Genomic DNA, 133875 nt, shown 5'->3' with positions numbered 1-133875 from the left:
TATTATCACCCAGTCTTTTACAACAAACTTGTAATCTAAAGCGGAACTCTACCTTTCCTCTTCTGCCCCAGGCCGGATTTGATTTATTTATATATTTTAACCATTGATATAATAGAGACTGAATGCTTGCTCAGGGGATAAAATGAATCTCTACTCATCAGGTCAAAATGTGTCAGATACTGTGTCAAGGTGAGGCATGACATTGATAGTCTCTAACCCATTCTGACCGGGCACCCATTTTGGTGTCAGCATCATGTCATGCTTTAGCTATTTAAAAATAGCAGATCTACAAGCTCATATCGCGCCACCGAGTGGCGCGATACGAGCTTGTAGGTCTGCTATTTTTTGAAAAATCGAAGAACGACTGACATTTTTAGAATCTGATCTCAGGTCAGAATGGGTTCATCAGACCAGTGTGTGTCCGGTGGAAACCTCGTGTGAATCTGATCTCAGGTCAGAATGGGCTAATGTCTCAATAGTAGAGCAGGAACACAAAATACAACCACCCCAATTGTATAACGTATATATACACTACCATAGAGACACAATTACAATTATTCATAAGTTAGATGGCGAAGCTTTAACAAAGTTTAACTACATTTACACACCAACAGAAGTGGCAACCATGTAAGGAATGTGAAAGAAAAAAATCAGACCCATCTGAAGTGAGGGATGCTGTACTGTACTGTACTTGTGCTGTACGTACTGTACAAGCCCTCATCCCTGGCCTTTGTGTGTGTTAGGCTGTGCTAAAGTGACACTTGGTGAACAAACGCAAATGCTATTTTCGTGCTCGGACAGACCAAGGGACCCAGCGACACACAGTCTACCACTGTTTCCACATCTATGCGCGAAACGGCCGACAGCCGCGGACAGAAGAAGCTTGCGCAGCTTCTTTTTCCGGGTTTTTAAGACAGCTGGTGGATGGAAAATTAAGCTCCACCTCCGCGGACGACTGACGCGGAGGAGAGCGTTTCCGGGAATCTGGGCGTCGTGCAAGTCGTCCGCGGAAGTGGAGCTTCTTTTCCATCCACCAGCTGTCTAAAAACCCGGAAAAAGAAGCTGCACACAGCCGAGAACGTGCGCGGCTCTTTATTAAGTCTGGCAGCACCTTAAGAGTGGTTGCACCACTCAAAAAAAAAGACAGTAATGGAACCTGATGACTCCCATGTGGCCACTCTACATCCTCCTAATGCCACGCCATACAGCTACAGATGAGGTGGTTTATTCCATGTTGCCTGAAACCAGCCCCTAGGGGGCTTTGTGTTATTCTTTTAACCCATTCTGACCCGAGATCAGATTCATACGAGGTTTCCACTGGACACACACTGGTCTGACTAACCCATTCTGACCTGAGATCAGATTCTAAAAATGTCAGTCGTTCTTCGATTTTTTCAAAAATAGCAGACCTACAAGCTCGTATCGCGCCACTCGGTGGCGCGATATGAGCTTGTAGATCTGCTATTTTTAAATAGCTAAAGCATAACATGATGCTGACACCAAAATGGGTGCCCGGTCAGAATGGGTTAAACAATTATTGTAAAATTGTACCACTTTACCATTTACAAACTGTTACAAGTATTCAGTAAATAAAAAACAGAGCTACATGTAATCAATGTGGACAATCATACATACAGAATGAGAAACACAAGCCATTCCAAGTTTTGGTTTTTATTAAGGTCTGTAGTACATTTCTCATCAATGTACTGTATTACACCTCCCAATCATAACTGAAAGCCATTCAACTTATTTTCTAAGTTTTAGACATCATCGAAGTCTAATCATACATTTAAATAAACTCCTTAAAAAAATGGTTTATAGTACTATTTTGATTCATTCCACTTTTTTTTTTAAACTCTTTTATTCTTTTCATACAAATCTTCACTTCAATAGAAGGTGTTAGCTTGCAGAAATAAATTTGAACACAAAGAAAAATAAAATAAAAAAACAAACAACAGGTAAACTCAAAGGCAAGCTGGGAAGCACCGAGCCAGCCAGCGGGTCTGGGAAGCACCGAGCCAGCCAAACGGGTCTGGGAGGCACAGAGCCAGCCAAACGGGTCTGGGAGGCACAGAGCCAACCAGCGGGTCTGAGGTAAGTGTGTTTCCTCTTCTGGTCGAAGGCCTCCGTTACCTTTTCAGACTCTTCTGGGCTTGCTTCAGTAAAGTGTCAAAGTCTAGTGCATTAAAGTTGGCCTTTGACGGCGATGGGTCGAATTCTCTATTCGAATCTGCAACAAGAGAGGGGGAGACAGACGTCAAGACAATAGAAGACCAGACAACAGGGATGTTCACATGGCATTTTGTCCTTTATCCCGTCACTATTTTGGGCATGTCGGAATTGTTTTTGCAGTAATCATGTTGGGTTTTCTGTCTAAAACTAACTTTTTAAATACATTTACTTTAACTGGGATCCCAAACCCAGTATATAGAGCCCATTAGTATGTCGCTCTATCCAAATTTCGCTAAAACTAACTGATCACAACGTGATGCGTTGGTAGCTTGGAAACCTTTTTGGTAGCTTGCAGATCTTTTTGCCGAATGTTCTCCCCCATTTTAATCATGCTGGGGTTCAAGTGGTTAAATGGTGGATCAAACTCCTCTTGTCGTTCGTTTATTCAGTGCACTTGGTGCGTCGTCGTTCGACAACCTGGTGCGCTGCGCCCTGGGTGCCGAGTGACCGCACTGACCGACCCTACTCAGAGGTTGGGGTTGTCCAGTGTGTGTGCGTCCCGAGCTCTCCCCAGCAGCGAAATTGGTCCTTTGAGCTTTATTATTACACGCGCATCAACATGTAGACCCACAGCAGGTAGGCTAATGTTAAGAATGACCTTTCAATGTTAGAGGAAGGTGTTGTTTTAACTGGTCGTTCGTAAATAAGCCACACTATGATGTCACCACCCAGTGCAAAGGAAAGAAAGGAAAGGTACTATGTTTACCCAGGGTAACTGGACTAAGCTCAAGAACTTGTTTACAGCCAGGCCCTGCTCATAGAACATTTCATGGTAGAGGTTCAATGCCTTGCTCAAGGGCACTTCAGCGGTGGTAATTTTAACGTGCCGGTCCAGGGATACGAACTAGTGACCTTCCGATATCAAGACCGCTCCGCAAACTGTTCAGCCACCGCTGCCTCAAAAACACTGAAAACAACTGAGCACATTCCCGGTGCGCATTTCCGAACGCACCCATAGTCCTCTGTGTACTACTAGGGTTGTGTTGAAGCACCTCTAAAAGTTATTGTACATCTCTGCCCATTATAGGATAGGAGTATAGATTAAACTCAGTGGTAATGGCAGCATACCCAGGTCAGCATAGCTGGTCTGGCAGAACTGTCTCCTTCCACCGAAACAGAGATCAAAGGGCAGCTCATCAGGTCTGCGCAGTTTGCTTCCGTTCTCGATGGCCGTGAAGGCGTCCTTAGTGTCATAGTAGGTCACAAACCCGTAGTTGTCCCTGTCACAGAAGAAAGAAAGAAAAACACACAAAATTAAACACTTTGTCATGACAATAGAAAAGACAGAATACAGTCTTTATAGGCTGTTCTTTTTACAAGTGTGCATTGCTTTTAAAAGAGCAACCTGGGGGTGTTGCCAGGATGCTCCAGTTATGAGCAAGGGTTGTTTTAGCACCGTTGTTGGCCCAGGAAGTCACACGCAGAGCTTCCCAGGTTCAAAGACGGTGCATAAGAACTCAACAATATGGGCTACGACGCTACGACCACAATATAAATGTGTCTCAACGAATGATCCTTTACTTACCCATGATCTCTAAAGTGCAGAGTGCATTCCTCAATCTCGCCATATAAAGAGAAGCGCTCTCTCAGTTCCTTGCGGGTCATCGTGCCCCGAATTCTGCCAACGTAAACAACTCTGCGCTCCTCCTGAGAGAAAAACAGCACTTGGGACATTAAAATATGTTGATGTTGAATATATTGATGTTAAATATGTTGAAGATAAACGGTTGGGAATGTCTATGATTTCATGTTAGCGTGGCTAAAAGGCCAGTCCATACCAATGTAACTCCTTGCAACAAGCAAGCATGGTTTTTGCATTATCCCCAATGGCAGTTGCATTGGTGTTGACTGGCTGTAAAACCGTTTTGCTGAAAGGTCTTTAACGAGGATCACATAGTAAAACCCAACTTACGATGGCTTTCTCCTTGCGTCTCTTCACCTCTTCGGAACTTTCTCTTACAGTGGGCCTATAGCTTGACCTAAAAAGGTGGACCAATAGGACATTTGATATTTCATATTTACAGGACATTAGCATTTCATAGTATTTACTTAGTCTGGCACAGCTTCACACACATTGACACAAATGTTAAGGACACAGCACTACGGTACAGTGTGACGTAATGTTTGCCTTCAACCCCAGATGAACGTCATACCTGCTCATCCTTCTGCCTCTACTCAAATGTTCTCAACCCCAGATGAACGTCATACCTGCTCATCCTTCTGCCTCTACTCAAATGTTGTCAACCCCAGATGAACGTCATACCTGCTCATCCTTCTGCCTCTACTCAAATGTTCTCAATCCCAGATGAACGTCATACCTGCTCATCCTTCTGCCTCTACTCAAATGTTGTCAACCCCAGATGAACGTCATACCTGCTCATCCTTCTGCCTCTACTCAAATGTTCTCAACCCCAGATGAACGTCATACCTGCTCATCCTTCTGCCTCTACTCAAATGTTGTCAACCCCAGATGAACGTCATACCTGCTCATCCTTCTGCCTCTACTCAAATGTTCTCAACCCCAGATGAACGTCATACCTGCTCATCCTTCTGCCTCTACTCAAATGTTCAACCCCAGATGAACGTCATACCTGCTCATCCTTCTGCCTCTACTCAAATGTTCAACCCCAGATGAACGTCATACCTGCTCATCCTTCTGCCTCTACTCAAATGTTCTCGCCGTCTCCAAGGGGAACGAGAGCGCGACCGACTGCGCGAGTGGCTCCATGACCCAGAGCGAGAGGAGGAATACGAGTAGCGTCGTCTCCTGGGAGGGGAGCGGGAGACGGAGCGAGAGGAGGAACAGGAAGAGGAGCTGGATCTACTGGCAGAGCGACGGCGATATCTGCCAGAAAAACAAGATGGGAGTGTTGGTGATCATGTCTGAAAAACACTAGATGTAAAAAGAAAAACATTCAAAAATATGTCTAGAGCCTGACCAATATATCGGCTATTGGCAATTATGCAGCCAAATTGTCCAGATATCTGTAACCTTTTATAAATGTTCAAAAATAGCACATCTTACTCCTAACATGTCATAATTTTTTGAAGCACTTTAGTATAAAATTCATATAAACTGAACATTTATTTTATACCAACACATTAGCTTGAACATTGTATATATAATTCCAATGAAACGTTCTTTTCATATATTGTAATTGTAAGTGTTGTAAATTTTATTTATTTCGATCTTGTGAAGTCATGTTTATTTGCTTGCTTCCAAGTTAATGTTCTTAAATAGTATTAGAAACTGTCACAGAAAACACACAAAATTAATCGCTTTGTCATGACAATAGAAAAGACAGAATACATATGCTGGTTTTTACAAGTGTGCATTGCTTTTAAAAGAGCAACCTGGGGGTGTTGCCAGGATGCTCCAGTTATAAGCAAAGGGTTGTTTTAGCACTGTTGTTGGCCCAGGAACTCACACACAGAGCTTCCCAGGTTCAAAGACGGTGCATAGGAACTCAACAATATGATTACATCCGTAATCAATGTTCTAGGACTCTCCGATATCAGGATCAGACCCAAGGCATCGGGTCGGATTCCCTGATGCGTCGTGACTGTTGAGGGCCTCACCTCTTCCTGGGTGGAGTGCGAGATCTGGACTGAGAGGAGGAGCTGGAGTCTGAATCCGAGCTGCTGGATGTGGGGCTGGGGGAACGATGGGACCCTCCTCTCCTGCTAGGCCGACCCCTCTTCCTGTCTTTAGAGTCGGTCCTCGGGCTGGGGGAGTGAGAGTCGCCGTGTCGGCGGTAGGAGCGCCCGGACCCCCCCTGCTCTGGAGGAGCATCGTCATCGGTCTCCCGCCTAACGGGGGAGGCGTCGGGGGTCTCTAGAACAGAGCTTCCTGTACCGGCGTCAGTCCTGTGATCCAGCGGATCCGTCTGTGACGAATCGGGCATTTTCGTATCCAGAGCAGGTGTGGTTGCCTCGACTCTGCGCTCGACCCTTTGGGAGGGCGGCTGAGTAGTGGTTGTGGTGGTGGGCCGCTTGATGGTTTTGATGGTGATGAAAGGCTGTTGCTTGACGTTCCAGCGCTGGCCCTGGTCCCCAGGGGAAGCCACCTTGTTGGGGAGGCAGTAGTCATGGTCCAGGGATGCCAGTTCGGGCGACACAGCGGGGGCAGGAGCCGTGGGTTTACTGCGGAGCTTGGCTGCGGGCAGCGGCCGGGCGTCTATTTGGATAACCTTGGATGGGGATGGCTTGGGGGCCTCGGTGGCCCTGCTCTTACCCAGGAGGGCCACAGGAGCCAGGGGCTTCCACATCTGGTGAGGAGGAGTGGCTGGGGGAGTCAAAGCTGCAATGGAGAGAGAAAAGGCTTGAGGAATTACAACTATTATGTGGCACTTGAGACAAACTACGATTTGGGATTTATATTCTAACAATACAAGCTCAATGGGTCAAATGATGACTGAGGACTGAGGACATACACAACCAAAGGGTCACCGTCTGAAGCCCTTGCACACCAGGATTGCACCACAGCAAGACTGGCCAGCTTAATAAGCTTTACTTTACCAGTGATGGAAATAGGTTTTCAATGTAATGAGTCCCGGGATGCAGGGATAGTCTTTTAGAAATGAGTCCCAGGGACAATTTTATGAGTCCCACTTCAACGACGTTAGGAGTCATATTTTGCCATTTTTACAAATTGCAGCATTTAACTCCCAATTAATTTTATATGGTTATATTCATGTAGAAAACAGAATCAGAAATGATTATTATAACTAAAGCTAGCAAAATAAACTAGAATAAAAAACAGTACAGTAGTGCATCCCGTGGCCACAGAGGACGTTTGTTTTATTGCTTCCCTTAACTATAATCTGCGTTTTGGGTGTGCAAAATGCACCCCGTTTTAATATCTGCTTTACCATGCAATTTACCAGAAGACAAAAAGGTATTTGGCTCGACTGACTTCGGTTTAATCCTCATGGCTTTAATCAATCAATCAATCATTTTGGCATCGGGCAGCAGTTGGATCAATGTTGTCAAGAATTACCTGCAATACTTGAGAGGTCATTGGCTCTCACACGCTCCACAGCAATTCTCTCTGCAGTAAATGCACCACTGTAAAAAAACAAGTGCAAGGTCTTTGTCAGCAAACATTTATAAGGCCCTCACAGGTGTCTTCATTTATTAGCCCGATTAGACCTCATCTCAGGAATGTCTGGGTGTACACAGAGACTTTACAGTGTAGAAACATATACCTCAGGCTGTCTTACAATGAGAAAATCGGATCAATTTCGGACAGATCCAGAGCACTCAAGACTCAAGGCCATTACCAGGGCCGGTCAAACGGCAGTGCTGTATGATGATCGCGGTAGGTCTTGGCAAAACATGGCTACTGGCCACCTTCAGACACACACACAAACACGCATACACTCCAAGATCTTGCCAGGAGACTTCTCCCAGCACACACGCACACGCACACAGAGCAGCATGGCGGCTGTAGGGTAACTCACCTAGAGTTTCCTACAGCAGCTGCTCTACCAGAGACCTCCGGCACAATCTTCTCCACTTTGGCTGAAGGGAGAAAGAACAGGGGAAGAGAGAGCTGATGAGTACAGGGAACGTCGGTGGACCCGGGTAGGCAACAGGAAGGTACATGAAAAGACAAAAGAAGATTTGTGGTGGAAAAGGATTTTGCGAGATGAGGTGAAAAGAAAACCAGGATGTAGCCAAATAGTACAAACCCAGGGTGGGCGTTTTCGTTTATATACTAGCCATCTCCACGGCATAGTACCAACACAACCTGACCAGCTGGTACCAACAGAACCTGACCTGCTGGTACCAACACAACCTGACCCGCTGGTACCAACACAACCTGACCCGCTGGTACCAACACAACCTGACCCGCTGGTACCAACACAACCTGACCCGCTGCCGTTACTATACTTTGCGCTCCACTTTGCAGATGGTGAGACCCTTCGATGTGTCTGGTGTTCATAATGATATGCAATTGTACATCACTTTTTCAGAAAGAGGGGGTAACAAAAGTAATACTATTAGTTATATTACTACTATATATATATATATAACGAGAAATGTAAGCAATTACATTTGTATTTGTAATATGTAAAGTAATATTACTTAGGAAGTGTAATTAGTTGACCTTTACTTATTGCTACTTTCCTGAGTAACTTGCTCAAAACCGAGTATGACCAGGACAAACGCCATTGAACGAGAACAGAGGTGAGTGTACAACTACAAACTGTCCCCACTTGTCCTGGCTGGGGCCTATACATCGGTCCAGACAAAGACAGCAGGGGGAGAGTTAAATAGATTTGCAGACAGGGCAAAAATCCAACAGCTGAGCAGACAGGAACACAAAGCTGCCAGCAGCTCTGCATCCCCCCCCCACCCACACCCCCACACACACGTCCCGGTCTTAAAGTGGAGAAATCGCACAATACGAACAAATTTATACGATTCATGCAGTATGCGGGAATGGTCGTGACTCGTGATGCAATGAAGATTCTATGACCAATCAGTAGTCTGTAGTGTTTTCACGTCATTTTTTGACATTAGGAGCATAGGGATATTTTTGCGCTAATTTGTCTAAAAGTGGCAAACTTTGTACAAATGTAGCCCAGGGCATGCTCGAATTATTTAGCTAGGGCGCCCGAGCCGGCGACGTTCGGGGTCGCCATCGCCACAGCGGTCAAATCCATATGGCCACCATTAATTATCTATATAAAAAGGCAAAGGTTTCTAAATTTAATTATGCTTTAAGTAGCATGTGACAAGTCAAACTAGGGTGTTTTCATGATGCTGAATCCTTTCCAAGCATTAGATTTGCACAAAAAACACTCGTTGGGCTAAAAAATGGCCATAGCCGTCATCACAAATGTGACGAGTGGCTATGGCCGAATCAAATCAAATCAAATACCATCCACTTGCCATTTTGGCAAATGTTTTGGAGGCGTTACCCACACGTTTAGCTGTGTTGCTCGCCCGATACCTCAATGTAAAGGTGACTAGTCAACGATTAAAATGATATAAAATACAATACTGTTTGGTATTATTGAAGTGGAGAAATAATAGACCAAAGTTAAGTTTCCGAACATTTCTTGACGAGTTTACACCGGCTCAGCTCACTTGCAACATCGACGGAGAGAGGTTAAGGCTGAGCAAAGATATCCATATGTCGATATCATATAACCTCCGTGATAATGGGTCGTCTATGCTGGTCAAAAATAGCAATAGTGATTTCCTAAAAACATAGTACTTTTGTACAACTTTTGTTGAAATGTGTCCTGTATTTCTTTTTGTTAGGGATTCACAGTGTCTTGCTCAGGGACACCTCCGACACATAATATTTCCAGGGGGCGAACCGGGGTAAACTCCTATTTCCCTAGACAGCCGGACACCTGGGTTGGGGACCAGGGGGTTGAACTGGGGACCTCTACCCATTCAGCTGCCCTTGGCTTAAACCTACTAATGACCGGCTCTAACATTCTTCATAACAGACGACTGGAAGCAATAGGGGGACACACAGACAGACTTCAGGTATCCAATGACAGACCGCACAAGCCTCTACCCACGTCCCACCCCCGTCCCCTGTCCCTGTCCCCTGTCCCCGTCCCTGTCCAAAGATAGTGCTGCAACGTTATACAGCCACTTCCATCCATTACAAAAATCAGGAAAGCGATCCTCGGACGCGTGGGAACCTTGTACTCGACTACTGTATGTGACCTACAATTTAAGCTGCTGGCCATGTTTACAACTGGCCAAACAGCATGGGCACAATGTTTGTTTCAGCCAGGGAGGGAAACAACACCTCTATGGCAGAGGCTTTCAAAGTGTGTGTGCCCCCAAATCTCAAGAAACAGCTGTATTCACAGGAAAGATCACCAAGCGCACAACTCAACACGTTTTGAGTTTATAGCCATTTGCTACTTAACACATTGCTACTACAGATACATAATATATACGGTGAAATCAGGTGGCCTTCCTGATATGGCGATGCCTTATACTGTACGTCACTCACCTTGAGTCTCTTCAAACTGTTCCAGCAAGCTGGTCAGGTCTGCAGCTTCAATACCTGAGAGACAATAGTCATGTTTAAAAACCAAATGTGATTGCCTTCACATTAAATCTCTATTTGTATTTATTCAGTAGTAAATGTAAGCATACAAAAAAGAAAAATCACTAAAAAGGTCCTATGACAAGCCCTGAAAATATTATGATACTATACATCACGTGGTCTCAGTGAAAACAGTCTGGAAGAGACCATACTGTATGTGCAGTGGTGGAAAAAGTACTTTTTTTTTAGATTTGCACTCCCAATGAGACATCAAAATATTAGCTAATCAAATTACCCCCTTTTTTGGATTTTGGATGTCACAGGTCTTTAAGACCGATTTTATACAAATTCTGTTTTAGTCTTACGTCTATTTAGTCATCTGAAATTGTTTAGTCTTACTCGACTAAATATCAAAATCTTTTAGTTTACACTAGTGCCAGTGAGAATTGCCTGAAAAGGCGACACCAGGTTCAAAGTTTACAAGATTTACGACAGGCTCCAAGCTCACCTATTTCACTGGTGAAAGCCTCGATCAGCTCCTGTGTGCGACTCTTTGTCCGCAGTGGCCCGGGTTCTGTGGTGGGACGATCTGCATCTCCGACTCCGTGTGCGACAGGGTTGGTTTCTTTCAGGATTTCAGATCGTTTTGCTTGAAACGGGGCGGTCTGGGGCCTAGTGACGGCAAGCCTGGAAGGCCTGCTGGCAGAGTCATTCACTGGGGTAGCAGCAATGGGCAGAGGCACGTTCTGGATCATTAAAGTGGTTCTGGGTTTCTGGGCAGACACAGTAGCCGCGTTTGTTTTTGGGGACTTTGTAGTAGTGTTAGACAAGCCTTCATTGATGGTCACAGGTTTTGCAGAGTTTAGTTGAGATGAGGGTCTTTCCCCAGCTCCGCCCTCAACTTCTGAGAAAGAGCGTTTCTCTGCTGCAGGCGTGAGCTCAGAGACTGACTGCATGACGGGCGGAGACCCAGAGTTGTGAGGCACAAGAGGCTTAGCAGCGGGCAGGGTAGTGTGCAGAGGTGAGGGTAAGGTTGTCGGGGCAGCGCCCGGTGGTTGTTTGGGTTGAGAGGACTGAGGGGTAGGGTCCGGTTGAGGTTTAGGGGCCGAAGCAGCGCTGGCAGCCTTCCTGGAGGCGGCGGCCACCATGTAAGCTGGAGGCACTAGCAGTGCCTCGGGGGTGGGCGGCGCGCCCGGCCCCATGGGGTGCCAGGCAGTTTTCACCTCCTCCACCTCCTTCGACAGTGGTGGGTGGGGGCGACGGGCATCTCGGGGACAGGGGTCGGGCAGACAGGGGATGGGAGTTAGTTCTTTAGGGGGTTCAGGGAGACTGGGCCACTTGGTGCTGTGGTCCTCCACTCTCGCCACCGGAACAAGCTTCTTCTGCAGACGAAGTCGCCGGTACTCCGCCAGACTGAGAGCTTTGGGTTTGGACTCTGGGGCAGGAGGAGGGGCCAGATCGCTTGCCTTTGCGGTCACAGGAGGAGTAGAGGACTCACTTGGGGGCAGCGGGTTTTGGGGTCGAGCGGTGGAATCGTGTGGAAACAGAGGTGTTGCTGACTGGGGGACAATGGGGACTACAGCGCTAACTGCTGATGAGACAGGAAGCGTATCAGCTGCCGGAGCTGACAGTTTGGCCATTTCCTTGGACTGAGAGGAATTTATGCGTGTGGGGGTACCATCGACAGGACTTGTATTTCCTGGAGACTGGTCTGTAGTGGGTGGCAACAGTTCTGCACCGTTCTTGATCGTTTCAGCCGGTAGCGTTAGGGTGGTGACTTTTGATATTTTTTCAGCCGATACTCCTTTACATCCTGTGGGCTTTGGAAGAGAACTAGGAGGACTTGAGGAACATGAGGCCATAGATTCTTTATTTTTCTTCTCTTTTTTGCTAGACTTTTTTACAGTTTTATGGGGCGACACCGTCGGTCTTGACGAGGAGCTCCGAAGGATCCTTCCTTCCACGGGAAGAACGTCGTCCTCCTCCTCCTCCTGTCTGAGTCCTTTTTTACTTTTCTTTTTCTTTCTCCTCCGAGATGGGCTTTTCTCCCGTATCTCTTCTTTGGGTCTTTTTACGACCACTTCGTCCTTCACCACCTCCGAGCTTGCATGTGGGGCCAGATGGCGTGCAAATTCTGCCAGGGCCTCATTGGCCATGGTGTCATCGTAGTCATCGTCGTCGACAATTATGTGTTCGGAAATGTCGGAGGCTGCATCCTCCTCGTCGTCAGGAACCCTCTGCCTCATCTCTGGGGCATTGTGTGGCACCACCGGCCCAGGGAGAGAAAGATCCATGTCTTGGATGGCCAGGATAGGCTCTCCGTGTTCCCCCTGGTCCACCACTTCAAGTAAGATGCCTCCTTCAGGCAACATCTGCTCCTCCAAACCGTCCTCCACACAGATGGTCATACAGTAGGGGTGCATGTGCCTAACCAGGTCCCCCAAGCTAACCGAGAAGCCGTCGTAATCTTCACCCTCCTGCTCAAGAGTTATGGAAGGGAGGGTCCGGTTCCCCCAGTCGGGCAGTTCCTGATCCGGAGACGACGGCTGCCTCGCTGGGCTCGGGGTGAGGGAGCCATAGTCGTCCTCCTCGCCGTCACTCCTCTGGACAGAACCAGAACCCGCCAGTGGCCTCGAGAGGCTCTGCATGCAGAAGGGAAGAAACTAAATCAAAATCACATTTTCTGGACATTCACATCTGTGCCAACATGCATGGTCTATATAGACTGTTAACAGACATCTACCTTTCCAGCTGAGAAAGGTCTCATGTTGCAGAAAGGGTCCTTCTCTGGAGGGGATCGCGACAGACACAGCAACCTCCTCAGCTAAAAGCAGAACATAAGAAAAGAAAAGAAAAGCTTAACAATCACATATACAATTATTTGACTCGTTTAACCCATTTTGACCCGAGATCATATTCTGAAAATGTCTTCTACATCCTGACAGTTTTCTGAAAAAGCTATGTTTCTATGTCAGTAAAAGGGGTTCATGCACATCAAACCAAGGGTACTTTAAATTAACAAAATAAATACATTAAAAAAAAATAGTATAGTGGCTGTTGTACAAGCTCTGAGCCCTGTCGCCATGGCAGTAATGACGACACAGGTCGTTGTACACGCATTATCACTTTATGTATATAGGGCTATGATTACACTGCACTGCTCCGGCAATGGCACTATCACTTACATACTGTATGTGTATGATATCGGCTCTCACTTGCACAAGAGACTGACATTCTATGTCAGCTAAAATGTTGTCCTTACTTGCACAAGAAGCATGTCTGCCTCATTTTATTTCCATTTGGTACCAACACATATATTTGACGTTGTGACTTCTTGTCATGTTACTTTGTCCTCCTAAACTTCAAAAACACACACACTCTACTATACTATACTATATAAATTGTTGCCAGCTGTTGATTTCTCTCTATAGTAATCAGCTAGCCTGGGCACCATTTCATTTAGGGTATAGGTACAGGATCATATGATGATCCTGTCGGGAGCGAATGATAGTCGTCAGGCAGGAACAACGGGCGGCAACTTCCTTTTCTCAATAAAAGCTACAGGCTACGAGAGCTTTTATTGATAAAAATCGGTTTGAGGGAAAAGGAAGTTGCTGCCCCGTCGACTACAAAACAATACTACAACATGACGTAACGATAATACCGAACCGATGACCGCCCCATGCAATAACAAAGATGGCGGCACCCATCAGCGGTGCGTTCGTGCTGCAGAAGCTACTGAGTCTGACTGCTCCTATACGACCACCGGACATGGAGATCAGCTTTCTCCGCTTGTTATCGTTTACGTGGCATGAGTTGTATGGGCAATTTTTGGTGCTTTGTGGCAGCTAGACAGTGACACTTACAGGCCGGGCATATATACTACATGCGTTTTCAGTGATTGTGCGAAGTGTGTATTCATTGATTTCATGGAGGCACATATTTTGAGACGATTCTGGGTGTACGATAAACCTTTTGACGACTCCAACATATTTTTTAAACGTCTGGAGGATGTGGCCTCAAACTGGTGTCCCCGTTGTTGTCATATCATTATAGACAAAAAACATTAAAAATAAATAGGGGATACAAGCTAAAGATGCAACGTGTTAGCTGCTTTTTTCCCAAACAGGGCTTAGGACCTAGCCCAGTGTTATTAGCCACTCAACCCTTAGGTGGTTAATATTAACACTGCGTCGATAGCATTTACACCTTCCAAGTTATACTATTATAACCTAAATGTATCAAAGTCTAAGCTATACATCCTCCCCATGAGGTGTCAAGTGAAGTGTGTGAAAAGCACCATTAGGCATGTTGTGTGAAGCATGGGTTGTGTGTGTGTGTGTGTGTGTGTGAGAGTGAAGAATGTGAGAAAGAGTGTTCCGGAGTGAGTGAGTGAGTGAGTGAGTTTAACAGCTGGGGGAACTAACCGGGGAGTGCTCTCTGGCCTTCTGACCCGACAGCAGGTCCGAGTCAGGCAGCATGTCGAACGGAGACAGGTTCTCGTCATCCACGTTGTCCAGGATCTCCGTTAGGGCTGTCAGCAGCGTCGCCTCGCTCTCCTCGTCTAGGCCTTTAGCCTGAATAAAGATGCAGAATTACATTAACACAGCCAAGGCGGTGGCGTAACCGTCTGGGCACCCGACTGGTAATCCAGTCGCAGTGTGCCACGGGTTCGACTCCCGAGCCCGACACGGCCTTTACTGCATGTCATCCCCCATCTCTCTCCCGTTTCCTGTCAGCCTACTGTCTGTCCCTTCAAAAACCAATAAAAGGCGTAAGCCGCAAAAAAAAAGAATTACATTAACACATTTTAGACCGGAGGGCGATTCTACAAAATGTCTTCTAAATCCTGACAGGGTTTTATGTTTCTATATGTCAGTGGTGCTCAAATTATTTCATGTCAAGGACCCCAAAAATTATATGTAATTGGCCACCGACCACAGTCTGGAAATATGTAGTTCCAGGGACCCCCCCAGAAGCAAAGATTTGAGTTAAAAACGTTTGTTCTGAAAGAATATATATATATATATATATATATATATATATATAATGGGTTAAGTATGCACGCCAAGGGCATGTTGGATCACAGTTCATCACATGAACAGTACTACAGTCAATATGCTGTGGTCAGCAATTTTCTGCAAAGATATTTGGTGGAGAGGGGTTAAAAGGAGGGGGGGGCTTAGGATAGAACATACCGTTGGGGACTAGTCTCCAGTCAACGAATTATGTTAAGTGGTTGACAAAACAATAGATCAATTTAAATGTCTCTGTCACCCCCTTTCCACCGGTTTGGTTCTTAGTCCATGAGCCAGAGCTCCAAAATTGGTGGGAAAAACTAGACCTATATTAAATTGTTTATAGGATACAAATTGTGTACAAATTCATGGTGAAAGGAGTGTTACCTCTCCGGTGTGGGTGTCCTCGAACATGGAGAGGATGGAAGGGTCCAGGGTGCTGTGAAAGACCTCCAGGGTTTCACCAGAGCTCAGCCCATCAGCCTAAGAGGAGAAGAACAAAAATAAAACACCATCTTTTAACAGAGGTTTTAACAGAAATAAACTGCAATGATCACGCAAACAGACAAATTTTGGATTCACACAATTGCTCCAAGTGTATGCAGCGCATGTTCGCCAACCTTAATCTGATCGTTTTCCGCATGTCGGAAAACACACGAATGTGCCAGGATGTGACGTTTTCATTTAATGCTGATTGACAGGCTAGGACTAGGTTACAACCAGCAAGACGCCCTGAGGGCGAGAAGCCGTGCCCGCATCCGCCTGGCAGAAGACAGACTGCTGGGCGAGCCCTGGCTGGCACTATGGCATGTGGGGTCAGATCAACATATGGAATGAATTCTGTACTGGCCATATATGGAGCGGTCTTGAGTGTACAGGGTTTGATGAGGTGACGTCAGATCAACATATGGATTGTCAGAACAGGAAGGACAGGTAGGGAAGGATGAACATATGGAATGTCAGAACAGGTCAGCTCCATATATGGAGATCTAAGGCCGGCTCCGTATATGCAGATCTAGGTGATGTTCCAGTCTTCTCCATGGATATCCAGTAAGACTCAAGGGTTTGATGATGTCAGATTGACATATGGAGCATGTCATGAGGCGTGATGGACTGACAACCATATATGGAGAATAGATCTAAGGGTATCCACGTCACATGATGTCACGACTCGGCGTGACCATATATGGAGGCGTGGGTGACCAACTGAAGGATGGACGGGAGATGCAGGTTTTCATAGTAAATGCTACCTATGGTCGCAATAACAAAAAGAAATGTGTTGCCTCAAAACATCCTTGCGGAATGTTAACCCATTTTGGGCAGGAACCCCTTTTGGTGTTAGCATTATGTTATGCTTTATAGCTATTGAAAAATAGCAGATCTACAAGCTCATAGCGTGCCACGAGCTTGTAGGTCTGCCATGTTTGAAAAATCGAGGAACCACTGACATAGAAACATAGCTTTTTTAGAATCTGATCTCAGGTAAAAATGGGTTTTTTAAGTTGTAAAAAAAAAAAAAGCATTGTTCCCCTAGAAACCCATAAAGTCCTCCTTCCATCCTCGTCCCAATGAAAAAGCAATAATGAGGTCATCCTTTAATCCTCATCCCAATGAATAAACACTAACACAGACATGTGTTTAGAAATTCATTCATATGCAAAACAATCCTAAGGGACGAGTTACAGAGAACCTAATCCTTAAAACTAACTAGGTGAGGAAAGTGATTTAATCACACTGCTATGATGAGTTACTATATGAATGAATGACGCCCTTGTACAAACTTACAAAGCCACATTGACAACACTTTAGAAACAAGTAAATACAATGAAATAACTGTAAAAAGCCACTACAAATTGAGATGGAAATGCAGGAAAAACAACAAGACAGGAGGACTGTCTGGCACACTATGCAGTTAGTATCATTCATGTTTGTTTTATTAACATATCCATGATGTAAAGAAAAACAACATTACTACCTCAGGAACAATACATTAACGAACTCATATTAACTATGCACTCTAATAAACGGGTATAATTTATAGGAGCGCTGGCCTGCTTTCAGACAAATGGTCTGCTGCAACCCACGTGTGTCCAGTATGGAGAGGCACAGAGCGCTGACATGTTGGCTCCCATGGGCTCAAGTCTCGTCTGTCCCATCGCGAGACGTGTCACTTAGGATAGGAGATTTAAAAAAAGAACAGATCTACAAGCTAACAGGCCGTCGCATCGCGACGGCCTGTTAGCTTGTAGATCTGTTCTTTTTTTTGAACGAGGCTTCACCCCTCCTTCCCCCCACCCAACCCACGTGTTGCACTACAACAAACATGCTTCTAAGGCGTGGAACCTCCACCATGTTATTATCAAGGCGAATTTATTTTTAAAAAAAACACGTTTTTTTAAGTTATAACTTTAAGTGCTTAAAAACAGTAGACAAGTCAAATAAAGAATAAAATGCATTAGGTTGACATGTCAAATAAATGAAATGCCGTTTGGTTATTATCTTATCTACCAAGCCACCAACAACATGTGATTCATCACATTCCTGATTGAAATATTTATTAACAGTTTGCAAGTACATTTCAAGCACAAACTCAATACAGAGACTGTTAACTGTGAGTGGACGACCCAAATAAAGCATTACACTTGTTTGTTTCAATTCATCAAAAGCCACCTACTTTTTAGTTATTCGCACGCCACACTTTGTTATTATTCACCACATTCTGAAACGACGCGTGTTTTAGTGTTAATACAAACAGATACACGACGCTCCCAATCGATGTCACTGTAAAGATGCTAAAGCAAACAATCACTGTCCTCTCTGGGTGAGGCTGACATCACTGAACCAGTGCCTCATCATGTGTTGACCACGTTGCTACAACCAGGAGGACTCTAGAGTCTATACGGTGTTCAATGCCTTTTAAATGTCAAGAAACCTTTGACAAAAAGAACGTGGGGCAATATAATAAACAGTGTTCGTAATTAAATGGCAACACTTCCTTTATTACTGGAACGGTCACAAACTGAAGGCTCGCGTTCGCCATGCGTTATTATAACTAGGCTACCACCACGTGTGTGACTGTGAATGAATCCCGTATCACAGCCAGGCAGCAGCTGCACGTTGAACATCTCTGGCGAGGGTTAGAACTCACTCCGAATCCGTTATAATGTGATATACGGCCGTGACAGGTCCATCGCTGAGACAAAACGCCGCTGTCACGTTACCGATCACCGAGAATCAGCCCCCACAAACTAAGTAAGGATAACCAATTGACCCGAGCATCGGGACAGCTAACACTATAGTAGTACTGGTCTGTTATCATCATCACCAACACGAATAACACTTTGTGTTACACTAAACACACAACCGCGTTTGACAAACATGGAAGGTGAGCAGCGGTCTGTCATCGCAGCAAAACAATAAAGTGCTCAATGATCATTTCCAACAGCTTTGCCAAGTTGGACCCCCTGGTCGCATCCACGTGTCACTTTTCTCCCATGCGCAGCAGACAGGCAAAGCAGTGCAGTTTGTGTACACAATATTAAAGGCCCGTGCGGGTTAACAACAAACAAAAAACGCCACACATAATTAACGTCCCGAGCAACGCGTGATATAACCGTGTCCTGGAACAGTCCCCTCTCACCTCGTCTAGTGTGTCCGTGGAGAATAAATCCATAGTGGAGATAGTTAGCGTCTCGTCGCCTCCTGCTCCCCAGCGCGACGCCATCTTCGTTCTGTGTGTGAAAATGCGTGCCGGGCCGGCCTGGTTCATCTATGGAAGTATGACGATCATATGAATCACGCACTCGCTCAACGCGCATTGGTCGAACCGAGCCGGCGAGGAAACCACGTGGTGCCGGCGTTCCCGGCAAAATTACGCAGAATGACGGCGGCGAGTTCGGAGGTCGCGCGCCGGCTCCCGTTGTCCACATCATTTTCTCGCCCCCCCCCCCCCCCTAGTGGCGAAAAATAAAACTTCTGGGAACTCAGATTATCCTCATCCTAGTTTAGACTCAGAGCAATGTGGACTACAGCGAATCTTTGCTGCATTACAACTCTGTCTCTATACTCTCTGACAGTATGCAAATGGCACCAAATGAACCCGTTCTCTGCCAGAGTTAAGGGAACGGGTACTGTACTACTGTCAGACTACAGAGACAGAGTTGTAATGCAAAGAGTCGCTGGAAATTCCACTTTGAGAAACACTGGTTTTAGGTTTATACAGTCTAGATTTATCTCTGACTCAGTGTACGAACCATTTGGTTCCATTATTACCATTCCTTTCCTGTACACTGACACTGTCTCACTCATAAAGGTCCATTTGGTGACATTACAGTTATTGGGGGGGGGGGGGGGCGGGTCTGAGGGTCGGGTGAGAAGGATCCACATAATAAAAAGAATAAGAATACAAATAATTATTTTTTATTATATTCTATGAATAGGCCTATAATAAGAAAATAGTAATATTGGATTGAAGTTTTGTCGTTTTTAAATAGCCTGCTAGAATAGTCAAGATTAGTCCTACAGACTGTTAGATTTGAGTTTTGACAATGCTGTGAAGTCAAACTATGTGTCATATTGCTACACTAAACCCTTTTATTGGGACTGATTGGTGATGACTAAATTGCTTTCTTGTCACTAAAGGTGTAAAGTCTTCCTGACAGGGGCTTCATAAGTACGGAGTCAGGATCCCATGGCTGGAGCTATTAAAGCAGCATAGCATTTTGTGTGAAATGTTTTAAGTTATAATTATAAATTATTGTCCATCAAAGTAGCCTATGCGTGGTTGTGTTTGTGCGTAGTAGTAGTTATTTTTAAGTCTAATATCCTTGATTAATGTCGTAAATGTAAGTTTTAGTAGCCTGGCTTGTTGTTTCCCTGGCTGGTTTTTGATTGATTGATTGGTAAGTGTATTTATTTGTCATCCCCATTAAAAATGAGTATAAGATTGTTCATTTGGTCTTATAACTGCTACTTCTGTCATACATTACAAGCACTTTACAAACCCATGATGTTTTTGCTTTATAAATCCACCATTGTTCGCTTGTTGAGCTACATCCTGAAATCTGAAACTTTCACACGTCCTCCGTTAACACGAAAATAATCTGGCACCCTCTGGTGGTGGCTAGCTGAACTGCAAACTCTGCAGCTCAGTTGCTTGAATAGGAAGTTAAGTGGTTCTTAAAGTAACGTTTTAATTTCAAAGACCCCGCAGTTCGACATTCATTAAACCACAGACTGTACACATGGAGGGTCCATTTGGTTCCATTTGTACACTCAAGAGTTAGACACATAAGGGTACATTTCGTTCCGACCAATCATTTATCTGGGAAGTGGGAATCCCTTGCCTAAGTTGCTGGGAACCTTTCAGAGTTATAAAACACTGTATTTTAAATTGAGAGATTAAAATAAGATCTATAAAATGGAGGTCTGTGGCCGGTATATGTCAAACTGTGGCTCCTTGAAATAAAAAAAAAGGTTGACCATTGTTGTAGTGGGTACTGGTACATAGTTTACGGAGAATAAATAAAACAAACATCCAGTCACTCTTAATGAGGTGACTGGATGGTTGGTGACAGGTCTGCCTGATAAATTGGCCACCAACGCTACTGACAAGTTGCATTTGCCTCTGTAGATCTCTTCCAGTGGTGGAAAAAATACTTTTCTCTGAAGTTAAATTAGCAATGCCACTAACAAGAGTTAGAAGTAAAAGTCCAGCATTCAAAATTTCACTCAAAAGTATTGGCATCGGCCCAGGCCGTGGCGTAACGGTCTGGGCACCTGACTGGTAATCCAGTCGCAGTGTGCCGCGGGTTCGACTCCCGAGCCCGACACGGCCTTTACTGCATGTCTTCCCCCCATCTCTCTCCCGTTTCCTGTCAGCCTACTGTCTGTCCCTTCAAAAAATCTATAAAAGGCGTAAGCCGCAAAGAAATATATAAAAAAAAAAGTATTGGCATCAAAATTCATTTTACAATATTATCCGTCTGAAATAACATGCGACAAGAAATTAATGAAAACAAATTTAACGATTTAAAACCTTTGTAATGTATTCACACATTCTCCAAACATACAAAATATTGTCCACTCCACAAGATCAGCGTCTCAAAAAGCAAGGATATATAAACTTAAATCTGAAAGATGATTGTTAGGGAGAACCATGGATTTGAGAGCAGGGAGATTATATTTCCAAATAGTTGTTCCCCATCCCAAAATTTCCCTCAACATGCAAAGTACACAATTATATTTTTTTTACCGTGACAGACTAATTTCACCCAGCAACTGGGTGATTATGTCACAGTATAAAAGTCTGAATAATGCAATATCAAAATCGTGGTCCAGCTAATCTTGGGACATCTTGTCTGCAGTCAAACATACTGCCAAGGCAAAAAGCCCTCAAACAGAGCAAGTTATACGAAAATGAAAAAGGGAGAACCTGCCTCCAAGATCCCCCCCAAGATTCAATGGTCTTTACACTTTAGTTTACCGAAAATAGCCGATCCACAAACTTCCACAAGATTATTTCCGGCACGCAACCAAGTATGATTTAAGAATGACTCAAAACAGCATGTTATGCTTTCACAGGCATGGTGCATAATTAGTAGATTGTTATTTCTACATAAAACGTGTCCATTGGGTGTCTCTTAAAATCCAACGATGACCTGCTGTGGTCCTGTTGGATCACAGCATTTTTCAGCAGCAGTTCTTGCCGTGCGCGTGGGCGTGCTTCTTGGCGTGTTTGATAGGCGCCATCTCCTCCATTTCCTCATCGTCGTCGTCGTCGTCAGACAGGTCAGAGTCCTGCGTCTCTGAGGCTGTAGGGGAAGACAATGTGGTCATTGTTGGGCCCGGGTGGCTGGGGTAGCCGTCTGGGCACCTAGGCTGGTAATCCAGCCTGACACAGGTTTTACTCCCGATCCCCTTTGCTGTGTCACTCACCCACCCCCTCCTCCCTCCCCCCCCCCCCCCCCCCATCTCTCTCCCCATTTCCCGTCGGCAGCGGTGGCCGAACGGTTTGCGGAGCGGTCTTGATATCGGAAGGTCGCTATAGTTCATATCCCCAGACCGGCACGTTAAAATTACCACCACTGAAGTGCCCTTGGACAAGGCATTGAACCCCTACCATGAAATGTTCTATGACCAGGGCCTGGCTGTAAACAAGTTCTTGAGCTTAGTCCAGTTACCCTAGGTAAACATGGTAACTTTGCTTTCCTTGCCTACTGTAACTATCAATAAAGGAAGTGAGGGGCGCTCTTATCATCATTATACATCATCTCATTCTGGCCAATCACAATTTACGTCCTCACTTTTGTCTTCAATGTTTGTGTTTACACAAACATTCAAAGCTGGACATATAGGAGGGGCTAGTGCCCCTCAAAAAAAAGGTAATTATTTGAAATGACAGGAACATTTCCAGGTCACGCTAAGACACTTTTATAGCAGTGGTTCACAACCTTTTGAATCAGGGTCAACTTGAAAATCTCAAAAGCGTTCACGCACATTTTCGAAGCATGTTATGATCGTTTCTCCGACTTCAATTAATGGAACTAACATGTTAGGTATACAGTATACATATATCCTAATTTGCAGTATCACAATGAAAACTGAGCAATGAAACCTTTCAGGGTTAGAACCATGACCTTTATGTTTTATATTAATGTTGACATTGATATTAATGCTGGCCAGTGTCATTCTTGTGACAATATTTGACGTGTTATTACCAATGAGGTGTAAACCGCTGACAGTGACTGGTCCGGATCCAGACTTCAGCCTGATGGTCACTGGGGCCCTCAGCTCAAACTCCCCCAGACACACCTGATGGAACAAGAACCAACAAGACCAGTTACAGCATACATGGGCAACTGGTGGCCCGGGTGGCACATGCGGCCCCCACCTTCACTTAATGCAGCCCTCAGGTTAATATCAGAATATTTATATAATTTCAGCTGTTACAATTCCAAACATGTAAAACATGACCTGCTACTTAAGTCTAAATTAGTAGTTTAAAGTATAAAAATGTTATTGGTCGAGTTTCCCACAGGAATATGCGTAGCGAGTTGGCGTGCGGTTCCTAGGGGCAGTCTTCCACAACACGTCCCTTTCACTGTGAGCATAGATATTCCGTGCATACATTCCTTATAAGGCGCTGAAATGAAGTGCAGCCATGTAGGCTACCAGGCCGGCCTGAGGCCTACCAGACCAGAATGCCGAATTAACTAGCTTGTATTGGTAACTTTGACTGCACAATAGCCTCCCATTTAACCTCCTTGTATAGGCCTATATGTATTAACCCACAATCGAATATTATTCTATTTAATTTAATTGTCTTTGTTTATGTCCAATGTATTTAGTTGATAAAGTTAATACAACTATAATTAAAAGGCACTTGAAAGTAAATAAAAATGTAAATTTTCAGGATTCCAATTCAAATATAGCAAAAATTGCTGATCTACAAGCTCAAAACGATGCGTTCTGAGCTTGTAGATCAGCTATTTTTGCTACGACAGTAATATGCAATGTGGCCCTCTGGAGTGAGTGTGGAACTATAGTGGCCCTCTGGAGTGAGTGTGGAACTATAGTGGCCCTCTGGAGTGAGTGTGGAACTATAGTGGCCCTCTGGAGTGAGTGTGGAACTATAGTGGCCCTCTGGAGTGAGTGTGGAACTATAGTGGCCCTCTGGAGTGAGTGTGGAAATATAGTGGTCCTCTGGAGTGAGTGTGGAACTATAGTGGCCATCTGGAGTGAGTGTGGAAATAGTGGCCCTCTCCATCGTCAAAGTTGCCCACCCCTGAATTACAGCAACTAGGGACAAGAGTTGAACATTAACAATAGTTATGAACTCTGCAGCACATCAATTTCATTCTCTGTATAATTTCTAACTACTAAATTGCATGGATTGCGCTTCGTCGCCATCACAGGGTTCCCACACATTTTTACCAATGAATTTCTAAAACTTTTCCAGAATATTATTATTTAACCCATTTTCCAGGCCTATAATATAACAATCATTCAACGCAATAATGAGACTCTTACTACCACATGCAATGCCCAAAGAAAGGCAGTGTAGTAGACTGATATTTTTCCAGGGTCCTTGATAAAATCCTAAACTTTTTCAGGGCTGGAAAAATGTCATGACTGTAGGGATCATCCATCGGTTACCTTTTCTGAATTTTGGACGGCGGTACCCCGGCCTAGGGTCCCTTCCTAGTTATTCCACTCTCCATAGGACGTTGATGAGATGTTTCAAAGTTGCAGTAGTAGACAGTGGAAACGTGGAAACGTTTGCGAAGCGGTGTTAATCTGCGTTGTCGTTAATGTTATTATTTTTTTTGGCTTTCGCCTTTATTTATTTCTTTATAGAGGGACACACAGTAGGCTGACCGGAAATGGGGAGAGAGATGGGGGAGTGACATGCAGTAAAGGCCGTCGGGATCGGTTGTCGAACCCGCGGCACACTGCCAGACTTGGACTACCGGCCAAGGTGCCTGGACCGCTGAGCCACGCACGGCCCAGGCTTTGGCTTCTCTGAAATTCTCTCTTTCTCACTTCCCATGTCCCGCCTCCCGCATCGAGACTGGCTAGCTGCACGTCGTACTTACTGCCTCTGATTGGCCAACAGCATACAGTACATGCTGGATGTTATCAATGCTGTTGTGTCGTGGGAGAATTTCACAAAAAAATTAACGGGAACGCCATTTAATGCACACGTTTCCGCTGTCTCCTACTGTCCAAAATTCTGAAAAAAGGTAACCGAGGGTCCCGAAAGGGGCTAGGACCGGACGCTGCCATCACATACAGTTTGACACACGTGGCCGCAGGAAATCAGCTGAGGGAAAAAGAGGAAAATGATCCACATACCATAGGCAGACAGTTGATGTGAAGGTTAGCAATGGGTACGGAGATGGTCTTTCCCTGGTGGTTCATGGCTGTGACCTCCACCATATTGCTCTCCTCCTTAGCGCCCTCTCCAAGACAAACCTAATCCACACAACACAAGGTTTATCTCAGTTCAAAGAGCAATGTTGTGCACATCCAATTGGCGCTGGTGCAGGACAAAATAAGTACCGTAACACAACAAAGAAAACATCTGCACACACACAGCTGGTAGCTCATAAATTAGTTAAAGTGAAAACAAGGCCACAATGTTTAGGCCTTGTTGGATCGATTCTACAAATGCCTTCTAAATCAGTAGTTCTCACTTTCAAGATTTTTCAAAAATAGCAGATACCGGTACAACAAGTGGCACAAATTAATGCACTGTGAGCTTGTAGATTTGCTATTTCTGAACAGCTAATGGAAATGCTTTCCTAGTTTTAATGGCTTCAGTGTTCCAGCCTAGAGTCTAAATGTTTGGGCTAGTTCCAGCCAATATATACTTTTTCCTGCTAATTTCTTTGTCATTATTTTTCTCACCACCAACTGTTTACTGTAGTCTAGTCTACACATAAATGTCTTTATGAATTGAATACACCAGGACCTCAATGGAAACAATTCCTCAGGACTTTTTACGGTAAGAAAAAAATCCGAATCCCCCCCACTTCCAAACTGTTAATAAATACTTCAATCAATCAGACAAAGTGTACTCGTGCTGTTTGCATTATTGTCTAATTAAAAGTAATCAAATAAATGAAAATGTATTTTCGGTTGCTGGAAAGAGACTTCAGTAACAGGCTGCTACTGAAAAGACTATCGAAATATCAGAGCTATGGAACAATAATCTTTAACAAAAGAAAATCACTGACGCAGATGATTTTGTAGCGCTGAGCACCCACCGTTCTTAGTTCAAGAAAATGCTCCAGGTCTTCCTCTTCGTCCCCTTGGAAAGTGTAGAACGGCACTTTGCTCGAAAGTTCACAGCCTGGTGAGATGACAACAGCACCACTGACACGTTAACACTCTACATACTGTTCATAGTGTTACAATAAAAGTATAAAACCATGTTTGAACATAATGTTCATTGTTCACGACATGATGTTGGTTCACTGTGTGAGTGAGACACGACCCCATGGAGGAACCCACGTGTGCGCCGCCGACAACCTGGCAGAGAAACAGGGTCATTATTTTGGTCATTTTGAGGGTCCTTTTGTCTTACTGAAAAGGTAGTTTTCCAGTTTGGATTGTCCTCGACCTCCGCTCATCCCCTCCGACGATTCGTCATCGTTGAAAGACATGTTGTCTAGTAGTTATTGATCAATACAAATGTCGATGGATGATCAGATCTGTGCAATGAAGGGACACAAAATTAGAACGAGCGCGTCGCTGGTGAAAGAGCGTCGAATGTGTCGTCATGATAGTGCGCCCTTAAGCCCCGCCCTCCCCAGCCTTTTTTGATTGATTGAAATATTTATTAACAGTTTGTAGAATTTACAGTACATTTCAAGCACAAACTCAATACAAAGACTGTTAACTGTGAGTGGACGACCCAATTAAGCATTACACTTGTTTACAACAGGGTCCACATTGTTCAATTCATCAAAACATTTAGAGACATACAAATAGACATTTCTATGTAGCTAAAGTAGGCCTACAGAACAGGAATTCATCATAAAAGAAGCCACATATTTCTACACAAACCTTAGAGTATATATACTCTAAGACACAAACTCAAGACATACATACCTAAGCCTAATATTAAACAAATTAAAAATATTGGGGAACGGGGTCAGATGAGCCACTTTTCACTTAAGTTGTCTTGGAAGCAAGGTAAAATAGATAGTCAAATCTAAACACATTTAATAACATACCCTTATTTCAGGATGTCTTAAGCCATACAAATATGACTTCTTAGGTGACTTCTTGGTCCTGTGGCTCAAATTGCCTAAGTTTAGTTGAACCACATGATATTTAACATTTTCAAGTTTAAACTTGAACAAATAATGTATTCACTTTAATCAAAGATAATTGAATAACCCTTTTGGAAACATAGTCTTATGATAGTGACTGTGATACTGACCATGATGATGATACTATAGCCTACTGACCATGATACTGACCATATGCAATATCCTACTTATAATCATAAAAAAGAAAAAAGTGCTAAAAATTACATAATAATCACATATCCTACTAATAGGCCAGAAATATCCGATCTATACATGCTCACAATTAGGGGTGCACGATTATGAAATTATGACCGATATCCAAACTCTCGATTATTTTTCAGGGTCATATCTGCCGATACCGATTCTGACATTATATTCCGATATTATACGGATTATGCTGCCTTCAGACATTAGAAAGACACAAAACAAAAGCGAGCCACGATCACGTTATTATTGCGTCATCAATATCTGTTAATAATCTGGATTATTTTGAGACCGATCCGATACCGAAATGGCATTTTTATGTCCGGTTTCGATACACTATACCGATTATATCATTCATGCACCACTACTCACAATATCAACGCATTGTGAGATTGTAGATCTGCTATTTTACTATTTTAAAACATTTAAAAATAGTTCCACTAGCCAATCTACATTGACACGTTGTTAGCTTGTATAGATCGGCTATTTGTACTATTTTAAAATGTTTTATAATAGTAAAGAATGGGAATAGGGATAAGGGTTAAGGGGTGGCACAAGATATAGGGATAGATGTTTTTATAGCTGACTGTAGTCTTTCACTAAAGAGCATGCAGGACAATGGTCTTATATACAGTAGGCCTACACAAAGCACTTTTATATTAAAATACACACAACAGCGTGCGAGCGCGCGTGTGTGTGTACGTGCATGTGTGTGTGTGTGTGTGTGTGTGTGTGTGTGTGTGTACATGCATGCTTTTGCTTGCATGTTTGCCTTCAGTGTGTGTGTATTTTACCACTCTGGATTCCTTTGGTGTTTTGGCACAGAATTCAAAGGCGTTATCACATCAAAGTACTTTACCAGCAGTCTGTGTGATTGATTGATGATCAGAACCTCTGCCTGTGTCTATACATGCATCTGTGTGTGTGTGTGTGTGTGTGTGTGTGTGTGTGTGTGTGTGTGTGTCTGTGTGTGTGTGTGTGTGTGTGTGTGTGTGTGTGTGTGTGTGTGTGTGTGTGTGTGTGTGTGTGTGTGTGTGTGTGTGTGTGTGTGTGTGTGTGTGTGTAGTGTACAGACTGCAGTGCAAACTACAGAAGCTTATATGAATTCCTATAAACTTCACACAACCATGCATTCCATGTGGTGTTATAGGCCGGCAGGCAGGCAGGCAGGCAGACAGTGGGGTTAGACAAGCTTCCAGCTACTGTATATGGAATAACAGCCTGGAACTAAATGATATGCAGGGGCAGATTGATGCACAGTCAGACACTGCACTGCTATGTTTTGATGAATATGTTATGTTATGATGGATGTTTTGTTAATGTTATGTTTTTGATGAATTGAAAATGGAGGACCCTGATGCGGATGGACTGTCCCCATTCTGCAATCAGTTAATAAACAAGAAATTATATGACATAGTCATATTATCATGCTGCAGCAGTGGCAGAGTTATAGTAGGCTTCTGCTGCTATGTTATCTCAGCATAAAGTCATAATATACGGTATCATGATTTTGATACCGTTTTTTTTGGTTGAGAAATAAAAGTGACGTGTGGTTAATTAATGTCCACATGGCTGTCATTTAATTTCCACATGCCTATTGTTGGAGCGTGTATGTTTGGACTGTTCATCATGGCATGCAGACGGTGGGTTGTTGGCTTGCTGTTGTCAATTTCCACATGCCTAGTGTCTGAGGCTCTGAGCGTTGTGTAGTGTCGTTTTGTGACTGTGGTGTTCATGACTTAAAAAATGTCGTTCTTCGATAAAAAAAAAAATAGCAGACCTACAAGCTCAAGCTTGTAGATCTGCTATTTTTCAATAGCTAAAGTATAACATAATGCTAACACCAAAAGGGGTTCCCGCTCAAAATGGGTTAAGCATGTGTGCAACATGAAAACTGTTTTAAAGTATTGTACAGTAACAACTAAAGTCTCTTTAATGTTTATGTTGTACTATTACTACAAAACAATCTAAAATAAAGGGATTTAAGATCAAGACATTAAAGCTGGGCTGTTGCCTGACTCCAATGCATTTATGCCTATGTTACACGCCCCAGGGGTGTGGCTGAATAAACAGATATATATTTTTGAACTGATCTGCCAAGTTAACCTGGATAAACAGGGAAAAACGGGAGACAGAGTCAGTTTCAGTGTTCGTTCGTTTCTCTCTTCCTTGTCATCTCATTTATTAACAATTATGCAGGTTCAATTACCATTTGCTTTTCTTTCTTTGTTTTAAAGAGTTTCAATTACTGTATGACCATTTCACACAATATCAATAAACCCATATTTTCTTATACATATTCATCAACATCACAATACATATTTTCCATTCATATTCCCATATGTTTACTTTTCTCAGTATCAAAATACTGCAATATACTGTTTGGCTTCTACCAATATGTTGCTTAGAATTAATTATTTTTTAACTGTCATGTCTCCATGCACTTATTTATATAACCATGAATTATCTGTATCATGAAATCACATTCTCATCAAATTAAATTGCTTCTGTTCTTAAAACAGGTTAACAGCACTAGCACTGTACTGTCATGCTACAATGCTACATAATAGGCTACAAGATACTTTTCAAGGCATACTGGAGAGGATTATTAAATATATATAAAACGAAAATAAACATGTCTCAATGTACACAGTAGAAACAAATTTAACATTACAACAGGAGCTTTTACCACCAAGGGAGCAACACAAATACTGTCAGTGAAAACAACCAAAATGCCACGTTTGTGAGCAACAGTAATGGCTGCCATGAATCTGACTGCTTAGGTCTAGATTCAACTACACACATCCAACTACTACAGAATCACGTCATTTCTGGCATAAGACCAAGACAAGCTTTGTTTTAAAGTACAAAGTGCTCATAGTAAACATGTTTTATGTCCTAATACTATATTTACCTGGATAAACAGGGAAAAACGGGAGACAGAGTCAGTTTCAGTGTTCGTTCGTTTCTCTATTCCTTGTCATCTGAAGAAAGACGTCACCTGACCACGTATCTAACCTGTCTCACAAGAATGCCTTTGCCACCTGGTGGCGGAATGTGGAATAGGTCCATTCCTACAACAGACTCCCTGCTCATTCCCAAGGCACAATAAGGCTGTTCAAAAATACAAAAACACATATATAATAAAACAAAAATGTGACTACACATTTGGGTACGTCACACGCTCCCTGACAAAATAAAAGATGGCTCCTGGCATTTCAAACACTTTCTTTTCAAAGAAATCTCAAAACAAAACAAATACTCAATAAAGTGTTGGTGTAGTGCATGCGTAGGGTGTATGGGGGTAAGGGATGTAAGGTGGGAACAGGAAAGGTGGTGGAATATGGTATGGCGTGTATGGTGAAGTGTAAGGCACGGTGTATGTGTGGACTGTGTTGACATTGGGATGTGGTTGTAGTGAAGGTTCACCAAGTGTCTGGTATGTGAACATCTGCCTCGGTCTTCTTTCTCTTGCGGACCGCCTGATCCCGTCTGGTGTGTCAAGTGCAGGGGGAGGTGAGACAATCTCTTCTTCCACAGGGATAGCATTCTCATCGTCTTCACTCTCAGTTTCAGGTAACACCGGACCAGGTAGGTATGATGTGTTTGGTTGTGTTTCCATTTGATTTTGTTCTTCCCTCACAGGTACTGTAACTTGTCTCTTTTCCCTCACTGGTACTCGGTATGGACTGTTGACTTCTTCAGGGACCGGATCCCTCTGGACCAAGATAGGTGTGGTATGGTAAGTATTCTCTCCTGTCTGTTCTCTTTCTCTTCCAGGGAATCTCAACCAGTACCCTCCATAATCGCCTTCAGAATCGGAATCACTAGAGTCACTTTGATGTTCTCTCACACTGACATGACTTGGTTGACAGTGTCTCTGTTTTGTTTGTCTCCTAGGTGTGGGTTCAACTGGATGCGATGGGGCTTCGACAGGTAAGTCATTGACGAGTAACAACAGGTTCCGATGGAGAACTCTGGTTCGCTGTCCATCACCGCCCTCAGGGTGGACTACATACACTGGGTTGTCTGCTACTTGCTCTTTGACTACGTAGATCTTCTTTTCCCAGTATGATCTGAGTTTCCCTGGGCCGCCACGCTCGTTGAGATTCCTTACTAGGACTCTATCTCCAGGACGTAGAACTACACCTCTCAGTTTCTTGTCATAGTAGGACTTGCCTCGGGCACTTGATTGTCTACTGTTCTCGCTGGCGATCTTGTAGGCTTCAGACATCTTTCCTGCCCACTTCTCTGCATAATTCCTGTGTGGCACAGTGTCTTTTTCTTCCATCAGACCAAACAACAAGTCTACAGGGAGACGGGGATGGCGCCCGTACAGGAGAAAATAGGGCGAGTACCCAGTAGACTCGTGGCGTGTGCAGTTGTAAGCATGTACAGTATGTTGGAGGTGATCTTTCCACCGTTCCTTCTCCTTCGCACCGAGTGTCCTCAACATCTGCAAGAGTGTTCTGTTAAACCTCTCGGCCGGGTTGCCTTGAGGGTGGTACGGCGACGTTCTTGAATGTCCAACTCCAGATTTCTGACGGAGAGTCTTAAAGAGCTCGTTTTCAAACTCTCTGCCCTGGTCGTGGTGTAGACGGCCAGGGTATCCGAAACGTTGAATGAAATCATCAAAAATGCGCTCAGCTGCTGTCCGTCCGGACTTGTTCTTTGTTGGGTACGCTTGAGCGAATCTTGTGAAGTGATCCACAACGACCAGGATGTACTCGTACCCGCCTCGGCTGGTCTCCAGGTGCAGATAGTCAATGCATACGAGATCCAACGGTGAGTTTGATGTGATAGACCCCATAGGAGCACGGACATGATTGACTGGCCTTTTCTCTTTTATGCAGGGACATCTCCTCGTGACATACTCGACCACTTCTTTCTTCATAAACGGCCAGTAAAAGCGTTCTCTTGCCAGGGATAGTACTCGTTCCGTTCCCACGTGCCCCATATCGTCATGGAGGTGCGTCAGGACCATAGACTTGTACTTGGCAGGGAGAACCAGCTGTTTCCTTTCACAGGTCCGTCTGAAAAGAAGTCCACTCTCCAGGTGCAGTTTGTTCCATTCACGGAGGAGCTTACTTGCTTCTCTACTCGCAGTGTGTCTTGTGTCATTGTTCAATACTGCATTTGTCTCTTTCAGTTTGATAACCTCTCCTATCACGGTGTCTTCCCTTTGAGCTCGGACCAACTCATCCCGGCTGATAGTTGGGATGACTGAGGGTTCTGGGGTAGTATCTGTGGCGAGTGTGAGGGCTGCGATCCAGGCTACATCTTGCTTCTGCGCTGCCACGTTCCCATCCCAGGTTGCACGCACAACTTCCTGTGATAGCTCCTCACTGCACTCAGCTACATACTTGTCCATGTCGAGGGGTAGACGCGACAGGGTGTCAGCATCTATGTTCACCTTTCCAGGTCTGTACTTGATCTCGAACCGGAAGTCAGACAACTCTCCGACCCAACGGTGTCCAACGGCATTGAGCTTTGCCGTGCTCATAACGTACGTTAGTGGATTGTTATCCGTGTAAATGGTGAAGTGTGGGGCGTAAAATAGATAATCTCTAAATTTTTCGCACACTGCCCATTTTAGTGCCAAGAATTCCAGCTTCCCACTGTGCAGGCGATAGTTCTTCTCTGCCTGGGTCAAAGTTCGGGATCCATAACCCAGTACTCTCAACTTGCCTTCCTGTCGCTGATAGAGTACAGCACCGAGACCCTGCTCTGAGGCATCGGTGTGCAGTGAGAATGGCAGGCTAAAGTCTGGGTAGGCTAGTACTGGTGGGTTGGTAAGTAGGTCAATGATCTGTTCGAGGACTCTTTGGTGTTCACTGGTCCAGTTCACAGGTGTTCTAGAGGCCAACTGAGGACCTTTGCTCTTTCCTCGCTGGGGCTGGACTGATGTGACAGATTTGACTTGGAGGAGCTCATACGCTGGTTTTGCAATGCGGGAGAAGTCCTGGATGTAGCTGCGGTAGTAACTTAGGAATCCTAGGAGTCTTCTTACATCGCCAACCGTCTGCGGGGTCTTACTTTTGAGGGACTGTACAGCCTCCAAGTCTTTTGGATCAATTTGCACACCATCCGCAGATACAAGACGACCCACATACCGGACTTTTCTGCGAAACAGTTCACACTTTTCGGGTCTCAGCTTCACGCCATGCTCTTGGAGTGCTTTAAGGACTTTGCGGACTCCTTCTACATGCTCATCAAACGTTTTAGCGTAGCAAAGAATGTCATCCAAGTAAGGTATGCATGATTCATCTCTGAGTGAGCATAACATCTCTTCCATGCTCCTTTGGAAGGCTGCGGGTGCGTTTGAGAGGCCAAATGGTATTCTCACCCACTCGTGTAACCCCCAGGGCGTTATAAAGGCAGTGAGGTGCCTTGAACCCTCGTCAATGAAACCTTGATGGTAAGCCTTGCCTTGATCAAGGATACTGAACCACGATTGGCCACCCAGAGTGTCGGTCAGATCTTGGATCCGGGGTAACGGGTGTCTGTCAGGAACAGTTTTCTGGTTCAGAAGTCGATAATCGATGCAAAGGCGCAGCGAGCCATCCTTTTTGCGGACACACACGACAGGAGCTGAATACGGGGACTTTGATTTAACGATCCATCCCTTTGCTAGGAGATCTTGAATGTACTCCTTCACTTCGGCAAACAAGGGCTTTGGTATCGAAGAGTATGCTCTCTGCACAGGGATGTTGTCTTTCAGGTTTATCGACATCTGTAGACTTGGGATGCACCCGATATCATTGCCGTCCCTGGCAAATGCTGCTGACTCCTCATACAGCATCTTCTTTGCAATCTTTTGCTGTTCTTCATCGAGGTGACTAATGTCGACTGGAGGTTCCCATTGTGGCAGTGACGCGCTTGCTTCAGCTGGGGGCGTAGTGACACTGTGGACTCTTGTGTCCTTTCCAGGTGAGTCCGTTTCAATTATTTTCTTAATTGGCTGGACACTACCCATGGCTGATTTGCGAGGCAAGGTTATGTCATGTTTCATGTGGTTTCCGACCGGCACAGCTATATATGGGCACTTCTCGTTCTGGATCTCCAGCAAACCCTCGCCGAAATCAAGCTGCTGCAACTGGACATTATTCTCGTCAGGCTCAAATAACACCAGGGCATCAGACGGGTCAAGGTTAAATGGGAGTCTGCACTTTACCCAGATTACACTGCCAGCGGGGATGACCTTGTCCTGTTGACCCGTTCGCAGACGTCCTTGATGTGTATCAGATTTCTTCGCCTGGACAAAGTGTACAATACTCTCAGCTGTGTCATTGGGGATCGACAAGGCTCCCACAAGCAAACGGGTTAATATTGGGAGTAGTCGCTCTGGCTTCCCCTTTATCAATTCTTCCACCACATTGAACCCAATCAGAGGCGTTTCTAAGGGCAAGTGGCCTACAAGGAATGGCACTTTGATTGCCAAGTCAGGATCTTGGTTTTCCGGCAGGTTTACGGTTATACTAACCCAACCATCAAAAGGAATGAGATCTCCGTTCACAGCATATACTTTGAGCTTTTCTTCATCCTCCATCAGCTCAGCCAGTGGCCGGATGTCCAGATCAGGTAAGTATCTCTCTTTCCAGGAATGGTCAATGATGCTCACTTGAGCCCCGGTATCTACTAGGGCACTGACTGCTAAACCGTTAAAGAAACACTTCGTTACGGCTTTCTTGCCTATCAGCTTGGCAATCGGTTCATTAGGGGGTGCGGGGTGTACGGAGGGCAGAGCAGTCGCCTTTCTGTGACGGCGTCCTTTGCTCACAGTAACTGCGTCCGCAGTCGTTCTTTGGGGATTATTTTCACCACAGCCGTGGTTGTTGTGCTGTTGCACTTCCTCAGAATGGGACTTAGAGGGCGCTCCGATCACTGGTTGTCCCCCCTCAGCGATCGGTTCTCGTTTCCCTGGCGCTTTGTTTTCTTTAAGCAGCCTACTGCTCTGTGACCCTCGTCGCCACAATGAAAGCAGTGTTTACAGTCCTGTAAACCCTTCTCGAGACACTTTGGACAGCCAAACGGTCTTTCTTTCCTGGCCATTTGGGGTTTAGGCGTTGAACAGCGGCAAACACGGTCTTTCTGCACTGTCTCTGCCAATGAGCCAACCAACTTAGTCAGCACGTCTATCCTTTCTGTGAGCTGCTGTACAACTACATTGTCTGTCTTGTTCTTGCGATCAGCAGTCTCTTTCTTTGGGTTGGACTCTTTCACAGGTTCTGCATCAACTTGTGCACTGTGTGCAGCTGTGTGTTTCTGACGGGACGTTGAGCCCAATCTGCGTTGTCGCTCACTCTCATCACTTGTTATTTTCATGACATGTTTCAAGATGGTCTCATCCGTAACTGTGCTGTCAGAGAGTAAGGGCTTTAGCTCTCTTCGAATGTCGTTGTGCTTGTTGCCTATTCCTTGGTACACAGTGTGCAGGAAGACACCCTGGACTGTCTCTGGGTTGCACTTGATCTCAGTTTCAGCTTGTCTTGATGTAAACAGGATTCTCTGCTTCAGGCCTATTACCCGATACAGAAACTGTTGAGGGGTCTCTTGCTCACTTTGCTTTGCACACATCAGCTCTTGGAAAAGTTCGGTGCTGCTCTTTTCACCTAAGTGAGACTGAAGGAACCCCTTGAGCTCTGCTACGGCCATATCTTCCTTATTCATGAGCATGTCCTTGAAATCTCCTGGCTTAATGATCCGTAGCACGCCTCTCACTATTTCAAGGTCACTGAAGTTCTCCTTTAATCCTTCCTCCATCTGGCGGCACACGCTGGTGTAGCTGATGTCCGATGAATGATCACCAACTTGACCACCCTGCACTTTAAATTCACGGCGGTGAAGGTAGGACAAGTCTTTCAGGGACACCATCTTCTCATGTGTGTGGGATGAGGCCGGGTTTGACTGGGGTGGTGTGTTATGGTTCTGTGGAGTATGCTGTACAGATGTGGGTTGTGGGGTAGACTGGGGTGTAGGAATGTTCATGAATTGGCGTAGTTTCTTACTCAAATCCTCATAACTTTCAAGCATTTTCAAAACCTCATCTGGTATAACATTCCCTGTGCTAGATGTAGTAGCAATACCTGAGACAGCGATTGGCTGAGATTTTACTAAATTATCAGAGGTCACATTAACTGAACCAGTGGCAGGTACATTAACTGCGGCTGATTGGGCTAACCCACTAGACAGAGATGCTACATCTGCGGGCTGTGTCTCTTCATTTACACTTGAATCATGTTCAGGTAAATTAACATTACTGCGAGATTGTATGGCATTAACAATAGCATCATTCAACACAAGCAATTCAACCATACCCGCATCTTCAGACTCTAGCAAGTGCTTACTGTACATGAACTCGTGGATGTAATTGAAGCATCCCTCTGTGTCTTCAGAGTCGAGCGTTGACGGATCCTTGTCTGGAACTGGGCCGACCTCCTTGGCAATATGAAAAAGTTCATCGGGTGACAACGCAAGCAGGCGTTTCCTGATCTCCCAGACCAGGTCTCTCCTCCCTCTGTCTGCCATGACGAAAGTCCTTTTCTCACCACTTGTCGCTCAGTCCAAGTCTCTCACACAGTCTCCGCTCTTGGTGAATCACAGTTGTCTTGGGCTCTGGATACGACGTATCACATCAGCAGCTCTCTCTCTGGGCCACACGTTCAGTATGTTGCATCACCAGCTCTCTGTGTTGCAGGTTCATCAACACATGGCATCGGCAGGTCTCTGGGTCACCGGTGTAGATTTTTAGGATCAGCTCCAGGTCAGTGGGAGGAGCTAATCCCGGACGAGCCCCCAAGAATCTGTTACACGCCCCAGGGGTGTGGCTGAATAAACAGATATATATTTTTGAACTGATCTGCCAAGTTAACCTGGATAAACAGGGAAAAACGGGAGACAGAGTCAGTTTCAGTGTTCGTTCGTTTCTCTCTTCCTTGTCATCTCATTTATTAACAATTATGCAGGTTCAATTACCATTTGCTTTTCTTTCTTTGTTTTAAAGAGTTTCAATTACTGTATGACCATTCACAATTTCACACAATATCAATAAACCCATATTTTCTTATACATATTCATCAACATCACAATACATATTTTCCATTCATATTCCCATATGTTTACTTTTCTCAGTATCAAAATACTGCAATATACTGTTTGGCTTCTACCAATATGTTGCTTAGAATTAATTATTTTTTAACTGTCATGTCTCCATGCACTTATTTATATAACCATGAATTATCTGTATCATGAAATCACATTCTCATCAAATTAAATTGCTTCTGTTCTTAAAACAGGTTAACAGCACTAGCACTGTACTGTCATGCTACAATGCTACATAATAGGCTACAAGATACTTTTCAAGGCATACTGGAGAGGATTATTAAATATATATAAAACGAAAATAAACATGTCTCAATGTACACAGTAGAAACAAATTTAACATTACAACAGGAGCTTTTACCACCAAGGGAGCAACACAAATACTGTCAGTGAAAACAACCAAAATGCCACGTTTGTGAGCAACAGTAATGGCTGCCATGAATCTGACTGCTTAGGTCTAGATTCAACTACACACATCCAACTACTACAGAATCACGTCATTTCTGGCATAAGACCAAGACAAGCTTTGTTTTAAAGTACAAAGTGCTCATAGTAAACATGTTTTATGTCCTAATACTATATTTACCTGGATAAACAGGGAAAAACGGGAGACAGAGTCAGTTTCAGTGTTCGTTCGTTTCTCTCTTCCTTGTCATCTGAAGAAAGACGTCACCTGACCACGTATCTAACCTGTCTCACAAGAATGCCTTTGCCACCTGGTGGCGGAATGTGGAATAGGTCCATTCCTACAACAGACTCCCTGCTCATTCCCAAGGCACAATAAGGCTGTTCAAAAATACAAAAACACATATATAATAAAACAAAAATGTGACTACACATTTGGGTACGTCACACCTACTTCCGGTCCAGGACTTGTCCCAGTTGGTTGTCCCCATTCTCAATAGAAGTCTATGTAGGAGAGCCGCCATTGATTGGACTGGCCCCATGAAGTGAACGCAGTTTGCGTAACTCTGTCTATATCTAAGGCTCTGGCCATACCGAGAGGATATAGACCAGCTTGCAGCTGGTAATAAAGATTCAATCAATCAATGAAAACTGCACAGGCTTTCCAATGGCAGGTTCCTCACCTCTGCCACTAGGTGGCCCCAGAACGTATCTGGGGAAGATTTATTCATCTCACTTTGATATCATATTGAGAAGAAGGACTTATTGTCTAAAGTGGGTTTTATTGGCCTGTTATGCTGTGTAATTTGATTTTGCTCTATTGCGGTTATATTGTGGCCCAACGGCTGTGTAGCAGTGAATAATGTTCAGTGTTATTGGCTGTGGAATTGAAGGGTGGTGACATTCTTCACAGTCAAATCCAATTTGTAACTGAGAGTGTATGAATGTAACCAAATGGACTGACACAGTGTCCATTGCACACAATGGTGACTCAGTATGTTTCTGTTTTCAGTGGTGGAAAAAGTACTCAATTGTATTACTCAAGTAAAAGTACCAATACTGCAATTTACTGTAGAACTACTTTGTTACAAGTAAAAGTACAGAATTGAAAATGTACTAGAGTAAAAATACAAACGTATCGGCATCAAAATGTACTTAAAGGTATATTCAGTGATTTCACTTAATTCAAATATCACTTATTTTTTTGTTTTGTTGTGATAATCCTCCCTACTATAGAGTGTGCTGACCATATAAGGAGTTCCTCCCTGTCCCCAGTTAACCCCTGGGGGTCAAAAAACCTTAGGTTTCGTTTTTTACTCTCTATCCTGATTGGACGAAAGGCTGGGTCCCACAGCCAAAAACGAAACCTAAGGTTTTTTGAGTGAAATCACTGAATATACCTTTAAAGTACTAAAAGTATATAAGTATTCATATTGCAGAATGTGTTAGGCACATTTTCAGATCAGGCTACGGTAATCAATTGAGTTGAAAACAACTATTATTGATGGTTATCATTGTGCTTAAAAGATGGCTCCCTTTTTGATACTGACCATGATACTGACATGACACTGACCATGGTGGTATTAACACGATACTGACCATGATACTGACCATGATACTGATCATGGTATGGAGAGATTGGAGACACAATGACCAGTACCTTATTGAAACAATGACCAGTAGTACCATGGAGACACAATGACCAATATCGATTATTATAGGTTTGTGTATCATTCGTTCTTTGTTGTCGTTGATAATTCTATGCTTGATTGTATTAATTAGCAATTAGCAACCTATATAATAAAGTAAAAGCAGTGTGTCTTTCTCTGACTGGCACTGGGTGATTATTAAACCTTTCCTTATTGGTCAACGTGGTCCAAATGTTGCCCGAAAATGTTGCCTCTACCCTTTGTTGTAGTAGCTGTAGCACATTGCTGTTTTTAACCCATTCAGACCTGAGAACAGATTCTACAAAATTCTAAATTTAAACAGTTTTCTGAAAGAATGTCAGTTGTTCTCAAACATTTTCATGTCAAGGACCCCCAAAAACTGTCCGCCGACCTCCATCTGAAAATATGTTGTTGTCAGAAGCAATGATTTGAGTTCAAATGTTCGCTCTGAAAGAATATATATTATATATATATTTGCACCACATTATCACGATTTTTCTAAAATATCTGCTATTTTTCAATAGCTACTGTATAAGGTATAACATAATGCCTAATGTATTATGGTTCTAATATATCGTGCTGGTCTAACCTGGATAGAAAGCATGCACCTTTCATTGCTAATATGTTACTGATAATACAACGTACATCACCTGCTTGTGTGTGTGTGTGTGTGTGTGTGTGTGTGTGTGTGTGTGTGTGTGTGTGTGTGTGTGCGCGGTGCCAACTGTAACTGCAACTGCCATCCCTGACCCTTGGGTTAAGCATATAAACAGCAGCTGCACAACAGCTGACAGTTCGCTCTCGCTCTCTCTCTCACACACACACGCACGCACGCACGCACGCACGCACGCACGCACGCACGCACACACACACACACACACACACACACACACACACACACACACACACACACACACACACACACACACAGGTCCTGCATGCTGCAGGCACGGGCGTGTTGTACCCGTACATATGGAGCCAGAGAACACCTGCCACAACACAGTACAGCTGTCAAGTGCATCATCCTTTACCCTACTACGTGTAACCCCCCCCCCACACACACACACACACACACACACACACACACACACACCCTATCAGTCAGTGTGGCACCTGAGCACACACATACTGTAGCAGTCACACAACAGGATGTGACTCGCAGCGCTAAAGCCTTTCCAGCCAGAGCTGCTTAATGCAGCCTACGTACAACAATGAATCACTATGCTGTAAAACATTTGTTACAGTCTCTCAGAATGAATCACTGTGCTGTAAAACACTTCACTGGTGCATTTGTTACAGTCTCTCTACAGAATGGCTATACACAGTAATACTGTTTATGTATAAAAAAGGGGGCCATGACACCGTGGGCGGATTTGGTCGTTTGTGTTCCAGTTCAGGTTAAAAACTATACAGCAGATCGGCCCTGGGCCGTGGCTCAGCGGTCCAGGCACCTTGGCCGGTATAGCCCGAGTCTGGCAGTGTGCCGCGGGTTCGACTCCCGGTCCCGACGGCCTTTACTGCATGTCACTCCCCCCCCCCCCCCATCTCTCTCCCCCATTTCCTGTCAGCCTACTGTCTGTCCCTCTATAAAAAAATTAAAATAAAGGCAAAAGCCGCAAAAAAACATATATATATATAAAAAAAAGACTACAGCAGATCATCAACATGGTAAGCTAGTATAAGACACAGGTTCCCAAAGTGGGGTCCGGGGACCCCTATAGGGGTACTTGAGGGGGTTCCAGGGGGTACCTACTGTAGCCTGGTTAATAAACCAGACTAATATCGCACAGACCGCGGGATATTAGTCTGGGGAGGCTCAGCTTGGATTTCATTTCCAGGGGGGGCGGGTTGAAACATTTTCTCTTAATTGGTCAGAGCTACTGTCAGTCAAAGGTCTCAAGCGTTGAAAGTCACTGTACCAAAGCCCGCCCATATTGCATACCGTGTCCCGATTGGCCGCCCCATTTCTCTGGTGTAGGAAATGGGCATACAATTGAGCCTCTCCAGACCGTAATCCGCCGGCAGGCAATTTATTTTTGCCAACGGCTGATTCGGTCTGGTTTATTAACCAGGCTATACCTACTGTAGCTCAATTAGAGATATAAGGAACCAAATGGACCCTTATGGGTCTGTAACTCAGAGAGTGTACAAATGAATAATTCAAAATAGTGGGTGTTCTTAAGTTCAAAAGTTGTTTGGCATGAGGAGACGCATTTGTGTATCAAAGATTTATTGCTGCTGGTCAAACGGTTCATGACCTATGCCTGTTAAAAGTTTTAATTTTCAATCGAGTGCTATAGCGCCACCCTTTGGCTAATGGTTGTGGGCTTTGCATCCTCGCCGTTTGGCATAGCCCTCTATCATATTGTCAAGTTTCACAAAAAAAAAACGACTGCGCGGTTAAGCCAGAACTGCTATTTTTGGCGTAAGGAGAAGAAGGAGAAGGGGGGAAAAAAACAGACAAATACAATAAGGGACGGGCTTTGTCCCTTAACCCATTCTGACCCGAGATCAGATTCATACGAGGTTTCCCACTGGACACACACTGGTCTGATTAAACCCATTCTGACCCGAGATCAGATTCTAAAAATGTCAGTCGTTCTTCGATTTTTCAAAAATAGCAGACCTACAAGCTCGTATCGCGCCACTCGGTGGCGCGATATAAGCTTGTAGATCTGCTATTTGTAAATAGCTAAAGCACGACATGATGCCAACACCAAAATGGGTTCCCGCCAAGAATGGGTTAAATACATAATGCAGCTTTCCCCTGAAATAGTGGCATAGGTTCAAGACATGGTCGTATCAGAATGCATTTAATGAATGACACAGTTCAAATGAACTGTCTGTGAGTGTGTGTGTGTGTGTGTGTGTGTGGCATCCGTCAGAATATTCCTGGCTATATGTTTTATTAATAACACACAGGCCCACACAGAGGGGGATGGGGGCACAGTAGAAGGGGAATGCTAATAAGCTGGCACATGCATCTCTCTCACACACACACACACACACACACACACACACACACACACACACACACACACACACACACACACACACACACACACACACACAATAAATGTCATAATGCCACACTCCTCGCACTGTATAACTAAACATCAACTCCTCAGTCTTTGGGAGCAAAAGGGAGCAGGAGGAACATGCCAGCCATAGGGTCCATCTGTCCCCGCTACCTTTTAACTGACGTCCTATAGCTTCCGTTATTATTATTATTATTTTTTGCCTATAGCTTATTTAGCAGCATATGACATATGACTGTCCTAGTGCGAGTTGTAAGGAACCGCCTCTGGGTGAAGCACCTGCTTTTTATGGAATCCCGTTGGCTACTGTAAATGTTACCGTGCAATTTTCTTTTACAGGAAACACCTGATATGTAGAATCAAACATAATGATTTCCAGCCTGTCATACATGGGGGCCATCAAAGGAGAATTCCATGCTAGAAGGCTTTCCTACCTTTATTTGTAGTTGTTACGTCACCACCAAAGAGGTCCCGATGTTTTGTTGTGCAAAAGTGCATTATTGGCTATTTCCCCTAATATAAGCCCTCAATGGGTGTTGGGTTTTTGTGCTAATTCGCTTATTTCCATCAAAATAAGTAGTAAAGTGTGCAGCTTAGGATACTATTTACATTACGAAGAGATGATATATACAACATTTGTTTTTTTTGAGCGATGGAAATAAGCGAATTAGCACAACACCCCAATGCCCCATTCAATTCAATTCAATTCATTGAGGGCAATAGGTAGGGGAAATCGCCAATAATGCGTTTTTGCACAAAATAACACCTGGACCTCTTTGGTGGGGACGTCACAACTACAAATAACACCTGGACCTCTTTGGTGGGGACGTAACAACTACAAATAACACCTGGACCTCTTTGGTGGGGACGTAACAACTACAAATAACACCTGGACCTCTTTGGTGGGGACGTCACAACTACAAATAACACCTGGACCTCTTTGGTGGGGACGTCACAACTACAAATAAAGGTAAGAAAGCCTTCTAGTACTGTCGCACACCGAAAATAGCAAATCTACAAGCTCAAACCTCTTAATTTCAAGGACCCTTCATCACTGAACCACATGCTTGTAGATCTGCTATCTTCGGTATGCTGCAACGTGCAATCAAGAACAAATCAGGCATTATAGGTCACAGGCCTATCCACACTTTTCCTGGGCTGTGTGTGCGCTCCAGTTCCTGTTGATTTCATTGGATATCATTGGTCATCTGACCAGTTTCATTAGCTTTCATTGGATCAAATCGACAGGAACTGGAGCACACACAGCCCAGGAAAAGTGTGGATAATGCTTTTCCAATGGGAGTCACATGGTTTGACCAAACATTTTTGTTTGATCGGGGGGAGGGGCAGAACACCACCAGCAATCAGCAATTATTGCCAATCAAACACAAATGTTTGGTCAAACCATGTGCTTCCCATTGGAAACACACACACACACACACACACACACACACACACACACACACTCTCTCCAGGGGTATCATTTGCCGTCTCTCGTCTCTGTCTCAGAACAGGAGGAGGAGAATGGTGCATGATATATACTGTATAAGCAGAGAGTTTTCTAATGAGGCCTGGGAGGAGAGATGGTAGACAGTCATCCACTTATATGTCACTCATCCTCCTTTCATCCTTCTCAATCCCCCCCCCCCCCCCATTTAGAGACAGAGAGATAAGGAAGGAACTGGGGGGGGAAGTGAAGACGAAAGAAAAATGAGCGGTTAAAAACCAACATGTGAACATTTGGCATTATGCAAGATTAGTCATAAAAATATATATTCAAATTACTTTTATTTAATTAATATAGATTATTTGCATTACCTGCCGAAAATAGCCGACCCGCACTGAGCTTGTGTAATGTAGTACGCTCTTGTATGGGTACGGATTTCGGATTATATAAATTAGAGCAGCAATCCGGAACTTATTTTAACAAATGAAACCAGTCTGTATGGTATTATAGAGTATGTTGTTAACACAATATGACTAGTTACATCTGCAGATTCTGCACTGGGTTGGTCGGAGGTGGTCTCCCTATTGAGACGTTTAGATCTTGGTATAGGAGGTGGTCTCCAGTACTGTACTGTACTGTAGCAACACCGGAAGCCCATATTAATTAACAATCCCCCCCCCCATTTAGAGACAGAGAGATAAGGAAGGAACTGGGAGAGAAGTGAAGACGAAAGAAAAATGAGCGGTTAAAAACCACATGTGAACATTTGGCATTATGCAAGATTAGTCATAAAAATATATATTCAAATTACTTTTATTTAATTAATATAGATTATTTGCATTACCTGCCGAAAATAGCCGACCCGCACTGAGCTTGTGTAATGTAGTACGCTCTTGTATGGGTACGGATTTCGGATTATATAAATTAGAGCAGCAATCCGGAACTTATTTTAACAAATGAAACCAGTCTGTATGGTAGTATAGAGTATGTTGTTAACACAATATGACTAGTACATCTGCAGATTCTGCACTGGGTTGGTCGGGGGTGGTCTCCCTAGTGAGACGTTTAGATCTTGGTATAGGAGGTGGTCTCCAGTACTGTACTGTAGCAACACAGGAAGCCCATATTAATTAATTAAGCACAACATCTCCCGTTGGGCGAGCGGGGGATTGCGTCTTGGCAGAGCAGTACCGTAGGAGAGGTCTGACGTCCACACAACGTGGGAGGCAGAGTTTCCAATCCCATAGCCAGGCAGGACAACAACTGGACGAGCCCTGCTGGATATTTACAGCAGTATAGTTCTCCAAACGGGGGTCCAGGGGGGGGGTCCAGGGTTCCAAATTGACCATTTAGGCCTGAAAAAAATGGCTGCTGAATCCTGACAGTTTTCTGAAAAGTCCGTGTCAGTCGTTCTCAAACATTTTTATGTCAAGGACCCCCAAAAATATATGTAATTGCCCGCCGAACCCCATCTGAAAATATGTTGTCGTCGTCGTCCCTCCCCCCCGAAGCAAAGATTTGAGTCTTTAAGAATATACATTCAAAGATTTGTGCCACATTTTCGCGATTTTTCAAAAATAGCAGACCTACAACCTCGTAGCGTGGCACTCGGTGCCGCGCTACGAGCTGCTATGATCCGCTATTCTTCAACAGCTAAAGTACAACATAATTCTTAAAACACCAAAAGGGGTTCCCGACTCCGTCCGTCCCAGAATGGGTTGTTAAAGGCCTGACTGAGTGTGTACAAATGTGTACACAGGCAGAGTTAACGAAGGTATACGTCCTCCTTGACATTAAAAAGCTTTGAGAAACCAGTGATCTATACAGCGAGGAGGAGTCATTGTAGAAACCAGTGATCTATACAGCGAGGAGGAGTCATTGTAGAAACCAGTGATCTATACAGCGAGGAGAGTCATTGTAGAAACCAGTGATCTATACAGCGAGGAGGAGTCATTGTAGAAACCAGTGATCTATACAGCGAGGAGGAGTCATTGTAGAAACCAGTGATCTATATAAGCGAGGAGGAGTCATTGTAGAAACCAGTGATCTATATAAGCGAGGAGGAGTCATTGTAGAAACCAGTGATCTATACAGCGAGGAGTCATTGTAGAAACCAGTGATCTATACAGCGAGGAGAGTCATTGTAGAAACCAGTGATCTATACAGCGAGGAGGAGTCATTGTAGAAACCAGTGATCTATATAAGCGAGGAGAGTCATTGTAGAAACCAGTGATCTATACAGCGAGGAGAGTCATTGTAGAAACCAGTGATCTATACAGCGAGGAGAGTCATTGTAGAAACCAGTGATCTATACAGCGAGGAGGAGTCATTGTAGAAACCAGTGATCTATACAGCGAGGAGGAGTCATTGTAGAAACCAGTGATCTATACAGCGAGGAGGAGTCATTGTAGAAACCAGTGATCTATACAGCGAGGAGAGTCATTGTAGAAACCAGTGATCTATACAGCGAGGAGAGTCATTGTAGAAACCAGTGATCTATACAGCGAGGAGAGTCATTGTAGAAACCAGTGATCTATATAAGCGAGGAGGCGTCATTGTAGAAACCAGTGATCTATACAGCGAGGAGGCGTCATTGTAGAAACCAGTGATCTATACAGCGAGGAGGAATCATTGTAGAAACCAGTGATCTATACAGCGAGGAGAGTCATTGTAGAAACCAGTGATCTATACAGCGAGGAGGAGTCATTGTAGAAACCAGTGATCTATACAGCGAGGAGGAGTCATTGTAGAAACCAGTGATCTATATAAGCGAGGAGTCATTGTAGAAACCAGTGATCTATACAGCGAGGAGAGTCATTGTAGAAACCAGTGATCTATACAGCGAGGAGAGTCATTGTAGAAACCAGTGATCTATACAGCGAGGAGTCATTGTAGAAACCAGTGATCTATATAAGCGAGGAGGAGTCATTGTAGAAACCAGTGATCTATACAGCGAGGAGAGTCATTGTAGAAACCAGTGATCTATATAAGCGAGGAGAGTCATTGTCCTGAAAGCCTTTTTTCCCCCGTCACGTTGCACCAACAGTTCACCTCCTCAGAGCCGTAGTAGGTTTCCAACATCCTGTCTTTTATGAGGCTCGCAGTGCGTATGACACAGCCTATGAATAGATGTTGTGGGCCAGTCAGTCACTGTATGCTGCTGGGTCCTGGGTGTGGTGCATTGCAATATGATGACACTGTTTTTTTTCTCCTTTTCTTCTTGGACAGGAAGCGTTTAGACATTTCAGAGACGTGAGTGACCTCCATGGCCAGACTGTACTGTCCCAAAGTGAGAACTGTGAAAACCAGGGCCGTGCAGAGAGCACTGGGGGGGGGGGCAGGGGCTCAAACTCCAGAAAAGGGCCCCCACACAAGCCCTTATTGGTCCCCCACATAAACCCTTATTGGCCCCCACATAAGCTTGTATTGGCCCCCCACACCGCATGTCCTTATGTGGCAAAAATAAATAAAACCTTTTTTTGCCCTTTCCCTCAAATAAATAATAAAATAATAATAAAAAAATAAAAAATTAGAGAAAGGGCACTTTCTGCGAGGGCAGGTGCTCAAGCCCCCCCTCTGCACGTGCCTGGTGAAAACCGTAAAAGAAAAAAAAGGGAAACTCTGAACTCCTCATGCAGGAAGAAACTACATTTTTCCCCCAAGTGCTTTTTTTTCGTAAATCCCCAAAAATGATAGAATTTAAGGCTGGTTCATTTAATGTGTCAATGTTTTGATTCATCCTGTTACGAAAGAGACTCCCAAGAAGTCTTCAGAGTTTTCAGTGAGAGAATTCAGCATAGTAAGACATTTAAGACCCAAGACTTGAAGTCAGATGGAATGTAATATAATACATTTATTTTTTATTCATTTATTAATTTTCTTCAATGATTTTGGTCTAGTCATAATAATCTTGGATTAAAAAAACAAAATTCATGAAAACCCTGACAAGCATTGGCTGTGCGTGTGTGTTTCTGTGGGTCTATGTGGTGTTCATAGTGGGGGTCCATGGACCTTCAGTGTTCCTTGAGGGAGTATTCAAATGGAACCAAAGGGTCCATTTGGTTCCATTTGAATACTCTCGTTATGGGAGTCTTTGAAAGTCTGAGAAGAAGCACTGTTCTAAGCCACGTGAACTCTGCAGCTCTCTGGAGAGAGAGAGAGAGAGAGAGAGAGAGAGGCTCCCTGCACACTTTCAGCCACAAACAGGAAACCCAGAGCTAAGCTATCTTCCAAGAAGAACAAGAGGAGTAAGTTCATAATCTTTTTTAGGCACTAAAATCCGTTGATGAATCCGTACTGACAGAGAGGCTCTGCGATGAATCCGTACTGACAGAGAGGCTCTGCGATGAATCCGTACCGACCGACGATAATATGGTTTTTGTTTTCCCTTTAAGTTGCATCTGCATGAACAACAATGTTAACACTGCATATTATTCAACATTTCCAGTCAAAATCTAAACAGACGGTAAGAAAAATAAATTCCGATGGATATTAAACGCAGAAAAGAAACACAAATGTTTATTTTTTTTCTTAAATTGTTCTTGTGGAGTCCTGATCTGACCTCCACTAATGGACCACCAGTGTTCTGGTCCACTGGGTCCCCATTAGGCCCACCCAGTGGCCCCATTAAGCCCACCCAGTGGCCCCATTAGGCCCACCCAGTGGCTCCATTAGGCCCACCCAGTGGCTCCATTAAGCCCACCCAGTGGCTCCATTAGGCCCACCCAGTGGCAACAACCTGGTGGAACAATAATAATAGCATTTCATAGTTAGAACAACCACACACTAATTTAACCCTCATTGTCATAACATGGAAATGATGCATGGAACCCAAAGTAAATAGGGTGTGTTTCCCCCCCCCCCAAAATAGGGACATGTAAACGTTAACCCATTCTGACCTGAGATCAGATTCATACGAGGTTTCAGCCGGACACACACTGGTCTGATGAACCCATTCTGACCGGGCACCCATTTTGGTGTCAGCATCATGTTATGCTTTAGCTATTTAAAAATAGCAGACCTACAAGCTCATATCGCGCCACCGAGTGGCGCGATACGAGCTTGTAGGTCTGCTATTTTTGAAAAATCGAAGAGCGACTGACATTTTTAGAATCTGATCTCAGGTCAGAATGGGTTCATCAGACCAGTGTGTGTCCGGCGGAAACCTCGTATGAATCTGATCTCAGGTCAGAATGGGTTCATCAGACCAGTGTGTGTCCGGCGGAAACCTCGTATGAATCTGATCTCAGGTCAGAATGGGTTCATCAGACCAGTGTGTGTCCGGCGGAAACCTCGTATGAATCTGATCTCAGGTCAGAATGGGTTAAAATAATGAAGTCATGTCAGGGGGAGAGTACCAGTAAATGGGAGGCAGTGTTGTTTTTGTCGACTGAAAACTAAGACGAAATATGTCCGTCGACTACCTTTTTTCACTGACGAAAACTAAATGTAAACTAAATGAAAACTAAGCTATGACGACTAAAACTAAGACTAAGTATATCGACAATTTTGTCACGAAATAAAAACGAGACTAAAATGTTAGGAAGGGACTATAGTGGACAAGAGATCCAGTATAAGTCATTTTACACTTGGTTTGCATGCTGAAAATAGCCAATCTACAAGCTCACAACGCGTCGTGCTGCGATGCGTTGTGAGCTTGTAGATCGGCTATTTTCAGACGGCATCAAGGCCCACCGAAACACATGTCAGGCGACTAAATCGACTGTTGATTTAGTCGACTGCAATTTAGTCGACTAAAACTAGACTAACACTGATACATTCCAGGTGACTAAAATGTGACTAAAACTAAGTGAAAACTATTCAAGAGACTATGATGACTAAAACTAAAATAGAAATTTCCTGCCAAAAACAACACTGATGTGGGGGGGGGGGGGGGGGGGGGTGAGAAAAGCATTGAAACTTGAAAGAATCTTTCAGTAGACTGAAAAAGATAAAGAGAACACGAGAGGACTTAACGTGACCCCGTTTGAAGATTGAAGATCGGCAATTTTTTGGCGAAATATGAATCCTTTGATGCTTGTTGTGAACTTGTGACCACTTAAAAGGTATAGCGAAAATAACCGAGCTTTTTGTAGATCAGCATTTCCTTCCCGCTATATTATGAAAAATTTTGTGGTTTAAAAGCGGTTTACAAAATGCTCAGGGGAGACTGCCCGTAGTGTTGTGGTTTAAAAGCGGTTTACAAAATGCTCAGGGGAGACTGCCCGTAGTGTTGTGGTTTAAAAGCGGTTTACAAAATGCTCAGGGGAGACTGCCCGTAGTGTTGTGGTTAGAAGCGGTTTACAAAATGCTCAAGGGAGACTGCTCCTAGTGTTGTGGTTTAAAAGCGGTTTACAAAATGCTCAGGGGAGACTGCCCGTAGTGTTCTGGTTAGAAGCGGTTTACAAAATGCTCAAGGGAGACTGCCCGTAGAGTCGGTAGAAGTCAGGGTGGTGTCTGCGGCTCTGCGACGGCTCCATCCACTCCCTCATGGACAGAGCTGGCTGCCCCGACGACAGCGCCCCCTGGTGAGGGGGAGGGTACTCCTGAGAGCCCACCCAGGGGAAGGACTCCGACAGCGGGTACGGCGCCACGGGGCCGCGGCCGTGCGGAGGAGGAGGAGGAGGGGGCGGGGGGGCCCTGGAGCAGTAGCAGTTATCCAGAGAGCACACCAGGATCTTCCTCCCTCCGTACTGCGGCGGGAGCATGGCCTGCTGCGCGTGGGGGCCTCCGGTGGGCACGGCCGGGTAGTGGGGGCCTCCGGTGGGCACGGCGGGGTAGTGCGGCGCGGGAGGGAACAGGGACCCCGAGTGACGGCTAGAGGCGCCGGCCCCCAGAGCCGCCAAGCGCTGCTGGGCCGAGCTGTCCAAGACGTGGTGGTGGTGGCCGCCAGGGGGGCTGGGGCCCCCGGGGTGAGGAGCGGCCTGGGAGAGGGCCTCGACGGGGGGATACAACAAGGAGGAACCGCCACGCGGGTCTCCTCCTCCTAGGAAGGGCCGTTTGCCAGCGGAGGCGTGGAGGTGGTCCCCCGAGGGTCCAGGGTTACTCTCCTCCCCCGCAAACGCCACGCCGTGTTTTCTCTTCTCGGGTTCCGGAGCGGAGGCGACGCAGCCGCCGCTCTGCGACGACGGCACCACCTGGAGGACCGACGAGTCCCTGAATGGTTCTGATGAGAAAGCAGACGGACATAATGAGATATAGGTTTATTGATTGAACCGACGAGTCCCTGAATGGTTCTGATGAGAAAGCAGACGGACATATAGAGATAGGATCATTGATTGAACCGACGAGTCCCTGAATGGTTCTGATGAGAAAGCAGACGGACATAATGAGATATAGGTTTATTGATTGAACCGACGAGTCCCTGAATGGTTCTGATGAGAAAGCAGACGGACATAGAGAGATAGGATCATTGATTGAAACGATGAATCCCTGAATGGTTCTGATGAGAAAGCAGACGGACATAGAGAGATAGGATCATTGATTGAACCGATGAATCCCTGAATGGTTCTGATGAGAAAGCAGACGGACATAGAGAGATAGGATCATTGATTGAATGATGGTTCCGATTAGGGGTGCGCGATTATGAAATTCTGACCGATATCTGATTATTTGCAGGGTCATATCTGCCGATACCGATTCTGACCGATTCCGATATTATACAGAGGACCACAATGGAAACAAGCTTAGGCCCGGCCTAGGGGCTTATTGGCCCAAAGCCTGTTAATAAAGTATTCAATCAATCAATAAATAGCATATACTCTTTTCCAAGTGTCTGTTTAAAAAAAAGGATTGCTGGTGAAAACCGATTAAATAATCTGTATTATTTTTATTATTTTTTAATGGCCGATTCCGATTATGCTACCGATTAATCGTGCATCCCTAGTTCCGATGAGAAAGCAGACAGACATAGATAGATAGGTTCATTGATTGATTGATTGATTGATTTTATGTCCTCATTTGCTACCTATTGGTCAGTGTTGGGAAGTAACTTCGTACTTAGCATTACTTCCCCCAGTAGAGTAAGGGATTACTGCATAAGTACCCAAACAGTGGAATCGAGGGGTGAGTATGTAACTAACGTAAGGTTTGATCCCAAGCCATAAGTAAAGTAATATTATTACTTTTCAAACGAGTAATAAGTAAAGAGTAAGTAGCTATAGTAGGCCATTATTTCAGTGCATGCTTTTTTTAAACAAACAAACAATTTTGTAACCCATTTTTTCACCTAGTGCCAATTATCTAATGTAATCCTGGGCGCTACACTTCCTTTGCCAACCTGGGGGGGGGGCAGCGGACTGACCTCATGCTTCCTTCCATGCACGAGGAGTCCAAGCTGCTTCTGTTCACCTAACAGGGAAGAGTTTCCCCGGGCCGGACGTAGCGTGTGGAAGGAACACGTTATTCCGACCAGTGCATGATCAGTGCACGGTTTAAATTATCAGAATAGGAGCGAAAGCAGCGCTCAGACATGCAGTTTCCTGGTATCTTTATTTCCTCATTCATCTCGTCTCACCCTCCAGAACTTTACGCAAACTCTGTTCCCTCTTGGTGAGTTCTGACAGCAGGAGATGAGAGTTCAGCTGGCCCACTTTGTGGGGAGGGAGAGAACTGCCCAGGTACGCCTTTGACCTGGGAAAACACACACATGCGCACACACACGCACACGCACACACACACACACACACACACGCACACGCACACACACACACGCACACGCACACGCACACGCACACACACACAGACGATTACAATTTAGGCATTTAGCAGACGCTCTTAATCCAGAGCGATTTACATTAAGCAAGAACAAAAAGCATGGCAATACATCACATACATAAAAGTAGTTATCATGAAACATGCGTAAGCTAAGAACGTAAGAGTGGAATATCTATATAAAGAAACATACATATAAACTACACATACTATACTAGTATATACTATACAGTGCTATGACTACATAAAATGCAATTCTAGTGCTGTCTACAGTAGGTAACATGCTATAAGTCTGTATAAAATGCTATCTGAAGCCCAACACACACCGGGTGCGCAGCGACGCGGCAACGCCTGGAAAATAGAACAGTGGCGTATCGGAGCGTCAGGCGAGGCGTGAACGCCGCCGGTGTGGGATAGGTTCATTGAAGGAGGCGGCTGTTTTGACGTGCGGCGTTCGCAGACGGTGTGTGGGCACCTTAAAGGGACACTTCACCCTTTTTGCAAAAAAATACATGTTAATGACGTTTAGAAGCTTTAGAACACTTTCCTGGGGGTATTTATGTGTGTAATATGTGGTTTTAGATATTTTAGATTGTAGCAGTGAGCCCGTTGTCTCTGATGTCATGGACACTGGGCTCACTTCCTTCCTGGACTACATGTTGTCTCAGTAAGACAGCTCTCCCCCTATCCACAAGGAGGAGCAGTGCACCAAAGAATTATGGGAATTGTAGTCCAGGAAGGTAGTGAGACCAGTGTCCATGACATCAGAGACAACTGGCTCACTGCTACAATCTAAAATATCTAAAACCACATATTACACACATAAATACCCCCAGGAAAGTGTTCTAAAGCTTCTAAACGTCATTAACATATATTTTTTTGCAAAAAGGGTGAAGTGTCCCTTTAAGTCTACATAAGAGTCAATTTCCTACCGTGAGACACAGATTAGACCGACAAAAACATCATCCGGTAGTATCATTGTCAAACTACACAGAGTAATGGATTGCTTACCTGTCCAATAACAGCTGGTAGGGCTTCGTGTTCTGAAAGAGGCAATCACAAATTAGCCAATTAGGACCCGAGGCCGACTCTACAAATGCCTTCTGAAATCAGTAGTTCTCACAAAAAGACAAATGTTTTGAATAGCCAATGCAAAATAAGATCTCAGGTGCTTTCCCAGTTTTAAAGGGTTAGTTAGAAGAGAGATTCTCATGTCTTCTGTCTGAAATGTCTACAGATAAAACGGTGCATTTACAGTACATTAAAAGCACTCACATGGAGTCCCTCGTTTCATGACTGGTTTGTGGAGATATAGGCAAGGTTATGGCATATAGGAGATCTGACAGACTGGATGAATATATCCGGAAATGGGGAGGATACATAATACTGTCAGAGATCCCATTGATGGGGAGGATACATAATGCTGTCAGAGATCCCATTGATGGGGAGGATACATAATGCTGTCAGAGATCCCATTGATGGGGAGGATACATAATGCTGTCAGAGATCCCATTGATGGGGAGGATACATAATGCTGTCAGAGATCCCATTGATGGGGAGGATACATAATGCATATTGCTGTCAGAGATCCCATTGATGGGGAGGATACATAATGCATATTGCTGTCAGAGATCCCATTGATGGGGAGGATACATAATGCATATTGCTGTCAGAGATCCCATTGGTGGGGAGGATACATAATGCATATTGCTGTCAGAGATCCCATTGATGGGGAGGATACATAATGCATATTGCTGTCAGAGATCCCATTGGTGGGGAGGATACATAATGCATATTGCTGTCAGAGATCCCATTGGTGGGGAGGATACATAATGCATATTGCTGTCAGAGATCCCATTGATGGGGAGGATACATAATGCATATTGCTGTCAGAGATCCCATTGGTGGGGAGGACACATAATGCATATTGCTGTCAGAGATCCCATTGATGGGGAGGATACATAATGCATATTGCTGTCAGAGATCCCATTGATGGGGAGGATACATAATGCATATTGCTGTCAGAGATCCCATTGGTGGGGAGGATACATAATGCATATTGATGTCAGAGATCCCATTGGTGGTGTGAGCGCAATTCTTCCTTGAATACAGTGTAAATTAATATTACCCAGGTTCAATGGCATTGACTTAATTTATTTTTTCCCTTTTTATTTGTATTATTATTATATACTTTTTATTGTATGGTATTGTATTGTATTGTCTTGTCTGTATTGCATTATCTTTTCTGTAAAGGTTTCGTAGTGTCATGTATTTATTATTTTCTTGTCTAGTTTTGTTTCCTTTGTTGTCTTAATTGTTTGTAGGATTATTGCGAACGCAATGAGCACTAACTATGAGACCCTGCAGATCATGTCTGTCTGTGTGTGTGTGTGTGTGTCTGTCTGTCTGTCCCGCTGTGACACCACCCGCCCGCCACCAGAGGACGCAGCTGTAGCACACACACACACACACACACACACACACACACACACACACACACACACACACACACAAACAACCACACACACACACACACGAGCTGCGTTCGCTTCCCGCGTTTGCGCGTCTTACTTGTTCTATGTACATTCTCAGTTACTCCCTGTGACTGAACTGAAAAAGCAATAAAAATGTATTTGAATCCTAAAAAGAAAAGCACTCACATGAACTCACATTGCGTGTTTCTTCCCTCCTTCCCTTGATCATGCGCCTGTTAACCACTTTATAGTCTATAGGGCCTGTTAACCACTTTATAGTCTATAGGGCCTGTTAACCACTTTATAGTCTATAGGGCCTGTTAACCACTTTATAGTCTATAGGGCCTGTTAACCACTTTATAGTCTATAGGGCCTGTTAACCACTTTTTTTTTGATTGATTGAAATCTTTATTAACAGTTTGTAGAATTTACAGTACATTTTAAGCACAAACTCAATACAAAGACTGTCAACTGTGAGTGGACGACCCAATTAAGCATTACACTTGTTTACAACAGGGTCCACATTGTTCAATTCATCAAAACATTTAAAGACATACAAACATTTAGAGACATACAAATAGACATTTCTCTGTAGGTAAAGAACAGAACAGGAATTCATCATATGGGAAGCAAAAAAGGGAAAAGATACTATATACAGTGAGGGAAAATGGGGTGGGGGGGTGGGGGGGATTCAGATTTTACAGAGGCCAGTTTCGAATTGCAGCCATCCGTAGGTGCCCTTTGAGAGCGGTTTTGAAGGAGTCAAGGGATTCACATGTCTTAATGACTGTTGGTAGGGCGTTCCACATTTTGGTGGCATAGGAGCGAAAAGAATTTAGTCCCTTGTTTGTGCCGAATCTGGGTTGTACATGGTTTGTTGCACTCCCTCTGGTGTTGTGGGTGTGGACTTCGTTTACATTAAGGAAGTATTTAGACAGGTACATGGGTATCTTGGTGGTGTATCGAATCTTGTGGACCAGACCCATTGCAAGATGCTGTACTCTGTCGTCGACCCTAAGCCATCCCAGCCTGTCAAAGTGGGCAGGGGTGAGGTGGGTTCGGGGGGTGAGGCCAAGTAGGAGCCTGACCAGTTTGTTTTGAGAGGTCTGGAGCCTTGTTTTAAGGGCCTTTGAGGTGCTGTGGTACCAAGAGGTGGATGCATAGTCAAAGAAACCTTGTACGAGGGCTCCTGTTAAGGTCTTCAAGGTGTTTTTGCTGACCAGTGAGGAGATCCTGTAAAGGAATCTTGTTCTTTGATTGACTTTTTTGATTACGTTGGTGGCCATTTTATCACCGGAAAGATTGGCCTCCAGGATGGAACCTAGGTAGGTAATTTCATCTTTTCGTGTGATAATATTGTCACCCACTCTAACCAAGAAGCCATCTGCCTTGCTGAGTTTACTATTTGATCCAAAGAGGATGGATTCAGTTTTTCCCAGGTGTAAGGATAGTTTGTTATCAGCGAGCCAGGTGCAGATTCTACCGAGTTCAGAGCTGAGGGTCTTTTCAACCTGCAGTTTGTTCCTGTCCGAGACCAGCAGTGCTGAGTCATCTGCGAACAGGAACAAGTTGCAGTCACAAGCTGAAGTCATGTCGTTAACATAAATTAGGAACAGTAAAGGCCCTAGTATGCTTCCTTGTGGGACGCCACAGCTCACTGGGAGGGGAGGGGACAGTGTTCCGTTCACCTCCACCATCTGTTCTCTCCCCTCCAGGTAGGATTGCATCCAGCTCACTGACGTGCTATCAAAACCAATAGCTTTAAGCTTGTTAACCAGTATGGAGTGGTTCACGGTGTCAAAAGCCTTTTGGAGGTCCAGCATGACCATGCCGCAGTATTTTCCAGCATCCACCTCGTGTTTGATGTGGTCGCTCAAATAGAGGAGGCATGTGTCAGTGGAGTGGGATGTTCTGAAACCACTTTATAGTCTATAGGGCCTGTTAACCACTTTATAGTCTATAGGGCCTGTTAACCACTTTATAGTCTATAGGGCCTGTTAACCACTTTATAGTCTATAGGGCCTGTTAACCACTTTATAGTCTATAGGGCTTAACAACCACATCAACCCCATATACTTTAGATGTTAACCACTTTATAGTGTATAGGGCTTAACAACCACATCAACCCCATATACTTTAGCCTGTTAACCACTTTATAGTGTATAGGGCTTAACAACCACATCAACCCCATATACTTTAACCACTTTATAGTGTATAGGGCTTAACAACCACATCAACCCCATATACTTTAACCACTTTATAGTGTATAGGGCTTAACAACCACATCAACCCCATATACTTTAACCACTTTATAGTGTATAGGGCTTAACAACCACATCAACCCCATATACTTTAACCACTTTATAGTCTATAGGGCTTAACAACCACATCAACCCCATATACTTTAACCACTTTATAGTGTATAGGGCTTAACAACCACATCAACCCCATATACTTTAACCACTTTATAGTCTATAGGGCTTAACAACCACATCAACCCCATATACTTTAACCACTTTATAGTCTATAGGGCTTAACAACCACATCAACCCCATATACTTTAACCACTTTATAGTCTATAGGGCTTAACAACCACATCAACCCCATATACTTTAACCACTTTATAGTCTATAGGGCTTAACAACCACATCAACCCCATATACTTTAACCACTTTATAGTCTATAGGGCTTAACAACCACATCAACCCCATATACTTTAACCACTTTATAGTCTATAGGGCTTAACAACCACATCAACCCCATATACTTTAACCACTTTATAGTGTATAGGGCTTAACAACCACATCAACCCCATATACTTTAACCACTTTATAGTGTATAGGGCTTAACAACCACATCAACCCCATATACTTTAACCACTTTATAGTGTATAGGGCTTAACAACCACATCAACCCCATATACTTTAACCACTTTATAGTGTATAGGGCTTAACAACCACATCAACCCCATATACTTTAACCACTTTATAGTGTATAGGGCTTAACAACCACATCAACCCCATATACTTTAACCACTTTATAGTGTATAGGGCTTAACAACCACATCAACCCCATATACTTTAACCACTTTATAGTCTATAGGGCTTAACAACCACATCAACCCCATATACTTTAACCACTTTATAGTCTATAGGGCTTAACAACCACATCAACCCCATATACTTTAACCACTTTATAGTGTATAGGGCTTAACAACCACATCAACCCCATATACTTTAACCACTTTATAGTGTATAGGGCTTAACAACCACATCAACCCCATATACTTTAACCACTTTATAGTCTATAGGGCTTAACAACCACATCAACCCCATATACTTTAACCACTTTATAGTCTATAGGGCTTAACAACCACATCAACCCCATATACTTTAACCACTTTATAGTCTATAGGGCTTAACAACCACATCAACCCCATATACTTTAACCACTTTATAGTCTATAGGGCTTAACAACCACATCAACCCCATATACTTTAACCACTTTATAGTCTATAGGGCTTAACAACCACATCAACCCCATATACTTTAACCACTTTATAGTGTATAGGGCTTAACAACCACATCAACCCCATATACTTTAACCACTTTATAGTCTATAGGGCTTAACAACCACATCAACCCCATATACTTTAACCACTTTATAGTCTATAGGGCTTAACAACCACATCAACCCCATATACTTTAACCACTTTATAGTCTATAGGGCTTAACAACCACATCAACCCCATATACTTTAGCTGTTAACCACTTTATAGTCTATAGGGCTTAACAACCACATCAACCCCATATACTTTAGCTGTTAACCACTTTATAGTCTATAGGGCTTAACAACCACATCAACCCCATATACTTTAACCTGTTAACCACTTTATAGTCTATAGGGCTTAACAACCACATCAACCCCATATACTTTAGCTGACTGCTGGGCCTCAGGAGTCTAAACTAGGCCTCCTCCCCTTTTCCCCTGTATTAACCCATTCTGAACGGGAACCCCTTTTGGTGTTAGCATTATGTTATGCTTTAGCTATTGAATTTACAATTTACAATTTAGGCATTTAGCAGACGCTCTTAATCCAGAGCGACTTACATTTAAGCAAGAACAAAAGCATGGGAATACATCACATAAAAACATTTATCATGAAACATGCGTAAGCTAAGAAAGTAACAGTGGAATATCTATATAATGAAACTATACATACACTACTATACATATAAACTATACATATTTACTACTATGCTATACATATGTACTATGGCGTGCTATGACTATATACAATACAATTATAGTGCTGTCTACATAACATGCTATAAGTCTGTGTCAAATGCTATCTAAGCCAACAGAAATGTTATCTAAGGGGTTAGGGTAAGTGCTATGGGCCATGATGGAGTCTGAAAAGGTGGGTTTTCAGACTACGGCGGAAGATTGGGAGTGATGCTGCAGTTCTGACTGCAATGGCAGTCATAGCACGCCACCGAGTGGCGCGCTATGAGCTTGTAGGTCTGCTATTTTTGAAAAATCGTGAAAATGTGCCTCAAATCTTCTTTCAGAGTTTCAGTTTTAAACTCAAATCTTTGCTTCTGGGGGGGGGGGGGGGGGGTTCCTGGAACAACATATTTTCAGTTGGGGGGTCGGCGGCCAATTACATATAATTTTTGGGGTCCTTGACATGAAATATTGAGCACCACTGATATATAAACATGAGGTTTTTCAGAAAAAAAGACATTTAAAAAAAATATTTTTTTTTTAATTTCGACGTCAGGCCTAAATGGGTTGAAATAACTCCCGGATGCCCCGGATGACTGGAGTGAAGATTGTACATGAAAAAAGTGCAGATCTCCACAACATGAGCTTGTAGATCTGCTATAATATAGAAGAAAAGGTGGAATATGTTTGAAATATAATAGTAACAGGACCATCTTATGTGGAGGACGTCCCTGACTGGCACAAAATACTTTCAGATGATGAGGGACGGCAACTAAATACATAATTATTCATTTGGTCCATGACATGACATGAAGATGTTTGCGAACCACTCGCTCAAAGCATAAACTGACTTTCGCACGCGCACCGCGTGCGCGCACACACACACACACACACACACACACACACACACACACACACACACACACACACACACACACACGCATCAAGCAACTAGTCGACTATTCAACTAGTCGACTTACTAGTAAGACCTTGTTGGTACTAGGGGTGTGACGATTTAACATTTTTAGTGGTGCAACCACTCCAAGGAACAGCAATGTCCGTGTTCACCTATGTGTCCGTGTGACGTTAATGAGCACGAGTATGACTATTAGTACCAGTAGGGGCGCTGTTGTGCCAGAAACAGAGAGAGAGAGTGTTGCATTGTTGCCTGCTAATGAGAGAGAGAGAGAGAGAGAGAGAGAGAGAGAGAGAGAGAGGGAGAGAGAGAGGGAGAGAGAGAAGGGGGGAGTTGCATCACTCAGTTCACACGGGTGTGATTTTTCTTTACATAATAGGTAATTAAACAACTAGTAAACTAGGCAACTAGTAAACATGACTAGAAGTGAATGCCACACACACACACACACACACACACACACACACACACACACACACACACACACACACACACAAAAACACACAAAAACACACACACACACACACACACACACACACACACACACACACACACACACACACCACACACAAACACACACACACACACACACACACACACCACACACAAACACACACACACACACACACACACACACACACACACACACACACACACACACACACACACACACACACACACACACACACACACACACACACACCACACACACAGGCATCAAGCAACTAGTCGACTATTCAACTAGTAAATCCACTAGTCGACCTTGTTGGCACTAGGGGTGCACTAGTTAAACAACTAGTCGACTGGTAAACTAGGCAACTAGTAAACATGACTAGAAGTGAATGACAAACACACACACACACACACACACACACACACACACACACACACACACACCTTCATGAAGTTGATGTCCTCCGCGCGGTGGCAGAACACCTGTGCGGTGCTGAGCAGCCGGTCGGCCTCCTGCTGCCGCTCCCTGAGACGCAGTGCCTGCTGGGAGTTGCGGTGGCGGTAGGCGCCGTGCACGCTGTCCAGCAGCTTCACGGTCTCGCTCAGGTCCGCGTCCAGCACGGCGTGCATCCGCTGGTACTGAGACCGGACGCGCTCCTTCAGCTGGCCCACCGCGTCCTGGTGGTATATATATGCACACACACACACACACACACACACACACACACACACACACACACAACGGAATTTAACCCATTCTGACCTGAGATCAGATTCTAACGCAAAGAAGAATGGTGGTTCTTTAACTCATTTTGACCTGAGATCAGATTCTAAAAATGTCTTCTAAATCCTGACAGTTTAAAAAAAATAGCAGACCTACAAGCTCATATCGCGCCACTCGGTGGCGCGCTATGAGCTTGTAGATCTGCTATTTTTCAATAGGTAAAGCACAACATAATGCTAACACCAAAAGGGGTTCCCGGCCCAGAATGGGTTAAAAAATGTCTTTTTAAAATGTCTTTTTTCTGGAAAAACCTCATGTTTCTGTATCAGTGGTTCTCAATATTTCATGTCAAGGACCCCAAAATGTATATGCAATATGCCGCCGACCCCAATCTGATATTATGATTAAAATGGTGGTTCAATTATGTTTTCATGATAGTTAAAGGAGAATTCCATACTAAAAGGCTTTCTTACCTTTCTTTGTAGTCGTTACGTCCCCACCAAAGAGGTCCAGGTGTTATTTTGTGCAAAAGCTCCTTATCGGCTATATCCCCTACCATAAGCCCTAAATGAATGCATTGAATTGAATGGGAATTGAATGGGGCTATGGGGTGTTGTGCTAATTCACTTATTTCCATCGCTCAAAATTATAATTTCTTTGTATATACAGTATCCTCTCTTCATAATGTAAATATTATCCCAAGCGGCACACTTTACTACTTCTTTCGATGGAAATAAGCGAATTAGCACAACACCCCATAGCCCCATTCAATTCCCATTCAATGCAATGCAATTCATTTAGGGCTTATGGTAGGGGAAATAGCCAATAAGGAGTTTTTGCACAAAAAAACACCTGGACCTCTTTGATGGGGACGTAACTACAAAGAAAGATAAGAAAGCATTCTAGCATGGAATTCTCCTTTAATACATCACCAATCATTTGGCTTTTTTGTCAAACGTTAACTTCAAGGAGCATTCAGTTATCACTGATTAGGGTGATTTGGAACCCCTCCCCCCCCCCCACCCCCCCAGTCTGCCCCGGTAACAAGATGTGCACGCACTACAGATGGGTGACACGCGACAGGCCATCAGCACACACACACACACCAAGGCCCGCCCCCGCTCGATCATGATTAGCGGAAGGCCCCTCTCTATCCTGATTGGATGAAGGTTGGGCCACCTATAGCCAAAAACGAAACCTATAGCCAAATTCCAATACCCAATATCTCGGCCACTCGCTCACTCACACTCGCTCACTCCAGCATGGCAAATGACGGTGAAATTGGTGACCTGCAAAATATGTGAACATCTTGTTCACACAACTATTACATGGAAGTCTTTAAATACATGGCCTAAATACAGTTAGGTTGAACTCTGCTAATGAACAAACTGCAACAATTGACATTAGGACACATTTACATTATGTGATTGTCTACACGGTTGTCACATATTTCAGCAGGTCACCAATTCCACCATAACACCACCTTGCTGGAGTGACTGAGTGAGAGTGAGCGAGTAGCCGAGATTCTGGGTATTGGAATTTGGCTTAAGGTTTTTTTTGACCCCAGGGGTGAACTGGGGACAGGGAGGAACTCCTTATATGTGACCAGTGCCAACAAAACATGCCTCATGTCGCCTTTTCCATTTTTCAGATTTTTACAGATTATTAAAGTACAGAATGTAAGCTTTCATATGATGTATCATTCAATGAAATTGGACAATAATTGAAGGAGATATAACCATTTTAAAATGACTGGGGCCTTTCACCCAAAGCTGAGAAAAGCCCTTTTCAATATTCACAACATTTTATCACCTTAGAGCTGGACAGAAGTGGGTGTGACAATGGGAGGGACAAGAGACAATAGGACGTTTTAGCTGTCAACAGTGCAACACTAGAAACACTGACATGTTTAAGCCAGTAGAACAAACAATGCAATTTGTAAGGTGCCCCAATAAACCCTTTTGAAAGTACTAAGTATTAAATACTAAGTATAAGTATTCAAGTATTAAATATTAAGTTAAGTGTTCAATTTAACTTATACACTACCTGGTTGTAAATAGCTGCAGTACACCATTTTATGCAGGTCTACTTTAAGCAATCAAAGTCAGACAATTGACCCAGTATTTTAAATAAATAAAATCGACGCATCAGGCTATGATGTTGTGCGCTTGTAGATTTGCTATTTTAATAAACAGATCTGTCCACATGCAGTCACAATGCCTGGTTTCATTTATAGTAATTCCTGTGCATTCGATGGGTGGATTCATACTACATCGGGTGTCTATTTAGTGTGCAAGGCTTACATCCGGTCTAAAGCCCACCCACTGTATGCCCTGATTTATATACACAATACATACACGATCCGTATCCTCCCCTCACCGGATGTTGAATTAACAGTACTAACGGCCGTATTTGAAAAGACGTAGCTCTTTGCTGGGTGCGCGAGGAAAAAAAATTCCTTTTCAATTGATACCGTTTCTTAGAGACGGCCTACACAAACGTTCTATATACCAAATGAAAGCCTGCATTTCATAGTTTACATAGTATATAACCTTTTTTTAAATGAGCAAGAAATGAGCGAGTTGTGATTAAAAGAAAAGACGTGTGATCTCTTTGCTCTTTAACACACGACACAAACGGCTAACTAGGCTAGCTAGCTTCTAGCCTGTTGTTTGTTGGTGAAAGACTCCAAGCTGGGAAGTGTATTTCAGCGAGTAGCTATACGTGGTTTTGTTTATTTTCTGTAAAGTCTAACCCAAATGCCCAGAATACTTCTGTGTTTACAAACACAAGCACGCTAATGGGCGGTGATCAGAGCGTGAAACAAAGAGGACAAAAGGACAAAGAGATTACAGGACCAATCGTAACCAACATGCAAATCTCGGAACTGCGCTCTTCTGCCTCCAGAAACTTGTTAAAAAACAAGCCCACTTTGACGTATAAATGTATACATTTCATTTGCCCAAATGAACAATCTGTTTGAATGAAAACCTTCTTCAACATTCAAACTGTATTAATATGAAAAAAAAAAGAAAATCACATAAAAAAAAAAAACGAGTTTATTTATTGATTTAAGGCATGTTCATTCTGGCGACATGAGGCATATTCTGCTGGCACTGGTCACATATGGTCAGCACACTCTATAGTAGGGAGGATTATCACAACATAACAAAAAAAGAAGTGATATTTGAATTAAGTGAAATGGAAATCACTGAATATACCTTTAATTATTTTTGATGACATGTCCAGAACATGGATGCTGTGGTTTCTAGCGGTGTAAGTGTTAAGTTTGTTTACCCATTTGGAGGTGAAATATTAGAATAGAGAAGTGGTTTTAGTTCAACTTGACCTGTAGCGCCAAGACTGTGAACTGGGGAAGCACACATAATTGCCCAATAAATCTAAAATAACACTTTGCAGTGATAAATGCAGTGGTCGTGACGTCGGTTGTGACTTATTTTCTCAAACTCAGGGCTTTATTTGATTTACCGTATGTTATATGAGTTTATTAGTCATGCATTATTCATGTTCATGATATTCATTGTTTGTATTATTCATAAAGTGTGGGGGCGTTATTGAGGTTTTTCAAAATAGATTAAAACAACAACTGTTAGACCTACCCTGTGTGCATGTGACTGTGCATGTGCTAGCAGTGTGTGTGCTGCTTCTCAACCAGTGGTGTAAAGTAACTAGTACATTTACTCAAGTACTGTACTTAAGTACTTTTTTTTCTTTCTTTTTTTACTTTACTTGAGTATTTCCAATTTTCTGTACTCTTGCTTCTACTCGGCAACATCTCAGTGGCAAATCCCTTTCTGCCCAAAAAGTGCATTTACAGTATATACGTGTGGTGGGGGGGCTCAAAGTGCACCCCTTTTCTAATTACACAACCGGTCTTTGTATTGGTGAGTAGTTAAAACATTATTCCTCCATTCCTCCCGGTCAAAAAGCCTTCACCGGGCGATACTGGAACCAGTGGCACCAGTCTGGAGTGCTTCGTCCATGTAAGACATTTTGACCTGAGATCAGATTCTAAAAATGTCTGCTATGTTTCTATGTCAGTCGTTCTTCGATTTTTCAAAAATAGCAGACCTGCAAGCTCATAGCGCGCCACTCGGTGGCGCGCTATGAGCTTGTAGGTCTGCTATTTTTCAATAGCTAAAGCATAACACGATGCTAACACCAAAATGGGTTCCCGCACAAAATTGGTTAATTTACAATGGACATTAAATGACTCAGCAACGTGGTATTGGTCTCTCTTTTTTTAACTTTGTATTCAAGTCAACATCTCCTCCATTTGTCTGTCCTGATGAAGGTCTAATCGACCCAAACGTCGACCCAATAAAGAGCAACATTTTGCCAAGTGTCTGACCCTCTCCCCCCTCCAGGGACCCCTGGGGGTCCCCAGAATTCAGAGGACTAAATTGGTATAAAAACGGAACAAAGTAAAAATATGAGAAAATACTCACACCTCTGTGAAGTGAGGGGCGCTAATATATTAAAGCCTAACTCATGTTGATTAGGTGATGTAATGGTGATGTAAAACAAACGGTGCCAACACAAACATTAAAACGCCATTAACAATAAAGAGACAATATGACGTCGTAAATGACACATTACGACGTAAATGTTCCCTTCGTTGTCAATGCGTTTACAAAACAAACAATGAACTAAAGACAAACATTAAACCTGTGTAAAGGAGGGGCTAGCGCCCCTCAAAGAAAAGATATGCAACTTGTGGCAGTGAGAGTAAGAGGTGTATTCCTACTATTCCCTAATAAACTAAACTCAAGTCCTCTCTGCCAACATCTGGACTGCAGCTCGGTGAATGTTTTTCACCCATGATGGGCTCAGTCTTATGAATCGTCCAATCCATCACCTGCCAGTATAACTCGACCCTCCATATTAATTCTATTAACCCATTCTGACCTGAGATCAGATTCATACGAGGTTTCCACTGGACACACGCTGGTCTGACGAACCCATTCTGACCTGAGATCAGATTCTAAAAATGTCAGTTGTTCTTCGATTTTTTCCAAAAATAGCAGACCTACAAGCTCGTATCGCGCCACTCGGTGGCGCGATATGAGCTTGTAGATCTGCTATTTTTCAATAGCTAAAGCATAACATGATGCCGACACCAAAATGGGTGCCCGTTCAGAATGGGTTAATAATTTCTGTGAAATAAATCAGGCTCATATCGCATGTACAGTATGTGGCGATTTTATAAATGTACATGGGGGGCACGATTCAGCGTGCAGAGACCGTCATGTATTCTGTTACTGTATACGTGAAGCAGTGGCGTGCACAGACATTTAGAGGGGCAGGTGCTCAAGTGAAAAAAGGGCACATTGTGCAGCGCGTGGAACCGCTCCGGTTGCCTTAATAGTGTGAGATTTATAACATTTTTGGGGCCTAAATAATATATTGGATATTTTTTATCAAGAATTGATCAATGTCACCATGGTCCACATACTATACAAAGTACTGTACTGTACACTGTACAAAAAACAAACAAAAAAAAAAAAAAAAATCTCCAATTTATTTTCTCCAAAAGGGCACATTGCCAAAAGGGCAGGGTGTGCTCTAGCACCCCCTAGTGTCTATCTGTGCACGCCACTGACGTACAGTATTCTTCTATCCAGTACCTGGCGATGCACGGCGTGCCTTTGTAAACTTTTCACATACATACTGCACAGCACGGTTGATAAAGGCTTCACTATCACCGTGTTCTTTCAGCATGACTGACCAAGCTTATAGATTTATATTGAGCTTATGAAAAAGAGAACTAAGGAGAGCTATATAAAACTTTCCCCCTACTTTTTTTTTAATGTCACTGCTTCCTCATCTCCCGTTACATTACATGACTCTCCTGAATAGGTTTATTAGCGGTCATTTCGGTCCCTATAACTGTAACAACCCCCATAAGTCCTGTGTGCCAGTTGCCATCAGCCTCCACAAACAAGCCTGACACTCAACTTAATACCCATTCTGACCTGAGATCAGATTCATACGAGGTTTCCACTGGACACACACTGGTCTGATTAAAACCCATTCTGGGCGGGAACCCCTTTTGGTGTTTCAAGCATTATGTTATAATTTAGCTATTGAAAAATAGCAGATCTACAAGCTCATAGAGCTTGTAGATCTGCTACTTTTAAAAAGTCATGAAAATGTGGCGCGAATCTTTCAATATATATTATTTCAGAGCGAATGTTTTTAACTCAAATCCTTGCTTCTGGGGGGGGGGGGGAGTGTCTCTGGAACAACATATTTTGAGATGGGGGTCGGCGGCCAATTACATATCATTCTTTGGGGTCCTTGACATGAAATATTGAGCACAACTGACACAGAAACATGAGGTATTTCAGAAAACTGTCAGGATTTAGAAGACATTTGTAGAATGGTCCTCAGGTCTCTAAATACCTGCAATGCCTGTGCTGTACTTTGGGGATTACTGACGCTTTTTCACATGGACTGTACTGGGATGTAGTAGTAATGTTACAATGCAATACAGAATACACCCTCCCAACGCATTCAAATCCACCCTAATACAACCAATGCCTTCTTATTACCGGCTGCTAGTACAGAAACGAATACACTGTAGGCAAGTAGGCAGAATACTGGCCAAGAAGTTTCACTGTTTTCCACTTGTTTTATACTCAATAAGATACTCCTCCTCCACGTATGCCTTTTGTGTGGCCCCAAGGTCACTGGGTTGCCAGGCAGAGCTACAGTATAGCTCTGGAACAAACAATAAGCTACAATACTTTACGCTGGCAAACATTGTATTGCAAAAACACACCACGTCAGTGACTGACCACACAATAACAGACTGAACTGAACACGACGTGTTTTTATAGCCAGGCTAATTCCTGCCAAGAACTGTGTTGTCCTTGTCCTTAAAAAGAAAATCGGCATGACTGATCACATGGGATATCTGTGTAGGCTTGTAATATAACAATGGTATCCGAGTCCAAGGCTGTGGCTCAGGAGGTAGAGCAGGTCGTCCAATGATCCATGGGTCGGCGGTTCGAATCCCGGCTCCTTCTCCTGTCCACATGTGGACAAGTGTCCGACTGCTCCTTAGGCAAGACACTGAACCCCGCATTGCCTCCAGAGCTCGCCACCGTCGGTGTGTGAATGTGGGAAGTGAGGGACGCTGGCGTCGACTGTTCGCCGCTTCACCTCCCGATGTATGAACGAATGGACCGTTGTGAAGCGCTTTGAGTAAGCACGTAGTGCATAGAAAAAGCGCTATGAACTGTATGGTCAGTCACACCATACAGGCAAAGCTCTGAATGATTCCAAACTAATGAATGAAACCCTCATCACACGCCTGACTGATCTGGACCAGGTGCTGAGAGAGGTCGGAGACCGAGGAAGATGAAAGACAGAGTCTTCTATGTGGAGGTCGGTGCACACCAGTGACATCACACTGGGAACAAGATACAAATGTCTACACACTGATCCAAACCTTCTATTTATGGAGTATATATTATGGCCCTATTAATAGTAATACGGCCCTATAAACCAGCCAGGTTCAAACACGTTTAGAGACAAATGATGTGTGGGTGGCACAAAGAACAAAGAGGTCGGCCAATCACTACTGACCTGTCGTGTGTGTGTGTGTGCGTGTGCGTGTGCGTGTGTGTGTGTGCGTGTGTGTGTGTGTGTGTGTGCTCGTACCTTCACCAGTATCTTGTCTGACTCCAGCTTGCAGAGCTGCTCATCGATGTTCTGCACGCGAGCGTCCAGCCTCTCCTGATGCCTCATCAACACATGCTGTGGAGAAACACCACGACACACGTGAGGAAAAGCGCACATTGTAGAAGTACGACACGCAGTCTTTCCCTATTTGTAAGCCTTGGCTAAATTAAATTTAACCATAACACAAATATGATTGTTTTGTGGAGGGCGCAGTCCAGGGCTGAACTGGGACAACAATTCGGCCCGGTCATTTTCCTGCGAATTTGGCCCAGACCAGCCCACCACAACCAGCGCACAGATAGCAGAAACTCTACCCCCCACTCTGTCGAGGCACACACAAACAAACAAGCCCCTAATACCACCACTTTTACAGAACAACATAAATTATACAAACCAACAGACAACTACACAACCCTTTGTTGCTCTCACAAGAATGCTGGCAAAAGGATTCAAGATAGAAGATGGTTTATTTGTCACTCACTTTGCCTGCCTGGAAAGAAAAGATTAAAAAAAATCATATCATAACTTGAGCGGCCCCCTACGGTCACGCCACATCGGTAATATGACCGGTACGTCCTGTGGCCAGTCTCTCTCTCTCTCTCTCTCTCTCTCTCTCTAGACCTGGCATGTATTCGGTGAGCCACAGAGTCTCCAAAAGTCTAAATGAAAAATGGTAAATGGTGCATTTATATAGCGCCTTTATCCAAGGCGCTTTACATAGATTGTGAAAGAACAACATAATATGCCAAAAACCCAGAGCTCCATTCATCCACCCAGTGGAGAACCCAGCCGAGGCGCTCAGAGGAACCACACACATTTCATCCACCCAGTGGAGAACCCAGCCGAGGCGCTCACAGAACCACACACATTTCATCCACCCAGTGGAGAACCCAGCCGAGGCGCTCAGAGAGAACCACACACATTTCATCCACCCAGTGGAGAACCCAGCCGAGGGGCCCAGAGAACCACACACATTTCATCCACCCAGTGGAGAACCCAGCCGAGGGGCCCAGAGAACCACACACATTTCATCCACCCAGTGGAGAACCCAGCCGAGGCGCTCAGAGAGAACCACACACATTTCATCCACCCAGTGGAGAACCCAGCCGAGGCGCTCAGAGAAACACACACATTTCATCCATCCAGTGGAGAACCCAGCCGAGGCGCTCAAGAGAACCACACACATTTCATCCACCCAGTGGAGAACCCAGCCAAGGCGCTATAGAGAACCACACACATTTCATCCATCCAGTGGAGAACCCAGCCAAGGCGCTATAGAGAACCACACACATTTCATCCATCCAGTGGAGAACCCAGCCGAGGCGCCTCAGAGAAACACACACATTTCATCCACCCAGTGGAGAACCCAGCCGAGGCGCTCAGAGAATCACACACATTTCATCCACCCAGTGGAGAACCCAGCCGAGGCGCTCAGAGAAACACACACATTTCATCCACCCAGTGGAGAACCCAGCCGAGGCGCCTCAGAGAAACACACACATTTCATCCACCCAGTGGAGAACCCAGCCGAGGCGCCTCAGAGAAACACACACATTTCATCCATCCAGTGGAGAACCCAGCCGAGGCGCTCAGAGAACCACACACATTTCATCCACCCAGTGGAGAACCCAGCCAAGGCGCTCAGAGAACCACACACATTTCATCCACCCAGTGGAGAACCCAGCCAAGGGGCTCAGAGAACCACACACATTTCATCCATCCAGTGGAGAACCCAGCCAAGGCGCTCAAGAGAACCACACACATTTCCCTCCTCATCGTGATCGCTGTAGCCAAACTTTACCAGGTATTCTGAAAACATCACCAGCACCACCTTGGGACAGGACAACTTTCGGCCAAGTTTGGAGGAGGGAGTTAGGGAGGGGGGGGGCAGCCCAGTGCCCCAGTAAGAAAAACAAGAGGAAAAAGCCTTCAGCAAACATCAGCCGTCTCTCCGTTTACAATCTAGAGAAGATGGAAATCAATCTCCCGTCAGGAGCTGTCAGCTAAACTAGGACCAGGGGAGTCCATAGGTAGGATTTTAATGAACTGCTTCTGCGAAGAGGAAACGCACTGTCTGAGAGGAAAAGCTGCAGTCATGGCAACGAAAGCGCTTGTTGTGTGTTGTATTCATAATGTGAAAGCTCATTGTGTGTGTGTGTGTGTATGCACGGTGCACGGTGCAAATCCTGTTCACTTAACTCCGGGAGTGCACTTCCCCAAACTAGAGAGGATTTGACTGTGTGAAAGTGTGAGAGGAAAGAGAGATTGCCGCTCATGCGTATGACTGTGACAGAGAGGACTTCACTCTGTAGTCTGTATGTGAGAGAGAACAGGGGGGGGGGGGGGGGGGGGAGTCACACTCCCTTTTCTCTGCCTTCTCATTTCACCACATGCATTGCTCCCATTGTTTGCACTGCCCCCCCCCCCCCCCCCATGTGTCAGTGACAGATCGTCATGTCTGTGTGCATAACACCGGGTCTGCTCTCTCTCTCTCTCTCGTGTGTGTGTGTGTGTGTATGTGTGTGTGTGTGTGTGTGTGTGTGTGTGTGTGTGTGTGTGCGCGTGTGCGGGAGAAACAGCGACAAACTGCAGCAGCAGCACTTGCAAAGACCACAAAAGATGCAGAATGAAAGTGTGTATGTGCGATTGTGTGTGTGTGTGTGTGTGTGTGTGTGTGTGTGTGTGTGTGTGTGTGTGTGTGTGTGTGTGTGTGACCCAAGGACCCAAGAACCAAAGAGAGAGAGAGAGAGAGAGAGAGAGAGAGAGAGAGAGAGAGAGAGAGAGAGAAAGAGAGAGAGAGGGAGTGTAGCGGCAACAGGGGAGAAAGTTAGAAAGGGAAAGAGAGAGATAGGGAGCAAAGGGACATTCCTGTGGTCAGTGCATGGTAGGGCCTGGTGGTGGAGGAGAGGGTCTGGTGGTGGAGGAACGGGTCTGGTGGTGGAGGGGCGGGTCTGGTGGTGGAGGAGAGGGTCTGGTGGTGGAGGAGAGGGTCTGGTGGTGGAGGAGAGGGTCTGGTGGTGGAGGAGTGGGTCTGGTGGTGGAGGAGAGGGTCTGGTGGTGGAGGAGTGGGTCTGGTGGTGGAGGAGAGGGTCTGGTGGTGGAGGAGTGGGTCTGGTGGTGGAGGAGAGGGTCTGGTGGTGGAGGAGAGGGTCTGGTGAGTCAGACCACCACACCCCACCCCACCACACTAGAGACTGGCACACTAGAGTCTCTACACTAGAGTCGGACGCTGGCTCCCCTCCATAGTTACATTTTACTTTCAAAATGGTGCAAGAACCCTGTTATGTGTTGGGCCTTTCAGGATTTGTGTTTAAAATAGATTAAGGCATTATATTAAACACACGTTAACTATTCCTTTTGCCATATAACACAAATTCAATTGCCTTTTCTAATGACTAACTTAAAGAAGGGAGTGGGAGTGGGATGGGATCAGGAGTCATTCTACAGGAGTGGGACAGGATGGGATTGTATTTTTTACTCTGGCCCAGGATCGGGACAGGATCTTTTTCTGTGGGAGTGGGACGGGACAGGAGTGAAAACCCACTCAGTCTCTCTACACCACACCTCCAAATGTTCTGATGTCCAGCGCCATGACAAATAGCCCCCCGGGGAGTTAAGTTGGGTTGGTTTGCTGGTTAGTTTCAAGTCTCGTTCTGTAGTTTGGTGTTCATTTGGAAGTTTGAAACTAAACCAAATCGACGCCTTTATGCCGATTGGAAACCGGAGACCTTCTTTTGGATATCTCCAATGAGATGTTTCAGTTCTGTGCAGTGTTGTTTTCGTCGACTAAAACTAAGATGACTACCTATTTTCACTGACAAAAACATATATATATTTTTTTTAACAATATTTAGTCTTAAAACTAAGACTAAATATACTGACAATTTCGTCGACAAATAAAAACTAGACTAAAATGTTAGGAAGGGACTAGTGGACAAGAGATCCAGTGTAAGTCATTTTACACTTGGTTGCATGCTGAAAATAGCCGATCTACAAGCTCACAACTTGTGAGCTTGTAGATCGGCTATTTTCAGCAAGTGTAAAAACACTCATTACGACGCCAATACGACGGCATCAAGACCCGCCAAAATACATTTTAGTCGACTAAATCAACTGTAGATTTAGTCGACTAAAATCTTATGACATTTAGTCGACTAAAACTAGACTAACACTAAGACATTTCCAGGTGACTAAAATGTGACTAAAACTAAATGAAGTTTCAGTCCAAAGACTATGACTAAAACTAAAATAGAAATATTCTGCCAAAAACAACACTGGTTCTGTGTCCCTAATATACTGTATGCTATTATATTATACTGTCTACTACTGTATATCTCAGACAGACTGCGTTCACACAAGGATCAAAGGTTCACGGCTGTGTTTTATTTTGTTGTTACATCTCGTGTACATTAAGAGTAAAACTATGTTCGGCTCCCTCAAGCCCCACCTTTAACCGGCTGCTACAGTACACATCATCAATGTGATGAACACAGTTATAATTAATAATTTACAATACAACAATATAGGATTGTGAAATGGGTCATTCTGCAAAATGACAAATTGTATGTTTGGTACTATAAGTATGCCAAATTGCCAATAGTTTTGTACTTTACTCAAGTATTGTTTTTTGTAACAAAAGTATTCCCATATGATACGTTTACTTAAAATAATCATAGTATTTATTTTTTTATCCTGTTGAATATTTGTTCGTTGGCAGAAAATGTTCCGTTTTGTATTTTGTTTGAGATAAACGGTCAGTGTCATCATCAGTGGTAGACAGTTCCTGTGGTTAGTTGCAGTGTCGTTTTTGGCAGCAATTCTTTTTAGCAATTTTTTGTTTTAGTCATAGTCTTTTGAATAGTTTTCATTTAGTTTTAGTCACATTTTAGTCACCTGGAATGTCTTAGTGTTAGTCTAGCTTCAGTCGACTTAATATCATAAAATTGCAGTTGATTTAGTTGACTAAAATGTATTTTGGCGGGCCTTGATTCCATCGTAATGGCTGATTTTATACTTGTGAGATTGTAGATCTGGTATTTTCAGCATGCAACATAATCATGTAAAATGATTTATACTGGATCTCTTGTCCACTAGTCCCTTACTAACATTTTAGTCTAGTTTTTATTTGTTGAAGAAATTGTCAGTATATTTAGTCATCGTAGCTTAGTTTTCATTTAGTTTTCGTCAGTAAAAAAAAGGTAGTCGACGAACATTTTTCGCCTTAGTTTTAGTCGACGAAAACAACACTGGTTAGTTGGGGGGGGGGGGGGGGGTTTCTAAAATGAACCAGGCTCCAGTCAACAGAGGACCCACTAACAGAAGCCATTACTAGCCCATTTAGACGTCAAAATGGGCTGACAGTTTTCTGAAATAACTATGTTTCTGTATCAGTGCCAGTGGTGCTCAATATTTCATGTCAAGGACCCCAAAAATTATATGTAATTGGCCACCGACCACCCATCTGAAAATATGTTGTTCCAGGAACACCCCCCCCCCCCCCCCCCCCACAGAAGCAAAGATTTGAGTTAAAAACGTTCACTCTGAAAGAATAGATATTCCAAGCTATGAGCTATGAGCTTGTAGATCTGCTATTTTTCAATAGCTCCAAGTATAACAAAACACCAAAAAAGTGGTTCCGGCCCAGAACGGGCTATAGAGCTCATTTGTTCACCCGCTCACTCGCAATAAAAGGCCGTATCTCTCTCTGGAATAATAATAGTGAGGTTCACGCTTCAGCGGACGCGGACAAACAGCAGTGTGACAGAAATCATTAAGACGGCCCCCACGCCAGCAATCAAGAATGCATATCGCTGCAGCCGCCGGAGGGAACAAACCTCGCATGTCCAAATTAAAACTGTTACTTTTCACAATTCAAAAGATCTACAAGCTAAAAAAAGTATTATGTCGCAATGCAATGCAATGCATTTTAAGCTGGTAGATCGGCTATTCTTTTTTTGCTGCTTATGATGTGTGACGATGTAGTAATGATGAAGGATCACATTCATTTATGAAAAAAAAAAAGAAAAAAACATACAAAGTTAACCCATTTCTGGGCGGGAACCCCTTTTGGTGTTTGAATCATTATGCTATGCTTTAGCTATTGAAACATAGCAGATCTACAAGCTCATAGCGCGGCACTCACTGCCGCGCTATGAGCTTGTGGGTCTGCTATTTTTTTTAAATCGTGAAAACGTGCAATTTCTTTTTAACATATATTCTTTCACAGTGTACATTTTTAACTCAGATCTTTGCTTCTGGGGAGGTCCCTGAAACAACATCTTTTCAGATGGGGGGGGGGGGGGGGTCCGCGGCCAAATACATGTAGTTTTTAGGGGTCCTTGACATGAAATAGTTTGAGAAGAACGACATATAGGTTTTTCATAAAACTGTCGGGATTTAGAAGACATTTTTGTAGAATCTTTTTCTCAGGTCTAAAATGGGTTTTAACCCATTCTGACCGGGCACCCATTTTGGTGTCAGCATCATGTTATGCTTTAGCTATTTAAAAATAGCAGATCTACAAGCTCATATCGCGCCACCGAGTGGCGCGATACGAGCTTGTAGGTCTGCTATTTTTGAAAAATCGAAGAACGACTGACATTTTTTGTCAGAATGGGTTCGTCAGACCAGTGTGTGTCCAGTGGAAAACCTCGTATGAATCTGATCTCAGGTCAGAATGGGTTTTAAATTATGGAGATAGGAGGTTTCTCCCCGACAGCGATGGTGTTAATGTTGTGATGTTTGTGGCGCTGCAGGCTGCGTGCATGGATGGGGAGGGATGGGGGGGGGGGGGGTGGGGGGGCGTATACCTTGTCTTGTACACCTTCTGTTTGAAGCAAACCTCACATTACAAAACAACTATAGTCTGTTTGTGTTTCACAGACAACAATGCACACCTATTTGTGCCCTGCACGCAGTCCCACCCGTTCACACACACACACACACACACACACACACACACACACACACACACACACACACACACACACACACACACACACACACACACACACACACACACACACACCCCCACACACACACACTGACTTGTATGCTTTGAGGCTTTTTGCATCAGACAATGTTAGTGAGTGGAGTGAATCAATACAGCATTAACCCCATCAGAACGGGAACCCCTTCTGGTGTTTGTAAACATTATGTTATGCTTTAGCTATTGGAAAATAGCAGTTCTAAAACGGGTAGTCCCAATACTTCATTCTGATTGGCTGGTTACCGTCACGTGACCGGTGTAAATTTCACCGATAACCCACTCCTTCAATCACTTTGTATCAAACTGCAGCCTTGTAGCTGAATGGGGAAGGGGAGCGCTTGATTGCTTTACAAACACATGCCGTGCGGGCGTCTAAGCACCGCCCGGCTCATATGACTGTGAATGTGTGGCTCCAGGCAGCCCCGTAAATACATCAAGCGCTATTCTCCCGTCACATAGGCTACTTACGGAGCAAAACAAGGAAGTGTTGTGGCTCTGGCTCGCTCACTCTGGTGGCGCAAAAGCGTTGCTACTTTTGTGAATTTAATAGTTTTATTAGGATAATATTGCTATATGTTTGTAACCGTTTTAGAAAAGCAATAAGCCACTGGAGGCCCCAGCTTACCGGTATTTTACACTGCCTGGGGGGTAGAAGACCCTCCGCTTCGCGCCGGGTCTGCCTACGCCCCCAGGCAGTGTAAAATACCCGGTAACCTGAGACCTCTCGTGCTTATTGCTTAAATCCACAAGCTCGTGCTACGAGCTATACGAGCTTGTGGATCTGCTATTTTTTTTGAAAAATCGTGAAAATGTTGCGCAAATCTTTGAATACATTTTCTTTCAGAGTGAATGTTTTTAACTCAAATCTTTGCTTCTGGGAGGTCGGGGGGGGGTGGTGGTGGTCCCTGGAACTGCATATTAGCTTGCAACATCCTCACAGTCCACAAGTGGGCCCTGGCCCTCAGGTTGAGCCAGGTGACTGAGCCACTCAGACTGTTAGCCACATTTTCACGATTTTTCTAAAAATAGCAGACCTACAAGTTCATAGCGCGCCACGAGTGGCGCGCTATGAACTTGTAGATCTGCTATTTTTCAATAGCTAAAGCTGATACAGCGACCAAAATACAGCGACGATTTCTACAAATGTCTTCGAAATCCCGACAGTTTTCTCGAAAAACCTCATATTTCGTGTTGTCGTTCTCAAACCTTTTCATGTCGAGGACCCCCCCCCCCCCCCCCCCCCCCCCCATCTGAAAATATGTAGTTCCACCAGAAGCAAAGATTTGAGTTAAAAAACGTTCGCTCTGAAAGAATATATATATCAAAGATTTGCACCACATTTTCAAAAATAGCAGATCTACATGCTCATAGAGCTTGCAACTCGGTGCCGCTCTATGAGCTTGTAGATCTGCTATTTTTCAATAGCTAAAGTACAACATAATGCTTAAAACACCAAAAGGGGTTCCCGCCCGGCGCCCAGTCCCAGAATGGTTAATGTTTACCTGCCTATCCTAGTTTCTTTGGGGCACTACCATTGTTCACTCTGCACTCTCATTATTATGTGTTCAATTTTGATTTGTTTATTGACTGGAGAGTTCTTTTTTTTTTTTTTATTGAAAAATGTATTAACAGTTTGCAGAATTACAGTACATTTTAAGCACAAACTCAATACAATTCATGCTTACTCTGCTTATTCCTTAGCTTTGGTCTTCTAATCTAAATAGTACCTATACATTCAAAGTTGTCTTCTTGTGTGCCTTGTTTGCAATAACAAAAAGGGACATGTTTCGAAGCATGGCCGGTCTGAACTGAACCACACTGAACCAGCCCGTGAAAGCCTATACCTCTATCAAGATTAAATCCACCCAATGATCACTTTCCCTCGCTAGCTGTCCTATTTTAAGACCAGACACCCGGGCGGGGTTTTATAGCCAGGAAGCTCATGTTTAAATGAAGAGCCTCTCGGAGCTCAATGAACAGAGGGCCTCTTTCACAATGAACCGACAACTATTCCCAGTAACGTCTGATGTCATCGGCCTGCCCGGCGCATTCTACAGGAACTGACTCACTCTCCCGCTAACCCCCAGACAGATACCAGGAGGACGGGCAGATAACAGCAGAGACTACCCCTCAGAGAGAGAGAGACTACCCTCACTAACCCCCAGACAGATACCAGGAGGACGGGCAGATAACAGCAGAGCGATACAACCACATGACCCCCATGGAGGCTTCCTGCTAGTCGGCCCCCATGCCTGAGAATGAAGCCAAGGTGTGACAGTACCTCCCCCTTATGTTTCTGTATCAGTGGTGCTCAATATTTCATGTCAAGGACCACAAAAATTATATATAAATATGCCTCCACCCCAAGCCCCCCCAACCCCCCCCACCCATCTGAAAATATGTTGTTCCAGGGACCCCCCCCCCCCCCCCCCCCCCCCGAAGCAAAGATTTGAGTTAAAAACGTTCGCTCTGAAAGAATATATATTCAAAGATTATATAGCCACATTTTCACGATTTTTCAAAAAAATAGCAGACCTACAAGTTCATAGCGCGCTATGAGCTTGTAGATCTGCTATTTTCAATAGCTAAAGCATAACATAATGCTTTGAAAACACCAAAAGGGGTTCCGCCCCCAAAATGGGTTAAATGTGTATCTCCCTTTCCTCTTTTTTATTTTATTATGAGAGCAAAACTATGACTGGTTGTTGTGCCTGATTTATAGTTGGTTGTGTGCCAAAAACAGCACATCTACAGACTCTATACACTTGGTCACAACAACAGCGCGACACGTGAGCTTGTAGATCGGCTGTTTTCAGGTGTGCCAACAACACCTGCACGCAGCTAAGTATAAGTGACCCATGAGCTCTACTGTGAAAAGTGTCCTTTGAGAGGCAAATGTTACCGTCGATTTGAACACAAGCTGCCACAGCATGCACTGCCTGCAAGGGGAATCTGATTCCTTTAACTGAAAATAGACCACATGCAGCTCAGCTACCCCTCTGAGAGAGAGACTATACCCCTCAGAGAGAGAGAGACTACCCCTCTGAGAGAGAGACTATACCCCTCAGAGAGAGAGACTACCCCTCTGAGAGAGAGACTATACCCCTCAGAGAGAGAGAGACTACCCCTCAGAGAGAGAGAGACTATACCCCTCAGAGAGAGAGAGAGACTACCCCTCAGAGAGAGAGAGAGACTACCCCTCAGAGAGAGAGAGAGACTACCCCTCAGAGAGAGAGAGCGACCTCGACGCGCAGTACCAATGAGAAGAAGAAGAAACTCAAATGGCGTGAATGAATTAATGGTCCAAATTCTGCCCCAAATTATGTGCTGATCCCATGTTCATCCCCATAAGACTTTTGTGTGTGTGTGTGTGTGTGTGTGTGTGTGTGTGTGTGTGTGTGTGGTGTGTGTGTGTGTGTGTGTGTGCGTGCGTGCATGCGTGTGTGCGTGTGTCTTTGAGTGTACATGGGGAAAATGGGCTGGAAGCTATTGGAAGCCCACAGCTGGCCAGAGAGGAGCCTGGGGATGGTGGGGTGGTGGGGGGGGTGTTGTTGCGGGCGGGTGTGATGTGGGGGAGGGGGGGGGGGGTGTGGTGGGTGTTGTTGCGGGCGGTGTGAGGGGGGGGAGGGGGGGGGGGGGTGTGTGTGTGGTGGGTGTTGTTGCGGGCGGTGAGGGGGGGGGGGGGGGGGAGGACCACTCCCGTCTGAGGGCTCCAGTAAAAAAGAAGGAACGTCACTGCATGGGCCGATCCTCACAGAGAAGGAGGGAGGAGGGACTTCCTAGAAGTGACTGCTGGATGACTTGAGTCATCCTGCCAACACAGACAGTTGTGAAAGGAGACAGAAGGATGTGTGTGTGTGTGTGTGTGTGTGTGTGTGCGTGTGTGTGCAAACAGCTGCCATGGAAAAGGGGCTGAACACACACACACACACACACACACACACACACACACACACACACACAGCTTTCATCATGCCAACAACAATAACTTATATAACCAACCAAATTGAGCGTCACAATAAAACTAAGTCTTATGATAATATGATTTTGAACGGCGTGTGAAAGGTCGCCACGCGTCCACGACATTCTGACATCCAGGGCCACTATCATCAATCAATCAATCAATCAATCAATCAATCAATCAATCAATATTAGGAGGACGGCAAACAATGGCATATAAACAATGACGTATAAAGTTTATAAACCCTGGCGTATGAGTATAGGGTGATGGTCGAACCTTGAGACATACCGTCTCCAAGTGTGACAGAAGAGGGAACTGAAACACACAGAACAAGCGAGGAGCGCTCCACTTCACATTAAGAGCCCCCTTAACATACTATAATTTATACAGAAATAAACTACACTATGCTAATATATTATTATAATATGTTTATGCTATTATTACTCTCAAACAGGGGTTCGTGAACCCCTAGGGGTACTTGCCAGTACTGCGGGGGCTTCACAAAATTAGGGTTGAAAATAGGATTGCGTTCCATTTTCCTGCACACAAATTCATTCATTCATTAGAATGAGTCTAAAAGTGAGACAAAGTTGTAAATTGGTGCGTGTAGTTTAGCTTTTTAAACCACAATTAAAACATTTAATTCCCTATTGAGCAATATGTTTAATCATAGGTGGGGGGGGGGGGGGGGTACTTTTGAACGTTTGAGACAATAGAGCGTCGCAGTCCCGCCCCCTCGAGAGACCTCACGGGGACGTTTACCCGCCCGCGGACAAAGCTGACTCTTGTCGTGACAAATCATGACAACAAACACAATTTTTCAGGCTGAACAAATAATTAGAAAGAAGAAGAGAAAATGGCAGGTTACAACACTTTTTGTTGTTGTTTTTTTCTTCTTTGTAATCATTTGTTTTGATCCAAAATATTGTGTTTGTTGTCACGACAAGAGTTGGCTTTGTACGACGCTTTATAAGGTCTTTAAATAAATACGTTTTGAAATGTCTATGGGGGAAAAATGCATTGGGAACCATTTCCTGGGTCTGGCGTCGTCATGAAAGGGGGCGGGACTGTCTGCGACGCTCTATAGTGCTCATAAAAGATTGAGAACTCCTGCTGCTGTATAAATAAACTACAAACTCACAACTACGTAGAGGTGGGAGTTTGTGCTATTTTCACCCCGTTAGACAACAGACAAAAACGAATGGACACTAAATGAAAACTAAGCTATTATGACTAAAACTAAGACTAAATAGTACTGACAATTTCGTCGACAAATAAAAACTAGACTAAAATGTTAGGAAGGGACTAGTGGACAAGAGATCCACTATAAGTCATTTTACTCTTGGTTGCATGCTGAAAATAGCTGATCTACAAGCTCACAACTTGAGCTTGTAGATCAGCTATTTTCAGCAAGTGTAAAAAACACTCATTACGACGGCATCAAGGCCCACCAAAACACATTTTTGTCGACTAAATCACCTGTAGATTTAGTCGACTAAAATCTTATGACATTTAGTCGACTAAAACTAGACTAACACTAAGACATTTCCAGGTGACTAAAATGTGACTAAAACTAAATGAAGTTTCAGTCCAAAGACTATGACTAAAACTAAAATAGAAATTTGCTGCCAAAAACAACACTGATCCTGGACAAACCATTAGACAACAGACAATAATTCCTTCATGTGTCTCGAGGACATCCTGGACAAACCATTAGACAACAGACAATAATTCCTCCATGTGTCCCGGGGACATACTGGTCAACCATTAGACAACAGACAATAATTCCTCCATGTGTCCCGGGGACATCTGGACAAACCATTAGACAACAGACAATAATTCCTCCATGTGTCCCGGGGACATACTGGACAAACCATTAGACAACAGACAATAATTCCTTCATGTGTCTCGAGGACATCCTGGACAAACCATTAGACAACAGACAATAATTCCTTCATGTGTCCCGGGGACATCCTGGACAAACCATTAGACAACAGACAATAATTCCTCCATGTGTCCCGGGGACATACTGGACAAACCATTAGACAACAGACAATAATTCCTCCATGTGTCTCGAGGACATCCTGGACAAACCATTAGACAACAGACAATAATTCCTCCATGTGTCCCGGGGACATACTGGTCAAACCATTAGACAACAGACAATAATTCCTCCATGTGTCCCGGGGACATACTGGTCAAACCATTAGACAACAGACAATAATTCCTCCATGTGTCCCGGGGACATACTGGACAAACCATTAGACAACAGACAATAATTCCTCCATGTGTCCCGGGGACATACTGGACAAACCATTAGACAACAGACAATAATTCCTCCATGTGTCCCGGGGACATACTGGTCAAACCATTAGACAACAGACAATAATTCCTTCATGTGTCCCGAGGACATACTGGACAAACAGACAGGATAAGCACACCTCTTAAAAAAAGGCGGCTGGAGGCGTTTTGGACAAACTGAACAAACGGCAACACATCTCTCCTTTTCTGAAAAAGCTGTCAGTCGTTCAAATTTTTCAAAAATAGCAGACCTACAAGCTCGTAGCGCGCCACTCGGTGGCGCGCTACGAGCTTGTAGATCTGCTATTTTTCAATAGCTAAAGCATAACGTAATGCTAACAACCAAAACAGGTTCCCGCCCAAAATGGGTTAAGCATTATGTTATACTTTAGCTATTGAAAAATAGCAGATCTACAAGCTCGTAGCGCGGCACTTAGCTTGTAGGTCTGGTCTTTTTTTCTTTTCTTTTTTTCGTGAAAATGTAGTGCAAATCTTTGAATATATACATGTATATTCTTTCAGAGTGAACGTTTTTAACTCAAATCTTTGAATATATACATGTATATTCTTTCAGAGCCAACGTTTTTAACTCAAATCTTTGAATATATACATGTATATTCTTTCAGAATGAACGTTTTTAACTCAAATCTTTGCTTCTGGAACAACATATCTTCAGATGGGGGTCGGCGGGGCCAATTACATAATATATTTTGGGAGTCCTTGGCATGGTAAAATGTTTGGTCTACTAACGACTGACATTAGAAACATTGAGGTTTTTCAGAAAACCGTCACGGTTTAGAAGGCATGTGTAGAATGGAGATCAGGTCTAAAATGGGTTCTAAGCCAACTCACATGAATGCTGCAGCGCCACATTATGATCCAACCTGTTTGCTGAGCAGCGGAAACACATGAGGGTTCGCTCACTCTGTAGGACGTAGGCGGTGAAATGCTACGGTTGAGACAGTTCAACCGTGTTTATTTAACCATTTTGGGGCGGGAACCCCCTTTTGGTGTTAGCATTATGCTATATGCTTTAGCTATTGAAAAATAGCAGATCTACAAGCTCATAGCGCGCCACCGAGTGGCGCGCTACGAACTTGTAGGTCTGCTATTTTTGAAAAATCGAAGAACGACTGACATAGAAACATAGCTTTTTCAGAAAACTTTTTTTTCTTTTTTTAAGATATTTTTTTGCGTCTTACGCCTTTATTGATTTTTTTAAGGGATAGAAAGTAGGCTGACAGGAAACAGGAGAGAGATGGGGGGATGACATGCGGTAAAGGCCGTGTCGGGTCCGGGAGTCGAACCCGCGGCACACCGCGACTGGATCACCAGTCCGGTGCCCAGACCGTTACGCTACGGCCTGGGCCAGAAAACTGTCATTTTCAAACAGACATTTTTTTTAATCTGATCTCAGGACAAAATGGGTTAAAATGCTATGTACTATCTCACGGATAGTACGTAGTGCTGTGCATCCTAAATGATTAGAGCACAGATTAATTATGTTATCGGTATTATGATACAGTGGCCTTGTGGTTAGAGAGCGTCCGCCCTGAAACTGGGAGGTCGCGGGTTCGATCCCCGCCCGGGTCATACCAAAGACTGTAAATGCCTCCCTGCTTGGCATCAAAGGGTTGGATTGGGGGGTCAAATCTACTAATCAAATGATTCCCGAGCCCAGCTCACCGCTCCTTGGCTGCAGCTCAGCGCTCCTTGGCTGCGGCTCAGCGCTCCAAGAGATGCGTCAAATGCGGAGAACAACTTTCACTGCGGTAACGTGTGTGGCAAGTGTGAGACTTTGACTTTAAACCTATGTTGTTTTGCTTTCATGGAATATCCGAGACCATTTAGGAGTTAATGGAAGATGCTTCCGGACTATGCATGCATGCATAGTCTGACCACTTCAAAATACTCTGTATTCTTAATAAAAAACAATAACCATTGTGTGTCATGCTTCCATGCTTCTTCTGACGTCTATATAATCATAATGACTGAAATCAGTCATGGTCGACAGAGAACTGTAATCCGCGCTACCTTATCACAGCAAACGTCTAATTGTCAAACAGGTCAGGACTGGAGCACTTGTCTCTCTCTCTGTGTGTGTGTGTGTGTGTGTGTGTGTGTGTGTGTGTGTGTGTGTGTGTGTGTGTGTGTGTGTGTGTGTGTGTGTGTAACCTTTGTTACATTGCCTTATTAAAACATCCTGAAACAGCTGTCAGGACTCAGGAGGAGTGATTACAGAAGTGAACATGAACAAACTAGAGTCCATTCTGACAAGGAACCGCCACGCCCCCAAACAGCATGTAATCATACCGTTCATTTCCTGTCGGCTACAGATTGCCTCACAACTGGGCTGGCAATGTGCAGGAGCTCTCTCTCTCTGTGTGTGTGTGTGTGTGTGTGTGTGTGTGTGTGTGTGTGTGTGTGTGTGTGTGTGTGTGTGTGTGTGGGTGGGTGCGTGCGTGCGTGCGTGCGCGTCTGTGTGTGTTCAGCGTGCGTGTGTCATTCGACTCCATGAAAGATAAGGGCACTAATGAGAATGGTCTTGCTAATACTGGAAGTAAAGAGGCCTATTTATCAAATACTGTGACAGTCACCTGCCGTCGCAGAAAGCACTGAGTGAGTGACTGAGTGAGTGAATGAGTGAATGCTGCATTTATATAGCGCCTTTACCCAAGGCATTATACATTCACCCATTCACACACACATTCATTCATACACCGATGGCAGCGGAAACCATGCAAGGCACCAACCAGCACATCAGGAGCAATTAGGGGTTCAGTGTCTCTTGCTCAAGGACACTTCGACACTAACTCTGGGGGGGAGCCCACAGGGTTCGAACTGGCAACCTTGCGGTTACCATCCAGCCACTCTACCCCTGAGCCACCACGGCCACTGAGTGAGTGAGTGAGAGAGTGAGTGCGTGCGAGCGAGTGAGTGAGTGCGTGCGTGCGAGTGAGTGATTGAGTGAGTGAGTGAGTGAGTGAGTGAGTGAGTGAGTGAGTGCGTGCGTGCGTGCGTTAGGGCATTTTATTCTAGTCATTTTTACTAGTCGACTAGTTGTTTAACTACCCATTATGTAAAACAATATATATTTTTTTCTTTCTTTTTTTCGGAATTAAATATTTGTACATTTAAAAACTGTGTACCGGTACCTGACCTCTTATCAACTAGTCAACTAGTACCAACAAGGTCGACTAGTGGATTCACTAGTCGACTAGTAAACTACTCGACTAGTGGATTTAACTTGCCCTAGCGTGCGTGTGTGTGCGTGCGTGCATGCTCGCCCTGTCATTCCACGCCTCCTCCTCCTCACCTGCATCTCGGCGCGCTGCGTGTCCACGTCGCAGACGGCGTGCCTCTGCCCGGCGCAGCGGGAGATGCAGCAGAACTGGCAGACGGCGGCGTGCTCCTCGTGGCAGTGCAGCAGGCGGTACTCGTCGTGGCGAGGGCAGGTCCACGCCCGCAGCTCCTCCACGTCCACCAGCAGGTGGCCCGGGGCCGGGCTGGGCTGCTGCAGGTGCGTCTGGATGTGGGACTGACAGCAGGGCTCCTTGCAGCGCAGACACACCTGGTGGTTGGCACAGGGAAAACCCATAGAGTATATATATCTATAGAGAAGACACCCGAGTTCTCCTCCCATCCACTTGCATTGAGTTGCTCAAAAGCGCATGAGGCGGATTCACTCCTCCTTCCTGGTAGGAACAGAGTGCATTCTGGACGGATTGCAATGGTGAGTGGCCCCCAAACACATGAACGCGCTGCCGTTGAACGCGCACGAGCGTCGTCCGTCGTGAACGTGTACAATGATAGTCAACGGACAGCGCGTTCATGTGTTTGGGGCCAGGCTGCAATACCTTCATTCGGCCACTATGTCCATTTCGCCTCAAGATTTCCTCTGGGTGCCTTCTCTATAAATAATATATACTCTAAGGGAAAACCCCTTTTGGTGTTAAGTGTTATGTTTATGCTTTGTTTAGCTATTGAAAAATAGCAGATCTACAAGCTCGTAGCGCGGCCACCGAGTGGCGCGCTACGAGCTTGTAGGTCTGCTATTTTTTGAAAAATCGAAGAACGACTTGACATAGAAACATAGCTTTTTCCGAAAACTGTCAGGATGTATAGAAGACATTTTTAGAATCTGAATCTCAGGTCAGAATGGGTTATATAGGGGGGGGGGGGGGATGGGATGGATGGTGGGGACGATATGAAAATGACATCATGTCACCGTCCGTGGATCAAATGATTAACTGGTCAAATTAGCATCGCGGGGGGCGGGGGGGAAGACCCTACGCCAGTGTCACGATGATTGTGGCAAACATCATTTGCGATTAGAAGCCCATTTCAACCCGACAACGATGTTTCTGTGTCAGTCGTTCTCAAACATTTTACCCCCAAAATTAGATGTACTTGGCCGCCGACCCCCCCCATCAGATTCATGTTAAAAGAAAAATAAATATATATATATATATTCAAAGATTTTGGGACACATTTTCACGATTCTTCTTGCTTGTAGATCTGCTATTTTTTTAAATAGGTAAAGTATAACATAATGCTTATAAATAAACACCAGAAAGGGGGTTCCCCCCGTCCTGAACGGGGATAATAACGATTATGGTCCCATCCCTCCACGCACACACACACACACACACACACAACACACACAACACACACACACACACACACACACACACACACACACACACACACACACACACACACACACACACACACACACACACACACACACACACACACACACACACACACTAGAGACTGACACGGGAGTGGATTTCCACTCCTGTCCTGTCCCACTCCCACAGAAAAAATCCTGTCCTGTCCCAATCCTGGACCAGGGTAAAAAAAAAAAATCCTGTCCTGTCCCACTCCTGTAGAATGACTCCTGATCCCATCCCGCTCCCACTCGAGATGACTCCTACTCCCATCCCGCTCCTGTTTTTTTTTTTTTTTTTTTTTTTTAATACCGCATTGTGCTAACGCAAGTCAAAAGAGCGTTGTCTCACTGAAAGATGACTACAAATATGGGTGCTTCTGTTCTTTTGGTTGGCGCCACGACCAGCTGAAAATGATCATTATGATTCTAGATAGATGTCATTCCCGCTCCTGCACTCTCCCGTTGACTTTCATTCCCGTCCCGTCCCGATCACGGGATTAATAAAAATGTTAATCCCATCCCACGGGATTCCCGCGGGACCCACGGGAATCCTGACAAAATGTCACTCTCTAACACACACACAGACACACACAACACACAGACACACACAACACACGTACCTTCTGCACGGGCAGCGGCGGTCCGCGGCGACACAGCACGCAGTGCAGCGCGGCCACGGGCTTCTCCGTGTTCAGCGAGTTGTAGCGCTCCACGATGTTGGCCAGCTTGATGTTCCGCTCCAGGAGGGAGGGCTTCTGGCCGTACTCGTGGTTGCACTCGGGGCAGCGCACGCCGCCCGACGCCGCCTCCTTGGCCCAGGCCTCGGAGATGCAGCTCTGGCAGAAGTTGTGCTTGCAGGGCAACTGGACGGGCTCGTCGAAGACGTTCAGGCAGATGGGACAGAGGAGCTCCTCCTCGAAGCAGCTCTTCCAGCTCTCCTCCATGTCGATGTCGTCGAGTCCGGTTCCGGTTCCACCCACGCTGATGTCCTGTTGGTGTCAGAAGAGTGTCAAAATTACATAAACCCTCAATACTTAAAGATGGAGTGCCACCAATTTTGTATTTTTCCAGTTTTTCATCATGTGTCTATGAGGTGACAGTATACTTCATTAGACACCCTGGAGTCGTTTTTATGTGCAATGGTGTATTAACTTTGTATTTAGGGTTTCTTCCTGGTGGCTGAACCCTTGACAGTCAAACGGGCCAATGAAATAAACAGTAATATATATTGACATCACACTATCAGCCCCTCCCCTAACTAACCTCTCCCCCTTTATCATACAACTACAGCTGTGGGTGCGGCTTCAGTTCAGGTGGATCACCGTGCACCCATCACCACCCACCAGGCAAACCACTCCAGGCATACTTAAAAATCGTGGCACTGGCCCAGGCCGTAGCGTAATGGTCTGGGCACCGGACTGGTAATCCAGTCGCAGTGTGCCGCGGGTTCGACTCCCGGACCCGACACGGCCTTTACTGCATGTCATCCCCCATCTCTCTCCCGTTTCCTGTCAGCCTACTGTCTGTCCCTTCAAAAAATCAATAAAAGGCGTAAGCCGCAAAAAAATATCTTAAAAAAGAAAGAAAAAATCGTGGCACTCCATCTTTAATAATAAACGTGACTGTGGTCTCTGTATCTGGCCTTGCTCTTCTTTCCCTCTAGAGTGTCTCTACACCAAACCTACACCAGAAATAGCCGATCTACAAGCTCCCAACGCGAGGCCGGTGTGAGCTTTGTGTAGCAGAGTGGCTCAGAGCCTCTGCCTGATGGCCTCAACAAAAAGTCTAATATCTCCCCCCCCCCCCGTTTCCCAGTCCAGAGGGATATCCCTTTGTGGTTAAGATGATGGACTTTCACGTTGGGAGGTCCCGAGTTCGAATCCCGGGCGTTACATTGGTGCCGTGACCCGGATGGGGTAGCAGATCTACAAGCTCATAGCGCGCCACCGAGTGTCGCGCTACGAGCTTGTAGGTCTGCTATTTTTTGAAAAATCGAAGAACGACTGACATAGAAACATAGCTTTTTCAGAAAACTGTCAGGATGTAGAAGACATTTTTAGAATCTGATCTCAGGTCAGAAATGGGTAAGAAAGATGTTGGACTTTCACGTGGGAGGCCTGAGTTCGTCAATCATGGGCGTTACACTTGTAGATCTGTGATTTCTGGCTAAATGTTCCTGTTCTCCTCAGAATAGAGGTGCTAGGATTCAAGTGGTTATTATAAATCCTGCAGTTAATATTATGCACAAAACATAGAAGGAAGAACTTCCAGTGCTATGCTAATTTCTCATAACAATGTACATTAAATTATTAATATGTGAAAGATGATCAAAAAGTATTACTTCTGAACCTAGCTACCTCAATATGTAAATGTTTTGAAGTTGTGTGTCTGTAAAGTATGTCTCTTATACCTTATGTGAAGATTTGATTTGTGTTATATATATATATATATATATATATATATATATATATATATATATATATATATATATATGTCTTAAATTGTTTTATGTTCTCGTCAGCATTGCAAATGAGAGGGAACCTCAATGCTCTTTTCGAGAATACATAAAAGTTTCAATCAATCAATCAATTACAAATTTGAAAACAAAGTTCTTAATCTTGACTCTACATGGCATATCTTCTGGCCCAGGTGGCAGGTGACTGACAATGTCATGTTGCTGCTTGAAAAGGCATTCATTATCATTTATTATATATAAATTAGCCTCCACATTAACCCAGAGTATAGAATACAGAGTTATACAGAACATTCTTATATCCAAACATATTATGAATAATGTGGGCTACACGCACACTCGGCCACAATAAAAAAAAATGTGCCGTTTAAAAGCAAGTGACAACTTGCTCCAAGATATCGCTGGCAAAGTAGAGGTTGTTTCGCCCCAATAAATTAAATCTATCTAAACAAATCATCTCATCTCTCTCAGTCCCGGACCTGTCCTGTTACTGTACACTCATTTCTCTAAAACGAAACCTCCCGACGGTCTCTCTCGCTGAAAGCTGAATGATACTATTACATTTTACAGTCTAAATCAGCCATCTTCTATCTATTAAATATTTAAAAAGGCACCGTTACCTACCCCACTATTTATTCTGCATATCGTCCGCAAGCCGTCCGTCCGTCCTTTGCTTAATTTGCACCTAATGATGCAAAATAAAAAATAAAAATAATCCCCGTAACGTAGTGTGTGTGTGTGGGGAACGGACTGGAGAGAGAGAGAGAGAGAGAGAGAGAGAGAGAGAGAGAGAGAGAGAGAGAGAGAGAGAGAGAGAAAGCGTTCACATGAGATCCGCTCCGGGTTATAATCGCGTTCACACTGACTGTCCGCTCCTCCTCCTCCGTCAGTGTATCTGTGTATTATTATTATTATTATTATTATTGTGATATCAAAGTAGCATTCCTTTGATGTTCGCCGTCTCGTTTTGCGGCCAAGCCGGGGACTCTTCCTTAAACTGTAATAATCCAAAGGTTAAACAGGCAACGGAATGGAATTCAACTCCCTGTGCCGTGCCTCTCTCTCTCTGTCTGTCTGTCACACCGACCGATAACGTGACCCGTCAGAGAACCGATACATAAACGGGGGAGGAGGAGGAGTCCCAGCGAGGAGGGCAGTGGCGTGCACAGATAGACACTAGGGGGTGCTAGAGCACCCCCTGCCCTTTTGGCAATGTGCTCTAAAAATAGATAAAAATAAAAATATTTTCTTTTTTTTCTTAATTTGTAGTGTGTGGCCCATGCGGTGACATTGATCAAATCTTGATAAAAAAACGCTTATATTATTTAGGCCCCCACAATCTAAAGCTATGTTTCTATGTCAGTGGTTCTTCGATTTAAAAATAAATAAATAGCAGACCTACAAGCTCGTAGCGCGCCACTCGTTGGCGCGCTATGAGCTTGTAGGTCTGCTATTTTTCAATAGTTAAAGCTCCAAAATGGGTTCCCGCCCCAAAATGCGCTGCACAAGGTGCCCTTATTTTACCTTGAGCACCTGCCCCTCTAAATGTCTGTGCACGCCACTGGTTGGCTGGGCCGAGCGACACCGCTCTACGACAGACTATACATACATAGAGCCATCTATTAGAAGAGATGCGACATTGAGGGGGCAGAATTTAAACCGAGGGCTGTTCATGCAGCCTGAAAAGTGGGACAAGCTGGAGTTGGAAAATTGAAATGCAGTTTTCAAACGAGGGCGGCCGCAAATATAAGAGCAATTTTAGGCAGTGCCACTGCCAACCATGCCAACTGTTTTAACCCATTCTGACCTGAGATCAGATTCATACGAGGTTTCCACTGGACACACACTGGTCTGATTAACCCATTCTGACCTGAGATCAGATTCTAAAAAATGTCAGTCGTTCTTCGATTTTTCAAAAATAGCAGACCTACAAGCTCGTAGGATCATTTAAGGATCATTATATTACAGCTGGGCTGTTGCCCGAGTCCAATGCATCTCTCCCTATACGTCAGGTTCAGGGTCCAGGACTTGTCCCCCATTCTCAATAGAAGTCTGTGTAGGAGAGCCGCCATTGGTCTGGCCCACAGTCTATGGTCTGGCCCCATGAAAAGTGAACGCCGTTTGCGTAACTCTTTCTTACTCTATGGCTCTGGACGGACTATATAGGGAGAGGAGAGGAGAGGGGGCAGAGCAAACTCTACCGGAGAGACTGTTCAATGACCACAGAGTGACACCACATGAGAGGATGACCATGACCAGAGCAGCACCTCTCCTTTATTAGCTCTGTGGGTCCATAGCCCTAATGCTTCCAAGGCAGAATCATAGAAGCATTAGGGCTATGGACCAGAAGGGCAGAATCATAGAATTCCTGTTCTGTTCTTTGGCTATATAGAAAGTGTCTATTTGTACCGTCTCTGAATGTTTTTGATGAATTGAACAAGGTGGACCCTCTTGTAAACAAGTGTAATATGCTTTATTGGGTCGTCCACTGTCACAGTTAACAAGTCTTTGTATTGTATATCACAGCTAGAAGGTCCTGGGCTCGATCCCCGCTCGGGACGCTGTGGCTGTGGGTGCTGGCGGCGTGTTTCCTCCTCCGCATTATCAGTTTGCCTGTTCTACCCGTGTCCCCTCCTAGGGTAGGTACCCTCACATGTTCTCCCCGTGTCCCCTCCTAGGGTAGGTACCCTCACAAAAAACATGCAGTAATCCTGGTCTCTAAACTGCCTCCCCCTGGCCAGCCGGGGCGCCTGATGGAGGGGAAAGGAACTGGTTGGAATAACGTGTTCCTTCCACGCGCTACGTCCGATCAGGGAAACTCCCCCCTGTCAGGTGTAAAGGAGCAACTTGGACACTCGGGCATGAAGGAAGCATGAGTTCAAGTCCGTTGCTCTCCCCATGTTGGTGGAGGGTGTGCAGAGCCCAGGATCACATTAGATAATTGACACCGGGGTGAAAAATGGGTTACAAAATCCTGGGATAAAAAAAAGGAAGTTAAAAATAACCACCAAATGAATCCATCTCTGGAGCGTGGTTGTGTAAATATCGTACTCTTTTAATGCACTTGGGATTACAGAGCAACGGGCAGGTATGTGAAATCATATTACAAAACATTTCAAACTGAATCTCCCCCCCCCCCCCCCCCCCCCAAAAAAAATAAGGTTTTTACATTACGACTCTGAAAAACGAAACAAAATGCCAACACGTGTGGTTTGAGAGAGCGATGAAAAAGAGTTCCCCTCTTATTCTGTTTCATAAGCACGGAATGATATATTTAGACACCAGTAGCTACAGGCAGTGGATGCAGTCTATAGAATTACAAACATGGTCCTATTCAATTCAAGGCACTGAGGATATTCTTTTTTTTTTTTTTTTTTACTTCAACACGCTTCATTAGAGTACTATTGGCAGAGAAATACAGTACAGACAAATGCGTTCTTATTTATAGAAACCATTGCAAGGTACACACACGCACACACACACACACACACACAGTCACACAGTCACACACTAATCAAGCAGTGTTGGAGTATGTGGTATTGACTATCGCCACGGTACTATAGATTAATTAATACTTAGTCGTGCGACAGCGACGCACAACGAAAATAACAGATTTAATCAAATAGTTCAGATTATTTTTGGGCAAGCAACACTTGCGAGTATAAAGTGGGCTTAACCCATTCAGGCCTGATGTCGAAATTAAAAAAAAAAAGTTTTCTAACTCATGACAAGTTTCTGAAAGATTTGAGGCACATTTTAACGATTTTTCAAAATAGCAGACCTACAAGTTCATATGAGCTTGTAGATCTGCTATTTTCCAATAGCTAAATTATAACATAATGTGTGTAACCACCAAAAGGGGTTCCCGCTCGAAATGGGTTAACCACTTCCGGCTTAAAAAATTATCAAACGTAGATAAAAATAGCAGATCTACAAGCTCAGAAACACGTTGCGAAGGTGACGCATTGTAAGCTTGTTGATCGGCTACTTTTGTCAAAATAAAAAAATATATAGATTGAACATCTTCACCTACATGCCCAAAACAGGGACACCATTGATTAAGGCCTCCTCCAGTCATCTGGCACGTAATCAAGGTCATTTCATGACGGCCTTAAAACAGAAGTCATGAAAATGACAAACATAACACAATAAAAAAACACAATACATGATGACATGTAGTTTGTATCTGGCTGCACCAGAGGATAAAATGCGATTGTAATATCGGACATTGTGTGAGAAAATAACTCCGATTAATGTGGCTTGAATGGTTAGAGCAGACAGAAGTGGGTCACAAATGAAAAGTTCAGGAGCTAACTTGAGACATGTAATTACAGGCAAAATAATTAAAACACACATCTATCTATCTATATATAATAAACATAACATGGCTTGGTGAGAGCTTGTAGACTTTTTCGGCCTAGAATTACATGGCCAAAATAGTCTATTTCCAATGCTGTCAAAGAGGTCGATGCCAATTGACCATATGCACATGTAGCATTACGCAGAAGCGGGGATTGAAGCCGGGCCTCCCACTCGCCAGATCAACGCGCAACCTACCGCGCCAACAGGGCTGAGCCGATTGGCAGGGCTGTTGTGGGCTGGGTCTTGGCTGGGGGCTACAATCAGCCCCCCCCCCCCCCCCCGTCTTTGAAGCACGTCCTCGTACTTCACACCGCGGACCGTCACACACGACGTCCCTCACGCGAGGATATCACGCTCCACGTCCTGCCGACTACGCCAGATTGTAACATTACGGGGAAGCAGGGATTGAACCCGGGCATTCCACCCGCCAGACCAACGAGCAACCTACCGCGCCAACAGGGCTGAGCCCGATTGGCAGGGCTGTTGCGGAGACCTGTCGTTGATCCAGGCAACAACGCCTGCGTTCCTCGCTTCCCGTTTGAAAGGCCCTTGAGACTTCCGATTGGATGTAAGGGCTGTCAATGGGAAATTTAAGCTAGTTACCATCTTGCTGGAAAGATGACCGCAGTGTGCATATGGTCAATGGGAAGACATGCCCCCTGTTGGTCCCAACCACTGTCTGCTTCATGACCTGTGCATGCTATTGCACAGACCTTCTGTGGCCTACCCACTCTGTCTGCCATTTTATTATTTTATCTTCCACCCCGGACAAAAGTACTTAGCCAGGTTGAAAGTGGATAAACGTCACGAATGTGGCACCGACGAGACCCCAGCGTTTCCACTGCATACTGCCAACCAGTACAGACAGTACAGACCCCAGCGTTTCCACTGCATACTGACAACCAGACGTAACTTTGGTATGACCACAAATCATAAGGAGAAATGAAAAAAAATGTCCAGCATTTGAAGACAAAATACAATGAAAAGAAAAAGACAAAAGAAAAACATTTGAAAAGACCACTGGTAAACAAAAACAGTCAGTAACACATCGCTGGATTCCATGCAGCTGCTTGAACAGAACTGGAACCTCATTTTGTCTTTCTTACGAATCTCCAACCTCCAAACGTTAACGTCGTTACAGTGTACAGTGTCGCTCCCTCTCTTGCAAACGGCACGTTAGCCATGATGACGACGACTCCACCAGATGAAACCATCTGGACGGGCAGGTTCGAGGCATACACACATGTCCCAATGCGTCCTCCACCCCTCGGAAAACCAGCGCGACATGAGAAAGAAACCAACCAGTCAGGGCCAGGCCGCGAAGGCCTTCAAGTCGTCAAATGATCAATGATCTATATTGGATTAGGGCTGGGGTGTGATATACAATATTTTGGACCAAATACCTCGATGTCGATATTGTGACGATAATAATATACATGTTGTTGTCCTCATGTTACACAATATTATGATATTAATATGAAATTCCCAGACATATCTAGTGACATATCGCCACATCAAAAATAATGTCGATCTATTTCCCAGTCTCTACAGTCTTCAAATGAAGGCTCTACGATGGCATCGTTGAGAAAACGATGTTAGTCCAACACGACACTGTTGCATCCGACGACGGGTGAGAGAGTCTCTGGCTGTCGGCTCAAGGTTCATGGATGAAGGCTGACCACAGCAAACAGGCAACTGGAAGTCCTATGTGTCCTTCCAAGTCTAGTGTGTGTGTGTGTGTGTGTGTGTGTGTGTGTGTGCATGCACAGGTGCATATCTTTGGCCCAACGTCTTAACAGTCCGACACGCAATAGTCCGACATCCAAACCCTAACCTTAACCGCACGCCCGGAGCCACGTTTGAGTCTTAACACTCCTTTAGCGCCATCTAGTGTTAGCATGCGCACACTTAGGGAATGCCGCCCGTCTGCTCTAGCTCTACGGAGCTCGTTTCCCTTCCGGGTTATTCAGGAAGGTGGGGGCCTTAGTGAGGAGCACATCAACCACTCGCATTAGCTCATAGCCCTTAGCTAGCAATACAATCAGTTACGTTTACTCAGCGATGCGATATACAAACTCACAAATGATTTACGATCGTCGGAGTCGCGGCGGCCCACCCATGGACAGCTCTCGAACCTTTGGCGATACGGCGCTCAACGGAGCTGGAGTTAAAAGTCCCATAGCCGTCGGGGACGGACGGGGGCTCTCCTCCATACTAGCCGGGGGCAATGCTAAAAAGGTAAACAAATGGTCGGCGCTTTCATATATGGAGTATACGGTTGTCTACGAACATAGGCGTAGATAGCACCAGTAGGTACCGTTGGCAGAGAGAAAGTTAACCGGCCACGTATGTGGGACTATTGGTACTGTACGTTGGACTAACATATGACCCCCTGTGTACAGTACAGTACACGTGTTCCAAGTCCTAGAGAGCACAAGTATACAATACATAGGACTGTGTGTGTTTGTTAGGGCTGGGCAATATATCAATATTATATGGATATTGTGATATGAGACTAACATAATTATCAATAAGATATAGCATACTTTTTTTTCTCCTCCTTGTGTTAATCACATAAGCCTCATTTTATACATCGAAAATTTCCAAAAATCATTAGAGTGAAAATAGCCAATCTTCAAGCTCGACATTTTCAAAACAAGCTCACAATGCATGTGCCAATGATTTGAACTTTTCTTTTATTTAAAAAAAGAAATATATATATATATTGTCACAATACGATATTATCATCAGAATATCTATAGAGGTATTTGGTCAACAATATTATGATATTGGATTTTTTTCCCCATATCGCTCAGCCCTAGTGTGTGAGTGTGAGTGTGAGTGTGAGTGTGTGTGTGTGTGTGTGTGTGTGTGTGTGTGTGTGAGTGTGTGTGTGTGTGTGGTCCCCGTCTCACTGCAGAATGTTGTCGAACACGGAGTCCGGTAGGACGGAGATCTTCAGTTTCTTGTCTGGCCAACTGTACTCCTTTGGTAATATCGTCTGCAAAAAGGAGAAAAGGAAATCCAAGGTAAAGTTTTAAAAATGACAGTTTTCTGAAATACCTCATGTTTCTAAATCAGTGGTGCTCAATATTTCATGTCAAGGACCCCCAAAAATATATGTAATTGGCTGCCGACCCCCATCTGAACATATGTTGTTCCAGGGACCCCCCCCCCCCCCCTAGAAGCAAAGATTTGAGATAAAAACGTTGGCTCTGAAAGAATATATATTCAAAGATTTGCGCTACATTTTCACAATTTTTCAAAAAATAGCAGACCTACAAGCTCGTAGCGCGGCACTCTGCGCCCCGCTGAGCTTGTAGGTCTGCTATTTTTCAATAGCTAAAGTATAACATAATGCTTTTAAAACACCAAAAGGGCCCAAAATGTGTTAAGCCAGAGGCCCAAACACATAATGAAACCAAAATGGACCACAGATAATCCCCAGTCTCCATTTCACCTACTTCTTCACAAGTGTTCAGCTCCTGTATATCTCCAAGCATTTGATCTACAAACTCCTCGGTCAGCAAGATCTAAAGATGGAAAGGAGACAAGTCAGTCGGATGAATAGAGTGTGTGTGGTGTGTGTGTGTGTGTGTGTGTGTGTGTGTGTGTGTGTGTGTGTGTGTGTGAGTGAGTGAGTGAGTGAGTGTGTGCAGTGTGTGCGTGCGTGTCTGAAGCCAGGGTCCGTGGGCAGTGTAAGGATGCTCCTGTGCGTGTGTGTGTGTGTGTGTGTGTGTGTGCGCGAGTGTGTGTGTGTGTGTACCTGAAGCCAGGGTCCATGGGCAGCGTAAGGATGCTCCTCTGTGTGTGTGTGTGTGTGTGTGTGTGTGTGTGTGTGTGTACCTGCAGCCAGGGTCCATGGGCAGCGTAAGGATGCTCCTGTGTGTGTGTGTGTGTGTGTGTGTGTGTGTGTGTGTGTACCTGCATCCAGGGTCCATGGGCAGCGTAAGGATGCTCCTCTGTGTGTGTGTGTGTGTGCGTGTGTGTGTGTGTGTGTGTGTGTGTACCTGCAGCCAGGGTCCATGGGCAGCGTAAGGATGCTCCTCTGTAGCGAAGGCTCCTTCCACCCCTGTGGACACAAACGTAATGGCCGTGTCTCCATTGATACTTTTGTAGGTGAAATGTCTTCCGTGGAGCAACCGACCCCTGTGGGGAAAATAAAAGTCATAGCTTTTTCAGAAAACTGTCAGGATGTAGAAGACATTTTTTAGAATCTGATCTCAGGTCAGAATGGGTTAAGACAAGAGGTTTAGGGTCTGGGGTACGGTTAGTGATGTCCGACGTACAGTACAGTACGTTCCCCCCCCTGGCCGTGCCACCACGGCCGGCTATGCAACGTTGAAGAAGCCACCACCTACTGGCCAAATGTGGAATCGCAGCACCTTAATGGAAGTGGACGGGCGTTCATGATGTCACGTGCGTAAGAGGTCCGGGGCTAGGCTAGGCTAGGCTAAACGTCCACTCGCTCGAGCCATTGAGTTGTGATTATACTTCCGGAAGTCTTCCCGGGGTGCTTCAAAACGCCACTGAGCAACTTCCACTGAAATTAACCCATTCTGAACGGGAACCCATTTTGGTGTTAGCATCATGTTATGCTTTAGCTATTGAAAAATAGCAGATCTACAAGCTCGTACGAGCTTGTAGGTCTGCTATTTTTTGAAAAATCGAAGAACGACTGACATTTCTAGAATCTGATCTCAGGTCAGAACGGGTTAATCAGACCAGTGTGTGTCCAGTGGAAACCTCGTATGAATCTGATCTCAGGTCAGAATGGGATATGTAACGTCAGCGCCGCTATTCCAAAGTTCCCTCGGGTACATATTTAAACCTTTTTCAGCAATGATATTTTTTTCAGTGGGTAGATCTTGTTGAGCTGGTCATTTTGAAGGTCAAAAAAGCGTGGTCACCGCCGTTGTAAACTATAACTTTCAATAGCCAGTAGTCATTGTGAAATCAACACCAGAATGTTTAGTTCAGAGAACGGTCGTCAACCTCACCAGTGCCAACCTGAAATGGCCGGTCTCTTCCTGAGTCACACATGCAGCAAAAACTATTTGACAGATTTGTTCATTTGCCAAGTGTTTAGTCAACAAATTCCTATGACTAGCAACCGACAAAGAATTCCTTTAGTCCATGACATCCCTAGGGGGAAACTAACGCCTATTTTATACCATGTATAAATGGGCATTTACTCAGAATTAATATTGCACACAGGTGTTGCGTATTGAAAATAGCCGATGTAACGTGTTGTGAGCTTGTACATCAGCCTGAACTATGAGCCACATAATAAATTATAGGCTTAATGAGCACAAAATACTTTCTTCTGGTCTTTTGTTAAAGGTCGTATCAATCTCACACACACCAAGTAGATATCGCAAATGCAGGCCAGTTCAATGTGTTTGCACTGAACATCTCTCTGTCTCTGCATCTTTCCCCTGTTTGTCTATCCTCTCTCTCTCTCTGTCTCTCTCTCTCTCTCTCTCACACAAAGGCCCCTCTGTAAGCTGACTGTGGCCCTGTTCTTTCCCACACTGGCAGTGGATTATATAAAAAGGGTTCATCCTCATCTCTCTCTCTCTGCCCTGGAGAGAGAGAAGTGTTACACCACTAAGTGCTATATCAATATTCACCTATAAGTGTCAGTGTTAATTTTGACAGTATATTTTTATTTGGTTTCAGTCAGTCTTTTGATTAAATTTCATTTGGTTTTAGTCATATTTTACGCATCTGAAAAGTTTTAGTTTTAGTTCACTAAATATCATAAGATTTTAGTTGATTAAATCTACAGGTTTCGTCGACATTTTTTTTAATTTTTGGCGGGCCTTGATGGACGATTTTACACTTGGTTGGTTGAATGCTGAAAAAATAGCCAATCTGCAAGCTTGCGACGTGTTGTTCTTCCTCCATATCAGTACAGTCGGGGCATGTACAGTTCTTCCTCCATATCAGTACAGTCGGGGCATGTACAGTTCTTCCTCCATATCAGTACCGTCGGGGCATGTACAGTTCTTCCTCCATATCAGTACCGTCGGGGCATGTACAGTTCTTCCTCCATATCAGTACAGTCGGGGCATGTACAGTTCTTCCTCCATATCAGTACAGTCGGGGCATGTACAGTTCTTCCTCCATATCAGTACAGTCGGGGCATGTACAGTTCTTCCTCCATATCAGTACAGTCGGGGCATGTACAGTTCTTCCTCCATATCAGTACAGTCGGGGCGTGTACATTGTACAGTTCATGTTCTGAATAGACCAGTTTATATTTCAAATGGGTTTGAATAGACAGTCGAGTCCACCGACCACATGATCCTCTCGAGTCCAACCTGACTCCTGTCATGTCTCACCTGGTTAACTGTTTCAGCCCCAGTGCTGTAGTGGCCGCTAGCGCCTTTTGAAAAAAACTACTAAAATGGCCGACCGATCAGTTCCGGTTCAAACACTAAACAACATCCACTAGCTATTTGAAAGGTCAGCTGGAGAGGTGATCCGATGGAGGAATAACTGTTTTTGTCACATCTAAGTCAAATTAATATCTAATCAAGCCCTGAATATCGCATTTTGAGCATGTTATGATCCATAATGCACATAAAGACCGCACGTGCATGAGAGTATTTTGGCTGTATTTAGGTAAACGTCACGGATCGTTAGCATAAAATGCTAAATGGACCGCATTTATTTTTGATTTCTTTCCCCTGGATTATGGGGAATAAAACAAATCTCAAATGTCAAAGGTGAATTGATCTCGTTTTCTCTGGGCCGGTGCGGAACCAGTTAAGTAATTGCTTTGGGGGGGGGGGGGGGGTGTTAGTTTTAGGGGGAAAAAACCGACATAAAAATACTACAAAACTCACATAACATCACTCGCATCACATAAGTGCAGTGTTTCCTGCAGGAAAAAGCCTTGCCTTTGCCTTGCCTTGCAAAAACACTGCCGGAATCCCTGAAGTGGAGCCTTATGGGTGCATTTGGTACCATTTGTACCCTCTCGAGAGTTAAATGAGGTGCGCTCAGTAAAGGACAGAGGTAATGGTGTTGTGTGGTACCTTAGACAGAGAGGAAGCAGTGTGCCCGACTCCTGGTTGAACTTCAAATGGACGTACCTTAGACAGAGAGGAAGCAGTGTGCCCGACTCCTGGTTGAACTTCAAATGGACACTCTCCAGTTGTCTCGTCCGCACCAACTCATGGGGAACGATGGCCGCCGAGCTCTCGCTCTCCAAGCTGTCCTTCCGACTCCTGAGACACCGGCAGAATAACGGGGGAAAGAGTGAGACACCGGCAGGATAACGAGACACCGGCAGGATAACGAGACACCGGCAGGATAACGAGACACCGGCAGGATAACGAGACACCGGCAGGACAACGAGACACCGGCAGGATAACGAGACACCGGCAGGACAACGAGACACCGGCAGGACAACGAGACACCGGCAGGACAACGAGACACCGGCAGGACAACGAGACACCGGCAGGATAACGAGACACCGGCAGGATAACGAGACACCGGCAGGACAACGAGACACCGGCAGGATAACGAGACACCGGCAGGATAAAGAGACACCGGCAGGATAACGAGACACCGGCAGGATAACGAGACACCCGCAGGACAACGAGACACCGGCAGGACAACGAGACACCGGCAGGATAACGAGACACCGGCAGGATAACAAGACACCGGCAGGATAACGAGACACCGGCAGGATAACGAGACACCGGCAGGATAACGAGACACGGCAGGATAACGAGACACCGGCAGGATAACGAGACACGGCAGGATAACGAGACACGGCAGGATAACGAGACACGGCAGGATAACGAGACACCGGCAGGTTAACGAGACACGGCAGGATAACGAGACACGGCAGGATAACGGGGGAAAGAGTGAGAGAAAAGTAAATGAAGATGGGAGTTCAGTTGGAGAAGAGGAGGCTGTCGGGGGGAAAAAATAAACTGTGTGTGAAGAGGGCATATTACCATGGTTTGTGTGTGTGTGTGGGTGGGGGGGGGGGGTGGTGGGGGGGAGAGGTTTGCCTGAGTGAGTGAGGCGGCATTAAGACAAAGACGTTTCAGGTGAATCCGTAAAGGACGTGTACACACACGTCCTAGCGCATTTTCATTGATGTCAAACGAGAGAAAATTGTGTCCAGTAAACTTTCTGAAAACGACTGACATTTTGTTTTTAAACGTCTTCACGTGGATGTCGGGTTTAAGTTGTCAGTGTGTGTGTGTGTGTGTGTGTGTGTGTGGACTCACTGAGGTCTCTCATGGCCGTGCCTCTGGCTGCTGATTGGTGGCAGCGCTGCCTTACTGTTGAACTCCAGGCCTTTCCTCAGAGCCTCCCTGATCTGCTCCGTGTCTGGTGGGTGCACACACACACACACACACACACACACACACACACACACACACACACACACACACACACACACACACACACACACACACACACACACACACACACACACACACACACACACACACACACACACACACACACACACACAGGTCAGCATGACATTACCTATGTTAACGTCCAACTCATCATGACAGGTAACATTAAATTAACTTTGTCACTCACTTTGCCACTCCATTTGCCACTCGATCTGCCATTCACTATATGTATGCGCATTTGAGGCAGCTGTGGCCTAACGGTTTGCGGAGCGGTCTTGATACCGGAAGGTCGCTAGTTCGTATCCCCGGACCGGCACGTTAAAATTACCACCGCTGAAGTGCCCTTGAACAAGGCATTGAACCACCTACCATGAAATGTTCTATGAGCAGGGCCTGGCTGTAAACAAGTTCTTGAGCTTAGTCCAGTTACCCTGGGTAAACATAGTAACTTTGCTTTACTTTACCCTTTATTGCCCCCCCCCCCCCCTTGTGATCGCATTTTTAATTCACTAATAAATTCATTATTATAATTTTTTGGTGATTTTCATAATAAATAAAAAAAACCCTGGGTCGCTATTTTAACCCATTCTGACCGGGCACCCATTTTGGTGTCAGCATCATGTTATGCTTTAGCTATTTAAAAATAGCAGATCTACAAGCTCATATCGCGCCACCGAGTGGCGCGATACGAGCTTGTAGGTCTGCTATTTTTGAAAAATCGAACAGCGACTGACATTTCTAGAATCTGATCTCAGAATCAGAATGGGTTAATCAGACCATAGTGTGTTGTGTCCAGTGGAAACCATCGTATTAATCTGATCTCAGGTCAGAATGGGTTAAAAGCGTTGTGTGTACCTTTGTCCGACAGCCTCCGTGGTTGTGACCCGATGCAGATGGAGCGGCTGTCCTCCTCGTCCTCCGGCGGTCGACTCAGGTCGTCCCAGACGCACTTGGCGCTGACGCCGCTCAGGTTGGAGCCCTCGCTCTCGATGCCCAGGTCCACCCTCTCCTGCTTGGAGGAGCAACACACAGACGCAAACATTAGACTAGCCCTTAGACTCTAGATGCCCAGGTCCACCCTCTCCTGCTTGGAGGAGCAACACACAGACGCAAACATTAGACTAGCCCTTAGACTCTAGATGCCCAGGTCCACCCTCTCCTGCTTGGAGGAGCAACACACAGACGCAAACATTAGACTAGCCCTTAGACTCTAGATGCCCAGGTCCACCCTCTCCTGCTTGGAGGAGCAACACACAGACGCAAACATTAGACTAGCCCTTAGACTCTCGATGCCCAGGTCCACCCTCTCCTGCTTGGAGGAGCAACACACAGACGCAAACATTAGACTAGCCCTTATTAGACTCTAGATGCCCAGGTCCACCCTCTCCTGCTTGGAGGAGCAACACACAGACGCAAACATTAGACTAGCCCTTATTAGACTCTAGATGCCCAGGTCCACCCTCTCCTGCTTGGAGGAGCAACACACAGACGCAAACATTAGACTAGCCCTTAGACTCTAGATGCCCAGGTCCACCCTCTCCTGCTTGGAGGAGCAACACACAGACGCAAACATTAGACTAGCCCTTAGACTCTAGATGCCCAGGTCCACTCTCTCCTGCTTGGAGGAGCAACACACAGACGCAAACATTAGACTAGCCCTTAGACTCTCGATGCCCAGGTCCACCCTCTCCTGCTTGGAGGAGCAACACACAGACGCAAACATTAGACTAGCCCTTAGACTCTCGATGCCCAGGTCCACCCTCTCCTGCTTGGAGGAGCAACACACAGACGCAAACATTAGACTAGCCCTTAGACTCTCAATGCCCAGGTCCACCCTCTCCTGCTTGGAGGAGCAACACACACAGACGCAAACATTAGACTAGCCCTTAGACTCTAGATGCCCAGGTCCACCCTCTCCTGCTTGGAGGAGCAACACACACAGACGCAAACATTAGACTAGCCCTTAGACTCTAGATGCCCAGGTCCACCCTCTCCTGCTTGGAGGAGCAACACACAGACGCAAACATTAGACTAGCCCTTAGACTCTCGATGCCCAGGTCCACCCTCTCCTGCTTGGAGGAGCAACACACAGACGCAAACATTAGACTAGCCCTTAGACTCTAGATGCCCAGGTCCACCCTCTCCTGCTTGGAGGAGCAACACACAGACGCAAACATTAGACTAGCCCTTAGACTCTAGATGCCCAGGTCCACCCTCTCCTGCTTGGAGGAGCAACACACAGACGCAAACATTAGACTAGCCCTTAGACTCTAGATGCCCAGGTCCACTCTCTCCTGCTTGGAGGAGCAACACACACAGACGCAAACATTAGACTAGCCCTTAGACTCTCGATGCCCAGGTCCACTCTCTCCTGCTTGGAGGAGCAACACACAGACGCAAACATTAGACTAGCCCTTAGACTCTAGATGCCCAGGTCCACCCTCTCCTGCTTGGAAGAGCAACACACAGACGCAAACATTAGACTAGCCCTTAGACTCTCGATGCCCAGGTCCACTCTCTCCTGCTTGGAGGAGCAACACACAGACGCAAACATTAGACTAGCCCTTAGACTCTCGATGCCCAGGTCCACCCTCTCCTGCTTGGAAGAGCAACACACAGACGCAAACATTAGACTAGCCCTTAGACTCTAGATGCCCAGGTCCACCCTCTCCTGCTTGGAGGAGCAACACACAGACGCAAACATTAGACTAGCCCTTAGACTCTCGATGCCCAGGTCCACTCTCTCCTGCTTGGAGGAGCAACACACACAGACGCAAACATCAACACTAGCACTCCGAAGAAAACCAAACGAAACGCTAAAAAAGGAGGCCGACATGACATGATTTACAGTGCCTAAGCCAAGAACTGAAGCAATGAAGAATACAGTCATGTACAGGGCAATGACTTTCTGGAACTCTCTACCAGTATGCATTACAGAAATTAAGGGTAAAAGGCATTTTAAGAAAAGACTAAAGGACTTTTTATATATATGGTAAATTGTAATTCTGTTTATTTTAATGTAATCTAGAGTAAATGCACGGTTGTTGCATGGTTGTTATGCTTTAATGTATTTATTTTGTGATGTCTGTAATGTTGTTCTTATTTCAATTTTTGTATGTATATTATTCTGTGAGGACCCCAGGAAGAATAGCTGTTGCCAGGTGTAACAGCTAATGGGGATCCTAAATAAACTAAACTAAACATCTACGAATACATCTACACTGTAGATGTATTCGTAGATGTCATGTCAGCCTCCCTTTTGTTTTGGTGTATTGTTCAGAGCAGGTGGACTGTGTAGATTCTACAGTCAACCTGCTCTGAAAAATACACCAAGTCAAATTTGTTGACGACAATACCACAATGCATAGAATTAACCCATTTTTGGGGCGGGAACCCCTTTTGGTGTTTTAAAGCATTATGTTATACTTTAGCTATTCCTTTTTCATGCTTTAGCTATTGAAAAATAGCAGATCTACAACTTGTAGGTCTGCTATTTTTGAAAAATCGTGAAAATGTGCCTCAAATCTTTGAATATATATTATTACAGAGTGAACATTTTTAACTCAAATCTTTGCTTCTGGGGGGGGTCCCTGGAACAACATATTTTCAGATGGGGGGGCGGATTTGGGGTCAGATTTGGGGTCCTTGACATGAAATATTGAGCACCACTGATACAGAAACATAAGGTTTTTCAGAAAAATTTAAGGATTTTGAAGACTTTTTTTTTTTTTTTCGACGTCAGGCCTAAATGGGTTAAAACACAGTTGCAAAGCCAGGGACCGCCTGCATGTCAGTAATAGCATCACACAAAAGCATACGTAGAAAACAAGCAAAGTCTTACTTGTAAGTGTGGATCAATGTCAAAGATGGTCTCTCCTCTTCTCATGTCTGTGATGAGCCAAGGGCCGCCCGCACTGTACACAGAAGACAGGACAATCATGTACTGTACACAGAAGATAGGACACTGTACACAGAAGACAGGACGATAATGTACTGTACACAGAAGATAGGACACTGTACACAGAAGACAGGACGATCAGGCACACAGGTTTGAGTTCCTTGAACCCCACCTCCCTCTGGTAGACGGTACAAAGTACCAAAAGCTAACGCTAACATCTAGAAAAATCCCTTCATTCCTAATGCCATTAAAGTACCATTCTGAGCGGGAACCCCTTTTGGTGTTTCAAGCATTATGTTATACTTTAGCTAGTATTATATAGCAGATCTACAAGCTCGTAGAGCGGGACAGAGTGCCGCGCTACGAGCTTGTAGGTCTGCTATTTTTGAAAAACAATTGTGAAAATGCGGCACAAATCTTTGAATATATATTCTTTCAGAGCGAACATTTTAAACTCATATCTTTGCTTCTGAGGGGTTCCTGGAACAACATATTTTCAGATGGGGGTCGGTGGCCAAATACATATCATTTTTGGGGAACTTGACATGTAATATTGAGCACCACTGATATAGAAACATGAGGTATTTCAGAAAACTGTCAGGATTTAGAAGACATTTTTTAAATTTTGACGTCAGGCCTAAATGGGTTAAGGCACTAAATGATACCATGTCTCGCTAGATTTGGGTTTTTTTTTATGTATTTGCCACTTTTCCATGAAAAACAATTGTGTAAGTGTTGTTACTGTTGTTGTTGCCGTTTGTTTTTTACTGTTGTTGAGACCGAAGACACATTTCCACACGTGGACAATAAATTAAACTAACATAGTTCATAGAACAGCACTCGGCAACAGATGGTGGTGGGGGTAAGTGAAGTTCAGTGAGATTCCTGTCCAAATCTAACTGAACTTCTTTATAGCTCAGCCAGACGGGACAAAACATTCTATTTAATTGTTCAAATATTAATATTTATCTAAATATACAAAGTGAAAAAAGAAGAAGCTACTTCAATAGTATTGCCCAGCCAAAGGTTAGCCTGTGTGGACGTTGGTGTTGGTGAGTGTTGACTCACTCCTCACACCAAGGGGTTCTCAAACTACGTCATGTCCAGGACACCCACATTGATATATTTGGCCGTCCAAAGTTCTGCCATATTGTTCTGCTATTTTTGAATAGCCAGTGTATAAAATATTGATTTTAAAGTGGTTAAAATGATTGTGATGATCGCGTTGTGAGCTTGTAGATCGGCTATTTTCCATGCCAAGTGTAAAATGACTTATACTGGAGGACTAGTACCGGTACATTCCTAACATTTTAGTCTAGTTTCTATCTGTTGACGAAATTGTCAGTATATATTTAGTCTTAGTTTTAGTCATCATAGCTTAGTTTTCCTCTAATTTTGTTTTTGTCAGCGTTTAAAGGTAGTCGACGAACATTTTGCGTCTTTTAGTTTTAGTCGACAAAAACAACATTGCAGCAAGCGTCATTACGACGGCATCGAGGCCCGCCAAAATACATTTCGTTCGACTAAATCCAACTGTAGATTTAGTCGACTAAAACTAGACTAACACTAAAGCATTCCAGGTGACTAAAAATGTGACTATAACCCATTTTGGGCGGGACCCCTTTTTGGTGTTAGCATTATGCTATGATTTAGCTATTGAAAAATAGCAGATCAACAAGCTACGAGCTTGTAGGTCTGCTATTTTTGAAAAATCAAAGAACGACTGACATAGAAACATAGCTGTTTCAGAAAACTGTCAGGATGTGGAAGACATTTTTAGAATCTGATCTCGGGTCAGAATGGGATAAACTAAATGAAAACTATTCAAGAGACTATGACTAAAACAGTGCCACTCACACATGGACCCCTCGCAGAAGGTCCAGGATACCTTGACCGTTCCACTGCTGGGCAGCCTGGAGCTCCTCCGTGCACACGCCCACGATCTGCAGCAAGGAAACACCACAAGACACACAGTTTAGTTTTAGTTTCATTTAGTTTTGCCTTTATTTTATATTAGACAGACAGTAGGCTGACAGGAAATGGGGGAGAGAGAGATGGGGGAGTAAAGCAAGTAGACTTGCCGAGCCATGAGGCCCATAGGGCAGGAGCCTATCTCCTGTTTCTGTAGCCATGAGGCCCATAGGGCAGGAGCCTATCTCCTGTTTCTGTAGCCATGAGGCCCATAGGGGCAGGAGCCTATCTCCTGTTTCTGTAGCCATGAGGCCCATAGGGCAGGAGCCTATCTCCTGTTTCTGTAGCCATGAGGCCCATAGGGCAGGAGCCTATCTCCTGTTTCTGTAGCCATGAGGCCCATAGGGCAGGAGCCTATCTCCTGTTTCTGTAGCCATGAGGCCCATAGGGGCAGGAGCCTATCTCCTGTTTCTGTAGCCATGAGGCCCATAGGGCAGGAGCCTATCTCCTGTTTCTGTAGCCATGAGGCCCATAGGGCAGGAGCCTATCTCCTGTTTCTGTAGCCATGAGGCCCATAGGGCAGGAGCCTATCTCCTGTTTCTGTAGCCATGAGGCCCATAGGGGCAGGAGCCTATCTCCTGTTTCTGTAGCCATGAGGACCATAGGGGCAGGAGCCTATCTCCTGTTTCTGTAGCCATGAGGCCCATAGGGCAGGAGCCTATCTCCTGTTTCTGTAGCCATGAGGCCCATAGGGGCAGGAGCCTATCTCCTGTTTCTGTAGCCATGAGGCCCATAGGGGCAGGAGCCTATCTCCTGTTTCTGTAGCCATGAGGCCCATAGGGCAGGAGCCTATCTCCTGTTTCTGTAGCCATGAGGCCCATAGGGGCAGGAGCCTATCTCCTGTTTCTGTAGCCATGAGGCCCATAGGGGCAGGAGCCTATCTCCTGTTTCTGTAGCCATGAGGCCCATAGGGCAGGAGCCTATCTCCTGTTTCTGTAGCCATGAGGCCCATAGGGGCAGGAGCCTATCTCCTGTTTCTGTAGCCATGAGGCCCATAGGGCAGGAGCCTATCTCCTGTTTCTGTAGCCATGAGGCCCATAGGGGCAGGAGCCTATCTCCTGTTTCTGTAGCCATGAGGCCCATAGGGGCAGGAGCCTATCTCCTGTTTCTGTAGCCATGAGGCCCATTGGGCAGGAGCCTATCTCCTGTTTCTGTAGCCATGAGGCCCATTGGGCAGGAGCCTATCTCCTGTTTCTGTAGCCATGAGGCCCACAGGGCAGGAGCCTATCTCCTGTTTCTGTAGCCATGGGGCCCATAGGGCAGGAGCCTATCTCCTGTTTCTGTAGCCATGAGGCCCATAGGGCAGGAGCCTATCTCCTGTTTCTGTAGCCATGAGGCCCATAGGGGCAGGAGCCTATCTCCTGTTTCTGTAGCCATGAGGCCCATAGGGCAGGAGCCTATCTCCTGTTTCTGTAGCCATGAGGCCCATAGGGCAGGAGCCTATCTCCTGTTTCTGTAGCGTGAGGCAGCTTGGTGTACAAGTACACCCCCTGGACATGACGCTAGTATGTCGCAGGGACTTACCCCCAATCCAACCCTTGATGCGAGTGTCATGTCAAGCAGGGAGGCACTGGGTCCCATTTTTAGAGTCTTTGGTATGACCCGGACGGGGATCGAACCCCGACCTCCCAGTCTCAGGGCAGACACTCTAACCACAAGGCCACTGAGCTGGTATGGGGGAGTGACATGCAGTAAAGGCCGTCGGGATCGGGAGTCGAACCCGCGGCACACTGCCAGACTCGGGCTATACCGGCCAAGGTGCCTGGACCGCTGAGCAACGGCCCAGGCCAAATTAATTTAGTTTTAAGTCACATTTTAGTCACCTGAAAATGTTCTAGTGTTAGTCTGGCTTTAGTCGACTAAATGTCATACGATTTTAGTCGTCGACTAAATCTACAGTTGATTTAGTCGACTAAAATGTGTTTTGACAGGCCTTGATGTCGTTGTAATAGCAGATTTTACACTTTGGTTGGCATGCTGAAAATAGCAGATCTGCAAGCTCACCTTGTACTTGTAGATCTGCTATTTTCAGCATGCAACCTAGCACAAAACTGGATCTCTTTTTTCTTTTAAGATATTTTTTGCGGCTTACGCCTTTTATTGGTGGGGTGAAGGGACAGACAGTAGGCTGACAGGAAACGGGAGAGAGATGGGGGGATGACATGCAGTAAAGGCCGTGTCGGGCTCGGGAGTCGAAACCCGCGGCACACTGCGACTGGATCACCAGTCGGGTGCCCAGACGGTTACGCCACCGCCTGGGCCAAAACTGGATCTCTTGTCCACTAGTCCCTTCTCTAACATTTTAGTCTAGTTTTTATTTGTTGACGAAATTGTCAATATATTTAGTCTTAGTTTTAGTCACCATAGATTCCTTTCTATTTAGTTTTAGTCTGTGAAAAAAGGTAGTCGACGAACATTTTCCGTCTTAGATTTAGTCGACGAAAACAACATGCCTGATTTATACTTAAACGTGTGTCGTACACTCATAATGGCACCTCTCTGTGTGTGTCGTGAACTCATAATGGCACCTCTCTGTGTGTGTCGTGAACTCATAATGGCACCTCTCTGTGTTTGTCGTGAACTCATAATGGCACCTCTCTGTGTGTGTCGTGAACTCATAACGGCACCTCTCTGTGTGTGTCGTGAACTCATAATGGCACCTCTCTGTGTGTGTCGTGCACTCATAACGGCACCTCTCCGTGTGTGTCGTGAACTCATAATGGCACCTCTCTGTGTGTCGTGAACTCATAATGGCACCTCTCTGTGTGTGTCGTGAACTCATAATGGCACCTGTGTGTGTCGTGCACTCATAATGGCACCTCTCTGTGTGTGTCGTGAACTCATAATGGCACCTCTCTGTGTGTGTCGTGAACTCATAATGGCACCTCTCTGTGTGTGTCGTGAACTCATAATGGCACCTCTCTGTGTGTGTCGTGAACTCATAATGGCACCTCTCTGTGTGTGTCGTGAACTCATAATGGCACCTCTCCGTGTGTCGTGAACTCATAACGGCACCTCTCTGTGTGTGTCGTGAACTCATAATGGCACCTCTCCGTGTGTGTCGTGAACTCATAATGGCACCTCTCTGTGTGTGTCGTGAACTCATAATGGCAACTCTCTGTGTGTGTCGTGAACTCATAACGGCACCTCTCTGTGTGTGTCGTGCACTCATAATGGCACCTCTCTGTGTGTGTCGTGAACTCATAATGGCACCTCTCTGTGTGTGTCGTGAACTCATAATGGCACCTCTCTGTGTGTGTCGTGAACTCATAATGGCACCTCTCTGTGTGTGTCGTGAACTCATAATGGCACCTCTTTGTGTGTGTCGTGAACTCATAATGGCACCTCTCTGTGTGTGTCGTGAACTCATAATGGCACCTCTCCGTGTGTCGTGAACTCATAATGGCAGCTCTCCGTGTGTGTCGTGAACTCATAATGGCACCTCTCTGTGTGTGTCGTGAACTCATAATGGCACCTCTCTGTGTGTGTCGTGAACTCATAACGGCACCTCTCTGTGTGTGTCGTGAACTCATAATGGCACCTCTCTGTGTGTGTCGTGAACTCATAATGGCACCTCTCTGTGTGTCGTGAACTCATAACGGCACCTCTCTGTGTGTGTCGTGAACTCATAACGGCACCTCTCTGTGTGTCGTGAACTCATAATGGCACCTCTCTGTGTGTGTCGTGAACTCATAATGGCAGCTCTCCGTGTGTGTCGTGAACTCATAATGGCACCTCTCCGTGTGTGTCGTGAACTCATAACGGCACCTCTCTGTGTGTGTCGTGAACTCATAATGGCACCTCTCTGTGTGTGTCGTGAACTCATAATGGCACCTCTCTGTGTGTGTCGTGAACTCATAATGGCACCTCTCTGTGTGTGTCGTGAACTCATAATGGCACCTCTCTGTGTGTGTCGTGAACTCATAATGGCACCTCTCTGTGTGTGTCGTGAACTCATAATGGCACCTCTCTGTGTGTCGTGAACTCATAATGGCACCTCTCTGTGTGTCGTGAACTCATAATGGCACCTCTCTGTGTGCGTCGTGAACTCATAATGGCACCTCTCTGTGTGTGTCGTGAACTCATAACGGCACCTCTCTGTGTGTGTCGTGAACTCATAACGGCACCTCTCTGTGTGTGTCGTGAACTCATAATGGCACCTCTCTGTGTGTGTCGTGAACTCATAATGGCACCTCTCCGTGTGTGTCGTGAACTCATAACGGCACCTCTCTGTGTGTGTCGTGAACTCATAACGGCACCTCTCTGTGTGTGTCGTGAACTCATAATGGCACCTCTCTGTGTGTGTCGTGAACTCATAATGGCACCTCTCCGTGTGTGTCGTGAACTCATAACGGCACCTCTCTGTGTGTGTCGTGAACTCATAATGGCACCTCTCTGTGTGTGTCGTGAACTCATAACGGCACCTCTCCGTGTGTGTCGTGAACTCATAATGGCACCTCTCTGTGTGTGTCGTGAACTCATAATGGCACCTCTCTGTGTGTGTCGTGCACTCATAATGGCACCTCTCTGTGTGTGTCGTGAACTCATAATGGCACCTCTCCGTGTGTGTCGTGAACTCATAATGGCACCTCTCCGTGTGTGTCGTGAACTCATAATGGCACCTCTCTGTGTGTGTCGTGAACTCATAATGGCACCTCTCTGTGTGTGTCGTGAACTCATAATGGCACCTCTCCGTGTGTGTCGTGAACTCATAATGGCACCTCTCCGTGTGTGTCGTGAACTCATAATGGCACCTCTCCGTGTGTGTCGTGAACTCATAATGGCACCTCTGTGTGTGTCGTGAACTCATAATGGCACCTCTCTGTGTGTCGTGAACTCATAATGGCACCTCTCTGTGTGTGTCGTGAACTCATAATGGCACCTCTCTGTGTGTGTCGTGAACTCATAATGGCACCTCTCTGTGTGTGTCGTGAACTCATAATGGCACCTCTCTGTGTGTGTCGTGAACTCATAACGGCACCTCTCTGTGTGTGTCGTGAACTCATAACGGCACCTCTCTGTGTGTGTCGTGAACTCATAATGGCACCTCTCCGTGTGTGTCGTGAACTCATAACGGCACCTCTCTGTGTGTGTCGTGAACTCATAACGGCAGCTCTCTGTGTGTGTCGTGAACTCATAATGGCACCTCTCTGTGTGTGTCGTGAACTCATAATGGCACCTCTCTGTGTGTGTCGTGAACTCATAATGGCACCTCTCTGTGTGTGTCGTGAACTCATAATGGCACCTCTCTGTGTGTGTCGTGAACTCATAATGGCACCTCTCTGTGTGTGTCGTGAACTCATAATGGCACCTCTCTGTGTGTGTCGTGAACTCATAATGGCACCTCTCTGTGTGTGTCGTGAACTCATAATGGCACCTCTCTGTGTGTGTCGTGAACTCATAATGGCACCTCTCTGTGTGTGTCGTGAACTCATAACGGCAGCTCTCTGTGTGTGTCGTGAACTCATAATGGCACCTCTCTGTGTGTGTCGTGAACTCATAATGGCACCTCTCTGTGTGTGTCGTGAACTCATAATGGCACCTCTCTGTGTGTGTCGTGCACTCATAATGGCACCTCTCCCAGACACTCAGTCAACACGGCGCGTTGTGAGCTGGAGGCAGATTTTCTAGCATTACACTGCATATTAAATCAAGCACAGCTATGCTGTGAAGTTTGCGAACGTGTGCTACGAGCCTAATCCCTTTATCCACCATTGATTTTTCTCAGGACTATTAATTTAAAGAAGAAAGCACACACATCTTGTCAATAAATCGCCAGGTGCAGGACAGAAGAAGTCGACATCTAAAAAACAAGAGAACCTGCACACTGGATCATGCTGTGTGCTTCCTGATTGGTTAATCATTGCGACCGGGGGGTTTTTCCGGACCAATGACAAAGCTTCTAGGAACATCTTTGAATGCAGATTGTGGCCAGATTGTGTCACAGAGACTAATTGTTTTTGGGAGTGTTTTACCCATTGCTGGCTGTCTGAATATAAAAACAAAAAGAAAAAAAAGTAATTAACATTTTTACATATTATTGCTTATAGCAGCTTTAAGTTAACCAATTTAAAATAGCCTTGGGAGCCATTTGTATTAATAATAATACATTTTATTTATAAGGCGCCTTTCAGGGCACTCAAGGTCGCCGTTACAACAGGTTAAAACAGTTTATACAAACATAGTTAAAAGCAAAACATAACCAAGCAGTGGACTAAGGTCCACTTCACTTGCCGTTGTTCTGTCCCCTGTACCATGTTGATCTGTTCCTGTATTGTACTGTGTTTTTGTATGGACGTAGTGTTGGGTGCTTGCACATATGCACACATGGCATCAACGCATGGTGTTGTGTGCAGGCACATTACACTTTGTCTTTCTTTTATCTGTATTGTACTGTGTTTTTGTATGGACGTAGTGTTGGGTGCTTGCACATATGCACACATGGCATCAACGCATGGTGTTGTGTGCACTGTGCAGGCACACTACACTTTGTCCTTCTTTTCATCATTCCTTTTTTAAGAGCCTGCTCAGGGACCTCAGATGAAATTTAGCTTTGGCTAACTCTGGCCCATTTACATTGATGTGATTAATGAGCTTTGTCCACCGTCAAATAAATAACCAAGGTACAGCTTGCAGCAGAGGTCAGCCATATGCCTGCCTAAACAGGTGGGTATTCTCACCTGCAGAAAAGTGATAGTGCCAAAGACGGTGAGGACGGGTTGCATCTGTGGGTCCTCCGTTAGCAGCATGTGCTGGATGCGAGACTCGCTACTGTCCAGCGGACTGTGCCATGAAACGTGGTCCCCGCTGCAAAATGTGTTTTCTGTAGAAGGAAGAGGAGGAGGAAGAAGATGTGGGCTTGAATTACAAAGCAAAAAAAAAAATCTTTCCAGCTCCAAGTAAAACACATGTCGACACCCCTTTACGAGAGTGTTAATTTGGACGGAGAACTTGGATCGTTGGGTTTCTATAAGCCGTCAAGACCCAAAGGGTTGCGTAGGAGTGAGAGAGAGAGAGAGAGAGAGAGGTTAAGAAAAAAGAAATTCATCTGCTTGGGAGGTAACATGCACCCGTTCCAGATTCACTGCCTAAGAAAAGGAGGGGAATGAAGACAGCCAGGAACCCGTATTCATCCAGCATAGACGCAGCCCACCCACGTGCAAATTGACCCCAGCTGGAGAGAGTAGAAGGGGGTTGAAAGGGTGGAGGAGGGGAGGGGCATAGCTTGGAGAGAATGGCCTTTCTCTCCACCCGGCCGGCTTTTAAAGACCCCTCCATCCCTCCTCGACCGACCTTTAATGTATACAATACATCATATACACACACTGAGGATTTAAAACAACTTAGCAGCACATTGTCTCTCTCCCTCTCGCGCTCACATGCTCAGACATGGGCCGTCACAGTCCCACTGATAAGATTAGTTTAGCCAATTATTTGACTTTTTTGGAAATTATCACACGTCAGTGTTGGTAATATAAATGATGTCTTTGCTTTTTCAAAATAGAAAATCTAGTTAGTTTAGTATTGCTGCAGGAATACTCCACTGTAGAGTAAGTAGCCTTGCCGAGCCATGAGGCACATAGGGCAGGAGCCTATCTCCTGTTTCTGTCCCCTGGACATGACGCTAGTATGTCGCAGGGACTAACCCCCAATCCAACCCTTGATGCTGAGCGCCAAGCAGGGAGGCACTGGGTCCCATTTTTACAGTCCCCCAATCCAACCCTTGATGCTGAGCGTCAAGCAGGGATGCACTGGGTCCCATTTTTAGAGTCCCCCAATCCAACCCTTGATGCTGAGTGCCAAGCAGGGAGGCACTGGGTCCCATTTTTAGAGTCCCCCAATCCAACCCTTGATGCTGAGTGCCAAGCAGGGAGGCACTGGGTCCCATTTTTAGAGTCCCCCAATCCAACCCTTGATGCTGAGTGCCAAGCAGGGAGGCACTGGGTCCCATTTTTAGAGTCTTTGGTATGACCCGGCCGGGGTTTGAAGTTTGAACCCGGACCTCCCAGTCTCAGGGTCGGACAGAGATGTAGGTGTGGGCAAAAATAAATCAGTGATATATCGCAATTTTTACACAATATCATGCCACAATATCAATATCGAATCGCCAAGTTCAGAATCGATTTGTTTCTATATTTATAAATGTATTTATTGATTCGTGTCCAGAAAGACTGACTGACATTATCTGGCTGCATTGAAGTGTATGATTGAACTTTTCATGGTCTATTGCAGTGTTTCTCAACTTATGTACCGCGGCACTTTACTGTGCCGTTTGATCTGTCCAGGTGTGCCGCGAGATTTTGACCGAAAGTAACACTAGCCCTCCCCCGAAAGCGGCGATAACAACATGACGACGGAACAATAGACTCGAACGACCATCGGCCATAGAAATGTTAATTCGCTCCCTCCAGAAAGACACCACCAGAACCCGACAGCACAGACAGCGCCGCCATGTCACCTGCATCTGATGACGGCACAGCAAGCGCTCCCTCGCCGCTGGGGGGAACAACAACGGCGACTACTACCAACGCAACGCCTACAAAGAAAGCCCCTGCCAGACTGTACCGTGATGATTACATGAAGTTTGGCTTCACGTTTACTGGGGATACAACGTACCCGATTCCGCTGTGTATCGGTTGTGGATTTAAGCTTGCAAACAGCGGCATGGTTCAGAGTAAACTGAAGCGCCACCTTGATGCCAATCATGATGAACTCGCTACAAAGGACAAACACTTTTTCGTGAGTTTGAAAGAAAAAAAGGAGAAAGACAACGAAGCAGGCAAGTCTCTTGATACGCAGTACCACTAAGACTTGTTGGCAAAGAATATCCAGCCATCACAGCCAGCGCAACGGCAGTGCTGCTCCCCTTTTCCACAACCTACCTGTGTGAGCTTAGCTTTTCAAGACTGACTTGCATAAAAAACAAACGCAGAGAGAGACTGAGAGTAGTTGATGAGGAGCTCCGTGTCTGTTTGTCCAGCATCCCAGCCAGGATAAAAACTCTTTGTTCAGGAAAACAGGCTCAAGGTTCACACTAAGACAGAACTTGTCAAACATATTTACTTTTCTTTTTATCAATTATTTTTTACGATTTTCTTTGTACAAAAGTGCTCAAGTTTAAGACCATTGTATTGTGGCAAAAGATTTTTGTTCTTGTTTTTACAACTCCTTTTTTTATTTAGAAGTATTACTTTGCATTGACAAATTGAACATGTGTGTGCTACATTTTGTATGAGTTTTCAAAAATAAATTGGTGAAACTGAGTCACTGTCTCTGTCCTTTTCTTTCTCTTTAGAGTTATTTGACGAGTGCTGTCATGTGTGTTTTTAAAAGTATATTGGGTTCATATATATATATATATATATATATATATATATTTAATATATATATATATATATATATACACACACACACCGGTATATATACAGTATACACACACACACCATATATCTAGGTGTGCCCCATTAGGCTATGAAAAGTGTGCCCCGGGACAAAAAAGGTTGAGAAACACTGGTCTATTGTTTAGAATTGTTTTAAAATGTTCTAGTAAGGGCATGGAGAAGCAGCCTTTAGACGTTATGGTAGATAACGTGAACCTGCGGCTTTTTAAAGAAATCTTAAGACATACCTTTTTAGCATTGCTTTTAACTAGGTCAGATCATTAATCCCCGTTTACGTTTATTTGAAATGTAAAATGTTTTTTTTCCTCTTCTTTTCTTTCTTTCGCTTCTTTTAATGTTTCCTCTATTTTGTAATCTGTGAAGCACTTGCTGTATGAAATGTGGTATTCAAATAAAGTTTTGATTGATTGATTGATATCGCATCGTAATATATTTAAGAATCAAAATATGAATCGGCACCCTAGGTATCGATATCGTATGGAATCGGGAGGTAAGTGGCCTACTGTAGTGTGCCTCATGGTCTGCTACTGGTGTAGACATGGATCACACAAACACTCGTCACGTTTCAGGGCTGACTATTCGGTATTTTAGTCCCACGTCCTTTTGTAGTCCTACGTTACGTCCGGGTCCAAGTGGCACCAGCTCCCGTCCGCTTCTCATTTTAAATAGCAATATCTAGACGTGTGAATCTTTTTGGGTTTTGTTATTTTACAGAAAGGAAGCCATTGAGGGTTAAAATGGGTCTTAATGCTTCCAACTCGAGTAGAATTGCATTTATTGAAGAGGCATCTATACATTTTCAAATGATATTGTTATTATGCTTAAATTATTGCTTTGGCTAAAACGCGGAATCCCGCGGATAAAGTAGGCTATGTATAACTACAGGCATTAATAACTACAGACATTAGTCTATACCGCATATGTACAATTATATAGCCTACATTTAACAAATAAGCTTGATTGACATTTGTAAATCAATACAAAAACTGCTATGAGGATAAAACCAGAAAGGCACTAAAGCTAAGGCTTCTTTAAATCAGGTATAAAGTAAAAAGGAAAACGTGACAACCGTATGGAAAAAGGGGGTGCTCCGGTTGTCACCCCCGGGACAGTGTGCATTGCAAGTCCTTGCACGTCACGGCTAAAATACCGAATTGGTGCCGAAGCAAGCCTACATAAGCCAGAGACATTTCTGTCGCACATTTGAACTAGATACCATATTCTAAATCACAACTGCTATACCAATCGATCAACTCCAAAGCAAAGCTAGGCAAAAATGATATGTGTGTATTGTTTTGGTGCGAGACTCTCTCACTCTGTGAGTGAAACGAGCGACCCCAGTCTATGAAAACAAGCCCAAAAGAAGCGACCAGTTTCACCACTTGAGCCCAATTACATCAGCTATTTTCTACAAGAATCTTGAAAACAAAGCCCCAAATAAGCAACTACACTTCAGCAAACAATCCCAAAGAAAAGCAACCCGAATATGTAAGGGATTTTACAGGAAAACAAGCCGAAAGTCACTTATAATAAGCAGACCTGGCAACACTGGCAACGCTGTTGCAGACCAGTGCTGCAGAGTGCAGACTACAATGCATGCGCAAAAACAATGTTCCATCGGCCGACTAGTTTGTACTGAACTAAATGCCAGTCTGTTGCACGTCTATTGGAGTTGGAAAGAGTCTCTTCTGTTTGGTGGAGAGTCACACACACTGCCAAAGATGTGGGACACCGTCAGAACTCTGTGGTAGCCTGCAGAGGTAACCTGTGACCTGGTTACAGTGAATGGCCCAAGATGCTTACAACAAAAGACTCCGGCTCATTTATGCTACCATGTGGAAATGTCATCTGGGGAAACATTAAGTACAGCGTGCATCATAAACACCGCCTTGCCGCCAGCGTTAAATCGCACATTGACAGGGTTTTATCGCGCGTAACACTTATTTTGAAGAGCCAAATATCCGTAACCGCCATGTTACAATGACACAATGCTGTGTGTGGTGTCTTGACCGGTTGTTGTTTTCTCACTCGGTGCAGAAAGAAACCCGACCACGAGTATCACAGCACCTCCTGCTGTCGGCCGTTGAAAAGCCTTGTTTTCACCAGAAACGACATTCATTGTGCCGATTTGCAGATACAGGCATTTGAACGCGGACCATTGAATGTAAGTGAACACGTGTGCATCTTCAAAATGGCCGCGGCCACTGTCCCACTTGGGACTGTTGTGCTAACGAACGGTGGCTAAACGATATGATCCGATCAAAACATGGATTAAATAATATATAAACCCCTGGATAACGTAGCTACGTTTATGGCAGGCTTAGACGATTAATTTAACACCGTTTTCTACGGTTCTGACGGGCTGCGTGTTAAGGAAGACTGACTTCACTGCATTATAAATCACATTACAGGGATTATAGCAACACTGACAAACACACTGGCTGGGACACAGTTCATTAACTTTAGAATTTTTTAATTTTTAACCCATTTAGGCCTGACATCGAAATAAAAGAAAATGTCTTCAAAATCCTTATGGTTTCTGTATCAGTGGTGCTCAAGATTTCATGTCAAGGACCCCTCAACATGAAATATGCCTCCCCCCCCCCCCCCCATCTGAAAATATGTTGTTCCAGGGACCCCCCAGCAGCAATGATTTGAGTTTAGTTTGAGTCTAGTTTTTATTTGTTGACGAAATCGCCAGTATATTTAGCCTTAGCTTTAGTCGTCATAGCTTCGTTTTCATTTAGTTTTCGTCAGTGGAAAAAGGTAGTCTGCGAACATTTTTCGTCTTAGTTTTTAGCCGACAAAAACAACACTGATGGAACAAGGGTCTTACCCGACTGGAATACGTAGCGAGCCAGGCCTTGCATGAGCTCAGCTGGCCAGGTCGGTGGTGCCGTCTCCCCCAGTTCCCTCTTCAGCCTGAAGGTGAGCTCAAAGCCAAACCCACTGGGTCCCTCTGTTCCTGTGAATCTGACACACACAAACACAGAAACCACAAATAGATTGTAAATTAATTTATTATTTTGAAACAATTCATTGTAATAATCGTGACAGCCCTAAGACTTCTTAGGAAATAAACAGGAATGTTTTAGCTAACTACCGGTACAAGGCTTCTGGGCTAGTGAGCTAGCACAATACGGACAACATTACCTACTTTCAACTTGGCATCCATATTTTGGCATGTCATTAGAGGCAAAGAAAATAAATAAGTAAATACAAATACATAATATAATACAACCTTCAATTACTTGTATTGGCATATGGTATATTGGTATTTGTATTGAATTTATTTGTCATATGACAAATTGCATAGTGTCTACGGTTCCAAATCCTTTCTTTCAATATTTGTTCTGAAAGAAATCATTAAATGGAAATGAGCAGTGAGCTGAGCAGTGAGCACCATGAGCACAGACGGTTCAGATACAACGGCCTAAAATGTTGGAAAAAACTAAGGCGTCTTCTTCAATGCTATTTTACTGACCCTGAGAGACTAAACCAACCGGCCAGCTCAGTTTAACCCATTTTGGACTGAGGTCGATTAAAAAAAGGCTTCTAAATCCCCCAAAGAATCTGAATGTTTCTATGTCAGTGGTGCTCAACCTTTTTCATGTGAAGGACCCCCAGAATTATCTCTATTGGGCCACGGACCCTCATCTCAAAATATGTAGTTCCAGGGACCCCCCCAGAAACCAATATTTTAGTTAAAAATGTTCGCTCTGAAATATATATTTAAAAAAAATTGCACCACATTTTCACGACTTTTCAAAAATAGCAGACCTACAAGCTCGTAGCGCGCCACTCGGTGGCGCGCTATGAGCTTGTAGATCTGCAATTTTTCAATAGGTTTGAAGCATAACATAATACTTAGTTAAAACACCAACAGGGTTTCCCGCACAGAATGGGTTATTAAAACATAAACAGCAGCAGCTGTTCTGCTGCTCTTCTCTCTGTCATGCTAAAAAAGCACGAAGCTGTCAAAAACTCTGCTGCAGAACAATGGAGAGACGCGAGTCATTAACCCCCATCTCTAGTCTGTAGGTGGTCTACTGCTGGTCCCCATGACTGCCTAAACTCAAGGAAAGTGATGTTTTGTTAACACAGAACCAAATGGGCCTGACCCCAGAACCGTTTTAAATAATGCAACGTCACTAGTGCTCAGAGAGGCTTTGTTTGTGCAATGCTAAAACTAGATTTTCATTATAAATAGTTTTTTTTTGTGATGCACTGAATATTCGGCCGCAGAAAATGGCCACACACACACACACACACACACACCTCGGCTCTTATTCTCTCTCTTTCTGGAAACAATCAAAACATTGGAATTGCACAAAAAAACAATACCACCCAATTTATTCAGTGATTTCACTTAATTCAAATATCACTTCTTTTTTTTGTTTTGTTGTGATAATCCTCCCTACTATAGAGTGTGCTGACCATATAAGGAGTTCCTCCCTGTCCCCAGTTCACCCCTGGGGGTCAAAAGAGCTTTTGTTTTTGGCTATAGGTGGCCCAGCCTTCATCCAATCAGGATAGAGAGGGGCCTTCCGCCAATCATGATCGAGCGGGGGTGGGCCTTGGTGTGCTGTGCTGTTGGCCTGTCCCCCCACTCTTGTTACCAGGGCGGTAATCATTAAAATCACTGAATGCTCCTTTAAATGTTTTACACCTGTGTGAACCTGTGTCTGTGATACGACAAGAAAGACTTGCGTAGCTGCGTCTATCTGGGAGCGTACCCATGTTCCCCAGGTTCTATGTTCCCCAGGTTCTATGTTCCCCACCATGCAAAAAAGGTTCTTTGTTCCCCACTTAGAATAAACCTAAACCAGAAACATAACCTAGTCATTTTTGTAATTGTAGTAAGACTAAAAGTATTTTAGCAACTTAGTCTTAGTGTTAGCAAATTCTGATTTAAAGGAGAATTCCATACTAAAAGGCTTTCTTACCTTTCTTTGTAGTTGTTACGTCCCCACCAAAGAGGTCCAGGTGTTATTTTGTGCAAAAACTCCTTATTGGCTATTTCCCCTACTCGTCTATCACCCTCGAACGGATCGGTCGCACTTCAGAGAGCTCCCCAGACAACAGCGATTTTTAGCTATGTTTTCAACCTTTTCCGCCTTTTTCCTCCTCTTCATGCTATGGATTACGGACGCATACTTTAATTCAACATGGACCTTACACCACCAAGAAGAGATGGAACGTCACGGAATCGAAGCGGAGGAGTTTCACAGCGATTTTTACCTCCTAACTGGCGATGAATGTAAGCATATTTCTTTTGGGTCAGCAGCGATTCATGGCCTGTTAACAGCAAACCCGAATCGCAAGTACAAGCCCCCGACTGGCAAGATGGATCGCAGAACTGTGATTATTCTTTTCTTGTTACTATCGGGAGATATTCACTTCAATCCTGGACCGGTTACCCGATCACAAGCGAGACTGCACTCACAGCAGCAACTGTTGCTTCCGCAAACAACGAACGTTCCCATCGCAACGCGTCACGGCTTCCACGCCTTCCAGAGCGCCGCGAGCGCCTCGAGCGCCTCCCCCACGGAACGGACCACGGACGCAACTTCAAGATCAGCCCATGAACTGCAGACAACCAACGCCAGCGGACCCCCACATACCACCGCAGGCGTCTTGTTCGCCGAAGCCACCCCAGCGGCAGTGATCATGGAGCTGAACGAGGAACACCACCCCCACACCCACAGTCAACCCAGGACTACAGAGGATAATAGACCACCCATTCCCACCCCAGCCACGGACCCAGACACCAGGATGGATCTGACCTGGCCTACAGACATGTCCAGACATGTTCAGACATGTTCAGACATGTTCAACGGCGCCACCCCCCACATTCCACCGCCCCTCCCCACTCACACCTCAGCCGCGGACACGCCCATCCTCGGTCACACCTCTGACTACTTCAACACAGACGAAATTAACACAATCGTCGCATCCAACGGCCTTCACCTGTTCCATTTGAATGTGAATAGCTTGAGTCCCAAACTAGCTGAGATCAGACATCTGTTCCAGAACGGTAAGGCAAACATACTGTGTTTCTCTGAAACTAAACTTGATGAGTCTACTAAAGACCCAGAGATTGAAATAGAAAATTACTCAGTCATTAGAAATGACAGAAACAGGCATGGTGGTGGCGTGTGCATGTATATTCACCAAGATACTGAATACATTACTCGTACTGACTTGCAGCATGATGAAATTGAAACTGTGTGGGTTGAATTAATTTTCAAAAATGCTAAATCGGTATTAGTGGGCACCGTCTATAGACCCCCTGATCAGAATGAGTTCTATGATATACTTGAGGGGTGCTTAGCTGGGGAGGAATGTGTAGAGAAGATCCTGATTGGCGACTACAATACGGATATGCGTCATAAGGAAGCTCCTGTGTTCAAGTCATTTAGTCGGTTTTGTGATCTGCATAGTATCAGTCAGCTAATTACCCAACCCACAAGAGTGTGTGATTCTTCTCAAACTGTCATTGATCTCATTCTGACCTCGGACAAATCCAGAATCTCAAAGAAAGGGGTTATTGTATGTGGGCTCAGTGATCATTTTATGATTTTCTGTACCCGCAAAATACAAAAACTAAAGTTTGACTGTCACAAAACAGTCATATCTAGGGACCTCAAAACCTACTCTAGTGAGGCCTTTAACCTTGAACTGGAGAGTCTGGATTGGTCCGATGTGCTCAGGAGCTCACTAGTCGAAGAAGCATGGCTTGGCTTTAAAACCAAATTTACATCAGTACTAAACATCATGGCTCCTTTGAGAACCGTCAGGGTCAAAACCCGCTCGGAGCCATGGATGAATTCGGACATACTGACTGCAATGAAAGCCAGAGACAACAAATGCTCTGAACTTCTTAAATGCAAGTCCAAACTAGCCAAGTGCAAGCGCTTCGACAGTGATCTCCAAACCAAACTGTGCAACCTAAAAGCCCAGTGTAACAAGCTAAGAAACGGTGTAATTGCCATGACCAAATCAGCCAAATGTAACTTTATCAATGATAAAGCCGAGGAAATCAAAAACAATCCTCGGGAGCTATGGAAGTTACTAAACAACCAACTAGGCTGTGGTCGGAAACTAAAAACCAGGTTTACTAACATAAACATCAAATCGAATAACACCCTAATCACTGACAAACTCGATGTAGCCAACCACTTGAACATCTTCTTTACAAACATTGCAACAAAGCTGGTTAGCAAACTGCCCTCCCACTCTGGGCGTTTTGGTGTAGAGCACATCACAGCCTTCTACAAAAACCTTGGTGTTTGTAAAGATGATTTTAAAATGGCAATGGTAACAACCGAGGAGGTACTTAAAAAACTGAGTGCCCTCCAACCCCACAAGGCCACTGGCCATGACAATATTCCCTCCAAATTTCTCAGAGACTCAGCCTTTTCCATAGCTCCAGTCATCACCCACATAGTTAACCTCTCCATCAAACAGGGACAGGTCCCCCAAGATTTTAAACTGGCCAAAGTAACCCCCTTGTACAAAAAAGGGAGTAAATTAGAACCCGGCAACTACCGCCCTATTTCTATTCTAAGCTCCATCTCGAAAGTGATGGAAAAAATAGTCTATGAACAGGTTGAAAAGTATCTTGCCACTAATAAATTGCTGTACGAGTTCCAATCTGGTTTCAGAACATCCCACTCCACTGACACATGCCTCCTCTATTTGAGCGACCACATCAAACACGAGGTGGATGCTGGAAAATACTGCGGCATGGTCATGCTGGACCTCCAAAAGGCTTTTGACACCGTGAACCACTCCATACTGGTTAACAAGCTTAAAGCTATTGGTTTTGATAGCACATCAGTGAGCTGGATGCAATCCTACCTGGAGGGGAGAGAACAGATGGTGGAGGTGAACGGAACACTGTCCCCTCCCCTCCCAGTGAGCTGTGGCGTCCCACAAGGAAGCATACTAGGGCCTTTACTGTTCCTAATTTATGTTAACGACATGACTTCAGCTTGTGACTGCAACTTGTTCCTGTTCGCAGATGACTCAGCACTGCTGGTCTCGGACAGGAACAAACTGCAGGTTGAAAAGACCCTCAGCTCTGAACTCGGTAGAATCTGCACCTGGCTCGCTGATAACAAATTATCCTTACACCTGGGAAAAACTGAATCCATCCTCTTCGGATCAAATAGTAAACTCAGCAAGGCAGATGGCTTCTTGGTTAGAGTGGGTGACAATATTATCACACGAAAAGATCAAATTACCTACCTAGGTTCCATCCTGGAGGCCAATCTTTCCGGTGATAAAATGGCCACCAACGTAATCAAAAAAGTCAATCAAAGAACAAGATTCCTTTACAGGATCTCCTCACTGGTCAGCAAAAACACCTTGAAGACCTTAACAGGAGCCCTCGTACAAGGTTTCTTTGACTATGCATCCACCTCTTGGTACCACAGCACCTCAAAGGCCCTTAAAACAAGGCTCCAGACCTCTCAAAACAAACTGGTCAGGCTCCTACTTGGCCTCACCCCCCGAACCCACCTCACCCCTGCCCACTTTGACAGGCTGGGATGGCTTAGGGTCGACGACAGAGTACAGCATCTTGCAATGGGTCTGGTCCACAAGATTCGATACACCACCAAGATACCCATGTACCTGTCTAAATACTTCCTTAATGTAAACGAAGTCCACACCCACAACACCAGAGGGAGTGCAACAAACCATGTACAACCCAGATTCGGCTCAAACAAGGGACTAAATTCTTTTCGCTCCTATGCCACCAAAATGTGGAACGCCCTACCAACAGTCATTAAGACATGTGAATCCCTTGACTCCTTCAAAACCGCTCTCAAAGGGCACCTACGGATGGCTGCAATTCGAAACTGGCCTCTGTAAAATCTGAATCCCCCCCACCCCCCCACCCCATTTTCCCTCACTGTATATTGTATCTTTTCCCTTTTTTGCTTCCCATATGATGAATTCCTGTTCTGTTCTTTACCTACAGAGAAATGTCTATTTGTATGTCTCTAAATGTTTGTATGTCTTTAAATGTTATGATGAATTGAACAATGTGGACCCTGTTGTAAACAAGTGTAATGCTTAATTGGGTCGTCCACTCACAGTTGACAGTCTTTGTATTGAGTTTGTGCTTAAAATGTACTGTAAATTCTACAAACTGTTAATAAAGATTTCAATCAATCAATCAATCAATCAATCAATCAATCAATCAATCAATCAATCAATGAGCCCTACATGAATTGCATTGAATGGAATGGGAATTGAATGGGGCTATGGGGTGTTGTGCTAATTCGCTTATTTCCATCGCTCAAAATTATAATTTATTTGTATATATCCTCTCTTCATAATGTAAATAATATCCCATGCTAGTTCGCTTATTTCCATCGAAAGAAGCAGTAAAGTGTTACTGCTTCTTTCGATGGAAATAAGCGAACTACCATAACACCCCATAGCCCCATTCAATTCCCATTCAATGCAATGCAATTCATTGATGGCTTATGGTAGGGAAAATAGCCAATAAGGAGTTTTTGCACAAAAAAACACCTGGACCTCTTTGGTGGGGACGTAACAACTACAAAGAAAGGTAAGAAAGATAAGAAAGCATTCTAGCATGGAATTCTCCTTTAAGCTCTGCAGTCTTTGAACAATCCATTGAACTTCAGGCCTGCCTAGGCTACTTAAACTACCGGTAACTAAAAATTAACACTGGCATAAAATAAACTAAAACATAATTGCTCAGACTCTTCAACAAAGATGGCAAAAACAAACATTCTTTGTTCTGTATTTATACATACAATTGTATACTACAAAACACTGAAGTGAACCCATTTTGGGCGGGAACCCCTTTTGGTGTTAGCATTTAATATGTTATGCTTTAGCTATTGAAAAATAGCAGATCTACAAGCTCATAGCGCGCCACCGAGTGGCGCGCTACGAGCTTGTGGATCTGCTATTTTTGAAAAATCAAAGAACGACTGACATAGAAACATAGCTTTTTCAGAAAGCTGTCAGGATGTAGAAGACATTTTTAGAATCTGATCTCAGGTCAGAAACCGATAACGCTAACCCTAAGGTATTAGTGGGGAACATAGGGATTAGGGATGACCCCGTCGATCTCAGTGGCCACTGGCCACACAAACAACAAACAATACCAAGTGATATCCTGAGCCAAGTGCAACCTACTTACTCATGCACTCTATTGTCCCCATAGAGGTCACTCAGTCCAAAGCTGACATAGTGCCAATGCTCCTGGATGTCCTGGGCGGGACAGCCCACATTCCGATACATGCTGATGTAGTCTAATGGATCTGGACCCCCTAACCTGAGGGGAACACCAAGACAAAACAGTTAGATAGAGTTACCACCCTTGCTCTTGACTTCTCTGGTGCGATATCCTCTTATTAGATCTGCAACGTTTATAAAAAGTAGTGGGTCACACTCGAGTGGCAAGAGTGAGTTGATTTTTTATATTTTATTATTATTTACAAGTCAGAATGAAGAAACATTTCGGCTATCCAGCCTTCGTCAGTAAATCGTTGTTGATTTCGTTGACTAAAACTAAGACGAAAAATGTTCGTCGACTACCTTTTTCTACTGATGAAAACAAAATGAAAACTATGATGACTAACACGAAGACTAAATATAGTGACAATTTCGTCAACAAATAAAAACTAGTCAAAATGTTAGGACGGGACTAGTGGACAAGAGATCCAGTCATTTTACACTGGTTGCATACTGAAAATCTACAAGCATCGGAGCTTGTAGATCTGCTATTTTCAGCAAGTGTAAAATCAGTTATTTCGACAGCATCAAGGCCTGCCAAAATACATTTTAGTCGACTAAATCACCTGTAGATTTAGTAGACTAAAACTGTATGACATTTGGTCGACTAAAACTAAACTAACACTAAAACATTCCAGGTGACTAAAATGTGACTAAAACTAAATGAAAACTATTCAAGACTAAAACTAAAATCAAAATTTGCTACCAAAAACAATCACTGTTGTCAACTCATGCACTCATGAGAGCATGAGTTGACAACTACTTTTATAAACAGTGATTAAGGCATGTCATTCATTCATTCAAAAATGAGATATGATCCTTAATTAAACTCCGTACAACCAAATGGACCTGTAACTCTGTGTAGTCGTCTGAGTGTACAAATGGAAACACATGGACTCCCTCACAGATCCATCTGGTTCTATTTGTACAGTCACTCTCAGTTGCAATAAGCAGGATTTCTCCTAATTGGATTTTAAAATAAAAGGCAAGATAAACTAAACAATATAACGTTTATCTTTTTTTTTAACAGTTTTCTTTTTCTGTGCTTCAGTTTGGTTGTTGTGTTATACTGCTTTGGCCCCGTTTTAAATGGCTAGGTGTCACTTGTAAGAGTGTTTTTAATCTCAATGTGACTTCCTATTTAAATAAAGGTTGTATATAATTGTATGCAGGAGTAGGGTCATAAACTTGTCTTCAGAATGCTCAACTCTACGCAAAACAAAGTCACTTCACTTACATCTATGGTTGCTACGAGAATGTATGGCTGTAAATTATCATGTTTAGCTTTCCTCTTACTGGGGTAAGTTAATGACACACGATTCTGTATGTGACAAACTGGTTAATACATTTTGTATCATATAATTTCTTGCTTTACCAAATTCCGACCCCCATAATAAATAAACCCCCCCGGTTGTTTTGACTTGGAAAAAAACACTCACCAGTATTTGACAATAGCAGTGACCTGCAGCGGGTTGGCCTGCTCGGGGTAGAGGCGCCGGCATTCCCCGTAGATGGCCTGCAGTCCGGGGGGGAAGAGCGACGCGAGGCCCGGGGCTTGAGCACCGCTGGTAGGCCGCGCTTCGTCCATGAATCAAACACAGAGACACACACAGCCTCGAAAAGACGTGGTTTTTAAGTATGAAAAAAAAAAAAAAACAGTCCGTTGATATGAACTGTGTTTCTGTACACACAACCAGCATCAACTAACGAGCATAACTTCTAATGATAATAGACTTCTCCCCCTCCCCAGCCCAGCCTAGAGAAGTGTTGTTGTCTATGAAAGACTATTCAGTCTTGAGTCCCACTTCTCTGGACCCTGCCTGTTGCACACAGGGGGCGGGGCCAAGCCTGTTGCTTACTTATATGAGGCGTAGCGATTGGTCGAACGGGCCCCGAGGAGCGACGCTCGCCGCGTCCAATGGCCAGCGTGGCTTTCTTTGTTGTTTTTGAATGGTAGTATAGTATATATATTTTTTTTTTACCAAAACATTAAATAAAACATATTAACATTTTATTTTATAATCTATTTTAATATTTATTTCATTGTGGTTTTGTGTGTATTTAAAATTAGTTAATTAATTGTGATATTTATGTATTTCATTTTCCATAGGGGCTCTCTGCTATACTGCATGGGGATAAATGCTTTATTTAATACCTATAGGTTTATATGGCTACGGGATTATGTTGTTTGTTTCTATAACATATACTTTCTACTGATTGTTTTCGTTTCTTTTTTTTTTGGGGGGGGGGGGGGGGGGGGGGCATTTGTTCTTACATTACAATTACATCTTCAAACAGCTCATTTAGTAGGAGAGGGAAATCCTCTTTCAGCAAACTGCCTGACTCCTGAGTGCCTGTATAGTGGCGAGTCCACCCAACACCTTTTCCTGGTTTAGTGCGCCTTCTGCTGCTAGAAACTGCTCATTTGAGAAAGCATAAAAACAGGCCCATGAAATTCTTAGTTAAACTTCCATTCGTTCAACAACTTCAAATATTTAGATAGCTGCCTGAGGGAATGTACAGTTGACATAAGATGTGTCATATCTGCTTGGCATATGGCCAAATGGCCAATAAACCTTAGTTACCATCAGTGTTTATTATAGTCAATTGTTTAGGGTAGTTTGCTGCCTGGATACTGTAATCTTTAGGTCCTATGACGAATTCAAATCAGTCCTAAATGTTCCGTGAGACCAGCCACTGACCAGGAACTATAATGGCACTCACTCAGTCAATACTACTCTTTCAAAGAAGTGAATAAGGTGAGGAACACTGTTGTTTTTGGCAGCAAATTTAGATTTTAGTTTTCTCTTGAATAGTTTTCATTTAGTTTTAGTCACATTTTAGTCACCTGGAATGTCTTAGTGTTAGTCTAGTTTTAGTCGACTAAATATCATAGGATTTTAGTCGACTAAATCTACAGTTGATTTAGTCGACTAAAATGTATTTTGGCAGGCCTTGATGCCGTCGTAATGACCGTTTTTACACTTGCTGAAAATAGCTGATCTACAAGCTTGTAGCTGATCTACAAGCTTTAGATCGGCTCTTTTCAGCATGCAACCAAGTGTAAAATGACTTATACTGGATCTCTTGTCCACTAGTCCCTTCCTAACATTTTAGTCTAGTTTTTATTTGTTGACGTCTTGACGAAATTGCCAGTATATTTAGTCTTTAATAGTTTCAGTCATCATAGCTTAGTTTTCATTTAGTTTTCATCAGTGGAAAAGGTAGTCGACGAAATTTTTTTCGTCTTAGTTTTAGTCAACGATAACAACACTGGTGAGGAACAATATTCCACGATAAATGTTTGGTGTTGTTTGTTGTAATTGTAACTGTAACTGAATACTATATGCCTAATCTAGCGTAATAATCACTTTTGGGAAGTGTTCATTTAATGAAAATAGAAATTGTGAACATAGCAAATCTACAAGCTCACATGGCACGCAATTTGACACTTAGTGAGCATGTATAGATCTAGCCTGCATGGCGCGACCAGACTTCATCATGCCTTCTAATATGCATATTGCCCCCTGCAGTGCAGCGCAGTGGTATAGTATAACAACGCGATGCTATAGATCTGCAGTTCTTGCTAGTCGTAGCCTACTGTGGCGAAAAATAAAACTTCTGGGAACTCAGATTAATGAAGTACAGGCTTTGAGGCTTTCGTGGATAACCAATCTCATGTGTATTGTTTGTTTCAGCAGCTGATGTATGGTCCATGATGACAACCTCAAACTGCCACTCACTCAGGCAAGAGAGCTGATTCGTCACACCTCATCTTCTGTAGACAATGAGCGACTTCTGCTGGTACACATTTCCTCCACTGGGTCACCACCACCACCACAGAACCAGGTTTCCATTTATACCGCACGCTTCCCGTACGCCATGGCAACACAACAGCGGGCACTACCAGTACCTTCCACCTATCCACAGTGTCACCACCAGCCAGCATCCACAGCCATATTATCTACTGATGACCGGGAGCCCGAGGGTTGCTCCCCGTGGTTATGCAGAACACCACCACCATCATTACAGTGGACTTCCCCCAGCGCTGTGGTCTAATACCTATCCCCATATCAACCCTGTGGCGTCCTCTCCTTCTCTACCCCCCGGACCACCACCGAGGCTGCAGGGCCAGGTAGAGGCCCGTTGGCCCGAGGGCTTCACCCTGAGAGGGGAGCTCCACTGGGGGAGGCTGGAGAGAGTGTACGGCCCTCGCAGGGAGCTGCCGGGGTTCGTAAGGGAAGACCTGCGCAGGGTGTATGGCACCTATCCCAGGACGGACCTGAGCATCACCTATCACAGGGGGGAGTATGTTGTGAAAGGGGACCCCCACGCCGCGGAGCAGGAGTACAGGGTGGAGAGACAGGTGATCAGACAAGACAGGAGCCCAGAGGAGGCTGGTGGTGGTGTGAGGGACACGAGGAAGAGGAAGAAGAGGAAAAATCACACCCGTGTGAACTGAGTGGTGCAATCCCCCCCCCCCCCCCCACCTCTCTCTCTCTCTCTCTCTCTCATTATCAGGCAACAGCACTATCCCTCTCTATTTCTGGCACAACAGCGCCCCTACTGGTACTCAGAGTCATATACTGGTGCTCATTAACCAACACATACATAGGTGAACCAACACATAGGTAGGTGAACACGGACATTGCTGTTCCTTGGAGTGGTTGCACCACTCAAAAAAATATACGGTGATAATCGCACCAAATATGACTCCATGCATGCTGCTAGAAACCATGGTCTATTTTCAATTTTACAATTTAGGCATTTAGCAGACACTCTTAATCCAGAGCGATTTACATTAAGCAAGAACAAAAAGCATGGCAATACATATACACGATAAAAAGTAGTTATCATTCATGCGTAAGCTAATAACATAACAGTGGAATGTATCTATATAATGAAACTATATGTATAAACTATACTATATACATATATACTATAAAGTGCTATGACTACATAAAAATACATTCTAGTGCTATGTAACATGCTATAAGTCTGTATTTGGGAAAGTTAACTGTCCTAGACACAGCCCACATACAATCAAATTCTTAGTTTAATTTAATTAAGTTGGACGATCAAAAATATAATTTTGATTGCCTAAAGCAGTGGTTCTCAAACATCTTTATGTCAAGGACCCTCACGTTGACATGTATTTAGCCGCAGAACCCAATTTGAATAGGTTTTGTGCCATGATTATTCCAAATCTTCAAGGTTTTTCCACAATATTTTGAATTGTCTGATTGAAATTATATATGATTTTATACTTACAAAAAGATATGTGTAATGCTACCTCAACAATAACTACCGGTACCTATAATATATGTGCCATTGTCCAATGATAACTTTAACAATGATTTGTATTTTAATTCTCTTCACTAAAGATGCCTTTATATTCTGTTGTCCATTCTACTCACACCTGTGTGGGATGTTTCTATCCTTACACAGTTGTTTCTTTGTCTACTGACTGAGTCACAGACATTACGGTATCCAACCGTAATATTTATGGTTCCTTCAGAGTCTTACCGTTATCAGTGTTGGCAAGTAACTTAAGTAATATACTACTTTCAGTAATATTATTACTTTTTTCCAGTAATATGTAACTTAACTAGTTACTTTCACATTTTGAGTAATAATATTACATTTACTTTTTTCCAAAAGTAATATTATTACTATTTTCACGAGCCTTGGTGGAACTGTGGGTTTGAGTGTTTATTTATAATGGTAGACTGGATAGGGGTCAAGTTGCTTGGCAGATTGCTGATCTGCTCTAGATCTAGACTCTAGAGCGGATACGGAAACGATGCACACTCGTCGGTATGTATGTGTGAAGTATCGGATGCAGAAGGGCGGGCCTTAAACCGTCCGGAACACGGAACAACAACCTAAACTAGTGTGTGTAACTTGTTAGACTGAACTGTTAGAGAGAAGAGACGTAAACAAACTAAGCATGGAGGAGGTGGAGGAGACAGAGACACCGGCACAACAAAGC

The 133875-nt window shown here is 44.5% G+C and overlaps 3 protein-coding genes across 8 annotated transcripts; all 3 read right to left on the bottom strand.

The window, feature by feature from the left end:
* Positions 1 to 1655: 1655 nt before the first annotated feature.
* pprc1 (PPARG related coactivator 1) lies at positions 1656 to 19028 on the bottom strand. 2 transcript variants are annotated; one of them, XM_083774526.1, is made up of 14 exons: positions 18917 to 19028; positions 15664 to 15759; positions 14686 to 14835; positions 13002 to 13082; positions 10767 to 12921; positions 10223 to 10276; positions 7695 to 7755; positions 7232 to 7299; positions 5812 to 6532; positions 4877 to 5077; positions 4145 to 4211; positions 3758 to 3879; positions 3301 to 3452; positions 1656 to 2230 (listed from the first exon to the last, which is right to left on the bottom strand). In XM_083774526.1, exons 1-14 carry the CDS (start codon positions 18998 to 19000, stop codon positions 2130 to 2132), a joined length of 4113 nt encoding a protein of 1370 aa, XP_083630652.1. In that variant the 5' UTR covers positions 19001 to 19028; the 3' UTR covers positions 1656 to 2129. The 2 variants fall into 2 exon arrangements, with proteins under 2 accessions (XP_083630652.1, XP_083630653.1); XM_083774527.1 differs by having other exon boundaries at positions 10767 to 12900.
* Positions 19029 to 21297: 2269 nt separating this feature from the next.
* npm3 (nucleophosmin/nucleoplasmin, 3) lies at positions 21298 to 26529 on the bottom strand. The gene is made up of 5 exons (XM_083775276.1): positions 26366 to 26529; positions 26046 to 26131; positions 25132 to 25251; positions 22995 to 23088; positions 21298 to 22088 (listed from the first exon to the last, which is right to left on the bottom strand). The coding sequence occupies exons 1-5, from the start codon at positions 26442 to 26444 to the stop codon at positions 21967 to 21969; spliced, it is 501 nt and encodes a 166-aa protein (XP_083631402.1). The 5' UTR covers positions 26445 to 26529; the 3' UTR covers positions 21298 to 21966.
* Positions 26530 to 49691: 23162 nt separating this feature from the next.
* On the bottom strand, positions 49692 to 129682 carry LOC310865384 (suppressor of fused homolog). 5 transcript variants are annotated; one of them, XM_083774481.1, is made up of 13 exons: positions 129323 to 129682; positions 127789 to 127923; positions 120436 to 120572; positions 114879 to 115021; positions 108085 to 108170; positions 106171 to 106243; positions 103185 to 103341; positions 102192 to 102294; positions 101040 to 101174; positions 97947 to 98085; positions 97401 to 97469; positions 96852 to 96937; positions 87866 to 88090 (listed from the first exon to the last, which is right to left on the bottom strand). In XM_083774481.1, the coding sequence occupies exons 1-13, from the start codon at positions 129469 to 129471 to the stop codon at positions 87988 to 87990; spliced, it is 1515 nt and encodes a 504-aa protein (XP_083630607.1). In that variant the 5' UTR covers positions 129472 to 129682; the 3' UTR covers positions 87866 to 87987. The 5 variants fall into 5 exon arrangements, with proteins under 5 accessions (XP_083630606.1, XP_083630605.1, XP_083630609.1 ...); XM_083774482.1 differs by having other exon boundaries at positions 103185 to 103338; XM_083774480.1 differs by lacking the exons at positions 97947 to 98085; positions 101040 to 101174; positions 102192 to 102294; ... (5 more) ...; positions 127789 to 127923; positions 129323 to 129682 and adding exons at positions 49692 to 51125; positions 52476 to 52591; positions 53684 to 53715; ... (2 more) ...; positions 85743 to 85997; positions 97783 to 97812 and having other exon boundaries at positions 87722 to 88090.
* Between the last annotated feature and the right edge of the window lie 4193 nt (positions 129683 to 133875).

This window comes from Protomyctophum parallelum, assembly GCF_964188405.1.
Source record: "Protomyctophum parallelum genome assembly, chromosome: 10".
NCBI classification, from domain to species: Eukaryota; Metazoa; Chordata; class Actinopteri; order Myctophiformes; family Myctophidae; genus Protomyctophum; species Protomyctophum parallelum.
Note: the sequence above shows the minus strand (reverse complement) of the source record. Positions and strands in the feature narration are given on the sequence as shown.

Coding starts and splice junctions, on each gene's coding strand:
- LOC310865384 (XM_083774480.1), bottom strand. CDS start 88,045: ATGGAGGAGAGCTGGAAGAGCTGCTTCGAGGAGGAGCTCCTCTGTCCC. Junction 85,998..87,721: donor CGCCGCTGCCCGTGCAGAAG/GTACGTGTGTTG, acceptor GCCAACCACCAG/GTGTGTCTGCGCTGCAAGGA. Junction 53,716..61,186: donor AGGACATCAACTTCATGAAG/GTGTGTGTGTGT, acceptor TGCCTCTTTCAG/AACACGAAGCCCTACCAGCT.
- npm3 (XM_083775276.1), bottom strand. CDS start 26,444: ATGTCTTTCAACGATGACGAATCGTCGGAGGGGATGAGCGGAGGTCGA. Junction 23,089..25,131: donor ACATCAACTGTCTGCCTATG/GTATGTGGATCA, acceptor TTGTTCCATCAG/GTGTGTCTGGGGGAGTTTGA. Junction 22,089..22,994: donor CAGCGGTTTACACCTCATTG/GTAATAACACGT, acceptor CTTCCCCTACAG/CCTCAGAGACGCAGGACTCT.
- pprc1 (XM_083774526.1), bottom strand. CDS start 19,000: ATGGCGTCGCGCTGGGGAGCAGGAGGCGACGAGACGCTAACTATCTCC. Junction 7,300..7,694: donor GCTGCTGTAGGAAACTCTAG/GTGAGTTACCCT, acceptor GTTTTTTTACAG/TGGTGCATTTACTGCAGAGA. Junction 5,078..5,811: donor CGCACTCCACCCAGGAAGAG/GTGAGGCCCTCA, acceptor TTTTTCTGGCAG/ATATCGCCGTCGCTCTGCCA.